The 110,360-nt window shown below is 32.0% G+C and overlaps 1 protein-coding gene across 1 annotated transcript; it reads left to right on the plus strand.

The window, feature by feature from the left end:
* Window positions 1–26,207: 26,207 nt before the first annotated feature.
* Window positions 26,208–83,798, plus strand: LOC127710965 (uncharacterized). Its single transcript, XM_052216910.1, has 7 exons — window positions 26,208–26,277; window positions 29,808–29,918; window positions 55,371–55,688; window positions 57,158–57,267; window positions 69,323–69,506; window positions 70,938–71,081; window positions 82,401–83,798. The coding sequence occupies exons 2-7, from the start codon at window positions 29,846–29,848 to the stop codon at window positions 82,478–82,480; spliced, it is 909 nt and encodes a 302-aa protein (XP_052072870.1). The 5' UTR covers window positions 26,208–26,277; window positions 29,808–29,845; the 3' UTR covers window positions 82,481–83,798.
* Window positions 83,799–110,360: the final 26,562 nt, after the last annotated feature.

Consider the following 110,360-nt stretch of genomic DNA (forward strand, 5'->3'; position numbering starts at 1 on the left):
TTAATTAGCAAAAGTACTACTAATTTCTGGCTATGAGTTGTACAGCTATTATGTGAATATACATTTTAAGGCTTGACTATTTTATTTATTACTTAGGAGTGTATATACATCATTTTTTCATAACCCTTTTGCAAATCCTAGTTTCTACAAACCGGATGTCTAATGCAAATTGCACAAACCAATCGCAATATAAATTTAAGCACTCAGTTTGCTTTATAACCTGGATGCATTTATTTTATCTATCATATCTTCATATTTTTTCATTCACGACTGTTTAAAATTTAAATATTTAGCTACCTTTGGGTACGCATCCCTGCTCATTGGCGAGGGTCGTAATGGGGGTACCTTCATGACGAATAACGGTAAAAATTCTTGCCAAATGACGTTAATGGTAATTTTTGGTGCATGACGATAAAATGTACACTTTCTTTTATATGATAAAACAAGTTGCTTTTTTTTTTTAAAAAAGTCAATACATGAACCTTAGAACTTTTTTTATGCTAATTATTATTTCAACTGAATTGTAAATTATATCTCAGTATTTTCATTACTATGTGTGTGGAGGATAATATTTTCTTTTTATTGTAAATCAGGACAATTATAGCATGTTGAGAGTGGTGTTAAATATAAAGTAGGGAGATAAGGAATGTTCTAATTTCAATAGTTCATTTCTGGATGGTGTTAGCTTTCATTTTTACCAGTGTGAAAGGTCAAACTACTACCAATGGATGACACTTCTAGGGTGTTAATTGGTAGAGGTAATATTTCAACTAAAATCCCTCAGTAATTTTATATATTTTTCCTTTTAAAATACATATTTCAGAGCAAGTACGATATTTTGTTTCATAAAATGTGAAAGTTTTATTCCTACCAAATAAGACAAAATCTACTTGCTTACCATTTTATTTTGTGCCGTAAAATCCCGTTCCACCTTAGAAATGGGTTTGGATCCAGCTAATACATTCAATTTGCTGCTTATACATGTAAACTTAATATACCTGTCCAAGTCCGGAGCCTGGTTTTTTGTTTTGCTTATTATCGTGTCTTTTTTCTCGTTTTTTTTTTTGTATGAAAATATTGCCATTGATTTACATCTTGTACAACACTGGTCAATTTGATGTCATTAACTCGCTTTGCTAAGACTCAACATTCAACGCCATGTTCAATGAAAAGTTCTCTCATTGGCAAGCATGGTTTACCAAATATTATATAATCATCAGTCGCAGGATAATTCGATTATTATGAATTGCGGTTCCTTAAATCAACATACGTAATAAATCTCAAAACTTTACACTGTTTTTTGCTAACTTATGTTTGTTGCCTATAATTCAGAAATTTAACAGTGTTTTGGAATTTTTAGCTTAAAGTTAACTTTTTAAGCATGGGTCCTTTTCAAAAGTCTCCCAACTACTACCTCATATGTGAACTTAAGTATAGGGGAAATTTTGTTCGCTATGTTAAAGAAATCTTCTACTTGCTCTATTTTGAATGTGAAGACAATAAAACCGTCATCTCTATATTGACAGTGTAATTTGATGTTTTCTTTCCATTTGAACTTATCTAAGATATTTATTAATAGGACAGACAGATGCAGATATGTGCATGATGATGAAAATTTACCAACTATGGAGGGGGCGCTCCTATAACTTGTTTGTATAACTTTCCATTAAACTCAAATTTATTGTTTCTTAGAATTGATTAAACAAATGCAGTTTAATCTTTTTTGTTGAGAATCTTTAAAGGATATTCTTTTGTGTCAATTAATTCTTCTGCATTGATAACTGTTTCTTTTAAATTATCTATGATTATTTTTGTGTACATTTACGTTTCATCATAGGCATTAAGAATGCATTCCCTTTTTACCTCGTGTGTTTTATTTATAATGAAATCTTTTGTATCTTGAACTTAAGAGTTATGCCTCTACAAAAATGGTTTTTATTTATATTAGATCATTTAATCTCTCAATGCGTCTCGTGGTAGAGTAACACTTATTGATGATCAGTTGTAAGGAACATTAATTAATGTCTCCTACTAGTTGACCATTACTCAATGCCTTATTAATTATTTTTAGATTAATTTAATGAATTCTTGAAAGACTAAGGACTCAGGTACATGTGTCCATGTTTTGAATCATTATTATTCTTTACGAAATAATATACGTATGGGAATCTATTTCTATTTTTTTCTATATATATTATCAACTATATCTTTTATTACCATATAGCATATAAGTGAGGTTAAGCGATCTGTGTAAAGTTCTTTATTGCCAAGTTTTAGATATCTTAAATGATCCGTATGGAGGTGCTCTAAATTGCAGGAAGCTAAAACAGATAAGAAATATAAATGTTCCGAATGAACAATAATAAGGGTTTCGAATATTCCTCCATAGACTATAATTCTAACTAATTAATATGCGTGAACCCTCAGGGGTACACGCAAAAATTGACTGATTTTGACGCATCACGCTAATTTTTTTCCAAAAATAACGGTAACGATAATTATTTGAGACCTCTGACGAATCACGATAAGGATATTTTGGATAACGAATAACGGTAAAATTTTAACTAATTTGACCCTAACGGTAGCCGAAAATGACCGTTTGCCTGACGGTAAAGGGCATTCCTACCCTCATTGGTGCTCATACGTTGCATATAATTTTCATAAATGTAATGACTGTTCAAACCTGTGAGACATAATGCACGTTTCTACTGTATGACTATTTTAATCATATTCTATTAAGAATAAATTCAGTCTCAGTTTAAACTTAATAATAATACTCTCTTAGTCTGGTAGTATCTATTAATGAAATATAGATATTTAAGCAGAAAAATCCTTTTGTTTGATTATCTTTCTGCTTTCCGACCACTGTGTTTCCGACCTAAGATAAATATTTTTAACAGAAATATCGTTTTCTTAATTTTCATCATGCCTTCCGACATTTTCCCATGTTATAAATGGAATATAAATTGGATAGAAATGATAAACGTTCAAAAATAATCAGTTTATTGTGGGACATTATATATCAATAAACTATTCCCAGGTTTATAGTCACAATGCACAACGTGACGCTATATTAAATACTACACACACACACAATGTGTACAGGGACCGTCTCAAAGCATGAAGTATATAATTGCGTTTTCATTATACTTGATATTTAATAAACATTCACATTACTAAAACACAGGTTTTGTCGAAAGGCAAATAGGTTCTAAACATATAAATGATTTTTTACTGCAACCTAAAATTGAGAATGGAAATGGGGATGTGCCAAAGAGACAACAACCCGACCATAGAGCAGACAACAGCCGAAGGCCACCAATGGGTCTTCAATGCAGCGAGAAACTCCCGCACCCGGAGGCGTCCTTCAGCTGGCCCCTAAAAAGTTTTTATTGTTTTTCTTTCCAATCTACAAATGAACTTTGAGTGTTGAAATATAAAATGTCACGTGGTAGCCTATCCACAGAGGGACCATATCAAAGACATAGATAACTCGATCCCTGTATAAATGATCGAAAATTTTCGAGGCGTTCCGAGAATCTTGATTCTGAGGATATCGAATGACCCATAGACACTTCCAAAACTCACCAATATATAAGGATTTTTAACTTCAGTAATTGAAAGTGTTTTTCAAGCCTCTCAAATATCCACTTTGTGTTTGTTAATACTTTGCAATTTTACTGCAACCAAACAGAAATGAAAACATTTTGTCAAGGATTTCTCGGCTGTTAGGAAGAGAATAATTAGCTATAATGTCTGAAGCTTTCTGATTTTAGTTGTAGTATGTAAGCAGTTTTTTAGTCTGTCGTATACCCAATGAAAATATGAAGGGATATGGAGTAAATGTACATGAGACAATATTAATATCAATGCATGGTAAAACCCAAAAATTGAACGTTTTTATTGTTGTCATTCATCTTCAAGTCACAATGAGACATTCAACAATGAGCAATATTCCTCATAACTGGTAATAAGTTCCACTTGACCCCTCGCATCGGTTTGAGCAGAATTCATTGTTAAATATCATACAAAGCTACATCCATATTTTTATGTCTGTTTGTTGATCTATACTTTGAAATTTCACCAAAACCGAATAGAAATGACAACATTTTTCGAGGATTTCTCAACCTTTACTGAGAGGAATAATTTGACATTTGTTTGGTTTACGATTTTTATATCTTTTGTCAAACGAAGTTGGGGAAGGGATATATGCAATATAGTCTGGCTGCGGTGTAATACATTTTGTTTGTGTCATCTCTGCTTACATCAGACACATCTAATCAGTATTTTGTATGTAGATAATAAAGTTTTAGTTATCAAAAGTTTATCAATATGGTATTTTACAGGTATATACGTATTAAAATTTAAAAGGGTCCATTAGGGTAGATATACAAAAAATGATGATTTTTGTGAATACTGCACAGAAAAAAAAAATTATCGCATATATGTGGATTTCATTCGTCCGTTCGTTCGTTTGTCTGTCTGTTTGTCCATCTGTCACGCTTCAGTTTAAAGTTTTTGGTCACGGTAGTTTTTGATGAAGTTGAAGTAGTGTGTCATATGTCCGTCACAAAGTTAAAGTTCCATCTATCTGTGGAAGTATAAGTCATAGTTCATGATATTTTGTTCATAGATGCGTCTTGAATAACCAAGGGGTCCTGATAAAAATAAGGTCATCTCGACCTACATTTCATATATGAGTGACTGGTTAAAGTTTGCGTTAGAGTCCATATCTAAGATAATATTTTGTCAGCAGATGCATCTTTTAAAGTCAGGAGGGTCCTAAAAAATAACTCATCTTGACATAAAATTCATTGATTAGAAAATGAGGTGAAAGGCTGCGTTAAAGTCCATATCTGAGATGAGGAATACAAATATTTTGTCAGTAGATGCAACTTTGATAGTCACGAGTTTCAAAATCAAGACTCGCTTGAAAATGAATTAAATGATATTCCATTTCATCAACTGCACTTAAATGATATTCGATTTCATCAAAAGCACAATTTAGTAATATTTTATAGCATTATCATAACTAATTGGATTGGAACAGTTCTGGCAATTGAGGATTCAAGTCAACTCAATATACAGATTGTTTATATAAGCATTTTGCACTTTTTTACACCGAAAACCTCCTTACTTCCGGCCCAAACATTTGGTGCGTGATATATTGTTATAAAGTATGTTAATTAACACTAAGTTCTGAATATCTGATGTGAACCAGGAGTTATCCTCCTTTGTATACTGTATACTGTATAAACTGACTCGTTCCTGTTACCAACAGAAACATGTGCTTTCAAAAAGAAAATAGGAATACGCATGTGTTGGGAGATATTATTTATTACCAGTTCATTCTGGCTTGGATAGACTCTAGAGTAGTAATCTAAATTTATATGAAAATAGGACACAGTATTTGTCATATTTATGCTTGCCATATATTACTTCAAAACAATCGGATGATTAAAATGAGTGAGTACTTTGATCAAGGATTTGTATACAAATCCTTTCTTTGATTTTGGAAATTTATTAGTGAGATTTTCATTCATAATTCGACCACGTGATATATGAAAATGATTAGCCCGGCAAATTAGGTCACGAATTGCGGAATACATCATTTGAAAAAGTTAAGCGGTGAATGACTTGAACAGTGGACATACTTTCCATTACACGGGTTATAGAATTTTCAGTTATGCCCTCAAAGGGTAAATATGATGGTGTCGGACAGAATGAGAAAAATATGAAAGATCCACCAGCATCAAATAGGCCTATTTCAATTTCAAGTGGACCAGAGGATGAAGTCAAGTTACAATCGAAAAACAGTTTTCTCGATGTTGTAGCTATTATCGTTGGAAGTATCGTAGGATCTGGTATATTTGTCAATCCTAAAGCCAGTAAAGGGGTTTTTAAAGGAGCTGGCAGAGTAGGCTTGTCTACAATAATTGTATGTGTTGGCTGTGGTTTATTTTCCACGGTTGGAGCCTATTGTTATGACGAACTTGGAACCTCTAATAAAGACTCAATAACAAGATCTGGTGCAGATTATGCCTATATATTTGGAGCATTAGGACCATTTCTAGCATTTCTTAGATTATGGTTTGAATGTATGATTGTGAGACCATGTTCACAAGCAATTTTAAAAAATGTAGCTGTGGCTCTTTCCTATTACATTATTGGACCATTGTTTCCAGATTGTGGGCAGTCTGTCAGTGCAATTGGACTTCTTGCATCCATTTTTATACATGTTATATGTAAGTTAAATATAAATATAACTGCTGTAAAAGCTGAAGCGAATGATAAGCAGGGGCTTAAGTAACATATATATATCTAACAATGTACAAATGTATTGAGGTAGATTGAGGGTCTATAAAATTAAAATACATAGAATATTTTTATAATTTGTCAAAATGTAGTTTATATCATGCTTTTTTCAAAAATATATTAAAAAGTATAGGTCAGTCAGGGGTACTACTTGTACAAGTAATTTTTATTTACTTGAAGAAGTAATTATAATATACTTATATAAGTAAATTTGTAGGATACTTATAAAAGTATATTTTATTTACTTGTATAAGTAAATTATTTTTTGGCCTAGTTATGTCCCTTAGACATTCAGATTTTTTTACTTATACAAGTAAAAAAGTCATCCTATCTTCTTTTCTTGAATTCTTAGAACTTCTTTGCTCTAACAGAATTTTGAATTGTCTGTCCTTTGCAGATGTCTTTACTATTCATTTAAGTGTAATTTCATGGACAATGAAAATCTCATTTGTCTGTTATCTTAAGAACACTGCTCATTTACAAGCCCCCAAGGAGCAATTTTTGAAGGCCTTGCGCAAATACTTAAGATCTTTGCTCAATCAGTTTCTTTGTTGAATTAATGAGATGAAACATTGAACTCTTATCAAAAATTATGAGCTAACCTGAGAAAAATTGTTAAAGGCATGATTTTTCATCTCAAAACTTGAGAATTTTTATGGGATTGTAAAAAAAATTTACTTAAATACAAGTAAATTTTTTAGAAAATTAAGGGGAGATTATTCAAACAATATAATTAACTTGTATAAGTATATTTTATTTACTTCTTCAAGTAAATAAAGATTACTTGTACAAGTAGTACCCCTGACTGTAGGTCACTGGGCTTTTTTTCACATGACAGGTTGTGCAAAATTGTCAGATTTTGTAAAGATTATGCATGGAAAACCTAATTTTGTGTGATAAAAAGAAAACTGAGCCATAGAATTTTAAGATAAAATGTGAGAAGATAGCTCTAATGATATGCTTTCAGATAAGAAAAAGAAAAAAATTGGGTCACTGGACTCATTTTCTTGCTACATAATAAAATAGTAGGTAAATTCATTACACATTCTATTATAAAAGTTATGTTATCTGAGTTATCTCCCCTTATGTGGAAAAGTTAAAAAAATTGAATCAAACAAAATTATTCTTTTTTTTGTAAAATACAGCCGTAAAATATGATAAAACACATTGATATAATTTTCTGTATTAATATGAAAAGTCTTGCACTTGAATTACATACTACTCTCGAAATTTGCACATTTCATTAAAGATCTAGACTGATTTTTATCTGCTATTTCAAAATCCAAGATGGAGGAAGACACCCCAGCCACCCCAGCCACCTTAAACAGGTTGGGACATTCACAAATCACCCAAATTGGATATAAATCTACAGTGCAAAAAATATTATTATTTGAATTTAGCAAATATATATTGAAAAGAGCTTTTGTATATATACATGGTACAAATGTATTGGTCAAGAGTACAATGTACATGTAGCAACTTTTGTTTAGCGACTTTTCCAAAAAAAGAATAATTTGCTAGATTGATCCCTCTGAAAAACAGCATCTCTGAAAACAGCATCTTCCAAGGGATGAAATTCATAAACAACCATGCAGTACTCATAAAAGTTTCTGACTGAAAATTGTTGCCTTTAACGTATTAAAAAGAAAAGAAAAATCATGCATTTGAACTTTGTTAAATTAATTTTCCTTCATTGTCTTTTGAATCCAAAAGACTTTTTTTTGCACAAAAAATCTGTATCCCATTTGGGATATTATAACCAAACCTGTTTATTAAACTGACCAAAGAACTTATATTATTATTAAGAGTAGGTAGATACAGGGTAGATTGATGGCTGGTTAACATCCAGCAGCAATTAGTACATGCATACTCAGGATTAGAAGATATTAATGTGATATATGACTTTGAAATCTGCTTTGTAGTAGACTTGCATGCTTGGCCAGATTTTTAAAGTGCTACATGTAGTTCACAAGGTAACAAACAGTCTAGAACGAAATGTCAGAGCTCCAGATATGCGGCATATTTGCATTATTATGCAATAAAACAACTAAAAACCCAATCCTATTGTCAATTTCGTCGTTTATAAAGCCAATTCATTCAAAAAGAGAACTCACAAGGTAATCATTTGTGTCAGAACAAAAAGTTATCCCAAATATTCTGCTCTCAGTAGCAACAAGGCATATACATGTATAACTATGGTTCAGTACATGCGTATGAGTTTCTACTTGTTAAATACGGATCAGTTTCTGGCTTGGTTTATAACAGCTATAAGAGAACAGAGTTCTAATGTCCCCAGCTTTGTACATATGGTATAATGTCTGTCCTACACATGTACAGCTAAAACAAAACATTTTTTTTATTCTTTAAATTTTTTATAAATATCCTAGAGAAATGAAGGCTTTAGTGCAAATGCAATGCAATTTCCGATATTGAAAATGAATATTTTCAAGGGGAAAAGTATTTGATTGGCAATGATTTTTTAAGTTGTCCATGCCATTAATGATTGATATAAACCGTACTTTTGATATATCAATTTGATAAAAATCTAGCAAAAAATGTACATGTTATGATGTATATACAGTCAGGGGTACTACTTAAACAAGTGATTTCAGAATCACTTCTTCAAGTGATTTTGGCTGTGAAATATTAAAAATTTTCACAAAAATAGACACAGACTTTTTAAAATCACTGAAACAAGTAATGTGAGAAGTTAAAATGTAAGCACTTCAACAAGTGTTTATAACATTTTCTTGATATTTTTCCCACAAGCTTGCCTTTTTTATTAGTAAAAAGACAAGAATTCCATTGAAAAACAACTACATGTATGTACATGCAGAAATTGTCTTTTGCTTGATTAGCCTGTCAGTTTTTACAGTTTATTCAAAATATGCAATGAATGTTCATGAATGATTCATGAACACAATTCATGAATTGTTCATAAAAGATTCATGAACAGTTAATGAACAAGACATGAACTACAAATGGACAAGCATGTTCATGAACCAGTGAATAATGAACTATTCATGAACAGAAAGTGTTCATGAACTCTTTGGTTCATAAAAGTTCATGAACAAAATAGTTCTTGAACTTTTATTATTCATGAATAGTTCATGATTTCATAGTTCATGAACTCGTTCTATTCATGAATTATTCATAATCTAATAGTTTATGAACATGCTTGTCCATTTGTAGTTCATGTCTTGTTCATTTACAGTTCATGATTTTTGTCGAGCCTTCGACTTTAGTCGAAAAAGCGAGACATAGCGATCCTACATTCCGTCGTCGTTGTCGTCGGCGGCGTCCACAAATATTCACTCTGTGGTTAAAGTTTTTGAAATTTTAATAACTTTCTTAAACTATCCTGGATTTCTACCAAACGTGGACAGAAGCTTGTTTATGATCATAAGATAGTATCCAGAAGTAAATTTTGTAAAAATAAAATTCCATTTTTTCCGTATTTTACTTATAAATGGACTTAGTTTTTCTGCCGGGAAATATTACATTCACTCTGTGGTTAAAGTTTTTAAAATTTTAATAACTTTCTTAAACTATCCTGGGTTTCTACCAAACTTGGACAGAAGCTTGTTTATGATCATAAGATAGTATCCAGAAGTAAATTTTGTAAAAAAAAAAATCCATTTTTTCCTTATTTTACTTTTAAATGGACTTAGATTTTCTGCCAGGAAACAACACATTCACTCTGTGGTTAAAGTTTTTAAAATTTTAATAACTTTCTTTTACTATTTTGGATTTGTACCAAACTTGGACAGAAGCTTGTTAATGATCCAAAGCTAGTATCTAGAAGGAAATTTTGTAAAAAAATAAATCCATTTTTTCCGTATTTTACTTTTAATGGACTTAGATTTTCTGCCAGGAAACAACACATTCACTCTGTGGTTAAAGTTTTTGAAATTTTAATAACTTTCTTATACTATTTTGGATTTGTACCAAACTTGGACAGAAGCTTGTTTATGATCAAATGCTAGTATCTAGAAGGAAATTTTGTTTTCTTCCAGTTAACATTACATTCAGTCTGCAGTTAAAGTTTTTAAACATTTATTAGATTCATAAACTATCCTGGGTTTTTACCAAACTTGGACAGAAGCTTCTTACAATCAAAAGATAGTATTAAGAGGAATATTTTTATTGATTTACTTTCTCATTTTTGTTGAGCCTGCGATTAACAGAAAAAGTAGGCGAGACACTGGGTTCCGCGGAACCCTTACGAATTTTTTTATGAATGTTTCATGAATTTGTTCATGAACAATACCAGTCCATGAATCATTCATGAACACATGAACTACTGTGTTCATGAACTGTTCATCAGTAATTAAATTCATGAACATTGTTTGTTCACTTGTAGTTCATGAACTATTCATTTAAAGTTCATGAAATTATTAAGGGTATTTCTTGAATGTTCACGAACCAACTCTGTTCATGAATAATTCATGAGCAGATTAATATCATGAATGCAGTCAGTATTTTAAGACAAAATAAAGATTAAATGGACAACTGTAAACTGTCAATTGGATTAAAACATTTAATACTATGATGATAAATAAAAATATGTGGTAAAACATGTGTCTGACAGTGAACCTATCCCATAAACTGAATACATAAAACTTTGTGTTAGATAAGGATGTATAGATCATAAGTAAACTTCTCTTCCTTTCTGTAATTAAAATTGCTGTATCAGATGGCTGAGGACTTCCAACTAGAAATGCTGAATAACATCTTGTTCTCAGTCTGCTTGAAATTCTTCACAGTTATATGAACACATCTTTTAATCAATAAATGCACCAGTTTCCCCCTGCAAAATTAAAAATCACTCCACAAAGAATCAATAGTCCTTGATATTTTGTTAAAATAAACACTTAACAGATTCTAACAAGTATAATTACTTTTAATTTAATAAATGTTGTTTTTTATCTATTAAAATTAAAAAATTTCAATAGATTAAGATTAACATGTATATTATTTCAGGACATTTGAAATAATTTAACCCCCCCCCCCCCCCCCCCCCCCCCCCCCTTAATTTCTTCAATCTACAATTTAATTTCCCCAAGAATCTCAGAAGCATTACTAATTATCTTTACCTGGAAATAAAATATCTTTCATCTTTTTATACTTTGAACAAATCTATCAGTTAATCCTGATTTGAAATTAATCCAATACTGTCAAATTAAAGGCCACTTTCTGGTGTTGATATGCTCAAAAGAAAGCCATTTCATAATACTTCAACAAAAAGTTATCTAGCAAAGAAAATTTCAAAAATATTTCTAATATACTTATCTGATAACAAATCTGCTTTATGTGACAGCTAGATTAATACACCTTATCGCTAATCCCGCTTGACCCGAGAATTAGTCCCGCTCGAACTTTTGACGTCATACAACAATCACTTTTCCATCATGTCCATTGTGGCGTCAGATATTTTCTATTATGACGTCAAAATTTTACGGGAACTTGTATGATGTCCAGTAATGGTGGACAAATAGCGATAAGGTGTATTCACTGCTCATCAAACATCTTCATTTGTATTTTAAGCGTCAAATCATAATTTTGCTGACGTAATTTATGACGTTTTTCTATTCCATATGAAATGCATTTCTGATCCAAGTCACTTAATGCTTTGTAAACATGGTAAACATTTGTCAAAGTCATTTAAGGGATGACTGTAATATTTTTTCTGTCTATGAAGAAATAACATAAAAAATGTGGTGCACACTGAATAACCCGCGTAGCGGGTTATTATAAAGTGTGCAAAATATATGTTATTTCGAATAGACAGAAAAAATATTACAGTCATTTCTTATAATTTAATTCTAAATTCCATTTTAAACCTGAGTAAACCATGAAAAAACGTTGATGACGTCACGGTCACATGACAAAATTATGTCTATGAGCTGATAAACAAAACAACGTCAGACAATCAGAAGACGCGTTACATCCAAAATTAAATTATTTAAGCGTTTTACACTATGTAAAACGTAATTCACTGATGTTGATAATTATTGACACTGGTCTGCAATGTCTGGGAAGGAATGAATTGTCAATAATCTGTGATTTTTATCAAGTTCTTCAATGTGCCGTATGATGATTAAGAAAGGCACATGTTTGAACTTGGAGAAACAGTCAGAAATTACATCTTTGGAAGAAAGAAATGATAATTTGGCAATTTACCATAGTAAAAACGAATCATGAGAAACATCTCAAAGTAAGTTACAGAATTTAAAAAGTTTATAGTCCCGAATTTTGTATGACTCTCAAAATGTACTTCTGCTGCCGTAGTGTGAAGAAAGAAAAAAACTGCTGTGCTAATTTCTTTTATCAAATGTAAAGAGAATACATTTTTATTGACATAATTTTGCTTTATTTCGTATACACGTCATATGTATTCAATTTCAATTTCAAGTATTAAAGTTGTCCTTTTAAACATTTTTCACCTGATGTTGAATTTCCCTTTAAAAAGATATCAATTTGCTTGATAAGATGTTCTCTATTATAGAGAGAAAGGGGGGGGGGGGGGGCTAGAGGTAATGTACATGCATGAACATATGAAGCTGCTATTTTTTTTGTCAAACCCCACACCAAGTCAACTGAAATAAATTATAAAAAATGTATTTATAAAACTATGAATAATACACTAAAGAGACATCAGGGTTCTCAGGAAGTATTTTTGAAGGTGATAATGTTTGGTCATGGGGAGTCCCAGCACGGCAACAATGAGCATACATGTATATATTTTTATTGCTATTTTAATAAACATACATGAATTTACACTTTTGCTATTTAACTGAATGTTGTCTCAAAATGATCGTAAGATCTGTCTCTGAATAACCTTTTGAGGTCATGCACCAATCACTTTTAATTGTGACCTCAAATTTTTAAAATCGTGATATCATGATATGGATGTCAAATTTGTGGGAACTTGCATGACAGACAAATTTGCAAATAAGTTAGTGAGAACCCTGAGATGTGCCCCTCAGGCCTGAAACAAAAAAGAAATCTGAGTTGAATTTTGCAAGTCATAATTGAAAATAAGTTTTTCAAAGTTGATAAATTTATTGTTTCATAAAAGTTCATAAAATGTTCATGAAACTGTTATAAATTGATTTATGAACTTTATGAATTAATTGATTCATTAAAAGTTCATAAAATGTTATTGAACATGTGTTATGAACAATTTATGAACATTATGAACTGACTAACAGTTCATTAAAGTTCAGAAAATATTCATGAACTGCATTTTATGAACTATTCATGAACTAAATTCATGAACTAACTTAATGAACTTCTTATGGACTATCATGCACTGTTCATGGACATTCATGAACAGTTCATGATGGTTCATCAATTCATGAATTTCATCTGACAGGGGTTAGTACCCCTGACTGATATATATGAGAGCGCTTACTCTGCAATTTTACATATAACTGATATTTCCAAAGGGACTCTTTCAAGAATAGTTGATCGGCACTGAATTTTAGACAATTTTAAGACATTGCTGATCAACATGAACCTATTATAGATACATTTTTGTACAATGTAACACTGTATGACCATCTTAGCAGTGATCGAGAAGGAAGTGCGCCTTGCGCCAATTGCGCTTATCGACCAGAAATGGCGCATAGAGTGATAAATGTAAGCGCCCCGCGTGGCACATGATATTTTTCACTTCGTTTTGAAACGTTGAGATATCGTCAAATGGATTTCCGATCGTATTTCGTGTCGCCATGTGTGAGTACACAACTGTGTAGTGTTTACTCCAATGATAGGAGCACCTATATATTTTTGGGACGTCTCGGGTATTTTCCTATGGTAATAATAGCAACATGCGGTATGACTGATTACCCAAAAAACGTAATTAACCATCATTCATGATATAATTTTTTATAAACAACTTTAAATTTGTGAAAATTGGCTAGTACAGGCGAGAATTCTTCTCTAATTATAATCTTTTAAGTAAGCTTGCTATTATTTCGATTGAAAAATCCAAAAGCCTTTTTATGAATAGCATAAATACAAATACAAATATTTTATTAGCACAAACTCATCAACAATAATTGGTTAAGGCTCATGGTATATTAATTACATAGTTGATCATACATAATAAGTATTGCAAATAATGACTATATTAATATGTAATTTTATAAACAATGATTAAGAATTAGACATATTGACAATTTTATAGAGTTTGTTCTGCTTTACGCAGGTTCAGACTGTCTGAAATGAAAGAGGAAGTCAATTTTAGGATTGTGTATGAATTATTATTTAATAAAAAGATTACATTATTTTCATTTTTTTGAAATTTTGTAGGATCAACGATTATATTTGAAACTTTTTGGTAAAATATGGCCCTTTTAGTTGAGTATTTTTCACAATGTAAAAGAAAATGTTTTTCATTTTCAATTTGACCAGAATTACATAGACAATGATAGAGCAGTATCTTTCATTTCTGGGAATATTTAGATGTCTCCCTCTTACAATCATCAGTATATGAGCGCTTATACGGATCTTACATATTGCAGCTCTGTCACTTCTGTTTTTCAATATATCAACATAGGGTGGTCTTCTGCCCATTATGTAGACACTCTTGAAAAAGTCTAACTTTTTTGATTCAAATATATTTGCATTTTGAACTGGCAAACATTGGTCATTAATTCTTTGTTTAATAGAATTTAAATTACCTTTAACATAATTAAAGTTATTGATAATATGAGACATTCCAAGTCCATTCAAAAGACTCTTGACCTTTTATCACCCAAGGGTTTGAATCTACAGATTTAGTGAATATATCATATGCCAAAGAATTTTCCGAAGAAACTATATGGTTCAGGTAGTTGAATATTGAATATAATATTTTATTTTTCAAGGGAATTCTATTAAGTTCGGCTCGACATCCATTCCATAAAAGGGGCTTAACTGTCCTTGTCAATTTTTTTGGTCTTTGGCTCGTTTTGACATTTTGTAAACATGCCTTCAGCGAATTGTTGTTGTGTCTTATCAATTAACGTTGCTCTCTACTATTATTCTTGTCATCGTGATGAAGTAATAATAATACAAGTGCAGAGGAAATGCCAGAAACGTCCTCTAATACGGAACGTTTGGAATAAGTATGGTATCGACGAAGACCCAAATTTAATGTAAAAAAAACCATGAACATGAACAAGGGAACAGTACCAGTTTTAACATTGTAAATAAAGGTTATCGTAAATATTGCCCGGTTTGGAAGAAGTTATTGTATATTCATTGAAATTTAAATTACAAAATCACAGGAACAATATCCATGATATTAATTAGAATCATACTTGTAAGTACAGTGAAATATACACTTTTTTTATTTATTTTTTTTATTGTAAACGAATGGCCCACTCATTTGACAACATGGCCCATTGAATTTATTTTTGGGGGGCCCTGGGCCCATAGAGAAAAAATCCTTCCAGATCACTGCTTAGTTTATTATATAAATAATAACGTGTCTCAATTCAATAATTTGATGATAAAAAAACTCATCGTATTCAGGAATTTGGTGGTAAGATAAGAAAAGATATTTTATTAGTATAAAATCCAAACAATCAGATTGCTACTAAATACAACATTTGTACAAAATGGTCATGATGGTGGTGAAAAACCCTATTATGAATATTCTTTGATTGAGGGTTGAAATGGATCTTATGATGCAAATGAAAATTATATTTCATGCTGTTGCATAAAGAAATGGGGGGTACATTTAACTCCAATTTGTAAATTCTTATTTGGAGCTCTGAAATGTAACCCTACCAAGATTTTCCAAACCATGATTTTTTATTTCATGCATTTATACATCATGTACATTTACATTTTATTACACTCATCATGCTCATGCATGGTAATGGGAAAAAACATGTAGACGTATTTAAAATCATAAATAATCATTTGTACATATGTACATTGTATCTACATTTGATCTACATACATTGTACTGTAAATATGAATAAGAAGATGTGGTACGAGTGCCATTGAGACTTGTACTCTCCATCCAAGTCACAAAGTATAAAATTTTAACAAATAATAGGTCAAAGTACGGCCTTCAACACAGGGCTTGGCTCACATGGAACAGTAAGCTATAAACAGTCAAGGATATAACTCTATAGGGTTATTAGAGAAAAATAACATACGCTTGTTATTGTGGACAAAAAAATCAAAGAACTGTGATAACATATGTATGTTACATGTTTCAAAGGGACAATATACATCATTAGTTTTGTTAAAATGTATACAAGTTCTATTGATATTGCTACTGTCTTTATGTATACTTAACTATAGAAAGATATAACAGTTCATAGTTTGCCAATCATGCATATCACACCTATGTTATTACAGAACAAATATGCCTGTAATAACTAAAGGGTGTTATTATAGCTTCTCTACATCACTTCAAAGCATTTGCTCAGACATAGCTCATGCTCAATTACAATGTATTTTAATTTATTGTAAGAAGTAATTATCAGAGCATGTAATGAGGTTCTGCGCAAGCTTCCCAGTAATTTCCAAGTGTCTCATTTAATAACATGAATAAGTTACATGCCTTTAATAACTAAGCCTTGTTATTACAGCTAAGTTAATCACTTAAAAGCCTTGTCTCATTGATTTACCATGGTTAATGAAAAATGTATTAATCTAAATTAATAGTTAGTTATCAAGGCAATGCATTTAGTTTCTGGCAAAGTTTCAAGAGTTCCCTAGAGCCCACTAAAAATAAAAATATTTATGATTTATTTTACAAATAACAAACATATGTTATTACAGATTTAGTAATTTAAGGATTAAAGAGTAGACAACTCATAAAAGTATCTGTAATAACACATGCAAGTTATTTTCTGTAATAACCCTATAGAGTTATATCCCTGACTGATAAAGGGCCCCAAAATGACTAAGTAAAACAATTAACAGGAAAACCAACAGTCTAATCTATATAAAAAACGAGAAACACCTATGGACCACACCAACAAACGACAACCACTAAACAACAGGTTCCTAACTTAGGTCATGTGCATAAAAATGCAGCGGGTTTAAATGTTTTAACAGGTGCCAACTTCACCCTAACCTGAGACAGTTGTGTAACATATATTTGTTATGCCTAACAGAAGTTCCTCTGCCCCTGAAATCATAATGTTATAAACAATGCCATTATATCTGTTCCAATTTGAACAAATATTCTAGGGATCGCCCCGCTATTCCGACACCCCATTAGTCCGACACCCCAATAGTCCTGCACAAGATGTAATTGAAAATCTACTTCATCATAAAGAAATGGAGAAGACAGAGCTTTCCAGTATGTAAAAATACTTTGATCCTTCAAAAATAAGGCATTCGACAACCTTGCAATATTTTTCTTTACAAATGTACTGGTCTTTCATTAAAACACTCCATTAAACATGTTAAAAAGGGAACTTGATTGATTTATTTTTGTTTTCTTTATGTCCAGTGGCAAATAGTTCATGCATAATAAGGTTGAAAACAAATTAATAACTAATACAAAAGGTATGTCCACTCGACCGGGATGGAGGGTGGAAAAGATGGACTGCAAAAGGATAATGAGGGTATATTCATTATTGGATAGGGATATAAATATGGCCTGTCAACAGACTGTGACGATATTGAAGTTCCTTTATAATATATGTGTTCCAAATTGAAACAATATTCTGCAATATTATTTCCATTGAAAATAATATTATGTTATTTGTTCCTGACGGAATAAAGGGTATATGATATGTGTTCCAAAAGGAACAGATATTATACCATTTTTATAATAATGTTTCCAGAGGAATTTCTTTGAGGAGGAACAAATATATACAAGTGTGGGGGTACCACCTACGGACCTATCAAAGAGTTGTTGCAAGGCTACTTAAAGTGCAGAGAGCGTGGCATGCTTTCTACATGAGGCATGGGATTTAACGTCCTTATTGAGACCGGATGTGGCTGCGTATTTATACATCCCGCACAACCTAACGGTTTGGGAATGGGTTTACCATGTTTACTTTATCGAATAAAAAACAAAAGTTAACACATTTCTATATTACAGTCACTCTTGGGGTGAATAGAATTTGAAGAACAGTCTCTTCTCGTAAAGGAAAATGTCCAGACTGCAATATACTCTCCGAAACAGTCAAAACTTAAATGGTTTCATTTACAATAAAAAAAAACTTATTTTATTCAAGCATGTTGGTTTCTATTGAATCTATTCGCATCGAATTTGAACTTAAAAATTGAAAAACTTTATAAAAAAGTCAAAATATCCAGATTAAAATATTACAATCGAAGTTTTGGTTTTTTATTAAGTACTTTATTAAGGTAATAATAGTAATAAAATTTTTTTTTTTTTTAAAGAGTAAAGAGCAGGACACTTCAACACAAGTGTTCTGCCCTAATTTCGCTCTTTCATAAATATTGGTGCCCATATAGACAGACTAAGCTCTGTACCCGGCCACGTCCACTCCATGTTTTTGTTAGATTTATTTCTATTTGTATCCATCTGATGAGTTAAGCCTTTTTCAACTGATTTTTATAATTTGTTCTTATGTCATGTATGTTGTACTGTTACACCACTGACAGTTCCCAGGTTGTTAACTCAATAAAAAAAAAATGGATGGCAATTTCGGAATTTTCCGTCAGAATGGACTTACAGTGAATATAACTGCTTCCAAATTATTATTTCTGCTCTTATTCTGGTCGACCCCTATTACTGGATTTACCTGTTGTATTTATTGTTAATAAGTTCTTATCCTAAACATGCATGAAATATTTGCCAATGGACGAAAAGAAAACAACAATTAATTAATATAAGTTCTTCTGTTAACCTCTGTTCTCTAGCATCATACATATGAAAAGTATTGGCATGTTGCTGTGACATACACATGTATACAGCTATTAAAGAAATAAATAGTGGTTTCCGTGTCCTTTTGGATCTGACATATACAGCTATTAAAGAAATATATAAATAGTGGTTTCCGTGTCCGTTTGGATCTGACATATACAGCATATACAGCTATTAAAGAAATCAATAGTGGTTTCCGTGTCCGTTTGGATCTGACATATACAGCTATTAAAGAAATCAATAGTGGTTTCCGTGTCTGTTTGGATCTGACATATACAGCTATTAAAGAAATCAATAGTGGTTTCCGTGTCCGTTTGGATCTGACATATTCAGCTATTAAAGAAATCAATAGTGGTTTCCGTGTCCGTTTGGATCTGACACATACACCTGTTAAAGAAATAAATAGTGGTTTCCGTGTCCGTTTGGATCTGACATATACATGTACACCTGTTAAAGAAATAAATAGTGGTTTCCGTGTCCGTTTGGATCTGACATATACACCTGTTAAAGAAATAAATAGTGGTTTCCGTGTCCGTTTGGATCTGATATATACACCTGTTAAAGAAATAAATAGTGGTTTCCATGTCCGTTTGGATCTGACATTTATACACCTGTGAAAGAAATAAATAGTGGTTTTCGTGTCCTTTTGGATCTGACATATACACCTGTTAAAGAAATAAATAGTGGTTTCCGTGTCAGTTTGGATCTGACATATACACCTGTTAAAGAAATAAATAGTGGTTTCCGTGTCCGTTTGGATCTGACATATACATGTATACCTGTTAAAGAAATAAATAGTGGTTTCCGTGTCCGTTTGGATCTGACATATACAGCTATTAAAGAAATAAATAGTGGTTTCCGTGTCTGTTTGGATCTGATATATACACCTGTTAAAGAAATAAATAGTGGTTTCCGTGTCCGTTTGGATCTGACATATACATGTACACCTGTTAAAGAAATAAATAGTGGTTTCCGTGTCCGTTTGGATCTGACATATACACCTGTTAAAGAAATAAATAGTGGTTTCCGTGTCCGTTTGGATCTGATATATACACCTGTTAAAGAAATAAATAGTGGTTTCCGTGTCCGTTTGGATCTGACATTTATACACCTGTGAAAGAAATAAATAGTGGTTTTCGTGTCCATTTGGATCTGACATATACAGCTATTAAAGAAATAAATAGTGGTTTCCGTGTCCGTTTGGATCTGACATATACACCTGTTAAAGAAATAAATAGTGGTTTCCGTGTCCGTTTGGATCTGATATATACACCTGTTAAAGAAATAAATAGTGGTTTCCGTGTCTGTTTGGATCTGATATATACACCTGTTAAAGAAATAAATAGTGGTTTCCGTGTCCGTTTGGATCTGACATATACATGTACACCTGTTAAAGAAATAAATAGTGGTTTCCGTGTCCGTTTGGATCTGACATATACACCTGTTAAAGAAATAAATAGTGGTTTCCGTGTCCGTTTGGATCTGATATATACACCTGTTAAAGAAATAAATAGTGGTTTCCGTGTCCGTTTGGATCTGACATTTATACACCTGTGAAAGAAATAAATAGTGGTTTTCGTGTCCATTTGGATCTGACATATACAGCTATTAAAGAAATAAATAGTGGTTTCCGTGTCCGTTTGGATCTGACATATACACCTGTTAAAGAAATAAATAGTGGTTTCCGTGTCTGTTTGGATCTGATATATACACCTGTTAAAGAAATAAATAGTGGTTTCCGTGTCCGTTTGGATCTGACATATACATGTACACCTGTTAAAGAAATAAATAGTGGTTTCCGTGTCCGTTTGGATCTGACATATACACCTGTTAAAGAAATAAATAGTGGTTTCCGTGTCCGTTTGGATCTGATATATACACCTGTTAAAGAAATAAATAGTGGTTTCCGTGTCCGTTTGGATCTGACATTTATACACCTGTGAAAGAAATAAATAGTGGTTTTCGTGTCCATTTGGATCTGACATATACAGCTATTAAAGAAATAAATAGTGGTTTCCGTGTCCGTTTGGATCTGACATATACACCTGTTAAAGAAATAAATAGTGGTTTCCGTGTCAGTTTGGATCTGACATATACACCTGTTAAAGAAATAAATAGTGGTTTCCGTGTCCGTTTGGATCTGACATATACACCTGTTAAAGAAATAAATAGTGGTTTCCGTGTCCTTTTGGATCTGACATATACACCTGTTAAAGAAATAAATAGTGGTTTCCGTGTCCTTTTGGATCTGACATATACAGCTATTAAAGAAATAAATAGTGGTTTCCGTGTCCGTTTGGAAAATTTAAGAAATAATTCATCATGTTCATGGAAGCCATAGATTTGTTAATTGGACATTTACACATGGCCTGGGTCGTGATATTCGTTAATTTTATCCCTCGCTAACGCTCAGGATAAAATTCGATTATCACGGCCCAGGCCATGTGTAAATGTCCAACAAATCTATCTATGGCTTCCATGAATTATTTCTTAAATTTTCTGTTTCCTGATAAGATCTGTAGGACTGTATACATAAAGTTTGAAATTTACTAGTAGGACTGTATAAATGAAGTTTGAAATTTACTGTTCATTATTAGACATTTTGTAGATAATTAAGTCTCCCTAAACCATATATATTCTTAACCCCACCCGCCTTCTGTTCAGTTTGAGAATGTGCTTTTATCTTGTTAACGGTCGAGATCCCCACCGCTAAACCATATATATTCTTGAATGGGACAATAAAACAAATCAAATGAAATATTGGAGGAGTCCCCGGGTTCACCCCCACCCCCCTTCTTTTTGAAAACTTGTAAATGGTCAAGATCCCCACCCTGAAACCATATATATTCTTGTATGGGACAATAAAACAAATCAAATGAAATAAAAGGTGAGTCCCCTGGGGTCACCCCCACCCCCTCCTGTTTGAGAACTTGTAAACGGTCGAGATCCCCACCCTGAAACCATGTATATTCTTGTATGGGACAATAAAACAAATCAATTGAAATATTGGATGAGTCCCCAGGTGCACCCCCACCCCCTTCTTTTTGAAAACCTGTAAACGGTCAAGATCCCCACCCCGAAACCGTATATATTGTTGTATGGGACAATGAAACAAAGCAAATGAAATAAAAGGCGAGTCCACACCCTTGGGGTCCCCCCACCCCCTCCTGTTTGAGAACTTGTGAACGGTCGAGATCCCCACCCCTAAACCATATATATTCTTGTATGGGACAATTAAACAAATCAAATGAAATATAGGGGAAGTCCATTGGGGTAACCCCAACCCCCTTCTTTTTGAAAACTTGTAAACGGTCAAGATCCCCACCCCGAAACCATATATACACATGTATTCTTGTATGGGACAATAAAACAAATTAAATGTAAAATGAAATAAAAGGCGAGTTCCCTGGCCCTGGGGATCACCCCCCCCCCCCCCCCCCCCCCCCCCCTTTTTGAGAACTTGTAAACGGTCGAGATCTCCACCCCTAAACCATTTATATTCCTGTTCGTCATTTCAAGAAGATTTGAATAACATACAGGGTCAATCCATAGGCGTCACTTATGCATATCACAAACCAATTAATACTGGACTTTGCCCAATGTCAGGCAACCATGGGAATGACGAATTATTGGAGCTTTGTTTTGGAGACTTCATAACAGCATCCTGTTACAATTATTTCTTGTTACTGATAAGTTATATAGATTTTGAAAAGACATTGTATTAATGATGAATAAAATTTTGGATTTTTTTCTACTTTTCTTTGGTAAATTGTTTGAAGAATTTTGTGGCAGGTTTGTTTGTTATTTTGTAAAAACCAATTTTCTGAATGCTATATATTTTTTTTTTTTATGAAGTGAACTCCTTTAAAAACTAAGCTTATATTGTCTATTAATAAACATATATTTAGATTTCTGATTTTGGGCCCAGTTTTCAAGTTGGTCCAAATTAAATCAGGGTCCAAAATTAAACTGTGTTTGATTTCAAAATAAATTGAATATATATAGGGTTCTTTGAAATGCTTAATCTAAACCTGTATTTCTTTTCATTATTAACATGATTAATAAGATAATACCACATTAAGGTCCAAAGGGTCCTAAATTAAACTTTTGTTTAATTTCAGCAAAAATTGAATTCTTTGGTTCTTTGATATGCTGATTCTAACAATGTTTGAGTGTTAACTCACAACTAATTTTAGAGAACTTAGTCATCACTGGTTGTTGTTATTATATTATTGATTATAATTTGAAAAATTGCATCATATCTTATTTCAGAAAACTATTTATCCATTTCGAGTTATTTCCCTTTGCACAGAAAATAATGGATAAAGTTAACCTGTGATTCATTTCAACATAAATTAAATATATATAGGGTTCTTTCAAATGCTGAATCTAAACCTGTATTTAAATATTAGATTTTTGGGCCCAGTTTTCAAATTGTTCCAAATCAGGGTCCAAAATTAAACGTTTGATTCAACAAAAATTGAATTCATGGGCTTCTTTGAAATGCTGAATCTAACCATGTATTGAGAGATTTGGGCTTGTGGGCTCCTTTATCAAATTGGTCCACATTGAGGTCCAAAGGGTCGAGATCTGAATTAAACTTTTGTCTGATTTCATCAAAAATTGAATTCTTGGGGTTCTTTGATATGCTGATTCTAATATGTACTTAGATTTTGGATATTGGACCATAATAGGTAAATGTCCAATTTCAAATATTTCAGTTCTTTGACCACATTCATTTTGTGTCACAAACCTATGCTGTGTCAAATATTCAATCACAATCCAAATTCAGAGCTGTTTTAAGCTTAAATGTAGTGTCCATACTTGCTCAACTGTCTCGGTTTCGACCTTTGCATGAAAATCCCGTTTGCTGTCACTCTGACGGCCTCTTGTCTTAAACTATAAGCCATAGGTCAACTGTGTTTGGTGTATGGAATAATTGTAATGTTTACAAGTCTGTCTGGCCAGTATCATCTGACCCTGACCTCATTTTCATGGTTCATAAGTCAATGATAAGTTTTCATGGTTAAGTTTGTTTCTTCGATACTATATTTAATACGTCAACTATATTTGATCCATGGAATGATTGTAAAGTGTACATGTCTGTCTGACAGGGTTCATCTGACCTTGACCTCATATTCATGGTCCATTGGTCAATATTAAGTTTTCATGGTTTGGTATGTTTCTTGTATACTGTAAGCAATAGGTCAACTAAAAATTATTCAATGTATGTAATGATTGTAAGGTACGTACATGTACATGTATTTCTAGCTTGGTTTATCTGACTTTGACCTCATTTTCTTGGTTAATGATAAGTTAATGTGACACTTGTTGTAAAACTTTGTGTATAGTGCTTTCAACGTGAAATCAATGGTAGCTATAGCAGGTGAGACATTTCAGCAGGTGCACTCTTGTTATAATTAATGAAGGATAATTATTTTGGAAGGTCCTCAACAAAGTTCATGGCCTGTGAGTAAAATGGTGCTCCTGTGTTATCATCTTGGCTAGCCAATGGTTACGGTCCCGCCCCCTTCTCCACCCTTGGCAGATTAAGTCAGAATTTTATATCCTCAAGATAATAATTTCCATTGGTCACAGTTGTGACTACTGTAGCTGCATCCAATCAAAAAAGGCTTTTAAGAGGAACACATAAGAATGTAGAAAATGTGAATATTAAACAATTGACACGTGCAGTTTGTACCTGAAGTCTTTACCCCCATAGCATAGGACAATATATGAGGTTCTTGGATATGTTCCTAGTGCAAATGATGAAATGTCAATGTATTATATATATGTGGTTTTTGCTTTACAAAATTTGTAATTTAACACCTTTGAAATAAAAATAGTCCAAGTACTCTCATTGGCTTAGAATGTTGTAGTCAGAGTGGGTATGACTTCTATCTGCCACTAGATGGCGCAGCGCCATATTCACAAATTTTGTCTTTAACCACCAACATGACCAAGGATGGAGAGGAGGCGGCCTGATCGTAACTCTTTGCTTGCATAGATGTTCCCTTATTTACATTTTATTTGCAAATAATGGCTGGTCTTTCATGAACAGACAACATGTTATTTAAGGTTACCTTGGGCATCAAATTAGCTAAAGGCAAAGAAGCTTCAAGGGATTGAGTATTCATAATCTATACAGAATTCTCTAAGTTTGTACCAACATAATTCATTTATTATGTAAACAGGTATCAGCACTCTGTATCTTTAATGCATATGAATGATTTAGCTAAACTAAAACATATAAATTTATAAACAATTTTCATTAAAAATTGTTGTATTAAGCATGTTATAGAACCACTAGTGGTATGATAAACTAAGATACCACTTAAGTTTTGATTCAATGCATCAGCTGTCTGCACAATCTGACAATTTATGCTTCCACCTTATACATTTTACAGGTTGGGGAGGATCCTCATTTATGGGTATTATACCCTATTAAAAACAGGTATCAATTTTCAGTGATAAAAATATAAACTTTGGATTTAAAGATATTCTCTGTCATGGCGCAAACATTCGGGTAAAGGACAACATTTTGCCTAAAGACATCATTATCTTTGTATTCAATTCTTGTTTGAACAATGGTCTTAAAGGGAAAATTGTTGCCATTTATATGAATATTTGCTCCATGCATATGACAGCTATTATGATGAAATACAAAATTCGATTTTTTATCACTGTAAATTGATACCCAATTTTGGGTATAATACCCATAAATGGGGATAGTACCCATTTATGAGGATTCTCCCCAACCTGTTTTAGTGTTGACAGAGGGAGTTAAACCTCTTCTGAATACAACAATAAAACATTGTATTTAGATACAAAGTGAAGTTATCTCCCTTCCTGGCTTACATTTCATCTTTCTTGAATCAGACACAATATATTTTCAATAAAATAACTCATACTGTATGTACTGAAAAATATAATTTAAATTATGTATCTTGTTTCATGAGATATTATTTATAAAAACAGTGTTTTGTCAGATAAATTGTTAATTAAGGAGAGTAACTCTACTTTTTCAGGTATATATGGTGAAAATACAAGATCAGCACTAAGGTTAAAGACGGATAACAGATATTTTGTTAATTCTATAATAGGTATGCAATTAATATTATTTTGTTTTACATTCACTTGTTCCTTCTGTGAATGTCTAGTGATTGGGAAAGCTATATTTAGGACAACAAGAACTTTAACAAAAAAAACTAGTAAAAGGCCTACGGGCATGACGGGTGGATTGATTGCTATGTACACAAGACGTTCACTCAGATCTACAGCTATTACCGTCAAAAGTGATGCTGGTTTGTCATATAGGAGCATAATGTACATGTCTGACCATGAGGAAGGTCTGATTAATCCTATAGCAGAAGACCAAGGACAAAAGTATAAAATCTATTTCAGCAGTACTTGAACTACTTGCCCCTTCTAGTTCTACCCCCATTTCTACCCTTCCAAACAATGTCAGGTAAAACATAAGTGAATAATCTGTTCCTTTGAACAAAATCTCTTCTTCTCAATTGATATACCAAAATCAGAACTTTCTTGTTACTTTAACAGGCAGTCCAATCTTCAAACACATCAAACCAGTAAAATTTCTGGATTTGCAGCAAATTCCATATTTCAAACCTCTACTTTTAATTTCAACCAACACTTTTGAATTGTGAGCTGTGTAGTTAATGATTTCCTGTGAAGCTTACAGTGTTGTGTACTGATCACCTGTCATGCCTCATGGCACGGGTTACAAATGTGGATTATTTGATGATTTAGCAATTAAATATTTACATTGAACATTTTTGTTGTTATATTCTTGTTTCTTTTTGTGTTTAAACAAAATTATTTACAAAAATCTGTTGTGAATACTTACAGTCAGGGGTACTACTTGTACAAGTAATCTTTATTTACTTGAAGAAGTAAATAAAATATACTTATACAAGTTAATTATATTGTTTGAATAATCTCCCCTTAATTTTCTAAAAAATTTACTTGCATAAGTAAATTTTTTTACAATCCCACAAAAATTCTCAAGTTTTGAGATGTAAAAGCATGCCTTTAAAAATTTTTCTCAGGTTAGCTCATAATTTTTTATAAGAGTTCAATGTTTCATCTCATTAATTCAACAAAGAAACTGATTGAGCAAAGAACTTAAGTATTTGCGCAAGGCCTTCAAAAATTGCTCCTTGGGGGCTTGTAAATGATCAGTGTTCTAAAGATAACAGACAAATGAGATTTTCATTGTCCATGAAATTACACTTAAATGAATAGTAAAGACATCTGCAAAGGACAGACAATTCAAAATTCTGTTAGAGCAAAGAAGTTCTAAGAATTCAAGAAAAGAAGAAAGGATGACTTTTTTACTTGTATAAGTAAAAAAATCTGTGAATGTCTAAGGGACATAACTAGGCCAAAAAATAATTTACTTATACAAGTAAATAAAATACACTTGTATAAGTATCCTACAAATTTACTTATATAAGTATATTATAATTACTTCTTCAAGTAAATAAAAATTACTTGTACAAGTAGTACCCCTGACTGACTTACTTTTAAGTCTTTTACATGAATATGTGATGACCTAAAGTTGCATCCCTGTGTGCTGATTTCACATTGATATATTCATCTGCAATGCCCATATATGGAATGCAGCTCATGGTATCCACAAAAGGAGAGAATTTTATTTCAACAACAACAATATATATGTCTGAATTAAGAATTATAAGGATTAAACACATTTTATGCCCCAACCGTATGCAACGAGGTCATTAAGTGTTACCCTTGGAGTGTTTCCTGCAGCTTTTAAAAAGGGCAGGGTAACTTTTTTCTTAGAAGGCACTCTTAGCGCGATTGGCTACGCTTTGAGGGCACCGTTTACTTGATAGACTACAGTTTAAGGGCACCCTTTGCCTGGAGGACTACACTTTAAAGACACCCTTTGTATGGAGGACTACACTTTAAAGGCACCCTTTGCATGGAGGACTACACTTTAAAGGCACCCTTTGCATGGAGGACTACACTTTAAGGGCACCCTTTACATCAATATAAAGGCACTGTTATGGATTGGGATTTAATCAACTATACCATTGTTTCATATTTATTGGTAAAAAATAAAGATATAAATATGTATATTAGGGTATTAATTAGTCCCCTACCGACGAAGTTGAAGGGGACTTTAGGTTTGCACTCTGTCCGTCTGTCCATCCGTCAGTCCTGCAAATCAGTTTTCCACACTTTTTTTCTTCATGCTTGAAGATACTGATTTGATATTTGGTGTATTGTTTTATCATGACAAGTTACAGATCAAGATCAAATTTTGTTCCAGTCTGGTGATTTTGTGCAGAGTTATGGTCCTTTGACTTAGAAAATTCACTCAAATAATCAGTTTTCCGCACTTTTTTTTTGTGATTCTTGAAGATATTAATTTCATAATCATGATAATTGGTATATAGTTTTATCATGACAAGTTACAGTTCAAGTTTGAATTTTGTTCTGGTTTGATGATTTTGTGCAGAGTTATGCATTGGTCCTTGGACTTAGAAAATTCACTCAAATAATTAGTTTTCCGCACATTTTTTCGTCATGCTTGAAGATATTGATTTGAAAATTGGTTTATAGTTTTATTATGACAAGTTACAGATCAAGTTCGAATTTTGTTCAGGTCTGATGATTTTGTGCAGAGTTGTGGTCCTTGGACTTAGAAAATTCACCTAAATAATCAGTTTTCAACACTTTTTTTTCGTCATGCTTGAAGATATTGACTTGATATTTGTTATATAGTTTACACCATGACAAGTTATAGATCAAGTTAGAATTTTGTTCCAATACAATAAATTTTTAACAGGTATTGGACTATGTATTGCCATGCAATACTCACAGCTTGTTTCATTCGTAATAAAATTATCACTTCTAGACTCAGCTAATAGAATCTTGATGGTGCAACTGCCTCATCAATAACTCCAGTTTTACACTTTAATACTGAATCACTGCGGCTGATTGTCTATATATAGCTTAAAGCATGTGTTGTGAAAGTGTGAAGACATGCATGATAAGGAGCATACGCATTGATTTTTAGCTGCTCAAAAGAATTAATGTCAAATACCTTTTGGATTTTACATGTTTATACCAATCAAAGCTACAATTACCCTGGGACTATTTTACAATGTATTTTGTCCCAGAATTACCTTGGCTCATAACCATACAAAAATTTGTAGGCTTTTCGTCTTTTCATGCTCCCGCCATAGCGAAGGGGGCATCAAGTTTTACCCTTGTCTGTCTGTACCTATGTCCGTACGTCCCGAAATTGGTTTCCGTTCTCTAACTTTAGTTTGCCTCAACCAAATGTTATGAAACTTATACACAATGCCTATTACCACAAAGCAAAGGTCAAGGTTGCGTCACTTTGGGGGACATTGGGCGGGTGCATTCGTGTCAGACACATTCTTCTTTTATTTCTATAGGTAATGGACTTTTATTCAGTGTGTGAGTCAATCGCCCCTGAGTTTACACATCTATAACCTCTAGAAAAATGTTTTTAATCCTATAGTATACTTAGCATTTTCAGAATTTTTGAAGTTTGCCTTTGATTAACAAAACAATCATGACAATACAAGAAATAAATAATGGTTTTCTTTTTCAGGACTTTTCTACAAAAACTTGCTACAGTTATACACACTAATGAGGGCTTTTCTGTATCTGATAATACCAATATTGCTAATTAATCCTGTTGCAGGTGAACAAAATGTTGGAGGTAAGGTTTCAGTATTAGATCACATAGCCAATAAGTACAATGTGATCTATTGTGATTGCTTGGCATACATTCTCTGTCTTGTTATATGAATTAAAAAAAAATACATAGAGAAGAAATCAAAGATATTTATACATGTGTTTTCAATATTGGTGGTCCATATACATGATATAGGAGAAAGCAAATAAATTTATGAACTACCACTGTGATACATCTGTAGGTCTAGGTTTTAATCATGGCCAGGACAAACCAAAGACCTGAAAAATGTTTTTGTTAAGAAAAATGTTGTAAGCTTGTAAACTAGCACATAAAAAAAATTTATTCAGCATGTTGGTGCTGAACAAAGCAAGATTGTTAAATAATAAACATAATAAAATTCTTATTAGTCCCCTACCGACAAAGTCGAAGGGGACTTTAGGTTTGCACTCCGTCCGTCTATCCGTCCGTCCATTCAGCTTTCCACACTTTTTTTCCTCGTTCTTGAAGATATTGATTTGATATTTGGTATATAGTTTTATCATGACAAGTTATAGATCATTTTCGAATTTTGTTCCGGTCTGATGATTTCGTCTAGAGTTGTGGACCATAACTCTGGACCATATCTAATGTTAGAGAACTATGTTAACCCATATTTCTGTACAAAGGGAAATAACTCATTTTTTAAAAGATATTCTTTGTTACATTATTTGAAGAATTTTTTGGCAGGTTTATTTGTTATTTACTATAAACTAATTTTCTGAATGCTATAGATATAAAACAAAATTATGAAGAGAAATCCTTTAATTAGATATTAATCTATTTTTATTAATGTATATATTTAGATACATTACATTGTGTAGATAAAAGTTGTTGACATTTTATAGATAAGTTACAAATCTATATTAGTTTGTGACAAATGAAAGAAAAAATATTTGGAACTATTAATTATATTTGATTATAATTTGAAAATAGATATACACTGTATTATATTATATCTAATTTTAGAGAACTATTAATCATATCTAATGTTTGATATTTACTTTTTGTTTACACCATGACAAGTTAAAGAACAAGTTAGCATTTTGTTCCAGTAAAATGAATGTTTACCCGGTAGGGGACTATGTATTGCCATGCAATACTCTCAGAATGCTTGTTCACATTAGTTTTCACTAATATCGGGTAAAAAAAATGTATCGTAAGAATGGAGCTTCCCATAAAACTCACAAACACACTTTTTCATAAATTCTCATGATAGATGCATTTGCTTTTTCCAATGTATTCAGTGGAGACGTGCATACATCCTCTCAGACGTTGAATTTTTGAAAAAAAGGATACATATTTTAAAGTTATTTAAAATCTGGTAATCAACTTCTTAAGACACATGGTATAGTGGTTAACAAAAGCGTGTAGATTAGTGGAAGATAGTACAGTCCAAAAAAATGTTGATACTTTCCAACTCTTCCATTATATTCAACATTACTTCTGTCATGGGTTTTCAATTAATTGCCCAACAACCCTAGAGAAAAAGATCAGTGGAATTGCACTGGAATACCACTGATATTCCATTGTAATTTCCACTGGAATTCCAGTGATTTTCAGTGGAATAATTTGGCTGGAATTCCACTGGAACTACATTGGCATTCCACTGGAATTACAGTGGAAAATCCAGTGTTATTCCACTGGTATTCCAGTGGAATTCCAGCCAAAATATTCCACTGCATCACTGGAATTACAGTGGAAATTATAGTGTTATTTCACTGGTATTCCAGTGGAATTCCAGCCAAATTATTCCAGTGGAATGCAAATGTAATTCCAGTGGTATTTTGCACACACAAACTGATTAACTAATATAAAAATTATGTGTCAGATATAAACTTCTCTTCCTTTCTGAAATTTAAAACTTGCTGTCACTGTACTTCCAACTAGAATTGCCGAATAAAGGTACTCAAATGGAGTCTGCATAAAATCTGTTTCATATCATTGCTGGCAGCTCATATTTAATCCCCTAAAAGTACAAAAATATCCACAAAGAATCAATTGTTCAAGAGGTATTAATGATTCTATGAAGCAATTAATTCAATAGAAACAGTATTATGCATATATATTATATATATCATAATCTTACATTCATTGGAAGCCTAAACTCAAATTAAGTACCCCCCTTTTTTATCCCTTGAAGATAAAACTGGTGACTTATAATTTTCACCAAGTTAATTTACACAATTTAATTTCTACATATCAGATTATCATATACCATTTACATGTCAGATTTATGTCTGTTATGAATGTGACAACAATATATATATTCATTACATTAATTGTCTGTCAAAACTTTCTGATGTTTTGCTCAGATTAAAATCCTAAATATTTTATAGTGCCTCAACAAAATGTATTTTATAATTATCATATGTAAAATCAAATACTTATCTGAAAACATTTGCGTTTGGATTCTCCATTTTGTTTATCCAGCGTAATCATATTTTGATGACGTATGTCAGTGCGTTTACGTTAAGGTGTCAATCTCGCCCCATATAATATCGGCCCGAAGTTGATTCCAGTAACGGTATTCCAGTGAAACTTCCCAAAACCGGTTGCCCGTTGGACCACGAAAAACGGCTTATTTGCGGGGGTTGCCGGTTTGTTGAAATTTGAAATCACCATGAGTTACTTTCCTTTAATATGGGTGTTTGAGAATATTTGAAAATGTATTTTACCTTAAGTAATCAAAATATACGTTTTCCTTGGTGAATTTTAGTTTTGTAAATAATATCTATCGTAAAATACAGCTACAACTTCCATTTCACTTATTTAAAAAAAAAATATTTTGCAGGAATAAAAAATAAAAATACCATACATTAATGATATTTCACAAATAATTAGTAAAAATGTTCTACTGACCCTGAATTAACCGACCGTGCAAGGGCTGTATAGCCAGTCTAGGTCGTTAAAAACTTCCATTTGTTGTTGACCCACAATCTAATCAGTACTCACTATACTGTTTCATAATTACCTGTACGTAAGTGTGCTGTAAGTGTAATTGTTACAAACTGTCATAACACAATGAAAGAAGGTATTGAAACTAAATTGACAGGTGAACAGTAATCACAGCCTCGGAGTATTCAGTTGACCTGATTGACCGGACGATCTGAAGATTACATTACAAATGATACGTACTGATCAGTGATTTCAGATGACAAGGCCCGTTTTATGAGGATGAATTTTATTGATTTTAATTATTTTAATTATCTAAATACAAAAATACCGGCCGGTTCCCGATTTCAAGGAATAACCATTTAATTAAACGCAAATCTGCTGGGTCTTCTTGATTTGGCCGGTATGGTGGGAGAACTGTATTCAGATCGAGAAATTTCAATGTATAAGAAACAAATTAGGGTGTTGCATTAACTTTTTTCAACAGAATGGCAATTTTATTTTTTGGCTTTGCACGTTGCTGCAGAAGGTGTTAAAACAACAATTAAATAGCTTTTCAAGACATCATAATTATTTGGACTAGGTACAAATGAATTGTACTGATAATAGCTATTAGAATTTAATATAAGTACTTTTTTTCTACCAAAAATAATGCCCATCAGTATCTTAATGATAAATCACGCAACCCTGCTTTAATTTTTGAAAACAATCTTTTAAAGTGCTCTCAGTTTTTGTTCATGGTTTTTCATCACTAAATTATCAAACTACTCATGAGCTTTTTTTATGTACACTTGGTTTGAATCCAAGGTATTTTAATATCATGAAAATAGTTATAAATGCATGTATATATATTTAAATCAAGGAACAATGTATTCCAGTGGAATTACAGTGGTAAAATTTTCCAATGTCATTATTACAGTGGAATTACAGTGGTAAAATATTCCAATGTCATTCCAGTGGAATCACCAATCAAATTCCACTGGAATTTTTAGTTTTATATGATTTACCAGTGGAATTCCAATGAGTCACTGGAATCCAGTGGAATCAACTGATATTCCACTGGAATTCCATTGACATTTTCTATGGGGAACGCTCACAGTGCTTTAAGGAAAGGGAATTGATTATCTTTTTATGGCTTGCCCAGTTTAAAGTGAAATTAGTCAACCTGTTTACGTCAATTTCGAAAATCTATTACTTCTAAAATAACAAAGGTACAATTTGTTAGCTGGCATGATGTAAAAACGACGAATCAAAGAATTCAACTTTATACATAACTAATATAGGACAATGGTGCTGATTAAAAAGTACACCATTCCAGGCCCCTTATGTTTTTTTCATAATTAATATTACCAACAATTAACCAGTTTCGGGTCGAATCCGATACCGATACCAATAGTATATGTCACATGTAGTTTCTGGTTGTATGTATGTATGTATGTATGTATGTTCTGTATCTCCCTTCTTTTGATAGGAGCACCACCATGGGTTATGGTGTAAAGGAGGATATTTAACACTCTAAATCTGTACAGATTTAATGTGAGCATTTGCCTACCCAGTTTCCAAGCCTGGCCGTGAATGGTCTTACTGCCAGAAAGTTATCTTTCCCCAAAAACAGTAGTAAGAAAACCAGGACGGGGTTCAAACAGAAAGATTTTGAAAGCAGAAAAAACTGCACCTTTATAATCATCATGACTTTATTTAAGAAATAATTCTTTCATGCCATGCTTTATGCTCATTTTAACATGGGTATGCATTATATTTGTCAATATCTTTATACCGAGCGTTAGCGAGGTGTAAAATATTGACAAATATAATGCCTACCCATGTTAAAATTAGCATAAAGCATGGCATGATAGAATTATTTTGGTTCTGATAGGAATATTTAGAACTTTTGTACTTCGAAGCGGACCTATAATACACATTCAAAAGGCAGCCATTTTGATTTGATGAACCAAAAACGTTATAGAAATTCAACAGTTGAACGATCAAAATATTAATATATAAATGTAAACTTACTTTTAGAATGATTTTATTTGATTTCTTCCTAGCGAGCAACACCCACAAAACTATCCATTTCGACCTTAGACGTCAATACGAATAGATGACAATACAAATACTAAAAATCCAGGCTAAAAATAAGGCATATATAGGTACTTAAATTCAGTCACGGATTGTCGACGTCGCGGGTGTGTTCTAGAAGCCTTGAAAGATCTTTATCAAATAACAGTTTACACTGACTTGATTGTGCTCTTGCTAACTCGTTATGATAAATTGAACTAGTTTGTATAGTCCAGTTAGTAGAAAATTCATAACTCAACTTGCCTTAATTAATACCTAGCATATAAACAGTGCGTTCACTTTGACGTCTTCATGTTTTTTTTTTATTTTGTTATTGGGTTGATGACCGCATTGACGTATATGCTGCATACTGTGGCTTGCTTTACATGTAGTAGGAGGTAAGACATTTTTATTTGGCAGTTAAGCTGTCATATGCTAGGACGGCAGATTTGTTTTTTGCCTCAGGAATACTAAAAAAGGTGCCATTAGCAGTTTGGTAGGTTATAACTAATATGCCATTTTTTCATGCTTTTAATTCTGGAACACAAAAAATATATTTATAATAAGCTGAAATGATCGTCAAACAACCCAAAATAATTGACGTTGCACATAGGAAATAGGGCCGAATGGAAAGCCTAACATTGTTGTTTATCTACTTTGATTTTGATAGGGATGTTAAAGAACAATTGTATGAAATATTTCATTGCTGAAAGTTTCTATATACAAGTCGTTTACATTTGCCAATTGACAAAAGGTGCATGCATATATATATAGTTTGGGAGTCATTTTAACCTAGAAGACGAAAAGCAAATTTCAAGGATTTATAACTAACGTTTTGTTGTGATACTGTATTTTAATGCAACTTTGTTTTCTTGATACTTATTACAGTGTTGTTTTAACGTAATCAGGTAATAATATGTGGCAGTCATGTATTGATCACTTTACACTTTCATTCCATCCTTTATTATTCTGTTTTATTACATAAAAGGCCCTGTCAAATCAAGTTGTGATAGTTGGATGATAAACAATTTTGTCGCTTTTTAAGATCGAGACATTGGTCATGTGACAAAAGGTCTGAGTTCCAGTTTTTTTTTATATGGCTGCAAAAATTTGTGGTTGTATAATGGTATGGCGATGTCGTTGTTGTCCCAAGAATTTGGTTTCCAGTAAATCACTTGAATATGAGTGTATGGATTTCTATGAAATTGTACCACAAGGTTCCATACCATGAAAGGAAGGTGGGTATTGATTTTGGGGGTTATGGCCGAAAATGTAATGAAATAAGGGTCCAAAAAACAAAGATTTTCGGATTTTCGGACAATATAAATGTGAGTATAAGTCTGTATATGGATCGCTATGAAATTGTATCACAAGGTTTAATTCAAAATAAGGAAGGTTGGGATAAATTTTGGGTTTTATGGCAGTAACTGTTTATGAATTAGGAACCAAAAACAATACTTTGCATAAATTGCTTATTTCTTGAACAATTACAATGGGGTTTAATTCAATGGCTTGAATTCTTGGAGTTCTTTAATATGCTGAATCTAACTGTATTTTTGGATTTGGGGCCCCTTTTTAAATTGGTTCACATTGAGGTCCAAAGGGTCCAAATGAAACTTTGTTTGAATTCATCAAAAACTGAATTATTGGGGTTCTTTGATATGCCAAGTCTATCCGTGTATTTAGTTTTTTGTCAAGCCTGCAACTTCTGTCACTGAACATGCTGAAAGGGAGAAATAGGGATAGTGATCCAGTGGCGGTGTTAACTACCGGTAACTACTTAAAAGCTTGATATTTCAAAAGGTAAAAGATCTAGATGCTTCATACTTTTTATATAGATGCCTTATGTTATGTAGTTTCAATCTGTCATGTCCATAAAAAACCTTGACCTCATGTTCATGGTTCAGTGATTACTTGAAAAAAAGTAAGATTTGATGTAATGTTAATTTCTCTCTTATTATGAGTAATAGGATAACTATATTTGGTATGTGCGTACCTTGCAAAGTCCTCAGTTTTTACTTTACCTCAACCTCATCTCATGGATCAGTGAACAAGGCTTTTGTGGTTAAGTCCATATCTCAGATACTATAAGCAATATGTCTACTATATTTGGTGTATTGAATGAATGAGGTGTATATGTCTGTCTGGCATGTATCATCTGACCTTGACCTCATTTTCATAGTTCATGGGTCAATGTAATTTAAAGTTATAATAAATTTTCATGGTTTTGTCTGTTTCTTGTATATTATATCATGTATACGGTATAAGCATTAATAGGGCAACTACTTTTGATGTATGGTATGATTGTAAGATGTGCATGTACCGGTATTTCAGGCTTGGTTTATCTGACCTTGACCTAATTTTCTTGGATCATATTAAAGTTTATATGAAACTTATATGAAACTTTATGTTTAGGACAATCAACATAAAATTAATGGTCAGTAAAGCAGGCATGACTTTTCATCATGTGCACTCTTGGTAATTTTGGACCCATTTTCAAAATGGTCCGTAGGGCCCAAAATTAAACGTTGTTTGATGCCACAAAATTGAAATCTTGGGGTTCTTTGATATGCTAAATCTAAACATGAATTTAGATTTTTGATTTTTGATTTTTATAGGCAAAGTTTTCCAGTTCAACTATGGGATTTTTAAAATGGCTGCTATTACCATATGCATTGAAACTTACAAATGAAGTGAAACTTCACAAAGATGTTAATTGTATATCATATGTAGATGTGGTATTTGACTTTGGAATTAAGAAAATGGCTGCCATTACCATGGAAACTGCACAGATGCGAAAAATTAAAATTTTGTCCAATCTCTATGAAATTTGACAGTAATATGACCTGTCATGTGTTCATGTACTATCCAACTTTGGAATGTTCAAAATTGCTGATGTTCTCATGGAAATAGCAGATCAAACAATGGTTAGGGGCCGTTTTGGTGACCCTTTGTGTTAGCATCCTAAAACAAGATAATTGTTATGGCACCCTCAACAGAGCCTCAGTTGGGGTGACACAATGTTATTCTTCGTTTATTTTTATTTCCTTATTTTTAGCTCACCTGGCCCTTTGAGGGTGATGTGAGCTGCTTGTGCCATCACTTAGCTTCCTTCGTTGTCTTTCGTCTGTCGTCGTCTCATCGTCGTCGTAAACTATTTCAAGAATCTTCTCCCCTGAAACTACTGGGCCAAATACCTTCAAACTTTAACTGAATGTTCGTTAGGGTACTTAGTTTATATATTGTATCCGAAGTTTTGATCCATCAACAAACATGGCCGCCATGGCTAAAAATAGAACATAGGGGTCAAATACAGTTTTTGGCTTTTATCTCAAAAACTATAGCAGTTAGAGCAAAAGTGACATGAAGTTAAAGTAATGAATAAGTCAAAATCCATCTGCTATGAAATTTTGAGACCAATTGGACCACCCATTGTAAGGCTACTGTCTGAAATAGTTTATTTTTATAAAGTTTTACTGTTTTTATATGACCGCCAAAAATTTTTTGCCTTCGTATAATGCTATCATGTCGTTGTCGTCATCCGAAGACACATTTGGTTTCCAGACATTAACTTTAGTTTAAGTGAATAGATCTCTATGAAATTTTACCAGAAGGTTCAATACCACAAAAGGAAGGTTGGGATTGATTTTGAGGGTTATGGTACCAACAGTTAAGGAATTAAGGGCTAAAAAGGGGGGGAAAAAAAGCATTTTTGTAGTTTCCGGACAATAACTTATGTGTGAGTGTATGGATCTCTCTGAATTGTACCACAAGGTTCCATATCACAAAGGGAAGGCTGAGATTGAGTTTAGGGGTAATTGCCCCAAACGTTCAGGATTTAGGGGAAAAAAGGGGTAAAAAACAAGCATTTTTCTAGTTTACAGATAATTATTCTTGTGTTTAAGTGTATGGATCTCTCTGAAATTGTACTACAAGGTTCCATACCACTAGGGAAGGTTGGGATTGAGTTTGGGGGGGATTTTTTTTCAATTTTTTTTAGGGGGTTTCATAGTTTTTTTCTTCAAGATTTTTTTGGGTTCTAACCTTGTATTATTATTTTGGATATTGGGCCCCATTTTTAAATTGGTCTACATTGAGGTCAAAAGGGTCCAAAATTAAATTTGTTTGATTTCAGCAAAAACTGAATTATTGCGGCTGTATGATATGCTGAATCTTATTGTGCATTTAGATTTTTTATTTTAGGCCCTATTTTCAAATTAGTCCATATTAAGGTTTGAAGGGTCTAAAATTAACTGTTTGATTTCAACTAAAATTAAATTTTTGGTGTTTTTTTATATGCTGAATCTAACCATGTTGTTGGATTTTGGGAAATCAGACCATCATAGGTAAATTAAATGTCCCATTTCAAATTTTTAAGATCTTTGACCACATTTATTTTGTGTCAGAAACCTATATTATGTCAAAAATTTGATCACAATCCAAATTCAGACAGTATCAAGCTTGAATATTGTGTCCAAACTTGCCCCAACTGTTCAGGGTTAGACCTCTGCGGTTGTATCAGGCTGCGCTCAGCGACGCATTTTATTTTCACATTTTTTCGTGCAAGTCTTTTACTTTTTCAAAAATCTTCTTCTCAGAAACTACTGGGCCAAATACTTCCAAACTTTAACTGAATGTTCCTTAGGGTATCTAGTTTGTAAATTGTATCCAAAGTGGTCCAAGGACACAGTTATCGTCCTTTGGTTTTCGTTGTCTACAAATATAGTCCCTAGTGTGAACAGTGTATAACTTGCATTTTTTTTTTTACACACTTTCCCAATTTATTTCTTGATATTTTATGCATGAAATATTAAGTAAGGGGATGAAATTACATGTTTAAAAAATTTGGGTGCTGAATCTTTATGTTAAGTAGTGATTTGGTCCAGTTAAAAAAGGTCAAAAATTAGAATGTCGGAAGCTGTCAAACTGAATTTTAGCCCCCCTTAACACAGAATTGTCAATATTTTGAGTTAGAGCTGGTAGAAGTTTCTATAATTTTGATATTATTTGTATCAATAGTAGTACACTACACTGTAAAAATCTTTTTGAGATAGAGCAGGTGCGATTTTTTTAATTTGAATTTATTGTCTAAAAGAAATGCACTACGAAATAACTGTGTTCTCGGGCCTAAGAAAGGTTTGATCCATCAACAAACATAAAAATAGAACATAGGGGACACAAGCAGTTTTTGGCTTATATCTCAAAAACTACAGCAGTAAGAGTAAAAGTGATAAATGGGTCATGATCTATCTGTTATAAAATTTTCAGACAAGTTCAACAACCCATTGTTGGGTTACTGTTGGAAATAGTTTATTTTATCAAATTTTACTGTTTTTGGTTATTTTCTATAATATTATAATAGATAGAGAGAAAGTATAAATGTCAATAAATGTTCAGCTAAGTAAGATCTACAAATAAGTCAACATGATCAAAATAGTCAATTGACCCCTTAAGGAGTTGTTGCCTGTAAAACGTTTTTTTTTACATTTTTTGTGAAAGTCGAATTACTTTTTCAAAAATCTTCTTCTCTGAAACTGCTTTGCCAAATACTTAAAAACTTTTATTGAATGTTCCTTAGGGTATCTAGTTAATAAATTGTATTCGGGGATTTGATCCATTCAAAAACATGGCGGCAGTTTCTAAAAATAGAACATAGGGGTCAAATGAAGTTTTTGGCTTTCATCTCAAAAACTAAAGCAGTAAGAGCAAAAGTGACATGAAAGTGTTAAACAGGTTTAGATCTACCTGTCAAGTAATCTTCAGACCACTAGGACAACTTATAGTTAGATTACTGTCCAGAAATAGATAATTTTTAGGAAATTTTACAGTTTTGGGTTATGTATTATCTAAAATATTATTATCATGATTATAGAAAGAGAGAAAGTGTAAATGACTTTCAATCAATTAAAAATTTTCAATGTTAAGTTTTATGATAAAGTTAGTTTGATAGGAACTAATTACAATGGACAATATCTTCTTTAAAGTTGCATTGCTGTTTGTCAATCATATCGAGGCCCTATCCACTAGTTGGTTCAGCAACTTTCATTTAATTAGCAATGTTGTTATCCATGAGATTGTCTTTTTCTGAATTTTATGCTGACAGGTGAGAAATATCTCTGCGTCAACAGTTTATTCTTATGGTAATGTTTTTTTTAACTCCATACATAGTCATTGTATATACTCTACTTTAAACATGCTGAATTTCTTTTCATTTTAAGAACACAGAAATCAAAGATAACATCCTACCAAATAGCATATTAGCCAGTTGGCAACAATACTTACATTAGCAGTTTAATATAGAAGTGAATTATTTATTTCAAATCCCCTTTTGATCCCTATACTTCTTTACACTGTTTAGTCATAAAATGGTCCAGTGGTAAATATTTCATGTATGTTCAGGACGAGAACAAATTAGCAATAAATACAACGGAGAGGATATGTAATAGTGGCTCTCTTTGATGAAGGTCAGGGAAATTAGGACAGGAAACAAGGGTACAAATGTATATTGTATACCGAACCGAAATTTTGCATTGCAACAGGCCACCACAGGACCCTCAAAGAGTTGTTGCAAGGTTTCCAGTATTACCCTGGTAAAGTGTTCCAAATATATTGTGTACACTACACGAGATGTTGGACATAAACTGCAATGTTATTTTGGGAACTCATGCTGGGGTCAGTCTGATAATTACATTTTCTTCTCATTTTCTTCAAACGAACAAAAAGCACTTTCCCGCAAAGGGAAGGTAATAATTTTTCCTCTTGCATAAACGTAAGGTCCTCCATTGATTATAAACGAATTGTGAATAGAACAACAGCACAAATGATTCCCCTCCCCCTTCCTCAAATATAAAAACTTGAGAAATTCTACCTGGCATCAATAGGAAGTAAAGATGCAGAAAAGGGGGAACCCATTTGTTCTAGTTTTGGAATTTAGAAAATAAACGACATATTTAAGGAGCATGTATAGCAGTTGGTGAACATAAATATAAAAACACAAAAGGAACATTTTTACAATGAATGCAAAGTTGAATTTTAAAATGATCTGAAAAGTTTTAAAAAAAAAAACGGTATAGAAAGAATAAGTGGTTCTTGTAGTAATTTGAATTTAGGAAATAATCAAGTTGAAAACATTATTCACAAACAAAAGATTGTCTTATGCAATGATTAAACGGTATAACCACAATCAATTAGTAAAAAAATAATTTTCGTGTGTATTTTTGTCTAGACGTCATCTAATTAACCATAGAGGTGACCTCCGAAGACTGCCGACGGTTATATAACCCAATATAAACATAAATATAAATAGATGGCAACCACATGCAATTGGATTTTTCACTGTCTGTTCATGTGATTTCATATTGTAGATTTAAAAAGTATGTTTAAAAAGCTGGCTATGCATTATGGGCTTTGAACATTGTTGAAGTCCGTACTGTGACCTATTGTTGTTTATTTCTGTGTCATTTGGTCTGTTGTAGAGAGCTGTCTCATTGGAATTCATACCACATTTTTTTTATTTTATATTATTATTGTTTTTACCTCTATAAGAATGATTTTTTGTAGATCAAATCAGTCAACCAAATGGTGCATCCTTGTTTCACTTTCAATGTTGACATTCTTTTCTTTTTGATTGCTGAATACATGTGTAACATATGTCCAGCTAAGGGGTTAAATTGAAGGTCACATGAATACAGATTCAATGAGGTCGAATTATTCACTTGCAAGTTAATAATTCATCAGCGATGTTTATAACATATTTTGACAAAATTAATCCAAATTGGCTGTTAAAAGTTAATTATTGTTTCACTATTACACTTTTACTAATGATTGAACAAAAAAAAAATCATATGTTAATTTTTGTTTATATCTCGTAGCTAATGCCCTTTTAATAAAACCAACAAGATATTATTAATTTGCAATTTTTACTTTTAATGCACATTTACCAATATCAATTATTTTATATACATGATTGGGGACTGGGTTTTTAAGCTAACAGATACCTTGGTAGCTGTTACACCCAAATTATGTCCTGATACTCTTGGCATACACCGAATAATTGTAATTGCAGTTATGTGTATTAAACCAGTGATAAATTTGTTTGATAGTAAATGAATAATTGATGAAAAAATTTGCTCCCTCACAAACATTCCTTATGTCTGTAACCTGTACATAAGGAATTTTAGTTGTTTGCTGTCTGCCGTATTTGTTTTTTTTTTTTTTTTATTGTTTATAAATAGCATGAATCAGAATGTTGATTTTCTATTGAATTATTTCACTTTGTCATAAAGGGGTCTCGTATAGATTATTTGTACCACATCACCTTTTTTGTCACTGTTTAGGAATTAGGGGCCAAAATGTTTTGTATAAATTGCTTATTTCTTTACCAAATTCAATGGGGTTTAATTCAAAGTCTTCAATTTTTGGGGTTCTGTAATATGGTGAATCTCACTGTGTATTTAAATATTGGATTTCGGGCCTGTTTTAAATTGGTCCAAAGTGTTCAAAATTAAGCTTGCTTGATTTCATCAAAAGTTTAATTTTTGGGGTTCTTTGATATGCCGATTCTAACCATGTATTTAGATTTTTAATTTTGGCCTGATTTTCAAATTGGTCCACATTAAGGTCCTAGTGGTCATAAATTAGACTTTGTTCCATTTTAACTAAAATTGATTCTTGAGATCCTTTGATATGATGAATCTTAACATGTACTTTGATTTGTGATTTTGGTCCAAGTTTTCAAGTTGGTCCAATTTGGGGTCCAAAATTAAACATTGTTTGTTTTCTTCAAAAATTTAATATATTGGGTTCTTTGATATATGCAGAATGTAAACGTCACTTGTATTTAGATGCTGAATCTAAATGTCATTCGTATTTAGATTTTGGATATTGGACCATAATAGGTAATGTCCAATTTCTATGTCATTAGACCATATTCATTTTGTGTCAGAAACATTTGCTGTGTCAAATATTGAATCACAATCCAAATTCAGAGTCCATGCGTCTGTCTGTCTGGTCTTGTTTAAGCGCTTTCACTTGTTCAATTCTTGCCAGATTTTTTATGAAACTTATATCATTGGTTTTTATCAGCAATGTCTTGGACGAGTTCGAAAATCAGTGCCGATCAATTTTTTTTAAAAGAGTTATGCCCCTTGGAAACATTAATTATATGGAAAATTGCATCATTAGCACTCTCATTTGTACAATTCTTGCCAGATTTTTATGAAACTTATATCATAGGTTCATATTAGCAATGTCTTGGTTGAGTTTGAAAATCAGTGCTGATCATTTTTTTTTAAAGAGTTATGCCCCTTGGAAACATCAATTATAGGTAAAATTGCTTTGTTAGTGCTCTCAGTTGTATAATTTTTGCCAGATTTTTTTATGAAACATACATCATTAGTTAATATTAGCAATGTTTTGGATGAGTTCGAAAATCAGTACATATCAATTTTTTGGAACGTTTGCTATATAGCTTGCTATAGCAATATACTTTCCTAAGGCATCTGCCTCAAACGGGAAGTAGGACAGACTAACTTACTTCCAGGGTTCTACTCCTAGATAATGTAGTACTAGTGTTTGAATACTAATTCTAGGAAGATGCTTTTGAAATTTTGAGTTATTACTTTTCTTATAAGCTTACAGCTTGAATAAAAATGGACTGAATGTTCACTGACAATTCAAATGAATTCAACTTCATTTTGAAAATGGGTATCACAAACATACTTCGCGGATCTGCCCTGCGCGGAAGATAAAATCAATACAAATCTACATGGGACAGCAGTTTCTACGTTTAATTCATAGAAAATTTAGAGAGCCTGATATCTATTTCGAGGTGGGTGTTGTTTTTTTTTCCATTTATTCATGAAATAAAAGTATTCTTATTGTTAAGAAGATTGTAATCTTTTCAATTTTTACTTTTGTAAATGGTATTAGGTTTGACCTCTATAAATTATGCATACCTCGAACTGTCAGTCATTTTGTATGTTTATGTTACCTGTATGCTTTCCTACGGGTTTCCCCAGATTTGCGTGAGATCCATACACATGTGAACCTCCCAACGGGAGTACAATAATCCCGGCTTCTGGTTGAAGAGAAAAAAATCCTGTGTATAAAATATTTCATGAATGAACATTTTCCGGCGTCATTTTTTAGTACGATAGATAAGATAAGATGAGATAATTTTATTAGCCAATCATGGTGCCCAAAATTTAAGCTATACAATCAATTGAATTACAAAATAAAGTACACTAAATGATTAGAATATTCAGAATGATTAAAGTACATTTAAACAAAAAAAAAAACATGAATACACATTTAAACAAAGTAACATAATTATAAACCATGTTATTGAAAAAACATTAAGTTATTTTGGAAGCCACTGTGACCTGGAGAAATTACATTTCTTAATCAGTGTATAGTCCTAGGCCTATGGGAGACAACTCCAAATCGATTTTATTATATTTTGTTTTCTTCTATTTTTCAAACTACTTTTATATTTTCTAAGAGTTTCTTTTGTTCTTCAAAAAGGGAGTGCAATAATTTAGATAAGTTTGAAGTAACAAACAAATCTTCAGACGAAAGAATCCAAACAAATTTCATTTCATCAGATAACTTTGAAAAATTTTCGAATTTAGAATTTAAATTAGACAGATGTTGAGATCTAGTATCTTTTAGAACAGGACATTTTCTTTTAAAATGTAGTTCATCTTCAACTTAATTCTTACATAGCTTACACTTTCTGTCTTCAGCTTTTATACCAATATACCTCCCTCTTTCAATTTCAAGGTCATGACAGCTAGTTCTAAATCTTGTAATTATTTGCCTGTCTTTTTTTGAATTTATTGTTAAATATGGTTCAAACATAAAAATATTTGTAAATTTTCTGTAAGTTCTTAATTTATTGCCAGACTGTAAATTGGTACACTTCCCAGAATGGCTTTCTAAACTAGCTACCAAAATTTCTTTAAATATTATTGTTACAGAACTTTTTACTTTTTTTAATATATGGTTTTGTTTAAAGTTAGACTGATTTACAAATAGATAGTCTAAACCTAGGAATTTAAATATATGTTTAATGTTTCCTATCCAAGATTCTTGGTTAGGTTTGTTCATAGAATGGGATAGATTTATGGCCTCCCATAGGATATATTTGAAGGTTCAATATCTTTCATAAGATGAATCCAATATTTTATCATATTGATAGTTACCTAATAAAGTGTAGGGAATTAACCTTAGAGTTCCCCTCTACATGCCATATTTGATGTTTTTATATTAACTCCAAGTGAAAATTTACAAAACTTGGTATGAATTTTCTCTAGAACAAGATAATCAGTTTCTTTTAATATCAAATTGACCAAATGTTTTTGTTTCTTATGTGGTATATAACCCCAGATTTCAGATCCATACAACAAGATGGGTCGGATTGTATGGTTATAAATATGTAATAAAGTACTAGGTTTTGGGCTTTCCACTGAAAAGGTCTTCCTTGATTTGAAATAAGCTTTCATTCCTTTATTATAAAGTTCTTTCTTTGCTATTTGGAAGCTCCTAGATGCAGAAAAATTTATTCCTAAGTATGTGTAGTTCTGTACACATTCTAAAATCTGGTTTCCTAAGGATATTTTAATATTTTTATGTCACCCTGATTTGTTAAATACAAGAATCTTGGTCTTTTTGATGTTAACTGTCATTTTACAATCAACTGTAAATTCAAATAAATTATTAACCCAAAGTTGAAGTCCTTGCTCTGATGATGATAAAAGAACTACATCATTGGCATACATTAAAATATTTACAAATCTTATTAAAGACGTAAACGCCCGTGTGTATCGAAAGTATCTGGTATTACTGACATTGATTACGCAACATGTTTACATTTTGACCGGGTAATTAACAAGTGATAATAGTTTGATTGAACAATAAACATGTGACAGGATATTAAATACTCCATAATCATATTGCTTCTGTGTATGTCACACGTCAAGGACGAGTAAAGGTAAATACCGGCTTTGATAGAAAAGTGCATTGTTTTTGTCAAAACATCGATCGGAAGGTTTTGATGCCAAAAAACATTTATAAACTTTCAATTCAGCAAAGAAATTCTAGCTATTTCACATTTTAATGCGGATACAAGGACCTTCAGCCCGCTCAAGTGGATCCAAACTGACTGCAGAAAAACATTGACTCAACGATAGTTCACAGCCTCCTAAGTGTTAAGATTAACAACTACACAAACTGTTACAAGGATAAGGATTACTTTAGTACAGAGTCAAGTGTATTAAAAGCAGCCAAGTCAGCTTCTACTTCTTAGAATAACCCAGTGTGCCAGGTCAAGTTCTGTAGAACTTATTAAAAAACATTTGTCCATGTAATATAGACAGTGCTTTACCTTATATATTTTAAAGTGTTTAAAACAATGAGTCTTAAGTTTTCTAGCAAAATGACTTTCTTAATGCTTAAAAACCATGCATAACTTTGGTTATTATAAAAAAGAAGATGTGGTATGATTGCCAATGAGACAACTCTCCACAAGAGACCAAATGACACAGAAATTAACAACTATTGTTTGTTTGTTTATTTATCACGTTATAAATATGTATAGCAAATATCTATGCCTATGACATTGCATACAAATACAACAGTTGGAGGCATGAATAAAACACTATACTTAAATTTTCTCTAAGTACATGAAGTAATAAAAAAAAGGTTAAATCATAGAAATGATTATGATAGTTGACTTTATCCAATTTGTGGCCGCTTCATAAAGTTTGTGCTTTAAACTTTGGGTTATCAAACTCAGTAGGTAGTTGCATCATGGTCTTTGGACATGTCATATCCCAAAATCTGACCACTTTGACCTTTACTTTGTCCTTTGATACCTATGATAGTAAAACCTTGTACAATTCGTGTCTGGGTCATACCTTTTGTACCTTAAAATTTTGGTTAACCTAGCGAGTAACTGCATGGTATGCAGTTTAAATGTTGCATTTGGGCTTGGGGTGCATCATATATCATTCTGACCTTTCTCATTTGACCCCTATGATAGTTAAACAGTGTATGGTTTGTGTTTGATGCATACGTTTTGAACTGTAGCACTTTAATTGACAAAACTTTGTACGCAGAAGCATCATACTGACCTTGACATTCAATATCAAAATTTACACTTATGAACCTCACACTTTGTTCCTGTGTCAGTATGATTCTTTGAAATTGACCTATAATTATCAATGTGTCATCTCAACACAGAGGCAATGATTACATCAAATGAATGGCTGAAAACCAAAAATCTCAAAATTTCATTGCCTCAATGCTGAATTTCACAGCAGCAACTAAAATGTATTACATGGTTATAAGTACCTCTATGAATCTAGTGTATATATTAACTTTTTATTCCTGTCTACATATTGTCATTGTTGGTTAAAGCCTTTCATATAAAATCACTTTCATTACAGTTGTATTGATTTAAGTTTGCTGTCTTTAATATTTAAAATAGGGGATGTGGTATTTTTTGCGAATGAACCAGCTATCAAAAGAGTTCAAAGGAGGAAGATATATAAACAATTATAGGTCACTATATGGTCGTCAACAATCAGAAAAACTCTTAACATATAGTAAGCTATAAAAGGCCCTGATATGAAAAATGTGGAACAATTCAAACAAGAAAACTAACACCTTAATTAGTAACAATACAATTTACTAAAAACAAATATTAAGGACCTGAATCAATAAAAAATACTAAAATCACAGGCCCTTGACATGGGATGGGCACATAAAGAAATTAACAGAGTTAATAGAAAATATCAAAATTTTACATGACAAAAATATGAAAAAAGTGATTTTTATACACCCGTTTACGGGACGTATTATGGTATACTGTTGACCGTCTGTCCGTCCGTCCGTCCGTCCGTCCGTCCGTCCGTCCGTCCGTCGTCAACATGTCGGACATTAACTCAAAAAAGCTTTAACCAATATGCACGAAACTTTCGTGAATTGTTTATATCTATTGACGTGAGCTCCCTTTCATTTCTTATAAATTTCAGATTTACCGTTTCCGAGTTTTGGGGTTTTATTTATTAAAAAAGGGGGGATTTCCCAGTTTTCCGACAATAACTCAAGAATGCTTTCACCAACTTGCAAGAAATTTTGGTGAATTGTTTATATCTATTGACATGAGCTCCCTTTTGGATTTTTATAAATTTTAGATTTAACGTTTCCGAGTTACAGGGTTTTATTCATAAAAAAGGGGGATTTTCCAGTTTTCCGACAATAACTAAAAAATGCTTTCAGCAGTTCTCATGAAACTTTGGTGAATTGTTTGTATCTGTTAATGTAAGCTCCCTTTAGAATTTTATAAATTTTACATTTTACATTTCTGAGTTATGGGGTTTTATTCATTAAAAAAGGGGGCATTTTCCATTTTTTGGACAATAACTCAAAAATACTTTCAGCAGTTCTCACGAAACTTTAGTGAATTATTTATAGCTATTGATGTAATCTCCCTATTGACTTTCATAAATTTCAAATATCACATTGAGAAGAAATTGAATTTTATTTGTTTATAGTCTGACAACAGATTTACTAAGTATTGCGCAACAGCACAGTGTACTGCACAATATCAAGAAATCTTTAATTGAATATAAATTCAATTCATATAACCAATTTATTCAGAAACCTATAATATGTCAAATATTTAATTACAATCCAAATTCAGACCTGTATGAATATTGTGTCCATTTTTGCCCCAACTGTTCATGGTTGGACCTCTGCGGGCGTATCCAACTGCGCTCTGCGAAGCAGTTTATTGATAATTGCTGATGAAACAATGATTTAGTAAACAAACATCAAAGCTGTGATTAAATACATAGTACAAAACCAGTGCCGATCATTTCTTTTTAAAAGAGTTATGCCCCTTGTAAACATTAATTATATGGAAAATTGCATTGTTAGCGCTCTCTGAGTTGTATATTTCTTGCCAGATTTTTTTATGAAACTTATATCATAAGTTAATATAAGCAATGTTTTGGATGAGTTCGAAAATCAGTGCATATCAATTATTTGGAAAGTTTGCTATAGCTTGCTCATGTGTACAATTCTTGCCAGATTTTTATGAAACTTAAATTATAGGTTTATATCAGCAATGTCTTTAATGAGTTCGAAAACCAGTGCCTATCAATTCTTTTTAAAAGAGTTATGCTCATGGAAACACTATTAATTTGGAAAATTGCACCGTTAGCACTTTCATGTGTACAATTCTTGCCAGATTTTTATGAAACTTAAATCATAGGTTTATATTGGCAATGCCTTTAATGAGTTCGAAAATCAGTGCCGATCATTTCTTTTTAAAAGAGTGATGCCCCTTGCAAACATTAATTATATGGAAAATTGCATTGTTAGTGCTCTCATGTGTACAGTTCTTGCCAGAATTTTATCAAACTTGTATCATAGGTTTATATCAGCAACGTCTTAAACGAGTTCGAAAATCAAACTTTGTTTGAATTCATGTTATTTTAAATGGTGAATCTAAACATGGAATTAGATTTTGAATATTGGACCATTAAGTAGATAAGTTGTCCCATTTCAAATTTTTAAGTTATCTCAGACCACATTTATTCTGTGTCAGAAATCTATAATGTGTCAAATATTTAATCGCTATCCAAATTCAGAACTGTATCAAACTTGAATACTGTGTCCATACTTGCCCCAACTGTTCAGAGTTTGACCTCTGTGGTCGTATCCTCCTGCTTCAGGCGTAGCACATTTTTTCAAAAGAGTTATACCCCTTGGAAACATTATTTATATGGAAAATTGCATTGCTAGCTCTCATGTGTACAATTTTTGCCAGAATTATATAAAAATTATATCATAGTTTTATATATCAGCGATATCTTTACGAGTTCGAAAATCAGTGCTGATCAATTATTTTTAAAAGAGTTATGCTCCTTTGAAACATTGATTGTATGAACAAGTTGCTTTTTAAAAAAAAAAAGACAATACGTGAACCTTAGAACTTTTTTATTCTTATTATTAATTCAACTGAATAAGAAATTATATATCAGTGTTATCTTGGCCATGTGTGTGGAGGATAATATTTTCTTGGCATGTTGAGAGAAGTGTTAAATATAAAGCAAGGAGAGAAAAAAAAGATTCCCAGACGTATAATTTCTTAAAGAATAATAATAATTCAAAACATGGAGGACACATGTACCTTCTTCCAAAAATTCATAAAATTAATCTAGAAATAAGTAATGAGGCATTGCGAACTGGTCAGCTAGCAGGACACATTAATGTTCGTTACCGACCAATCATCAATAAGTGTAACTCTCCCGCGAGAGATATACTTACTTGATTTAATTATAGATATAAAAAAGAAGATGTGGTATGATTGCTAATGAGACGACTCTCCACAATAGACCAAATGACACAGAAATTAATAACTATAGGTTACCGTACGGCCTTCAACAATGAGCAAAGCCCATACCGCATAGTCAGCAATAAAAGGCCCCGAAATGACAAATGTAAAACAATTCAAACGAGAAAACTAACGGCATAATTTATGTACAAAAAATGGACGAAAAACAAATATGTAACACATCAACAAACGACAACCACTGAATTACAGGCTCCTGACTTGGGACAGGCACATACATACAGAATGTGGCGGGGTTAAACATATAAGCGGGATCCCAACCCTCCCCCTAACCTGGGACAGTGGTGTAACAGTACAAAATGAGAACGAACTATAAAAATCAGTTGAAAAAAGCTTAACTCATCAGATGGATACAAACAGAAATACTACACAGAGTGGACGTGGCCGGGTACTTGTATATCCCAACAACAAATAGACACTAAGTACAGATCCGAGAGTACTCGCAGTTACTGACAGCTAGTTCAAAGCCACTATAACAACTAATTAAAAATATCATGCATCTAAGACTAAATTATCAATTAGTACACATCCAACATCCAATTATTGAAGAGGCATAACTTTTACATTCAAGATACAAAAAAATTTCATTAATAAAATAGAGTCACACGAGGTAAAAAAGTATGCATTCTTATTGCCTATGATGTACGTCAATGTACACAAATATGATCATTGATAATTTAGAAGAAACTGTTATCAATGCATTAGAATTTATTGACACACAGGAGAATAGACTTTAAAGATTCACAACAAAATAGATTTAACTGCATTTGTTAAATTAATTTTTAGAAACAATGAATTTGAGTTAATGGACTGTTATACAAACACATTATAGGAGCGCCCATTGTCACCAACATGCACAGATCTGCATATGTCTGCCCTATTCATAAAAATCTTAGATAAGTTCCAATGGAGAGAAAACATCAAATTACACTGTCAATAGGGATGACGGTTTTATGGTCTTCACAGGCAAATTAGAGCAAGGTGAAGATTTCTTTAACCTTGCAAACGAAATTGACCATCTACTTAAGTTCTGATATGAGGTGTCGACATCTAGTATGGCCTATTTAGAGGGTGGTAAAGGGTTATTTTTGTGCAACGTTTTTGGCCTTTTTATTTCACGTGTTTCCGTGTTTCGACGTTTTATTTCTCGTTTTCTCATGTTTGGTTCGATGTGCGTGCTTCGTGTTTTGCAATAATTATTTTCCGTGTTTCGTGTTGGTACTCTTATTTTCTCGTGCTTGTCCCGCATTTGATTAAAAAGTAAACCGGGTCTAATTCAAAGTCAGCCCAAATATTGTTTTAAATTATAAACTAATTAACTGGTCCCAAGATATTTATTAATAGCCTATTGTATTATATAATAAATCGGATTCAACTAACGGACGCTAAAAGGTGACCACGTGCAGGGTCGCCATGTCCATTTACAATGACTGCATGATCCCCAAGAACGGATGAGTAATAACGTTTGGTACTTTTTTCCTTAATATTTACGATTTTATTCCTTGGCTTCGTTTTTCCAGAGTTTTTTTTCCGTGCAACATTTTTGCGATTTGTTATTTCACGTGTTTCCGTGTTCAGACCCTCCCTTTTACCAGATGTTTGATACCATGGGTCGTTATAATTAAATCTTGACCATTTAACTTTCACTTGTTTATCAAACGGTACAACTGTCAACTTTGCTCAAGTCAGTGAACCCTTGCAATGCATAAAATGTAACTTTACAATAAATATACATGTTTGAACAGGATCTATAGATTGTTTATTATATATCAGATAAGTGAATTAGCGATCTTCGAAAATTCTTTATTGCCAAGTTTTAAATCATCTTAGATACACAGTATGGAGGTGCTCTTAATTGCAGGAAGGTAATACAGATAAGATGAATAGGTGTTCCGAATGAACAATAATTTAGCTTCCGAATATTCCTCCACAGACTTTATTTCTAACTAATAAATATGCATTGTTAGTGCTCTAGCATGTACAATGTTTGACAGATTTTTATCAAATTTATATCAATAATATTTATAATGTTCAGCTATGTATCAGACGATTTCAAAAATAAGTGCAGATCAAATATTTCTAATGAGTTTCCCTTGGATATATTAAATAAATCGGAAATTGCTCTCATTAGTCTTCAACTCTCTAGTAAGATCATTTTTAAAAGTTGTAAAGAGCTAAAAATGAACAGATAGTAATTATGTGCAACACAGGGGACATTGGAACTCTGTTCAATTATTATATATAGAGTCTGCATATGATCAGAATTTTTTTTTGGCAGGGCATCAAAAGTGTCTTTTAAACAGACACAACAATTTCAAATTATACAAAACTGTTTTATTTAAATTAGTTCAATGTGTTGTGGCACTATATTTTTGAAGCAGGAGCATCATCTTTTTTCTAATGATACATTGTATTTCAGCTAAAAATCTTAAAAAAGTGGTGGAAGATTCCAAATTGACAATTAATTTTTGCACATTCAATAGAGAAATAAAGGCAACAGTAGTATACTGCTGTTCAAAAGTCATAAATCGTTTGAGAGAAAACAAATCCGGGTTACAATATAAAACCGAGGGAAACACATCAACTGTAAGAGGAAAACAACGAAATAACAGAACACAGAAGTGCAACAAAAAACAAACAACAATGCAACATTCATAGAAACGAACTATTAAATAACAACTGCCAAATTTCTGACTTGGTACAGGACATTTTAAGAAAAAATGGTGGGTTGAACCTGATTTTGTGGCTAGCCAAACCTCCGCGCTTTATGGCAATCTTAATATACCGCTAAAATGACAACATTACATGACGGGAACAGAGTACAAATAAATGCAAAAACACCAAAGACAGAGAAATACATAAATAAATAATATAATTGTACATTTCGACATGTAAACCACAGAATAACAACGATAACTAAAATAATTTAGGACAGTACACAAAAACAACTTAATAGAATTACGAAGTGTGTGTCTGTAACACAAATGGATCAACGCCACAAAAAGTAACGTCACAGGTAAATTTCTAAAAAAATGGATATAAATCAAGAAACTGAGAACATAACAGTCAAAAACAAAAAAGGGAGAGAAAAAAATCTACAAAACACTATGCACATTTGTACATAGGAAACTAAAGACTGATAAAAAACAATAACGCAAACAAAACCCAAGAATTGACCTTTCTGGTTTATATATTTTGTTTATAACTTTAAATATCTAATTGTAAAATGGATTTATTATTTTCCAAAGTTTTGATGCACAAAATTGACAATTAAAAAAGTCAAAAATCTTAAAATGGGCTTGAAGATCAATGTAATCTGTGCATATTTACATTGTATCATAGATCAAATTCATTTGTTCAGTGTATGTTCACTGGTGTTAATATGTCTTTTGATTGAGTTAAGCCATTTCAATTGATATTTTATAGTGTGTGTATTTCTATGTTGTGATGTTACACTATTGTTTCAGGATCATAAGGGTGAAGGTTTGGTACCATTAAAACGTTTAAACCCGCTGCAATTGTTTGCACATGTCCTAAGTCAGGAATCTGATGTTCAGTAGTTGTCGTTTGTTGATGTGGTTCATAAGTGTTTCTCGTTTCTCGTTTTTTATATAGATTAGACCGTTGGTTTTCCCGTTTGAATGGTTTTACACTAGTAATTTTTGGGGCCCTTTATAGCTTGCTGTTTGGTGTGAGCCAAGGCTCTGTGTTGAAGACCGTACTTTGACCTATAATGGTTTACTTTTATAAATTTTGACTTGGATGGAGAGTTGTCTAATCGGCACTCATACCACATCTTCTTATATCTAGTAATTAAGGGAGTTAATCATTATATTGGTCTTTGTAAAATTTCTTTCTGCAGCTTTATTTTGCCAAGCATGCAAACAAATTACAAAGTGCCTTATGGAAAAAATATAATCAATATTCAATTTGGTGCCTTTAGGAAAGACAAATGAATACCAGATACATGTATGTTTGTATATTTGTTACTGAAAGGGGAAGGTTTATGTAAGAACCACAATCCTGATAGTTTATTTGTTAATTTATTTTTATAATTTTTTCAGTTTATTGGAATGTATCGACACCAGCAGTTTTTGGACAAAATACTAAACTAACATGTCATTTAGAAGAGATATCTACAAATCCTGAGGAATGTCAAGTACGAAAGTGGTCAGGTGGTCCGCTTAACATTGAAGGACTTATTTACAATGGACATTCATTTGACAAAAAAAAATATGATGAAAATATAAATCATCATAGCTTTCAGTTTTCACTAGTAATTAAAGATCTAGCAGAACCAGATGTTAATGCTAATTATACTTGTTCCTGTGACTTTAAGTCTTTCAGCAAGAAGTTGGTACTAGATAAAGATAGTTTTCACTGTAATTATTTTACTTTAATTCTGGTGTTTTGCTTATTGCTAAACAATTAACTTCTTTATATATAGAGAGAGATTCTTTAATTCAGGAATAAATATTACAATAGGAAAACCTAATCCAAAAATTCAAATATAAAAGAAATTCATTTACAGAGTCGATGAACATGATGAATGAATGAACATTACATTAAATCACAAATGTGTGTAGAACATGAGTGAATGATCACAGAAATTGTAGTCTGGTCAATTGTGTGGATATTTTTCTATATTTGAATTCATGGATTAGTTATTCTTTTTATGACATTGAATTTCTTTTTATATCAAGTAGAAAATGCAAGGAAATATATCTGTTTGTTTTATCTCTAGCTTCATTTTGATGCAACATCCGTGGGGTCTTGACAATAACTATTGTTGTTACATATAATAACATCAGAAAAGTGAATGGTTAAAGGATTTCTTTCACACAAGAAACTAACACTTATTGTTGGACTGGGAAATCCTGTAACAATGACTTCCCATGTAACCATTATGTAATATTAGACCACTTTCCTTCACCGGAAAAGTTCGTCAATTATGCGTGCCTTTATGACTTCATTTACCAGATAGAGGGGATCGCCTGTATCCCTCCACTATTAAAGTTCATCAAGCGTCTACTTGATTTTCATTATGCAGGATAAACTAGAAATAATGTTTGTTCCATAATCACGATTCTCTAATGACAGCATTGCTGATTATCAATTGTAAGAATTTAATTTGCTGAATATATAATTCATGCAATATAGCATCATAATTTTTCAACCACTGGATCAACATAGGAAGGAAGTGACGATGTCCCTAAATGCCCGAATGATGTTCATTAAAACCAAAGTTTTTGAAGGAAATGCAACAAACTCGAAAGTTGTCTATTGAGATTTATTGACGATATATATCATATTCCATTCAAAAAATTGAAAGTTACTTTTAAAATGTTACAAAGGTTAGGTAGAAATTGATTAAGTAAGTTATTTTTATACCCCCATAGTGGAGGGGGCATTACGGTTTATCCTTGTCCTTCTGTACGTCTGTACGTACATACATCGGTCCGTCCCTAGCTACGTCCATCCATACATCCCGAGATTGGTTTCCATTCTCTAACTTTAGTTTCCCTTGTCCAAATGTTATGAAACTTATACACAAAGCTTATTACCACAAAACACAGATCAAGTCTGAATTTGGATGGTGTCACTTTTATCGTTCCTTAGTTATGCCCCTTTATAAATGGAAAAATTGCTGATATTTTTTGTTTCCGTTCTCTAGTTTGCCTCAACCAAATGTTATGAAACTTATACACAATGTTTATAACCATAAAACAGATCAAGTTTGGGTGGCATCACTTTTACAGTTCTCTAGTTATGGCCCTTTATAATGTTATATGCATGCATGGCATCATCTGTGTCCCATGGACACATTATCTATTTATTTTTTATATTTCAGATCCTCCAAACGGGACTTACATTAAGTTTTCTGCCAAAAGTGGTTTTCTGCAAGTTATTTTACATATGACAAAAGTGTATCCTAGCCCAAAGTGTTCATTGACAGTTGGGGTAAGTACTTTTACTGGTAATTGTAACTGGCATATGTAGATTTTGAATATGATATTCATAGATATAAGAAGATGTGGTATGAGTGCCAATAAGACAACTCTACATCCAAGTCACAATTTGTAAAAGTAAACCAAAATAGGTCAAAGTATTGCCTTCAACATGGAGCCTTGGCTCACAACCATCAGCAAGCTATAAAGGGCCCAAAAAGTGACTAGTGTTAAACCATTCAAACAGGAAAACCAACGGTCTAATCTATATAAAAAAACAAGAAATAAGAAACACTTATGAACCACATTAACAAACGACAACCATTGAACATCAGGTTCCTGACTTAGAACAGGTGCAAACAAATGCAGCGGGTTTAAACGTTTAAATAGGCGCCAACCTTTACCCTACCTGAAACAATAGTATAACATCACAATATAGAAAGACACATAAATATAAATCAACATGCAGACATCTTATACGTTCAGGTATTTTACATCCAATATTTTATGGTAATATTCTTTACAAAGCACAAAAATGTCGGCATTCACCTCAAAAGCTAACCAAACCTTTAAACAGACTTATTCGGAAAGGATATAGTTACGATACTGTTGTCAAGTCATTAAGGATTGCATATTTTGGTATTAATATTGATTCACTCATAGGGTCTTTACATCGGAAATAAACACATTTATTCTAAAACCAGTTGTTGGCATGATACGGGTTATGTTCTTCTCATATATTTTATGATGGTATGATACTAAACCCCTAACGGGAGGGATTGTACTTGATTTTCATATGTTGAAGACATAATCTTTCAATCAGTTTAATTGAGGTCTGAAGCTGGCATGTCAGTAACTGCTAGTAGTCCTTTGTTCATTTATGTATCATTGTCATTTTGCTTATAATAGTTTCTTTTGTTACCTATTCTGACATCGGACTCAGACTTCTTTTAAACTGAGTTTTAATGTGCGTATTGCTATGTGTTTCTTTATTCTACATTGGCTAGAGGTATAGGGGGAGGGTTGAGATCTCAAAACATGTTTAACCCCGCCGCATTTTTGCGCCTGTCCCAAGTCAGGAGCCTCTGGCCTTTGTTAGTCTTATATGTTTTTTTAAATTTTGGTTCATTTATATGTTTTGGAGTTTAGTGTGACCTCCATTTTCACTGAACTAGTACACAATTTTATTTAGGGGCCAGCTGAGGACCACCTCCTGGTGCGGTATTTTCTCGCTTCGTTGAAGACCCTTTGGTGGCCTTCGGCTGTTGTCTGCTCTTTGGTCGGGTTGTTGTCTCTTTGACATATTCCCCATTTCCATTCTCAATTTTACACTATAAAATATCAATTGAAATGGCTTAACTCAATCAAAAGACATATTAACAAAAACAAGTGAACATACACTGAACGAATAAATTTGATATATGACACAATGTACAATGATGTAAATACAAAATTAATAAAACAAGAGGATTAGATGTAAAACAATACCAGAAAGACAACGTACCATAACCTTGGACAAAATGCCACCAAATAAAATAACGTACACAGGTAAATAAAAATAATTTTGTTGTAAGGTATACATGGAGTATGGAAATAATTTTGTTGTTCCTAGTACGAGAACAAAAGTGAAAATTTATCGTCATACTAAACACTTATCACACTTATCAAAGGTGGTATATATTAAAAATAATGAGACTAGATATAACACTGAAAAAGTAAATATTGAATAACAAAAATACATTACAAATTGTATCAACAGGTCAAATTTACACGAAAGTACGATTTGAAACTACTCAAAAGCTAGTTAAAAGCCAAAAGCAATTAATAATAAAAATCATGCATCAGAGACTAAAATCAACTAAAACACATCCCAGGGATTTAGTGTTTTAACGTCATGGACAGTCAAAGAAGACGTGACTTGTGCAATGCCAAAATATAAGTATCGACAGGCAGTAGGATATTTAGGAGTTAACCTGTTAATAAATATGCATAATGTAATATATAGATAGAGTAATCTCTGTATAGAAAATGAATGTGAATGTGTATTTATACATCCCAAAAAAAAATGTCTGAAAAGAATACAAATTATGTTATGTTAAGTTTTAATTTGCTGATGGCAAAATCGATATTTGTGCCAATGTAAACTATATTCAAAGATCTAATTACAACATTGGTAAGATAACCTTTACTTATAAGTTTATTTAAAGGTTCGATGAGTTTACACGGATCAGATAGTGATATCCGCGCTTTTAGTACAGTATTATCGTAAAATTTAGAATGTGAAATACCGTTTTTAATAAGTTTTCTACAGGTACAGCCAAATTTACTTATCAAATCTTTGTATCTATGAAAGAATTTAGTAAAAGTTTTAAGCAATTTATCATGTTTATGGTAACGAAATCACTGACTTAATAATTTACAAGTGATGCATTTATCATTTTAATTATGAGTCCATTGAAGTAGAATGCTGGTGGGAAAATATTTGGTTACAGAGATGTATATTTATATATAAAAGCATCCTAAAAAAACACAAGAGATGATAAGTTGACTGCTGAATAAATTGATTCTGGACTCCGGTTGCGTCTAAAGTGATTGGAAGCAAAAATAAGAACTAATTTGAATAAAAACCATTTACAAAATTAAGATGTTACAATAATTTTGATTCCTTGTATAAAACTATATATCCTTCTACTTATTGTATTGTCTTTTGTTTTTTCCAATTTTTGCAGTTTTTGGCTGATATCATGAAATCTTAAGAAGCTATGTTAAAAGTGTCAATTCACAAATTACAGAGCTCCAGATAAGAATTCGCAAATTGGGGTTTTTACCCACCATTTTTGTCGAGCCTGCGACTTTTGTCGCAGAAAGCTTGACATAGGGATAGTGATCCAGCGGCAGCGGCTACGCTAACTAACTTCTTAAAAGCTTTATATTTTAGAAGGTGGAAGACCTGGATGCTTCATACTTTGTATATCTGTCACTGAGGGCCAGTGTTGCATGCTTTTTGCTAGGGGGACTAACTGTGCATGCTTGACCCAAGGGACAGGAGGTCAGTCTATTAAAAGACTTATGACAGACCAGTGGCAAAGTTAATAATCTAAAACATTTAACAATTTAATAAATAACAATATATGCCAAAGATAAATCCAAATAATTAAAACAAATGCACTATAGATTTAAAGTCACTGCTCTTATGAATTGTCTAATCACTTTGATGAATTGTCAGCTGGAATTGCTCGAAATGCACTTTCAGACGAAATTGTCCAAATAGTAATTTATCTAAGATAGAACTGGATCTGGGGTTGCAGGTCTTGATCCGATGAGTTGTTAGTCTCTCCTTTGTTGTCGGGTTGATGGCATTCCAATGTTTCAGATGATTGGTAAGCAATCGTTAGTATCTGATAGTTGAAATCACCAAGACTGGAACAGAGGGTACTCTGCAGGATCACTCCAACCCCTTCACGCTTCTGAATGTTGTAGCGGTTCTTACTTTAACTGTGACTGCGACTTCGTGAAGTATTAAAATTTCTACGAACTATGTATACCAAAAACTGAAAAGAGCTCAATGTGACAAGAAAATTTATAATTGATTCGAGCAATTACATAAAATGTCAAAGTTAAAAATATGAATAGTAAATTAATTAAAGATTACAATTAAAGGATTAAAAATGAATTATCAAATGGCATCTGTCTGCCTAATTAGCAAATTGCACAATTACTGTAAATGGAGTAATTCTCAAAAATATATGTGACATATTCAAATATTTCTAATTAGTTTGAAGGTAATTAAATTAAGAAAAGTTCAGTTAAGATTAAATAAGTAAACTGTAAATAAATATACTCCTTATGGAACACAATCTTTTGATTGCAAGATTATTCAAGATGCAAAATTAGAATATGAAATTAGAAAAATGATAAAAGTACTAAAAATACTTTTAAAAACCTGAGGAGAAAATGCACCTATGACATATAGATGCCTTATGTTACGAAGTTTCCGTCTGTCACATGTCCATTGTCCTTGACCTCATCTGTGAAACGGTTATTCCATAACGGTCAACCAACTCGTGATGGCGTCCGTAAAATTTACGAAGGGATGATTTCAACTTCACCATTTGGAACTCTTGGACTCTTGGTTTAATAACTTCCTTGTGAGCAGCAATCCTCTGCCAAGGAAATCATGATAGGAAATACAAGCCCGGGAATATCGTATCAATTGGGAGCACTACAAAAGTCTAAAAGTCTGAAAAGACCAGTTTATGTCTTAATTTGCATGAACTTTTACTCGACATTCTCCAAAAGTATGACTTGTGTCTTAATTTTTCTTGACAAATTCTCATTTATATTAAATTTGTATGAAATTTACTCGACATATTCTAGACATTCTGAATATGGTCTTAAAATTTCTTGACAAATTCTTGACATTTGAATACGGTCTTGAAATTTCTCGACATTCTTATTTTTTCTCAGTATGGCTTGACATTATATTCTGAACATTTTGAATCGTGTCTTAAATTTACTTGACAGTTCTGAGTTTTACAAATCATGACCAATATTCATGATATAACTTTAATCTTTATTTCTCTTTATCATGTTTATATGATATACTGTTGTTTCAAGTTACACTTCTTTACAACAAAAATAAAAGTTGGGCATGTAAAATAATTGAAAATTTGGGTGTATTGATTTGATATAAAACAATTTCAATGTGGGGTTTTAAATAATTACAAATTTTGATTCCTAAATCTTATAAATTAAATGATTCAAACCAATCATACTGTAGACATATTTCATTCTACATTCATAATATTCAATGTTGATATGGTAAATAATTATTATACCAAAATGTGGTTTATATAAATAGCAAATTATGATGATATACATATCATTCATTTAACAGAAGAAAAATTTGTGTAATGTCATCTGTTGAAATATATAAAGTATTACACATGGACAGGATGTTCCCCATAAAATTAAGGTATTCCACACCCCAGAGTACACGCAACTGTCAAATAGAAGCTATTGCTTTACCTGTAATCAGCCATACAACTTATCAGTTGACCGACCATGCCACTACAATTTAAAAAGTTTGTTGATAGATGAAAATGAAAATCATCATTTTGATGAAAAAAAATTGAATTGAAATGGATTTTCTTCATCAAAATTATGAAGTTAATTATTTTAACATAAAAACAAATTGAATAATTCCCAAAGATTAAAAGAAAATTATTATCTACTCCAGGAATAATAAAAAAAATGTATTTAAAATGGGTCCCATCAATGATTTCTATAGAAATCATCGGTCTTATGAAATGGTTCTCAAACAGACATGCATAATATAGACCTAAACATTTTTTTCTTTTCAGGAAGGAGTTATCACAAATATTTATTTTTGATAAAAAAATATAAAATTCAACACTCAAATTTGAATAAAAAATGTTTTTGGGTTGTTCTAAAAAATGAATAAGGTTTTTGAATCAAGATGGGAACAAATTCTTTGACCCCCCCTCTTTTTTAGCCGCTCAAACCCAAAAGATGAATTGTGGGGTCCAAAAGAGATACAAGACACCTATTTTAGTAAAGCAAATTTGACTGGCAGTTTTGCTAACGGCAAAAATCTAAATGCTGTTTGTCAATACCTTCGACTTATATTCCAAGTGAAAACAATTACTTTATGTTTAATAAAAATAAATCAAAATTAAACTACATGGGGGATTATTCAGGGTATTCCAACTTAGTTGCACCAAAAGGGTATCTTACTATACCAAATTAATCCTTGATTCTTCAAAGTTTAGTTTAGCCATAATAAAAAGGAGTATATAACAGCAATAATTTATACTGTTGAGATAGTGTCAAGACATATTTAAGACTGTCAAGAATGTGTCGAGACATATTCAGACATTATTTAGAATGTCAAGAATATGTCGAGACATATTCAGACATTATTAAGAATGTCAAGAATATCATGAATATGTCAAGACAGATCGAGACAAATTTAAGACAGTCAAGAATTGGTCGAGACTAATCCAGACTCTTATCAGATGATACAGGAAGTGTCGAGAAATTTTAAGACAATGTTCATACTGTCAAGACACTTGTCAAGAAAAATCAAGAACCTTATTAGACAAATTCATACTATGTCAAGAATTTTAAAAAATTATTCAGACAAATTAAGAATGTCGAGTAAAAATTCATGCAAATTCAGACAAAAACTGGTCTTTTCAGACTTTTTGACTTTTGTAGTGGAGATATATACTCCGTATGCAGGCGCTGCTGGAATGTTGCTACATAGAAATGGAAAGTTCACAATTGGGAAGCTGAAATCATCTCTTTTGTCGTAAAGTTTTGTTTTCAACCGACACTCATTGTCAATTTCTACATGTAAGTCAAGATGTGAGGCAGGCTTAACTGTATCTGTAGCATCCTTTATCTCTAGTTCGATGGGATAGATTCGTTCAACATAGTCACCACATTTTGTATTATTTAGTGAGAGAACATCATCTATATAGCGGAACGTAAAGTTAAAGGATATATTGCTAACTTCTTATCTTTCTTCCTAAGAAGTTCCTGTATGAAGTCAGCCTCATAATAAAAAAGAAACAAGTCGGCAAGAAGAGGGCACAATTGGTTTCCATTGGAATTCCGACAGTCTGTTGAAAAACACGTCCTCTAAACGTAAAAAATATGTTGTCAATCAAGAAATCAAGCATCTTGATAATGTCAGTTTCAGAGAATTTTTTGTTTGAATCAGAGTGATTCTTTACAAAGTAGGATTTATCCCTCCCCAAGACAAGATACTTGTATCTACGTTCGCCATTCTTTTTAATGAAACAAAGTAATAACTATATGCAATAAGTCAACTATATTTGGTGTATGGAAATATTTTATGATGTTTATGTCAGTCTCGCAGGTTTTATTTGACCTTGACCTCTTTTTCACGGTTCATTGCTCAGTGTTAGGTTTATGTGTTTCGGTCTGTTTTTCTTAAACTATAAGCAATAAGTCAAATATATTTGTTGTATGGAAGGATTGTAAGCTGTTCATGTCTGCCTGGCATGGTTCATCTGACCTTGACCTCATTTTCACGATTCATTGGTCAATAGATATAAGATGATGTGGTATGAGTGCCAATGAGACAACTCTCCATCCAAGTCAAAATTTATAATGTTTAGTTTTCTTGGTTAAGTCTGTTTCTTAGAAACTATAAGCAATAGGTCAACTATATTTAGTGTATTGAATGATTGTAAGGTGTGCATGTATTTCTCGTTTGGTTTATATGACCTTGACTTCATTTTCTCGGATCATGTTAAGTTTATGTGATAGTTGTAGTAAAGCTTTCATTTAGGACTATCAACATAATATCAATGGTTAGTAAAGAAGGCGAGACATTTCAGCGTGTGCACTCTTGTTTATGTAATTGAGTGAAGTAGTTTTTTTTTATTGCATTATTAATTCCAATTCACCCCTTAAGCAAATATCAAATTGAATTTTTCACCACCAAGCTCCTTAATGTATTGTTTTTTTTTTCATCTTCAAGAAATTGAATTTAGGCATGTTATTAGCTCACCGGGGCCTAAAGGGCCCCATGTGAGCTTATGCCATCACTTGGCGTCTGTCGTCGATCGTCGTCGTCGTCGTAATCTATTTCAAGAATCTTCTCTGAAACTACTGGGCAAAATGCCTTCAAACTTTAACTGAATGTTCCTTAGGGTATCTTGTTTATAAATTGTATCCGAAGTTTTGATCCATTTACAAACATGGCCACCATGGCTAAAAATAGAACATAAGGGTCAAATGCAGTTTTTGGCTTTTATCTCAAAAATTAAAGCATTTAGAGCAAATCTGACGGGGTAAAAATGTTCAATAGGTCAAGATCTATCAGCCCTGAAATTTTCAGATGAACTGAGAAACCCATTGTTGGGTTGCTGCCACTAAATTGGTAATTTTAAGGAAATTTTGCAGTTTTTGGTTATTATCTTGAATATTATTGAAGATACAGATAAACTGTAAAACAGCAAAAATGTTCAGCAAAGTAAGATCTACAAAAAAGTGAATATGACCAAACTTGTGAATTGACCCCTTAAGGAGTTATTGCCCTTTAAAGACAGTTTTACACAATTTGTTCGTCATGTTTAACATTTAAAAATCTTCTCCTTTGAAACAACTGGGCCTTATACTTCTAAACTTTAACTGAATGTTCCTTAGGGTAACTGGTTTATAAATAGTATCCGAAGTTTTTATCCATTAACAAACATGGCCGCCATGGCTAAAAATAGAACATAGGGGCCAAATGCAGTTTTTGGCTTTTATCTCAAAAACTATAGCAGTTAGAGCTAAAATGACAGAGTCAAAGTGGTGAATAAGTCAAGATCTATATGCTATGAAATTTTCAGACCAACTGGACCCATTGTAGGGTTACTGTCCGAAATAGTTTTATTTTTATGAAACTTTACTTTTTTGGTTATTATCTTTAATATGATAATAGATAGAGAGAAAGTGTAAATGGCAAAAATGTTCAGCTAGGTAGGATCTACAAATAAGTTAAATGATCAAAATAGTCGATTAACTCCTTAAGGAGTTGTTGCCTTTGAAACATTTATTTTTGACATTTTTTCGTGCAAGTCTATTACTTTTTCAAATTTTTTTTCTCTGAAACTGCTGGGCGAAATACTTTTAAACTTTAACTGAATGTTCCTTAGGGTACCTTGTTTATAAATTGTATCCGAAGTTTTGATCCATCAACAAACTTGGCCGTCATAGCTAAAAATAGAACATGGGGGACAAATGCAGCTTTTGGCTTTGATCTCAAAAACTACAGCAGTTAGAGCGAAAGTGAAAGGGGGTTAAAGTGATAAATGGGTCATGATATATCTGTTATAAAATTTTCAGACAAGTTCGACAACCCATTGTTGGGTTACTGTTAGAAATAGTTTATTTTTATTAAATTTTACTGTTTTTGGTTATTTTCTTTAATATTATAATAGATAGAGAGAAAGTATAAATGGCAATAAATATTCAGCTACGTAAGATTTACAAATTAGTCAACATGATCAAAATAGTCAATTGACCCCTTGAGGAGTTATTGCCCTTTAAACATTTTTTTTTTACATTTTTTGTGAAAGTCCAATTACTTTTCTCATGAGCCTCTTGTAATGAAATTATATCAACCCGAGATGTTCATCCATCTTAAGAATGTTTCTTTCATTATATGTGATGGCTGTTTTATTTGGTTTATACCCTGATGAGCAATTGTTCTTTAATTTGTGTTTGGTTTGTTTCAACCTTTCTGCCAGTTTTTTTTTTCTCTGTCAAGTTATATAAACTGGTGTCACTAGTGGGCAGTATCTAATTACCTTTCTAGAGCACATTCGGTCACCCTTTGGGTTATTTGGGGTAGGTGTGGCTAAGTTTTAAGATTTTTATGTAGTACTTGTGAACATTGCATCCTGTAAGACAGCTTTTCCAGTCCTATTAACTGTTCGTCAGACCTGCCTTTTTTATAAATATCAAGTAGTACCCAGTTAGTTTAAGATCCACCTTAAAACCTTGACTAGAATGACCAGGCTAAAGCTGGGACTATTATACTAAGTTGAATTTATTGGCATTAGAACAATTAGATCAACAACAAAGAAAGAGGCAAGCTACATTTACGTCAAAACAAATATGTGTGTTCACTCATCAATAGAAATGAAAAAAAAAAACTCTTTTAAAACTAAAATGAATGTTTTTGTTTAATTTTATTTACATAAAATTATCTGGTCATTTGTTGTCCATTTTTAGAACTTGTGGTTTCCAATGCTTTTCAACTATATAATTGATTTGGCCTTTCACTGTTCCAACTGATTTAATTCTCGCACCACTGATTAGTCATATGGAGACGAAACGCGTGTTTGTCGTACTAAGATCTACTAACAATGTTCTCGTTAAGGCGCGTTTACTCGCCCTGAACGCATGGTTTTCTGTCTGGACTCGCCATTGCATGAACCTGTGCGTCCGAAAACGCTTCCTGATAACACTAGCTTAGTCTTGTTATCATTATAATTATCCTCTCAAAAGATGCTTCTATTCAATATTTTTACCGGAAATTTACTTTCGTTTTAATTCATTTATTTTCATAAATCCCGAAAAATACGAAAGTAATTATGATCACATGACTTATGCTGATTGGATAAATGCAGAGAAGATCGAAACCTGTTTGCATGAGCACATTTACTTTTTTAGCAACGGACGATTCCATGAGGAACCCATATCAACTATTTGATGTAATGCTCTATTTTTAGAACAAAAGGAGATTTCCAATTATAAATATTACATAAATAGATTTACGCCACGATAATGTATTGATAAGGGTAAATAACGCACAGGAAAATGACTTAGAAGAGTTGAGAACGCATGGTTTTGACATATAATTCGGGTTTCCTTTGCATGAATTAGGTTTCCAATTGTTTTTATTGTGTGAACACGCAAATACGCAGCTTATCTGGAGCTCTGAATTATAAGCATAGCAAGATCTATTTTCAGAGAAATCTGTCAATCTTTTGCCCCTCGATATTAGATAAGGAGATGTAGTATGATTGCCAATTGAGACAACTATCCACCAAAAATCAAATGAAGTTGATGTAAGCAACTATAGGCAACTGTATATCCTTTAACAATGAGAAAAATCCATATCATATAGTTGGCTATAAAAGGCCCAGACATGAAAAATATGAAACATTTCAACTGAGAAAACAAACGGCCTAATTTATAACATAACAAAGAGATCAAACATGTTGAAAATATCTTGGAAGCAACATGTGATATTTAATTATAAACCAGACAATTTTAGATGTTGTATTGCGCTAATGGCTTCATTAAAGCCTGAATGACTATTTACAGAAAATTCGTCAAATTTATGATTGAGAATTTACTCCTGAATTATGACATATATTCAAAGGAGTAGGGCCACAAAGGCCTTAATTTGGACCTAAAATAAAATTTTGTAAAATCATATTAAAAAACCTATATTTATGATCTGAGATATGCAAATTGAGATAAACTAGACCCTTTTTCTCTCTGCTGTTTGTTTTAACTATGTTGACAGCTTCAAAAGTATGACATTTTATAGAATTTTAGCAAGATTGCCTGCTTTTATGTGTTTATAAGGTCTACATCCTTCCAAAAAACATTGATCAAACCTTTCAACCAAATATATATATTTTTTTCATTCAAAATATGTATATAGATCATATATCCATCATAACAAAAAGTCATAGTGGTCCATGCAAGTGGCCATGATGGTTTGAAACAATTAGCTTAAAGATTTAGCCAAAAGATTTTTGAAATAGAATATGAGAAGATATATACATTTCCTCTTATAAAATGCTTTCAGAGTATCAAAAGAAAAAATGGGATCACTTTACGTTTTTTCTTGCCATAACATAAAATACATATTAATAAGCAAAGTTTTTAAAATTTTGAAATTAAACCAAGAAAAATGTGAGTGATAATAATGTAAGGTCACATTTATTTGTTCATTTAACTCAAAAGTTTTATTAAGAAATTGCATTCCTGCATCAAAATTTGTTGACCTAATTAAATTATAGACCTATTGTGTCCTGCAATTTTAGAATTCAAGATTGTGGAAGACTCATACCACCATAAAATATAATATTGCTCAGTCTAATTAATCACAAATCATAAGGTACCAAAATGCTGCTCATAATTTCATATTTTCCAAAATAATATATTTTTTTTCAATAAATTCTTTTTTTAAATTTTTGCATAAAATTATACTCCTGATACAAAACTGTAATTCAGTAAACATTCAAAGAAACCATGTTTGATGTTATTATTAAAGTGCATAGTATTATTACATATTTCTTGCTTGGAGAATGTTTAAGGTACATTACTCACTACCACTTCATGATACAATAGTTTAAAAAGGAGTATTTTTTGCATATATGCAGATAAATTTAAATGTCAGATATTCCTGAAATTAAATTCATAGGTCCATTTTGTAGGTCAGTAAATATGATACATCAAAATAGTTTAATACATTATTGTATTCTATCATTTTCTTTGAATTTCAGAACAGTTTCATTCCAGAAAAAGCTGAAAACTATAGCCAAAATGGGATTGTTTACACCGTTGACTATATTGCAGAATATAAAATTAGAAAAAAGGACTGTGAAAAGCTTCCAATCATAATTTGTACATTTGGGAAGGTGGCAGGACCAGTTAGATTTGAAGGAAATGAGACTAATAAATGTTTGAGTATGAGATAAGATAAGATAAATAAAAGTTTATTCAAGTGTCACATATTGATCTACAATAAAATTACAAAACAACATCATAAAATAAGGATCAATACCCAGCCTATAAAGACACGAGACACTGTATATACAAATAAAAGCCATAACAGTTATACTAAAGGAAATTTTTTTTTACAAGTATGTTTTATACAATGATGAATTACAAATCGTATTAATTCCATCATTTGTCCTTTGAAAATTAAATACCATTAATTAGGCAAAGTTGATTTTAGATGGATATGGCTATTGCTTTTGAGTTCCTTTTTTTCATAAAGCTCTTCATGTGTTTCAGTTCTTTATTGTACACCTTGGCTTTCAAATATTAGGCTTTTAGCCTTCCTGATGTCGGTAAATCCAGAAAGGCACTTTAGATTCACAAAATTGATAACATTTATTCTATTTTTTTAATTCAAAAACATTAAAGGTACCAATTTTACTGCACCAGATTAACATTATGAAAGTTAATGCCTCTTCAGTGATGTTCGAAGCCAAAACATTTGACAATCCAAAATCTAAAACAAAAGAAAGGACCACTTGTATAGCCAAACCCAGATAAGAATTCTTAAGAGCTTTGTGTGCTGGAAATAGTTTTAAGCTACCTGCCCCTTTGGGCAAAGTGAGCCATTGTTATCAGTTTCACAGTGTCGATCGTTTCCTTTTTCCGAAATGTAAACAATCCAACATTATCAGCATTACAAGATTAATAAAAATGCTAAATGAACTAAATAATCGAATGCCTTCTAAGGGAGTTATTGCCATTAAATAATATTTTTTGGTTAATTTTATATTTTAATTGGTATTATCTGGAATACTAAAACTAGTAAGGTGAATTACACAGTTTATTTTATGTTATGGACCATTACCAATCACTGAAGACTGTATGTTGACTTCTTGATATAATTTGGGGTTGTTAAGATCTGTTTTCCTCCATTCAGTTTCTATTTTTGTGAACTTAATGTACAAATTAGATATATATGCTATTTCGAAACATTATAAAGGACAAAATATTATTAGCTATTGGATATTGTTACATTGGTTACAATGAAATAATGTTATTTCCCTGCATTTTCTGATTCTTTAGCCTATAAATTTATCTAAGATATTTCTATAAAGTTTTAAAGAACCAAGAAAAAAATGTCTTTCAGTTATTAGCCCTTGGTCACATAAAATATGTGCAAAGGAGGGGACATTAAAACTCTGTTCATTTGTATGTTTATTTATTTTTGAACTTTTGCAATAATTATTCTATCTACAAGTACCATGACCTCAATATATTTGCAGATTCATTGTGTAAATGTATATCAAATTAGTGTCTTTTTATCAAGCAGATTGAAGTTATTATCATATATCCATGCATCTAACATTTCTGAGTGTTTGGTTTTTTTTTTTTTAGTCTACACAAATGCAAGTAAAGCTGGAAACTCTAGTAATGTAACTACACCATATGATCAAAATATGAAGTCATCAACCCAAATATCAGAAATTGTATTAGCTGTTTCAGCTGTATTTATAGGCAGTGTAGTATTGGTAGTTTACTGTAAGTACGCAAGAATTAGTTTTTTGATAATCAGCCCAATTGCAAGACCACAGTTATTATAATTGTTGTGTGTTTTTACCCTTTATTTTAATTTGCTCAGGTAAACATAGAATTTAAACTGAATGTTGAAATCTAACAAAAGGGTTTTTTATTTGTTGTTTGATAGATCTGCAAACAAAATTTTCTGATTTTCAGAAAAAAATAGTAATTCAAATAATTTATAGTAATTTTATTCCTGCTTTCTCTACCAAATTCAGTATCCCTGAAATACAAATAAGAATATCAGTGTAGTAGCATTATCTCATATTATGTGCATTATTGTTTAATATTTTAGCATAAACAGACATGACAAAAATGAGAACACATCATCTGTTATGTGTCAATAATCTGTTGTGTTTGTGTTCTTAAGAATTGAGTTCTAAAAATAACCAATCAAACAAATCTAGGAATGTTGTTTATGCAAATGATTAAATGGAATGAAAACCAATGTAATAGCATTTACAATAAGTTTGTTTTCCTTATTTGTCAAAGTTCTGTAAGATTTTATTTTGAACCATTTTGGGAAAAGGTGTTCATCCTCATTTTTGAAATGGACCTTCTAAACTGGTAATGATTTAGGTAAAAGTAAGAAGGTGACCATAAATAAATTGGAAAGTTTCTTCTTTCATTAGGTTGTACAAAATATTTCATCCATTTGGATACCTAAGTGTGGTTAGCTGACAAAAAGGACAAAACCAATATCCCTGTCTTTGACATTGGAAGGGTATATTTCATGGACCCTGCGCGATGGTGGCATTCAGTCTTACCCTTGACCTTCCGTAATTCTGTTTTTTCATCCCATTCTCGTTGCAAAGCTTGAATGGGGACAGTCAAGTCCTCAGACACATTCCTCTTTTATCAACTCACCTAGTCCAAAGGAGGGCCATGTGAGCTTTTCTCATCACTTTGCATCCCTTGTTGTCCTTTGTCCTTTGTCGTCTGTTAACTTTTTATAAAATCTTCTCCTCTGAAACTAATGGGTCAACTCTAACCAAACTTGGACACAAGCATCATTGGTTTTTTTTAAAGTAATTGCTTTCATGCTATGTGACCCAGATCAGAGGCCCTGCCCAGATCAAGCCAAAGTTTTTTTTAAGCAGATTCCTGGTCTGTCATTCTAAAACTCCTATGTATGTTTTCTAATGCAATACATTAATTTAAACAGTTGAAAAGCATTAGTGGGTTTAAGAAGTTTCAATATATGTTCTTGTAGATGTTTTTTTTGTATTTCAAGGGACAACCGTTTGACTATCAAAGAACATAGAAGTCAGAGTGAAAAAAAGTGCATTTTTATACCTGCAATTTCGTTCTTGAGATGTTTCAACAAAATATTGAATCATATCATTTGTTAATATTAAAAAGTTGACTGAATTATCTATTGTACGGTTTTATGTTGTTTAATTCGTGTTTCTTTTTGAAAGATGTCAAGTTGTCCTTGTTCATTCATAAAATTATCGTTCATTCATAAAATGATGTAAAATCACTACGCACATTATAGTAATGAAATCTTATCTCGCATTATTTGTTTTAAATTAAAAGTATCACAGTTTACACGTTCTAATTACTCTTACCATGTTATTAATACTTCCTTGAAATAACGGGCCCTGTTATTTTAATTGCTGTTGATACTGATAGACTCCACTCTGTAAACAAATGATATAAGGACAGTGTCAAATGTCATAATAACCCTAATGATTACCTGTAGCTCTATGTTTACGTATCTAAAAATAGACACACATAACTGACCTTGTAATTTTGTTTGCGCAAATAACTTTGCGGAAGGAAACCTGTGTTAAAAACACATTAAAAAAAAGTTCGTTTTCCTTTTATGTCATAATTCCGTAAGATTTATTGATCATCTTATAGACGAAATGGACCCGTCTGAACGTGAAAGACGCCAAGTTACAAGTAAGAGATATTCACAAACAAATTTGGAATTTTCTTGTTTCATAGATTAAAAAAAGGTTTGTCCATTTGGATATCAAAAATGGGAATGCATGACAAATGATGAAACCGACATCCTCTTGTTTCCAGTGGACGAGTCTTTTTTTTTTTGACGCTGATCTGTTCAAGTCGACGTGTTTGCAATTTTATTTCACATGTGTTCGAGCTTGAAGATTATAAATCGCCATGTTACCTGAAAGTTGATAAAAAGCAACTTGTATCTGTTTTTTCTTGTTCGTGAAATGACGATTTAATTATGTTTATGTCCTGTAAGTTTTTTTTTTTCTTTTTTTTTTTGACCGGACTTTTTCATGTGAAAAATCCGTAAACCAACAAATTAAAAAATTCTGGCCTTAGTGATGAAAGGGGTAAAGCGTAAGCCAGTTCCCAGGTTAATCAACAGTTAACGCGCATTTCATGAAAAATTCAGAAGCTGGTCTCATCTTCAAAATCTTTAATCGGTATGCATGAATGAATGATTCTTATTATAGAAAAAACTATAGTTCGGTAGAACATTCACATCACGAAAGTTGAAATCATCAACTGAATGGTTAAATTTATCCCAATTATGATATAATTAAAATTAAAGCAATAAAGATAATGAAGCCTGGAATGTGCATGGATTGTCATGTAAATTACTGCCCAGTAATAAACACTCTAGGGGATAATCTATTATAATTTCTGCGTGAGTTATATGTTTCTGCATATATATTTGCCTCCACCATTAGCATGGTAAACGTGTCGTCCCACTGGTAAAACATTTTAAAAATGACTTTCTGCTGGATAAGTCTTTTATTGATATAAAGTTAAAACAGCCTTACTTCTCACTAGAAAAGAATCCTGTCAGGTTTAATTCTTTTACATGTTGATGAAAAATAAAAGTCACAAAAACATTGACTTGGCAGCAATTGCTTTAACAGCCGCCAAGTTTTGATTACTATTAAAAATGTGTCTGATGACTCAGCCTGTCACCCAAGATGGCTGACAAGGCTAAAAATAGACCATAGGGTAAAATGCAAGGTTTGTTAACTATCTTGAAAACCAATATGATTGGAGCAAATCTGACTGGGGCTAAAATGTTCAAAATGATGAGATCTACAAATTGTCGGAAACCATCAAAACTGTCAGACTAATTCTTATAGGAGTATTGCTCTATTATCTTGCAAACAATAATAGATTGATGGAAACTTAAATCAGCAAAAATTAACAGCAAGATAAAATTCTACATATAAGTGAACATGGCTGATATCCTCCGACAATTCTTAATTGTAGTTAATACCCTTTAATGATGATTTTTATCATATTTTGGTTTTTTGTCTAATATCTGAAAAAGAACATTAATAGATATTTGAAAATTTATATGTTGCAAAAATGATAATCAAGACAAGATCTACAAATAAATTACAATGTCGAAATGGTTCGAAGACTCCTTATTACTCTTTAATGACAATTTTTACCCAGTTTTAGTGGTTTTGCCTTTTCATGATATTATCTTGAAAACTATAGTAATCTGATAAATAAACATTTTAAACAACAAAATTGATCAGCAAGACAAGATCTACGAATAAGTTACCAAAGCTGAAATCGTCTGACAACTTTTTGTCTTATATCTTAGAAACTTTAATAGATGTATATAATCTTTAAAATAGGAAAAATTATCAGTAAGACAAGATTTACAAATAATCTAACATGACCAAAATCTTAAGTGGACACCTGATCAATGTCATTGCCCTTTAATGACAATTTTTCCCTTTTTTATCTCACCTGGCCTAAACTTTTCTCATCACTTTGCGTCTGTCGTCCGTCGTTGTTAACTTTAACAAAAATCTTCTACCCTCAAACTATGGGACAAATTTAACCAAGCTTGTCCACAATCATCATTAAGTTATCTAGTTTTAAAATTGTGTCCAATGACCCTGCCTGGTAAACCAACTTGGTCGACATACATATGGGTAAAATGCAAGTTTTGTCTATTATCTTGAAAACCGCTTTGAATAGAGAAAATCTGACGGGGCAAAAATGTTCAATATAATGAGTTTTACATATTGTCTACTTACTTCAAAACTGTCAGACAACTTCTTATTTGAGTTATTGCCCTTGTATAATAATTTTACCTATTTTTTCATGTTGCCGAATATCTGAAAAATTATAATAGATAGGGAAAACTTTATATACAAAGAATAGTCAACAAGCCAAGATCAACAAATAAGTCATCAGACAACTCCTTATTGGAGTTATTGCCCTTTAACAACCATTTTTATCAATTTTTTGAAATATCTGAAAAATAAATGTAATTAGATAGAAACTTAAATAAGCAAAAGTGATCAGCTAAACAAGATCTACAAAGAAGTAAACAGTCTTGAAATTGTCTGACGACCCCTTATTTGAGTTATTTCCCTTTGATAATGATTTTACCATTTTAATACGACCGCAAAAAAATTTTGCGGTCGTATATTGGTATCATGTCGTCGTCGTCGTCCGAAGACACTTGGTTTCCGGACAATAAATTTAGTATTAGTTAATAGAAATGTATGAAATTTAAACACAAGGTTTATAACCACAAAAGGAAAGTTGGGATTGATTTTGAGGGTTATGGTCCTAACAGTTTAAGAACTAGGGGCCAAAAAGGGGCCCAAATAAGCATTTTTCTAGTTTTTCAGACAATAACTTGTGGAACGGTGTATGGATCTCTCTGAAATTGTACAGCAAGTTTCCATACCACAAAGGGATTGTTAGAATTGGCTTTGGTGGGTAATGGCTCAAACCGTTTAGGAATTAGGGGGGGGAATAAGTTTTTCCTTGTTAATAAATAATCACTTTTTAGTACAATGTTGAATTTGGATTACTTCCCTTACACTGCTTTAAAATTATGTATAAAGAAATGTTTTATTGTCTTGAGGTGATTAGCTGTCAATTTATTTTCAGAAGCTACTAATAAAAATGATGATTAAAGATATATTATTTTTAGACATGATAATGGATGTCATTTTCTATTTTAAAACTTTTATGAAGTATTATTTAAATGGGTAATTATGATTGCAAACTCCATTTGAAATTTGAATTGAAATAATAACCAGGTTGAGGGAAAGATTTTTTTTTTTAAAAAAGGGGGGAGTAGAAAAAAATTGGGGTGGGGGGGGGGGGGGGGGGGTTAAAAAGAAATTGTTTGGGGGAACAATTTTTTTTTCTCATTACAGATTTCAGAAATTAAAAAGAAAATTTCTTCTTTTTTGGTTTGAAAAAAAAGTGATGGGGTGAACAAAAATTGTTTTGCCAAAAAAAAAGGGGGGTGAATTTTTTTTTAGGGGGGGAGGTCAATTCGCAACAGCAAAGTGTATTGCACAAAAGCAAAAAAAAAAAGGGGGGTAAATTTTGTTTGTTTTGGGGGGGGGGGGGGGGCAATTCTCAACAGCATAGTGTATTGAACAAAAGCAAAAAAATGAATATAAATTCAAATCATATAACCAATTCTAAGTTCTTTGACTACAGTTATTCTGTGTCAGAAACTTATTATGTGTCAAACATTTAATTTCAATCCAAATTCAGACATGTATCAAGCACGAATATTCTGTCCATTTTTGCCCCAACTGTTCAGGGATGGACATTTTTGCATAATATCTTAAAAATTATAATAAGTAAATAGAAACATAATTAAGCAAAACTGATGAGCAAAACTTGATCTACAAATAAGTCAAATAATGTTCCTTCATCCAAGCATATCTTGGATGTGCAGGATGAAGGTCATTCTTAGAATATGAGCCTGAGGCTCGAAAGTAATGAATTAGCTTAACTTCTCTATGAGGGGTGAAGCTTACATGTAATATCTCAGTTTAAAGAAACAAACTATAACCACCAGACCATAGATGGCCAGTGGCCTTGACCCTAGTATATAAGCACCTGTTCCATAATAACTTGTCATAATTTAAAGCAAGTTTGTGTCTACCATGAAACCCATTGGAAAAGGGTGGGTCTGACTGATAATCCCTAGGGTGGGAATTAATTACTTTCGAGCCTCAGGCTCATATTCTAAGAATGACCTTCATCCTGCACATCCAAGATATGCTTGGATGAAGGAACATTCTTATTCATATTTCACCTTCGGTCTCAAGTAATGAATTAGCTTGTTTAAAGTGTAGACACAAACTAAAAACAATTTTTACATAAATGCCACATTTAATAAAGCATAAAAATCACAAGATCATCCAGTAATTACAACTGAAGAAAAGTGTTTTAGTACTGATATTATTCACTTCCCTGTTATTGAACTTATAAAAAGTTCTAGCACATGTCCAGACTAAGCTGTTGCCATAATGTCTTTAATAGAACATCCTGAAGCTAAAGGCACTTATGAAGAGGTTCCTCTAAATGAGTGAACCTTAAAACGTCAGCTAAAATTAGAACTCTCTCTAACTATCTAAACTTTACGAAAAGTTCCATAAAAAATAAACAGACTTAGATGAATTCCTCACATATTTTGTACACAAAACATAATAAATCATTGTCTTAACAACACAAAGTTTTGGTTTATCAAAACCCTTGAACACCTCATTAGGTAGACTAACTAACAGATCTAGTATTTTTCAAAAGCTCATGTATATGAAAAAATAAATTGCCTTGTCTCTGAATGAAAGACATAGAATGTAAATCTAGAGCTGATAAAGATTTTACTTTGGCAGCTGTAGTCAAGGCAAATAAAGACACAAGTATAAAAGACAGTCTTCAATGTTAAATCCTCCAATGAATATAAAGAACTTACCACTAAATTCACCTCCCAAGTGAAAGAGTATCTAACTCTTCAATTGCAGATTCAGGTTTAAGCAACCCTTCACATATAGTAAACAAACAAATTTAGTAACATCTACTTCATAAAGGATCAAGTCTGTTTCAACATAGACCAAGTAAAATATGTTATAATCAATAACATCCTTTTCAGATGGTGATAAGGAATTGGTTCTCCTTTGAACACACCAAATAATGAAATTTCTCAAAAATTATTGATATTCCTTGATCATAGATGCATGGTCTCCAAGATGAAGTGTAAACATATTTTGCAAATGATTCTGAAATCTTCTATTTATAAGTGATTTCTGAATACAATACACATGTTTTTACCCTACCGCACAATCACCACTTCAGGTGTTGGTACACTTATATTTTTACAATACACACAGTTAAATTTAGTCTCTTCCTGAGGGGAAGGCATTCTTCAGTATGCAACATCGTTACTAATTTTATGCTTAGCAGTTTAACTGGCAAATAAATTAAAAAGGTCTTAGCAAAGAAAACCAAAAAGGAATAATAAAAATAGCCTTCTGAACTTCACTAATAAATTATTTATAATTATCCCCAACAAGGAAAAAGATGGGAAAATATAAGGTCTTAATTCTGACCATGAAAAGTAAAAACATCTCTGAAAGGAGCTTGTTGGTCAAAAGACAGAGAAACAATTATCTACAGATTTGAAAATGAAAACGTGATAAAAACAAAACAAATATTTCTTCTTTCAATTGCCATTTTGTTGAATTTGTAAAATTTCTAGACATATGATAAGCATCAAAATTTTCTTTCCAGGAATATAATGAGCTGTAATAAAAATGTCCTTTCTTGAACACCAAGCCCAAATAATGAAATATTTGTAGTAAGCCTGTCAACTGACAAAGAGGTTATACCTCCTATTGCATAATAAAAGCTACTGAAAATGTAATTTCTGATTGTATAACAATTAACAAGACTCTGTGACTAAAAATTTCTCTCCAAAAGAAAAATATAGCCAACAATTCTAAGTAATCTATATGAAATGAGCCTACGTTCCGAGAAGCTCCATCTACCAACAGAAAATTTTTCTTCAAATTTGGATCCCAAATCCTTCTGATGAGGCATCTGGTCCAATCCAAAAACTTATTTGGATGGGTCTTATCAATTTTCAATTTCTGATTTTAAATTGTTAAAATTTCACCTATTGATGAAAATAATCACTGTAACAACTATTCAGTGCTTCAACATTATTTCTCGCCATGTTTCTGCAATGTAACATTCCCACAGATACCGCATTAAAAGCATGCGCAACAAGACCAATATATGATGCAAAGCATCTATAATACAGTTACACAATTCTATTTAAGAAGAACTTCCCAAGGGAGATAATTTTACTATTTTCTCATGTCAGAAAAAACTTAAATAACTCAGTATCAATAATGAGACAAAGGAAAACAATGTGTTTCCAAGGAATGAGGACCGACTTCTTAAAATTTATTCTGAAGCACAGTTTATCAAGCATTTGCACCATTTTTTCTGTATTCACAGTACAACTATCTAGATTCTGATCCATAATAATAGAATCATCAATGTAACTTTATCATGTATATACTTCAAGTGACATTTTTTCATAAAAATGCGTAGACAGGTTTAAAAGCCTTAGTAAAAACTCTTTATGCAGAAGCCAATCCAAAAAACAAAGAACATAAATATCATATAATGTCCTTTCCACATGAATCAGGAATTTTTGATATAAACATTATTGATATTAAAATATGCATCTGTGAGATCTATGGATGTTAGCTATATATATATAGATAATCATCCCTATAAATTACATCTAAACAAATGATAAATGGTCCTACTTCAAATGCTGGTTAGCCACAAGCTGCAGGATCAAACGAAGTATCAAATTCAGCTCTGGCTGAACTATCATCAGCCATGGCACAAACTCCAAAAGGAGGTACATGCACTGTATCATTACAGTAGTTCAGATCAAAATCTAGATCTTAATCTTCATTAAAGTAAGCCTCTAATGGCAAAAAATGGAATAAAGCAGCAGGGTTCTCTACAACCTCTGCTTGAGTGGAAGGCAGAGAAACTGTCTCAAACATACACAGGCTCTTTACTACATTTAATAATAATGAGTCAATGTATCAATCTACATGCCTATTTTAAATCTCAAGTGTGCTATCTCCTCTTGAGAAATATTCACAAATCTAGATTATTTTGAAGCTATACCAGTAGCACTAGATTTTAAAACTTCCTTTTGACAGGTTTTGTTGCTTTGTCACTTGTCATTCATTTCCAATTGCAATGCCTTTTATGATTTTTTATAAAACTACTAGGTTCTATAACTGTTTAAGAAGAGGATTTATTCAAAATACCTCTAGTTTTCCTATTAAATTTATCATCTTTAATTTCTAAAACAACCCAGAGGTGATGATAATCAAAGCCATCACCCTCATTAGTGTTAACATCATTCTAAACATCTTGCTAAGGCAATACATCTGCATTATCAAATTCAGTCATTGTAATAAAATAATGTGTACATGTACAGGTAAAACACGTGCTAATTCTGAAGAGTACTCACGACCTTCATGTAAAAAGAAATACTTTTAAATATCTACCTGTTTAACAAACAGGAGTTAATGAATTAAGTAACACATGTGCCTTACATCGTAGGCAAAAACTTAATGAATATATAAAATTGTCATACATCGTAGACAATAAAAAATTTTTAATTCATTTCCATCAACACTTGTCATACATCGTAGACAAGAAATTTTTAATTCATTTCCATCAACACTTGTCATACATCGTAGACAAATTATTGAGAAATTATTATGTCTAATTAACATATTAACATTAGCACTTGTCGTACATCGTAGACAAGTTAAATGTAATTGAAGTAACTTTCCCCTAAATCTTAGATAAAAAATAAAATAACTAAACAGAATTCAAGTGAAGTGTTGTGTTCACTTCACACCCTCTAGAAAAATAATGACAAGTTATTATGGAACAGGTGCTTATATACTAGGGTCAAGGCCACTGGCCATCTATGGTCTGGTGGTTATAGTTTGTTTCTTTAAACTGAGATATTACATGTAAGCTTCACCCCTCATAGAGAAGTTAAGCTAATTCATTACTTGAGACCGAAGGCGAAATATGAATAAGAATTGAAATTATCAATCGACTCCTTGTAGGTGTACTTGCTCTTTAATGACGATTTTTACCAATATTTTACATTTTTACCTTTTATCTTATTTAGATGATAACAGATATATATAGGAAGATGTGGTATGAGTGCCAATAAGACAACTCTCCATCCAAGTTACAATTTATAAAAGTAAACCATTATAGGTCAAGGTACGGCCTTCAACACTGAGCATAGGCTCACACCGAACAGCAAGCTATAAAGGGCACCAAAAAATTACTAATGTAAAACCATTCAAACGGAAAAACCAACGGTCTAATCAACAAAACGAGAAACACGTATGAACTACATAAACAGACTACAACTACTGTAATCAGATTCCTGACGTAGGACAGGTGCAAACATTTGCAGCGGGATTAAACGTTTTAACGGTACCAAACCTTCTCCCTTTTCTGAAACAATAGTATAAAATCACAACATAGAAAAACACACTATAAAATATCAATTGGAAGGCTTAACTCGATCGAAAAACGCAAATTAACACACAATGAACGAATAAATTTGACCTGTGACACCTGAATGCAAATACACAGTTAATAAAAAATTACAAGGCATACATAATTAAAGTCAAAAGTAAATAAATAGGTTTAAACAAAGTTAAAGTATGATATCACTGTGAAAATCATCACTTTTGAAGAAACCTGCGTCATATTATACACAGGTAAATGAAAATAATTTTGTTGTTAAGTATACTTCTTCTTCTGTGTGTATAAAATCTTCCGTTTAGGAATACCAAGAAATTTCTTTAATATCAATAAAACTAATCTAACACTTGGTACATATGGGGTGAATATCAACAATAAAACTATACAATTAGTGCTAGATGAAACTTCCTGTACAGGTCCAAGAACAGCATCTAAGGAAAAATGAAATAATTTTGATGTTCATAGTACGAAGAAGTGAAAATTTGTAGTAATACCAAATAATCAAAGCTGGTATATAGACAAGATCCATGTTAACATTAAATAACAAAAAAGCATTACAAATAGTATCAACAGGTCAAATTAAAAAGAAAGTACGATTTGAGAGTACTCGCAGTTACTGACAGCTAGTTTAAAGCCAAAACAACTAATAATAAAAAATCATGCATCAGAGACTAAAATCAACTAAAATACATCCCAGGGATTTAGTATTTTAACGTCATGAACAGTCAAAGAAGACATGACTTGTGCAATGCCAAAAATAAATGTATCGACAGGTAGTAGGATAGTTAGGAGTGACTTCTATATATATATAAATACTTTAAATAGCAAATATGATCAGCAAGACATGATCTGTAAATGATTATAATTTTGCCTAAATTGTTGGTTTACTCTTATATATAAGAATATATATAAGAATTTCTTTGTTTTATCTGTTTGTAGATTTAGTATACAAAACAAAACAGTACAGAAGAAAAAAAGACATGGAAAGCGGTATCACGGAAAATGAGATTTTCCTTTAAGTTCCTGAGTTCTGAATTGATATTAGATTATTGCAAAGAACAACTGATTTTGTAATCATGATAATGGAAGATTGATATACAGTTTACAAAATTTGTTGATTGCTTGCTCTGCAATTATTGTGGTTTGATACATGAGTAGATGTCTTATGCTGGTTAACAAGATTGTTACATAAGTGGCAAAGACAATTCCATCAGCAAAACTGAAAGTCAACTGTGAAATGTAATTTAGATCATTAAGAATATTTTCAACATCTAGTATATTTAATTAAGAAGACAAAACAGTTGTTTCTTTATATTGCCTTTTTTCAGTGATTATACACTCTGTTGTGGTAGTTCTAGAACAATTGTATTTACATCTGATATTTAGGTGGTTCATTGCTGTTTGAAATATTTGGTATTGTTTCATTTACGGCAGATCGAATCCCTATTTTGCCATTAATACCTATGATTTGATATCTAAGAAACGGAGGTAAAAATAATCAAGAAGACAAACAAGTGATAGGACTGTGCCGAAAAGTTTTCAGTAGGCCACAAGGAAATTGTAATATTGTGATATTTGAAAAAAATAAAAAATCTGTAGTATTTTAAATCAATGAAAAACAAAAGGATGTCGAAGTAAAACATTATCAAATAGGAATTCAAGTATTAATTGCTTAATATTTGCCAAATTTTTGGAGCAGTCATTGACATATTATTCTTTTTGTATGTGATAGTTACAATTATAATTGCTTTATATGAAAAACTTCAATACAAGATCCACAATAATGCCAAAAATGAACAAAACTACTGGATCACACCTCATAGGAGTTATTGCCCTTTACAGCCAAATGTTTTACTCATTTTCCTACTTTTTCTTATTATTTAGAAAACTATAGTAGATATGTAGAACTTTTATAAACAGCAAAAATTAACACCAAAACAAGATCTACAATAGTCCCCTTACAACCAACAGCATTGGATAGTTTTTCTTTATAATGTATTGCCCTAAAATAATGAATATTGAAACCATCGGAATAACTCCTTTTATATAATGTATGCCCTTAAATATGTTAAATGACAATTCCTGAAACTTGTTGAAGGGAACAGATTGCATTGATGCGATTAAAATCCTAGTGGGACTGCCTTGATAGTTTCTAGACCTTATCTCTACATTTAAGAGCAAACGAAAAATAGTGTAAGACCACAATATTCTATACATCATATCCATGTACGTTTGAAGAAATTTATCAGTAGAATATATTGAAGTTACAAAATGTTGTTTCTGTTTATAAACATAAGTTGTGCCTGGTGCTTGAATCTATATGCTCTAGAATGTATACTGTAAATTCAGAAATTATTGCGTGCATTTATGTTTGCGATTTTGTTATTTCAGACCAAAATGCGATTATTATTTTTGCGATTCTGAGAAAAATCCCGCTTCATTCATATAAAGAAATCCAAAATGCGAGTTTAAATTATTGCGATTACAACCCTGTCGCATTTTTCGCAATAATAAAAACATCGCAATAATTTCTGAATTTACAGTAAATAATGTCACTATAATAGTAACATTCAAAATTGGAGTTTTATTCCTTTGTCCATAATTGTAGATTAACCCAAATCCAATATTGGACAAATGAAGATTTTACCAATTTATAGCACTGCCTTCAAATGCTTAATACGAAACAATGTTTAATTTATAGTTCCCACTGCAAAATGATAACAAATTTATTCATCTAGTACTCCCAAGCACTTTTATAAATGTTTGTCTATTATCTCGAATCCTTTAATAGATCAGTAGAAACTCGATGAACAACAGAAACGATCATCAAAACCTGATATTTTTGTCAGTTGAAAGAGTTGGAATCATTGTTTTCAAACATTCTTTTCACAACCAATACATATCTGCAACGTAAAACAAAGTCACAAAATATTACAATTTCCATTTTAAATGAGTGAATAGTGGTGAATTTATTAAATCTGCACATTTGATAGTAGATTTATCGGTGTAAACTGCAGCTGAACTGCAATCTCGCAATTATAAAATTTGCCTCAGATTATAGAGATTTTATATTTTTATACTTTTATATATATTTTTTTGTTGTTGTTATTTTATAAATTATTTTTCATATACATTGTTATTTTGTGGTGTATCTTGCGAGATATCCTGTATGCATATTTGCACTTCAATTAGATGCAACAATAATACCGCTATTTTGAATTGTTTGTTTCTATTAACATGAATACTGTTGTTTTCATCATGTAAAATCTGCTGATTTCAAGACTTTGTCTTGAAACAAGTTGTGGTTTAAAACACTTGTTTTTACACATTTTCAGATGGTTGTAAATATACCTGTTAGAACAAAATAATACCTCTTGTATGAACATTTGGTAGTGTTAATGTTATGACAGCCAGCTGATTTAAAGAAGACAAAAATGTGAAAAATCAAAACATTTGTCAGAAGCCGCCTGGTGTCCAAAAATTCATATTAACTCTTTAAGCTTCCTGAACTTATAATTGCATAAGGAGGGTATTTAACATGGACAAAACAACTACTTTATAATTAATTATGAATATATATTGTTAGCTACAACGTGAAAATACTTTTCAATTTTGCAATTGTAGTTAAAGTCTTGTGTGGTAAATTTTTGCCTTCGTCAACGTTTAGGAATTGTAGAACAGGGGCTACCCCTTAGCTGCAAAATCAAGTTCTAAAATTGCTCATTTTCTTTGTCCTTTTCTTTTTGATGTCAAACATATGGTCCCTAAAATAAACATTATTGAAATTGCTTATTAGTTTAAACATATTTTATTTGCTTATCAGTTTAAACATATTTTATTTACTTAAATGTGCAAAATGGATAAAAATACTTATAGAATGTACTATGAACGCGGATACTTCAAAATATCTGCCTTCCGGTGTTATAAGTGAAGGTTTGTACCTAATTGGAACTTTATCAAAATTTAATGCAGCTTGTTAACGTTGTGGACACATGACATGCATGAGATTAATTAGTCTTCTTTCCACACTGACGTCAAGTCTTTTGCTGAATATATTTTAATTTGCTCTCGAAATTGTTGTTTTGAAGGGACGTCAACGTAAGACGAGAATTCAGTAATTGACAAGCAGGTTCATTTGCATCTGGAACTTCTTCAGCCTTGACCACACCCGAATTGTTTTGGGAAAAAGATCTTTGAAATTGCAAAACAAAAATCTATCTCCAAACTACCCAATGTCCTCGCAAACATATTCGTCTTGTCATAGGGAATTTGTCTATTGCCAACTTTTTGAATTCTAGGAACGTAGACTTTAGCCACTTGTTGGGGGCTTTTGATTTTTTGTTGTAAATATTCAAATATCTCATGTGCATCATCTTTGCCTATAATTGTCTGTTAGGAGTCCTGTTTCTAATTTAAGGATATTTCGTGTGAAGGGTCCATTTGTTCTAAACCCTCTGTTCGTATTTCATTGTGTGCTCCTTGTGTATTTGTCACGTGTTCTGTTTCGTCGTGTACTTCCTCATTTACCCCGAGTGCTTGGTTAATTAACACTTTTATTAACAATTACTATTTAAAACATTGCAGTTCTTGCTGTAGTTTTTTAGGGATGTTCATCATCATCTAACACAGACATTACACCCGATGGAATGCTTGTCTACATCGTTGTCTTCACTAATAAAATCGTCCACTTTTGAATTTGCCTGTTCTGGATTTACATTCAGCAGGAATACCCAAAGTCAAATATTTGGAAGCCGGATGGATAAATACCAAAACATCATGGAAGTCTGGAAGTTGATATAAAAGTATTCAATACAGATACCAAATTTGACGAAACAAGATCGACGAAATATGATCACAAGCTTTCATTTGTAAAGAAACAGAGCTATACATTTTAATGGGTTCCATTTGATTAGGTTTCACGACTTTCCTTTAATAAAATGATGTTGCTTCCACAAAAAATATCTTTATTTAGAGTGCTTGCACCTTTTTTTTTTACCATATCAAAAAATATTACTCTAACTCAAAAACTGTAAGCGAATCTCCTGGTGATAACTGGAATACTAATCAAGCCCACTGACCATCATGTGATACAACTGGTATGACAGTCCTTTCAGGTAGGGTTTATAAAGAACAACGTGAATCATTCTACCCATCGCTTCTGTCTTCATACTGTAGCCTTTTAGTTCGGATGAGATTGGAAAAGCATGTGGTAGTTTAAGTTAAAAACACCTTTGATCTTGATCTGCAAACACAAATACTTAATTTTCTCTTTTGATAAACGTATAATGGCTTATATTCATAATTTTTTCGCATTGAAAACATGTTTTTCCAATTCTCGTTAATTATTTTTGCCTTTTATTACCACACCCGTTTTTCTCTACTTTAGCACTTTCAGGTTCATGGTAAATCTATGAGTAATGCTTGGTTACGTTTGGCATGATAAAGCAGTTTACGACTTTATCTCCGCCTCAAGACTCACTTCTTGAAGACAATACTGCAATTATACTTTCCTAAAGGTCTGGTAATGATGCATTCAGTAGCTTATGGTTTCTATTTGATTAACTGTTTTAATCTCACAAGATATGTCATTCCAAAATTCCTCGTCAATTTTGGATAAATGAATTGTCATGGAATGTATCGATGCCATAAAAAAAAACTTTGGTAAACTGTGATGTACTGTAGTTGAACCCAGTTTGTCAGGGAGCGATCAATTAATTTCTACACCAAAGAAAATAAATGTTCGTGGATTTTTTGTTTCGAACATGCACTTTCGTCTGGGCTCACTGCCAAGACATGTTTATCTGCTACTCTCTTTATGTAACAAACCTCTTCATAAAAAAGCAATTCAGGTCGAAATGCATGTAAATATAATTTGGCTAGAACTGACGTAGATACTGCATGAATTTCGTAAACGATGCAATGATCACATATTTTTTGCAATTCTTTAGGTGTTTCCCTTGTTTGTGGTTGTTTTTTTTTTTTGTGTCTGAAAGGTTTTTGTTTTTGTTTTTGGTTTTTTTTTTCAACTTTCAATCCTTCTAATCCAATTCCTCGGTTTATCATGCTTCTTGTTATTAAACATGTTGTTCTTAGTTCAAGCCATTTTTCGAAGGTTGTTTAATCAATGAGTGGTCCGTATTTTGATCAGTACTGTTACCAAGACAGACAATGTTTTCCTGTGTTTCAAAACGAATTTCATTGAAGTAAGAGATTCATGGAATTTTCAATAACCGATGCATAGAAACAGAAATTGGTTTACGGATTTGGCGTTGTCTTAGTGTTAGATAAGAGTCAATAACCAATCCGCTATTGCGTGATACCTTATCACGTGGTGTATTATATAAGCATACAATAAAGGAGAAATAGGACGTGTGTCACATGTGAAGTAGACTCTGCGAATCTTTCCGGGGAACCTATTATCACTTACCTTTTTTGGTGGGGTTGTGTTGCTCAGTGTTTGGTTTTCTATGTTGTGTTTGGATACTGCTGTTTGTCTAATGATCGTTTTACGTTTTATTCCATGGCATAGTAATTTTTTCGATTAATGATTTTCACCTCAGCTTTTCCTTAAATGGTAAAAACATCCCTTTAAGTGCATCTCATAAGCACCTGGGGGTTAATTTCAGTAGTGACGCAAAATGGAACAATCATATTGAAAGTATAATTACAAGTGTAAAGAAACACTTAAATGCTTTGCGTAAACTTAAATACAGACTATCTGGAAAAAATTTAGAAAAACTGTACTTAGTTTTTATTCGACCAATTTTTTAATATGCCACGGAAGTGTGGGATAACTGAGGAATATGCTATTCACATAAATTAGAAAATTTTCAATTAGAGGCCGCAAGGATTGTAACCGGTCTACCAATATTCACTAAAACTGAAACCTTATACTCTGAGGTTGGCTGGGAATCTCTTTTTGAAAGAAGAAGGATAAGAACATTACAGATGTTTTATAACATGAACCAAAACATGCACCATAGTACCTATGTAATCTTGTACCTCCATGTGTACAAAGTACAACCAACTATCAGTTACGAAATGGTCATGATATTATTGTTCCACTTTGTAGACTTTCCCTTACTACTGAATCGTTTATTCCCTCCACAATACGTGAGTGGAATAATCTTGATCGACAAATTCGCAGCGTCGACTATATTTCTAAATTTAAGAAAGAATTGAAAAACGATAATCTACTAAGTAAAGTTGAAATGTTTTATTTGTACGGCCCGAGGAAATTAAATATTATCTTAACCCATGCAGTCGCGAATCTCCGCTTCATTCTTAAACTTTGACCTTTTTCGAGCTAACATTTTAAAGGATCCTTCTTGCCAATGTGGGTCAGATATTGAGGATGCTCATCATTACTTTTTCGTTTGTCCATAATACACTTCATGTTGAAAACCCTTACTCAATAATCTTAACTGGCTTTCCAAAAAATTTGTTTCAGATACAAAACTATTAATTTGCGGAAACTTGGAACTTTCGATCGAACAAAATATTCAAATTTTCAAACATGTTCAAAATTTCATCAAAAGGTCAAACAGATTTCTTGTACCTTCATAAGCGTTATTGATACTGACACGGAACATCATCATCATCGACATCATCCTCAACACTCACGTCATCATCACAGAATTATATGACTTTTCAAACTTTTTTTTTCTCTCTTCTTGTTTACCTATAGCTCGTATTATATTCTATAAACTGTTTGCTTTACATGCATGCTCATTATATTATACTATACTAGTATTGTAATTTTATATTGTATTATGAGAAGACTTCATAAGTATGATTTACTTGTGTCTAATCCATTTTGCTTTAATTTAGCAAATGAAATATGTTTAAACGAAACCTCTTTTTTTGTAAAATCAATGAATCACTTGGAAAATTTAATATCTAATCAGATGATGATGATGATGATGATGATGATGATGATGATTGATGATGATGATTGATGATGATGATGATGATGATGATGATGATGATGATGATGATGATGATGTTCCCTCACTAAATAATACAAAATGTGGTGACTATGTTGAACGAATCTATCCCATCGAACTAGAGATAAAGGATACTACAGATACAGTTAAGTCTGCCTCATATCTTGACTTACATCTAGAAATTGACAATGAGGGTCGGTTGAAAACAAAACTTTACGACAAAAGAGATGATTTCAGCTTCCCAACTGTGAACTTTCCATTTCTTTGTAGCAACATTCCAGCAGCGCCTGCATACGGAGTATATATCTCCCAATTGATACTATATTCCCGGGCTTGTATTTCTTATTATAATTTCCTTGATAGAGGATTGCTGCTCACAAGGAAGCTATTAAACCAAGAGTTCCAAATAGTGAAGTTGAAATCATCCCTTCGTAAATTTTACGGACGCCATCACGAGTTAGTTGACCGTTATGGAATAACCGTTTCACAGATGATATCGGATATGTTCCTTATGTCGTAACAACAATACCCTTCCTTTTCACGAATGTGACCTACCAAATTAGACTATTTACCGGATTTGTAATAACATAAGCAACACGACGAGTGCCACATGTGGAGCAGGATCTGCTTACCCTTCCGGAGCACCTGAGATCACCCTCAGGTTTTGGTGGGGTTCGTGTTGCTTAGTCTTTAGTTTTCTATGTTGTGTCATCTGTACTATTATTTGTCTGTTTGTCTTTTTATTTTTGGCCATGGCGTTGTCAGTTTGTTTTCGATCTACGAGTTTGACTGTCTCTCTGGTATCTTTTGTCCCTCTTGTATAGCCATTTGTCTTTCGTTAAACAGTAGGTTTATCTCTAGATTTTTTACTGTTAATTTGCTGTATTGATTTTATATATTAAAGCTGCATATTTGTCACAATTGTTTCGTTTTTGATTTCTTGGAAGTTGTAACTATGTCTTATGGTTTGCAGTGATGGATGCTAAAGAAATTTACATCATATTAAGTCATATCCCTGAATGTTCGTTATATGCCTTAAATATATTGAACAAAAATTAAAGAATTTATTGCGTTCAATGAATTATTGATACGGAAGACAATTCGCTGAACAAAAAAAGAAAATTGATCAAGTATCTAAATTTTATATATAAGTGCATTTATCTAAGTAAACTTGCGTTAATAATAATGACCCGAGGAACACGAAAAAAAAGAGAGGCAAAAGACACAAAAGGGACATACATTAGTCAAAAATAAACTGACAACACCATGACTTAAAAAGAAAAACACCCACAGACAAACATCAGTACCGGAAGGGTAAGCAGATCCTGCTCCACATGTGGCACCCGTCGTGTTGCTCATGTAAGTAAAAACCCGGTAAAAAGTATAATTCGGTAGGTCACATTCAGGAACAATTGGGACATATCCGCTATCATCTGTGAAACGGATATTGCCAAATTGTCTACCAATTCGTGATGGCGTCCGTAAAATTTACGAAGGGATGGATTCACCACTTTGAACTTTTGGTTCAATAGCTTCCTTGTGATCAGCAACCCTCTATCAAGGAAATCATGATAGGAAATACAAGCCCTGGAATATCGTATCAGCTTGGAGATATATACTCTGTATACAGGCGATGCTGGAATGTTGCTCATTAGAAATGGAAAGTTTACAATAAGGAATGTCAGTGAGTTTCACTATTTAAAGAGAACATATTATGTAATGTGGTTAAATAAATACAGCATTTACTATTATAAAGAAGCTAACAAAGTCGTGCATTTTTTTTAAGATCGTGTGCATGATCATAATGTCATCTACTAATTAAAATGGTATAGGACATTTTGTATTGCTTGCTTTTATAAATACCACCGATTCAAAGTCAAGGTATGTTGTATATGACTGCTCATGTTTAAAAGTACTTATCAGAGCTACATACAATTACAGGTATATGTTGTAAAACGCGAAGTATTAAAGTTTTGAAATAGTTTAGAGTCTCAATCATTGTCAGCAGTAAGTTTTTTTTATTTCTTTCATTTTATTCGTTAGTAAGTTTTAGTTTCTTAAATGGCAGTAACACATTGATTACGTAGCCTTGAATATATACTATCATCCAATAATGCATTTTAACTTATCATATAACTTTTGTGCTTTTAATCAGCGTAGGATAATTATCCAAGGAGTTCCAGTTCATTGTTATTGCCATGAAAACAAAAACTTTTATTGAAACGGACTTCTATAATGTTAAGAAGTCATTTGAAATTCATGGAATATATTTCCTTTTACTTAAAGTTCTGTATAGAAAATATTTTATTTCTAGAAAATCATAACAGCAACTGGTTTAGACTTATAGGTTCGTCGATACTTAAATCATATTTTACAAACAATCCAAGCTCGAGGCAAAGCCGAGGTTTTCAAATGTTCATAGAATATGAACAAGGATTGTTTCACTAACTTATAACATATTTACAGTTTCAAGTTACATTACAAAATTATCTCATCCAATTATAAAACGTATTAACGCCTTACAAAATCAAGAGATGTTGACTGGTATGGGAAATCAATAACTTTGGAAATAGAAAACAAAATTCCTATGCAATCTAAAAAAAACTTATCATTGTTACCGGTGCATAAAATGCTTCTTTTTTTATCTTTGTAAATAATTGTTTTTTTGTGTGTTTCATGTTCCAGAATGTATGTACATGTTGGGTTTTTTTACAGGTTGAACTCTTTTCTGGAAAAAAAAACAAAATTAGGAAAAGATATAGAACCAGCCATTTTTCTCTTTGATGCAAATCGTTTAAACGGTTAGAATTGGAATTATTAAATGAACATATAATATAGTACATTCTATTGGTGTGTTTTGTAATATTGCTTTTGAAATGGATTGTCGAATAACGATACAATTGTTGACAAGTTACACAAGTAAATGTATATACTAAAAAACCGGGGCAAGGAAATTTCACATAGAGAAAGGAAATATAGAAATATAGAAATTTAGTATACACAAAGCAGGAAACGCGCTATTTAGGCTGTCCATCCGATCATTTATTTTTTTCTATATATTAGGATGACATAGCTGTTGCCTCTTTTTTTCCATTAACAGTTCACATCGTTTAAACAAATATTTTTAAATCTTGTGGAGAAGGTTAAAGCTTATGATTACGTCAGCTACCAAACTTTTTTTTAAAAAAGGCATCCAATTCTTAGAAATAAATGGTTGTCGAGATTCATTGTTGAAATTGGTTGCAGTTCACACAAATTCAATCGTAGGAATTGGGTAATGAAATAGATTTATAGGTTTTTTATATCTTATATAATAATGTTTGGTTTTCTTTAAATTGAATAATTATATAACTGTAACCAAAGAATAATTTTATGATAGACTTACTTGATGTATTTGTATTGTTCCGTTCACGGAATATTCATCCGATGTTATTTGCTGTTATCTATACTGCTTCTTATGACAAATCTTTGGGTCATTCAGAAATGCAATGTTGTGTCCTTTGTTGTTGGCAATGTTTACAGTAAACTTCTATGCAAACTGTAAAATGATGAAACAAAAATCCACAAATTTTCTTATACGACATAAAACAGTTGCAATTTAAACAACAAAATACCTCATGAACATTTGCAAACAGGGAAGTTCCAACATTTAAAAATAATGTATTGTTTCAATTGTAGGGTAACACAAATTAATACATGTCACAATTCATGGTAAAAATATTTCTTTCTGATTTACTTTCCAGCAATCGATATGTCGATATTAGCACTTTGTCTTTGTCCTTTTTTGTGTACATTTGCACTATGAACAGTAATGCATCCTCGTCTACCAATTTCATATCTGACATATTACAGGTGTGATAATGCTGGGATTCTGAATGGTATACAACTATATATATGCAACTATTCTGTAGTGTTAAATATTCTATATGACAGTCTTGCATTAAATGCGTTCCTTTGATATTTAATACATCTGCTACGTTTCTTTTGAGCTACTGTAACCGTTGTAAAAGTTGGAATTTATAATTGTCTACTTCTTGTACTACAGTACAATCTTTTCATATCCTTTTTTCAGTAAACAAATTACATAACTTTACCTAATGATGAAGCCAATAGTATTTTCCTTGATATTGTTTATAACATTTTGAAGATAGAGTATATTGCTTAGTATTCGGTTTTATTAATGAAATATACCATTTCATTGTTCATTGTATTACTTCTAGCTTCACTTTTGCGCCAAATGACCTGATAAATGAATTAGTATTTTATACATTTGGTGCATCTAAAGCGTTTTTATGGATTTGCCTTCATTCGGAGAGATCAAATATATACATTTGGAAGCCAGGAATCTAAGAATAAATGTAGAAACATCAGGACCTAAATAACCAAAATGAAGATTCATCGAAGGTCAACTTTTTAATTTACTGCTGTGATTGGTAGACTGATCATCAACTGCAGATGTTAATATCTCAAACATAATTTTTTGTCTATGAAATCCATTGTCTGCTGAGATAACCCTTGTTTGCATGTTGCTATACGTGTTTGGTTATTTTCCGATATAACAGCTTTTTAGCTTTTTGTTGTGTTTTTCTAAAGTGTTTGTCTTTTGGTTGTTTTTCATTTTTTGCCATGTCGTTGTCAGTTTTTTTTTCGACAAATGAGTTTGGATAACTCTTTGGTATCGTTCGTCTCTCTAAGACCTAGAATATATCTGAAGAGAAACTAGTTGTCGAAATGCTCTTCTGGTGCATTATCCTTATTGTTATTATACCAACACCGCAGCCTCTTTTTAAGTTTTCACCCTGTTTGCTTATTTTCATACTTACGTAACATATATTCAATATGTTGAATGTTAATAGTCTGTCGTAAAGGATGAAAATGGTGTCACATTTCATCATGTATATTAAATATACGTATTGAATTTGAATACGTTCCAACATTATCTTGTAATCATACATAACTTGAGTAAGATATATATTTAAAGAAAGGTGAGCCAAGGCTCCGTGTTGAAGGTCGTACTTTGACCTATAATGGTTTACTTTTACAAATTGTGACTTGGATGGAGAGTTGTCTCATTGGCACTCATACCACATCTTTTTATATCTATTTGTTAACAATGGTGCTATTTTCAGAATTACGTCAATGCTTAATTTATCTTTTATCATGACATTAGGCATTGATAAAGCAAAAGAAAGATTTTTTTTAAACATGGTATGCGCAATTACAACAATGTTACGTTATCTTTTGTAATCATTTTCAATTCTAATAAATAAATTATTTCACTATTGGACAGTATAAGTATATTTCAAAATTAAAAGATGTGGCATGATGGCCCATGCGACAACTCTCCACCAGAGAATAAATAAATGCAGATGTTACAAACTATAGGTAACCCTACAATGGGCAAATCCAATACCGCACAGTAATCTATAAAAGCCCCGAAATGACAAAATTAATGTAAAACAAATCAAAAGGTATCGGTTTTTTTTTCATTATGGAAGGTCGTATTGTGTCCTATAGTTGTTAACTTCTGTCTCTGGTGAAGAAATGTCCCATCGGCAATCATACAAAAAGTCAATAATTGTAAATTTATAACAAGTCCCAGATATTTTTAAAAACTCTTCAGCTTCAAGGCGATTTTGGCCAATCTGAATTCGGATTAGTTCTTAATTGTCTGGGTTGAACGCATTTCGTTATCTTTGTGTTTATCAAAAACTCTCCAACGTTATTAAACAACAGTCCTAAAGTTTATCTAATATGACATATCATATTTTTGAAAGAATAGAGGAATTTGACTCTATTACAATTTGTTGGGCGAAAAAATTACGTCCCTTTTTCCGATGTTTTCTGTTATTTAGCAATCCCCGTAAGATAATTTTTAATTCGGTTCTCGTAGCAAAAAACGATATTTTCAAGAAATGAAATTCTCTCCCAATTCTGCTCTTTGCAAACACTCAATATCTTATTTTTACAGCTATTTTAAACAACAATTGTTAAGCTCTGTCAGTTATAGTAAAACCATCATGTCCAATATTGTTGCCAGAGATGATTGTGACCCGTCAGTTTGTGTTTCTTTATCTTTATTTGTCTCTTCATAATGTTTTTACGAGATTTGGACATCGGTTAACTACTGCCCCTTTATTTGAGTCGCTATTGACCCTTTTAAGGAAAGTTCTAAATCGTATGCGGTTTCTCATTAATACATATCTCTTGTGGTCCAATATAAGTGTTGGGTTTTATCTTATAGAAATTTGAGCACCTGAGATCACCCCGGGATATGAAAGGATTGTACTGTAGATCACTCCGGAGCACCTGAGATCACCCCCAGTTTTTGGTGGGGTTCGTTTTGCTTAGTCTTTGGTTTTCTATGTTGTGTCATCTGTACTATAATTTGTCTGTTTGTCTTTTTATTTTTGGCCATGGCGTTGTCAGTTTGTTTTCGATCTATGAATTTGACTGTCCCTCTGGTATCTTTCGTCCCTCTTTTGAAATATATTTGTTGAGCTTTCAATGGGAGGAATATTAAATATGTTAGATAAGAAATATTCCAAACATGTGGTTACTAAAACAAAAACATATGTGCATGACCTTGGGTACAAGCTTTCGATATTTCCAAGGGAACAAATAATGTTCCACTAATGAATCTTCCTTTCTTCACGTAAGGCAGACTTAATGCATATGCTCATCGGGAAGAATAAACAGAAGCTAGCCTTTTCCGTAAATTTTACGTTACGCAATAAAGATGATGTTCTCTAACTATATAATTCAAGTTAGTGACTTAAAAATTAGATACAGTAGAAAAACAAAAAGATTTATTGACATCTAGAAATTGAAATTTTGGATCGGTTGAGAACAACACTGTACGACAAAACTGATTATATCATCGTCCCATTGTTAACTTTTCATTCTATGTTATATTATTCCAGCAACTCCTGCATGGCTGTACTCGTAGAAAACTGATTAAAAGCGGTATTTCACATCCTAAATATTACGGTAATATTTGATCCGTGTAAACTCATCGAACCTTTAAACAAAGGTTATCTTACCAATGTTGTAATTAGATCTTTGAATATAGTTTACATTGGCACTAATATCGATTTTGTAATCAGCAAATTAAAACATAACTAAATTTGTATTCTTTTCTAATGGGATGTATAAAGACACACCCACGTTCGTTTTGATCTATAAAGAGGTTAAACTCCTAACTATCCGACTGTCTGTCGATACATTTATTTTTGGCATTGCACTAGTCATGCCTTCTTTGACTGTCCATGCCGTTAAAATACTAAATCCCTGGGATATATTTTAGTTGTTTTTAGTCTCTGATGCATGATTTTTATTATTAATTGTTTTGGCTTTTAACTAGCTATCAGTAACTGCGAGTACTCTCAAATCGTACTTTCTTGTTTATTTGACCTGTTGATACTAATTGTATTGCTTTTTTGTTATTTAATATTCAGGGTTATATCTGGTCTATATACCAGCTTTGATAAGTGTTTGGTATTACTATAAATTTTCACTTCGTACTATGAACATCAAAATTATTTATTTTGTAAAAATATTTCCTTTCTCTATTGGAACTGTACACGTATACCTAACAACAAAATTATTTTCATTTACCTGTGTTTAAAGTTATTGCAAATGGCTGATATTTTTGTTCGAGCATATTGTTTTTCTTTAATTGTTTAACATTTCATACCGATATAACATGTTACTTTTATTATTCTTCCCTTAGTTTATTTATTTTGTATTTACATTGTATCATAGGTCAAATTTATTTGTTCAGTGTATGTTCAATGGTGTTAATATGTCCTTTGATTGAGTTAAGCTATTTCAGTTGATATTTTATAGTGTGTCTTTCTATGTTGTGATGTTACACTATTGTTTCAGAAAAAGGGTGAAGGTTTGGTACCATTAAAACGTTTAAACCCGTTGCATTTGTTTGCACCTGTCCTAAGTCAGGAATCTGATGTTCAGTAATTGTCGTTTGTTGATGTGGTTCATAAGTGTTTCTCGTTTTTCGTTTTTTATATAGATTAGACCGTTGGTTTTCCCGTTTTAATGGTTTTACACTAGTAATTTTTGGGGCCCCTTTATAGCTTACTGTTAGGTGTGAGCCAAGGCTCCGTGTTGAAGACCGTACTGTGACCTATAATGGTTTACTTTTATACATTTTGACTTGGATGGAGAGTTTTCTCATTGGCACTCATACCACATCTTCTTATATCTATATAGCAAGAATATATCAAAAACATATATATAAATCTCGTCCGTCCCAAGTTTCTAAGCCTCGTACAAAATAAAATACATTTTTCTGACATTGACCGAGTATTTTATAATTTATCAGGCCATAATGGCTTCTTACAGCTTACTATACGATATGGTTTTTTTTCTCATTGTTAAAGGTCTTACGGTGACCTATAATTGCTGACATCAACTGCATTTGTTTTCAGCTTGATAGTTGTTTCATTGTTCATTGTTCCACATCTCTTTTTGTTTACATTTCTTTGGTGTCAGCTGGTGGATAGAATGATGTTGTGTCTCGTCGTTTTTCTTTTTCGACCTAACATTTTTTTTTATCGACTTTTTTTCCTTCTGATCTAACGTCTCATTTTTTTTTTTTTTTTTTTTTCATTTCATTTTTTATAAGGAATTTACTTTATTGTAACAAGTAGTCAGTCACAACATCTATGAACAAAGGCATACCGAATGACATATTCACATCACGGAAATCTAAATGAAAACAACAATGGAATACATTATCGTATAACAATAGGTATAACATGAACAGTAATCTAATACCCTAAGAAATGTAGACATGTTTGAGGTGATTAATTAAAATTCAATTAACAGAAAGAAAAAGAATGAAAGAAAAACACCGGTTATTGTTCAGTCTATAGCGGGGAACAAGGCGCTCAGGTATTTATATATTCATCTTCAGAGCGATTTTTGAATGAAATCTATTTTTCTAAGCTCATTTTTGTTCTTTAAAAACTTCTTTAAGGCATTTAAATGTGGCCATTCTAATTGTTATTTTCGTTGGTAAATACAGTATTTTGTAACCAAAATAATCTTATGTAAAAAAATAAAATAATAATATTTTCGAAGTTACCAAATAAAATATTTTTGATATTCAAAGGAATTTCAATATTTGTCATATCAAAAATCTGATTGTTATCCAATCTTATAAAGTAGTTATTAGGTCCCAAAAATACTATGGATAATTGTATATTGGAAACAAAAAAGGTTTTGTGGGTATAGTGTATTTTTTACATGAAATTAGTCTTTTTTCTCAAGTTTATACCAGTCATTTTAAGATATTTTTCCTTGTACGATAGGTATAATTTTTCTCATTCAATACCTGTACATGTCTTTTGAACCTTTCTTTGAATCAGTGAAAATACTTATATTGAACTTTAAAGCGAGTGTGCTACTCCATAAAAATGTAAATAAAAGTGATATAATTGTTGGTAATTAAGATATAACTTCATGAATACATCTTGGTTTTCTTATATGAATAAGAGGCTTTCAAGCACCATTAACCCTTCTCCCTACCCCCCCCCCCCCCCCCCCCCCCCGAAATTTATTTGTTGACCTATCCATGTGTTCAATTTAGCTTAATTCAATAGAAAGTATTTGCTCTACAAGAGACACTAATTTCACTCATTTGAACTTGAGTTAAACAACCTTCTTATACATGCAAGTTTTAGTTCCTGATTAAAGGTTTTTAATTTTAAAATTTTTAAAATAAACACACACCGATTTTAATGTAAGGTAAATTAAGGTGACAGTAGTTAATCGATGTTTAAATCTCGTAACATGATTAAGAAGAGGCAACTCAAGGTACGAAAAACTGAGAAAATCACATTCACTCTAAAAGAAGCAAGACCGATTGCAAAGACAGGGTTAGCATCTCCTGCTATGCGAATCAACACTAACTCTAAATGTCACAATCGGGAACAGGACTCTTTTACAGATCATACGACTATACTCATATCTAAATATCTAAGACCGCGACAGCATGTAACTAGTGGGTTGAGACAATGACACGTCGTATCTGTCAACTTATTTGGTGACTGTAAACTTATGCAGTGTCGATTTTAATCGTAAATTGAAATATTTCTTATATCTCTGCTGGAACAGTTTGTATGTACGTAGCACACACCCTTTTAATGAAGTCCATATAACATGAATATGCACGAACGTAACATATAAACTGATATATGAACAGTTGAGCAGACTGTATGTACTGCAAAAAAATGGGGTTGGTAAATGAAAATTTGAAATCGTTACGTTTGTCATAGATTCTAGTTTAAAGTCGTGTGTCTGTGTCAATATCGAGGAAAACATCAAGATATGAAGCGGATTTTCTACTTTTTGTAGTATCCTTAATTGTAAGTTAACGGAAATATGTGAGATGTTAAAGCTCATTGAAAAGTGTGTCATTGATTCACAGAAAATTATAAGTATGTCTGCAAATGAACTTTGCAATATGTTTTTTCGTTTTGCCTTTGACAAGGTTCTGCATAAAGTTTGTCTCATGTGAGTACAAAACAAGTCGGCCAGTTTTTGTGCACAATTTTGACGGTATCATAATCGGCGTATTAGCTGTTGCAATCAATGTGTTTCTTCACAAAGTAAAATTTTCATAATCAACGTTTCCCATTTATGTATTAAAAAAAAACTTTAATGAGACGATATACGTAGGATTCCCAGTTTTGCTGTGAATTTAAAGTTCTCTATTGAGATAATCCAAAAAACAGCTTGTGCATATATATATATATATAAAAATATTGTTTCAAGCTTTTTCTGCTGGAACAATAACTTATTCGAAAAGTGAATAAAGCATCCACTACTTCGGGCTTCTTAAAAGGACGAAAAACCGTCTGCTCATTGTACATCATATATTTTGAATGTGCGTCTCAATGCATGATCGAACAAATAAAGTGTCCAGTTTTGGTTCATCTAGCTCGCGCTTTACTTATTTTCTGGCTTAGTCCTCAACTTAATTCATCAGTAAACTGAAGTTCTTCATCCAGGTGATAAGCTGGGGTATTCGATATATTGGTCTTTAAGCTAACAACTCTTTAAGTTGTTCATTATTTACGATGCAAAGTTCTCCATTTAAAACATTACCTGCTGCACTATATTTTTATAGCCATGACTCCAAACAGTAATCGGGAGGTTTGAATTCGGATAAAATTCGATAATACCATCTTGTGGTTGATTATATTGGATGCAATAGGTTACTTGTAGGTATATGGGATAGCAGATGTAGTTCTATCTTTGAAATAATCAGGTACTGTTTTCTTTACTGATTTTAGGTAGAAAATACTATTAATATTGATAGCATCCAAACCCATATTAGCAAATTCTTCTTAAGGAAAACTACGTTTTTCATCGTCATTGGAAGTAGTTTTAGTGGGTTTCAAAAACCTATGGTTAACAATTTCCATAATAATTGCAACCAATCTGTACTGAAGTTATACCAATAACTAAAGTGTTTTCGACCTCTTTTAAAGGTGAATTTAACTTTTATAATGGTATGGAAAACAGTTTAGTTCAAATACAGTCAATTCCTAAAGGTCTACAAACAGAGGATAACAAACCATCCACAGCCACGGTGTGATCTGTGATGTATATTTTCGATATCAGTAACTCCTATTGCATCGAACAGAGGTGTTGAATAGTTCTAAAATGTCAATATCAATGAACCTGTGACTTGACAAAATACCTACATCATAAACTGTGCATCATTTAGGAACAGCTGTTTTCAATTCTCGAATAAGGAAGTCTTCTCTTTGTTAACAATTTGGTGAACTCAATAAAGGGTCACTTGTTGAATGATGGGTTTCTCTTCATTTCTGACTTCCATAGTATCATTGGAGTTAGCAGACAGGTGAACATATTTATTTAGAAAGTATATTGTTTTCAGGATCATTAACATTAGAACGGTGTATTTGTTTGTTAAGTCTTTGTCGTGTTTTATCGAATATAGCTCAATCCACAAAAAGAACATTCAATAACATACACAATATAATGAAAGAACAGAGTTCCAACGTCCTCTGCGTTGCACATATTTTATCTATTCAAGGTACAAGGGCAATAACTAAAACATGCATTTTTTTTTGTTCTTTAAAATTGTTCATAAATATCTTAGAGAAATGAATGCTTCAGAGCAAATTCAATGTGATTTCCGATATAATTAATATTTCCAAGGGGCATAACTCGTTTAAAATATTTGATCAGCACTTATTTTCGAAATTGTCAAAGGCACGGCTGATATAAACCTATGATATAATTTTCATAAAATTCTGGCAAGAATTGTACATATGATAGCGCTAATGATGCAATTTTCCATATAGACAATATTTCCAAGGGGCATAACTCTTTTAAAAAACATTGATCGGCACAGATTTTCGAACTGATCTAAGACATTGATGATATAAACCTATGATATAAATTTCATAAAAATCTGGCAAAAATTGTACACATGAGAGCACTCTCAAGGCAATTTCCATATAATTAATATTTCCAAGGTGCATAACTCTTTTAGAAATAATTGATCGGCACAGATTTTCGAACTCGTCCACGACATCGTTGATGTAAACCTACAAAATAGGTTACATAAAAATCTGGCAAGAATTTTTATACATGAGAGCGCTAACGATGCAATTTTGCATATCATTAATGTTTCACAGGGGCATAACTCTTTTAAAGATAATTGATCGGCACTGATTTTCGAACTCGTCTGAAACATTGCTGATATAAACCTATGATATAAGTTTTATTAAAATCTGGCAAGAATTGCACAAAGGAGAGCGCTAACGATGCAATTTTGCATATCATTAATGTTTCCAAGGGGCATAACTCTTTTTAAAATAATTGATCGGCACTGATTTTCGAGCTCGTCTGAAACATTGCTGATATAAACCTATGATATAAGTTTTATAAAATTCTGGCAAGAATCGAACAAATTAATGCGCTTACGATGCAAGTTTACATATAATTAATGTTTCCAAGGTCCATAACTCTTTTAATAATAAGTGATCGGCACTTATTTTCAAACTCGTCCGAGACATTACTGATAGAAACCTAAGATATAAGTTTCATAAAAATCTGGCAAGAATTGTACACATGAGAGCGCTAACGATGCAGTTTTCCATATAATTTATAATAACTCGTCCAAGACATTGCTGATATAAACCTATGATATAAGTGTTATAAAATTTGTCAAGAATTGTACATGTGAGAGCACTAACAAGACCGGACGGACGGACAGACGGACGCCCAGTATTTCTATGTTGCGCGTTGCGCGGGGAACAAAAAGAAGAACAATTATGATCCTCCTGACTATGTGTATTGGAACATTTGGTGGTCAATTTACTTTGAAAATTAGTATCAGTAGTTAGTATACCACAGTTTTCTACGATAACATTTAGGAATGAAACAATGCGTCAAGTTGTCGTTTAAATCTAATATATCTGAAAGTTGTACAACACAGGTCTAAATATGAATTAAATTGTCTGAATTTTTGTTTTACAAAACAATTAATGTCAACCATTTAGTTTTAATCGGGCACAATTTATTTTCAAATAAATCAACTTATATATGACCACAAAACAAAAGATGTATAAATGACATGAAAGAGAATGCACAGTTGAACACACTATATAATCATGCATACTAGAATGGATAAGAATTCAACTACGAGTCACATACCTTTAGTCCTAACGACTGATTGATAAAGGAACCTATTCTTTCTATCTTTTTTGTGTTGATGGGCAGAGAATATATTCAATTTTGCTTTATCCTGCAAGTCATTAAAGTCTTTTAAACAATTTTCCTGGATTTTGATTTTTTTTTCTACTGTTCTAATTCCTGCATCTTTTCTATTCTTCTACGTCTATTTTCAAATATGTTTGAATTTGAATATGTTTCTACTTTTATTCGTTTGTTTAAGTGTTTTATATACAAGATGTTTATTATTATTATAAAAATAAGGAGATGTGGTATGATTGCCAACGAGACAACTATCCACCAAAATTCAAATGAAATGGATGTAAGCAATTATAGGCAACCGTACGCCTTCAACAATGAGAAAAACCCATACCGTATGGTCGGCTATAAAAGGACCCGACATGAAAAATATGAAACAATTGAATTAAGAAAACTATAACGGCCTAATTTATAACAAAACAATTTACGAAAAACAAATATGTCAGAGATGAACCAACGACAACCACTGAACTATAGGCTCCTGACTTGGGACAGGCACATAAAGAATGTGGCGGGTTAAACATGTTTGTGAGCGCTCAACCCTCCCCTAACCTGGGACAGTGGTGTAAGAGTACCACATAATAACAAACTATAAAAATCAGCTGAAAAAGGCTTAACTCATTAGATGGATACAAATAGAAATACATCTAACAAAAACACAAAGTGGACGTGGTCGGGTACTTATACATCCCAAAAACAAAAAGACAAAGTACAGAGAGTACTCGCAGTTACTGACATCTAGTTCAAAGCCAATAACAACTAATAAAAAAATCATGTATATAAGACTAAAATATCAACCAGTACACATCCAACATCCAATGGATTTAGTGTTAAGACGTCATTATAACAGTCAGAGAAAAACATGACCTTGTGCAATGCCAAACTATAGGTATCAACAGATTGTAGTACCGTGAATGTAGATATGTGTAATATATAGTATGGTTTTAGTTTACCATGTTTACTGATATTGTCTGTTTTCTCGAATTTCTGTTAATATCTTTATTTTGTAATAACTAAGAAGTTTAACTTTCTATCAATTTTTAATGCTTTTATTTGGTTTCATTTTTACGTTTCTCTGTATGCTATTAGTCTACACTATCTTGCTCTGCTTTGTTGTTTTTACAAATGTAATGCAATAAAGGTATGATGTAATTATTTAAATGTCTTGTGAAATATAATATTCAGCTGAAGGTCTAAACGAAAGTTGTTTTACAATTTTAAAAATAGCACTTTTACTTATTCAATAGATGTACCATAGATGTATATATGGGTTTATACATCTATGGATGTACATTAATTGATTATCAAATAACAACTAACTTATTTGAATGCAGAAATCAATATGATATGTAAATATATACGAATATTCTACATGACGATTTGCAATATTGAATGCATTATAAATAAATAAAAATTGTCTTTAAAGTAATGTCAATTTAGGACACCTAACCTTTATCTGATTTTCGGAATATTTAGGTCATTGTCGATTATGTGTAAATCATTATAAATATATAGCTGTGGGTTGACGAAACGAAAGTACGTTTTTTTTAACCTGCATTTAGATAAAGACAATAAGCTGCAGGAATGTATTTAGGAAAAAGCTAAGTTATCGATAGAAATTAAATTTTAATTGTATCCTAGAAAATAATTACAATCTCATAGGAAGTGGTAAATTAGCACGTGATATTCCCAAACGTCTTAGTTTAACACGGAATACCAAATTTACAAGACCGTAAAATGACCATATGACCGAATAAACATCCTTGAAAATGCTACATCAGCTCTTTATTTTCATGGCTTCTTTTAAAAATCCGACTTAGGTGAGTGTAAATGAAACATTATTATTATTATTATATTTCTACCTATGTTTGTGGTTTCTTTAGTATAAAAATGAGTAAAGTGACGTCTAATAAGAAATAAATTCATTTTCTTTTTGTAATCAGGAGTTTACGGAATTTTACAATGCATTTTCAACACCGATCAAAAATTCCAAACACCCCTGATTACTCCAAGATAACTTAAATAATATCATCTATATATTTCTACGTTATGTTTCACGCTTTAAAATGATTTACACGTTCTTGCTTCTGATTAAAGTTCTACTTATTTATACAAAGCCCCCCGTTTTTTTAAAGACAATGTACAATATAAACATCGATCAATTCTCAGCTACTAAACAGAACCAACAAAGTTGCTAATTATTCAAAACAAATGTTTTATACAGTAGTTACAATGTAAATAAGAAAAAAAATATTATATAAATTATTGTGGTCGTTGTACACATTGAGATGATCATTCTTAAATGAATAGTTTTCGAAAATGTCTAGTAGAAACTCTTATACATGTATACTGACAATTGATTTGGTTTCATGAAACATCTTAAATATTAAGGATTTCCTGACGTTGCTTCAATCAATCAAAATTTTCTACAGGAAAATAATTAGTTTTGTAGAATATCTTGTTTTCAGAAGTTTTAGGACTACCTGAACATACTCTCAAAAGAACCAATTTATTTTAATAACAATTATGATTGGTAAAAGTCAATAAACCCTTCATAGATACCAGTTTAAAAGTTTTGCGTGATTGACGCGCGTTTCGTTTACAAAAGACTCGTCAGTGACGCTAGAACCATAAAAGCTAAAAAAGCCAAATGAAGTATGAAGTTGAAGAGCATTAAGGACTCAAAATTCCGACAGCTAAGGTAATTAATTCCTGGGGTAGAAAACCCTTAGCATTTCGAAAATTACAAAGTTTATGATGGGACAGTCACTCAAAAAAAAGAAAAGAAAAGAGAAACAAAATCATACGCATTGATATTCTAGATTAGAATATGCATTTGCGTAATCGCGCATATTTATTCTAGACTCAAATCTAATGAAAGTTGAATTAGGATACTAAACTATCTACCTCAAGTAGTTTGACTCTGGATTTATTGCTATTTAATCTGGAATTTGTGTAAACACAAACAGATATTGTTGTCAAATCAAAATCTGATTTATTGTTGTCAAATCAAAATTCGATTTTGTTGTATAGTGTGAACATAGTGTAATATAATGTAAATGAACTAAGACGTGTGTAGGATAGCTGGTCAACACAATGCATATAATTTTCCAAATCGCACCATATTGCAAAGATTTAGATGCTATAAGGTTGAACTATTAAAACAAAACCAAAAAAAAAAAGAATTGAAACTTAATAAACATACATTCCTGCTAATTGATCTTTTCCGAAAATTCAAAAATTTAATCAGGTGTCTCATCGGCAACCATACCAAAACTTCTTATTTTTATATCAATAAACAAAAACGTCAAGATTTATTGATGGAGATTTTTTTTCAATTTCTTCTTCAAGGCTTACTTTTCATCTTAGGAATATATTGCTATATATTGCTATAGAAAATACAAGCAGAGACTTACCATACTAAAACGGCACAGGCACTTGTCTCAGAAAATTTTTTCCGATATACCTTAATATTACACAAGGTACTTAACTCGCATTTCAATAACTACACTTAATACACAAAGAGATTGACTCCAAATAAAGGGTGCTTTCAACTAACTAAATGTGGTAAAGTTTTTCATCCGTAATTACATACAAGTGAACTGGATGTTTTTTAAGTTATGTTTGAATATGTAACTGGGTCGTTCACACATCATAAACTGATTGTGTAACCTTTTTAACCTTCTGAATGACTTTACATTTGAAGTTTCAATTCAGTTCAATATAAAATATGATCGTACGAATGTTTTCTCCTCTCACTTTTACTTTTACATTGATGTAACTAGACGATTGTTTCCTGGATTATTTAGACAAACAATTTGCCAATTGAAGAGTTTTGCTTGATCATGTTGATGATTCAACAATAAATGGATTAAATTAAATTTAGAAAGACAAAATAATTTGAGTCGCATTAAAACAACACTTAATAAAAAGTTAAATACTAAGATGACCTACTGAGATAAATTATACATCTCAAGGAGATATCATTTCACAATACACTGACATACTTTTGTCTCAATTTTCCGCTATTCAAATAGATCCGACAAGTTTTAAATAACAATTACTTGCATAAATATAGTGATGGGATATCTCTATATACAGGTAACTTGTTTAAGTTTATTAGCGTACGACATTTTGTAATGAACCTCCATTTTTTTAAAACTCATATTTTTATATTCATTAATAATTTCACGATATATATATCAGTTTTATCAACTATCAGTCCTTAACTAGAATATTGAAATTTTAGTTCCCACTGTTAACTTAAGTACTGACTTTTTTTATAGTTAAGAACGTAAACCATGATTATCTATCCCGTACATAATCTGACGGTGATATTGTTTCTGTGTTCAACTTACTTGCTGCAAACAGAATATCCAATGAGACTTGTCATTTAAACAAACGAGTCAGAAAGAAGCTGTCCTTGTACTTCGGATTTGGGAAATAATAAATTTCAAAGACAAAATTAAATTTTTTTTTATTTAGCTTAAACGTTCAGCACATACCTTAAAATGTTTTACTTATTCTATTGATAATGGTTATTTGCAGGACAATTGTTCATAATCATTTGTAAGGTTTTTCCTGTAAGCATTGACATGTACATAATCAGGTTTATCCAGTCAACATATCAAAACAAAATTTTTATAAGGAGACATCATCATAAAACCAAGTTAAATAAAGTGCTCTAACCTTAATGACCATAGTATTTATCTTTACAAAATGTTAGTTAAATGCGTTAGATCTGTACTTTGTGTCTTTTTTGTTGTGAGGATGTATAAATACCTTGCCACGTCCCGTCTGTGTCTTTGTTTTTTTTTTTTGCTTTGTATCGATCTGATGATTTAAGCCCTGTTCAACTGATTTTTATAGTTTGTTCTTATATTGTACTGTTACACCACTGTCCCAGGTCAGGGGGATTGGCGCCTTCAAGCTTTCTTATCCCCGCCATATTCTTAATGTGCCTGTCCCAAGTCACGAGCCCGGAGTTTCGTGCTTGTCGTTGGTTCATGTCTGTCATATTTGTTTTTCGTAAATTGTTTTGCTATAACTTAGGTCGTTAGTTTTCCCTAATGAATTAGTTCATATTTTTCATGTCGGAGCCTTTTATAGCCGACTATATGGTATGGGTTGTTCTCCTTGTTAAATGCAGTACGGTTGCCTATAATTGCTAACTTGCACTTAATTTGACCTTTGGTGGATAGTCGTCTCATTGGTAATCATACCACATCTCCTGATTTCTACATTTACACTTCAAGTTGACAGAGGTTGACGATTTTTTGTCTTTGTAACAATTTGCTCCTTGATTTTGTTATTTCGTAAAACAAAATTGTAGATAGTGATGTTGTAAGAAATGTTTCTCCCATTTCTTAAGGCGTCAACAAAGTTTAAGGTCAAAACCATCACTGACCATCGACCGTGACATTTTTCACCACACTATACTAGTATATCACCTTATTTGATAAATGAAGGTCCAATGTCTGAAAGACCTATATATCGTCAAAAAGTATAATCACAGTATATCTTATTTTAGCGCAAACGCATTAATACACAAAAATTGTCTGTTCCGCGTTACGCCACCTTATTTATGCGACCAGGTAATTTCAATTTGCGGACAGTAAAACCCACGTTTGACGTAGGCCAAGCTTCAAATACAAAACGGTTATCTCTACTCTAATGCAAAATCAACAAATCAGTCAATTTCAGTTATTATTTCGGTGTAAAATTTCAGAAAACGAAAATTCCGCGAGATGATGTTATCGTCTTTGGCAACTAAACAAGGTGAGGTCATGTATGTATGCTTACGGCGTCAAATGTAAACACTGGGTGTTATCAGGCTTCTTGTTCGCCTAAGAATGTAATAAAATCAGATAAAAAGAAAATTTGTTGGTAAAAATGTGAGTTTATTTATTTATTACTAAATAATATAATATTATTTATATTATTATATCGGAGTAAAACGGAACAGCCAAAAACAGTATCGTATGTATTGAGCTTTCACGGTTGATAAAACTGTCAGTTCTGTCCTATTAGAATCGAAATAATTTATGGCAGACGTAGGTTTGTTTTCATTTAACCATATGTTGGCCATTTACTTTCTTATGTCATCCATCGCTATCGTTTTGGATAAAATAATCAAATATAAATACCCAACCCATGATTAAATGAAAACAAATCTACAGCTGCCATAAATTATTTCTTCAACAATGTCTGCAGTTTGGACGTTTTCTGATATTAGTTTTAGGACAACATGGACAATTGTGGATTTATGTACAAAATATGTCAATAATTGAATTTTCTGCCAATTCAGATCTATTTCTTTCTATATTGTTTTCAAAGATAAAGTATGAACAAGGTTCTAGAACAAAGGTCAAGGTCATGCATGACTTAACTTGATACCAAAATGTTTCTTACTTTGTCATATGACGATTTATGAAGGGACTTACTGTTTTTGAATAAAACATAACGACATTTCTCACATACCATCGGGCACCAAATAAGCAATACGTTAATATATATACTCAAACACAAAAAATCTTGTTATCAAGCTAATCAAATACAAATTTCAGATCTAATCACTAAACATAGCAAGAAGCAATGACAACATTGATACATATTTTCATAATTCCCTAGTCTTCTGTAAACTTTTGATATATAAAAACAAGGAGGTGTGATATGATCGCACCAGAGACCCAATGACATAGAAGTTCACATCTATAGGTCACAGTACGGCCTTCAACAATGAACAAAACCCATACCGCATAGTCAGTTATAAAACGCTTCAAAATGACAAATGTAAAACAATTCAATCTAGAAAACTAACAGCCTGGTTTGTGTACAAAACAATGAACGAAAAACAAATATGATATACAGCAACAAACGACAACCACTGGATTACAGGCTCCTGACTTGGGACAGGCACATACAGAATGTGGCAGGGCTAAACTAGTTTGTTAGCACCAAATCCACCCCCTAACCTTGGATAGTGATGTCACAGTACAACATAAGAACAAACTATATAAATCAGTTGAAAAAGGCTTAATTCATCATATCGAAACAAAGCAGAAAAACATCTAACAAAAACACAGACTTGACGTGGCAGGGTATTTAGTATATATAGAGTATATTTTTGATTCAAAAAGTATTAGCGCAAAACAAAATAACTTTATGGTTGGTGGGA

The sequence above is a fragment of the Mytilus californianus genome, unplaced genomic scaffold (assembly GCF_021869535.1).
Source record: "Mytilus californianus isolate M0D057914Y unplaced genomic scaffold, xbMytCali1.0.p SCAF_8, whole genome shotgun sequence".
Lineage (NCBI taxonomy): Eukaryota > Metazoa > Mollusca > Bivalvia > Mytilida > Mytilidae > Mytilus > Mytilus californianus.

Excerpts from the sequence above, each read along its gene's own strand:
- LOC127710965 (XM_052216910.1), top strand. The coding sequence starts at position 29,846 with ATGAGGGCTTTTCTGTATCTGATAATACCAATATTGCTAATTAATCCT. Across the intron at positions 29,919-55,370 it reads AGGTGAACAAAATGTTGGAG|TTTATTGGAATGTATCGACA; the intron begins GTAAGGTTTCAG and ends TAATTTTTTCAG. Across the intron at positions 69,507-70,937 it reads TGAGACTAATAAATGTTTGA|TCTACACAAATGCAAGTAAA; the intron begins GTATGAGATAAG and ends TTTTTTTTTTAG.